Source organism: Magnolia sinica, chromosome 2 (genome assembly GCF_029962835.1).
Source record: "Magnolia sinica isolate HGM2019 chromosome 2, MsV1, whole genome shotgun sequence".
Classification (NCBI taxonomy): domain Eukaryota; kingdom Viridiplantae; phylum Streptophyta; class Magnoliopsida; order Magnoliales; family Magnoliaceae; genus Magnolia; species Magnolia sinica.
In genome coordinates, this window is record NC_080574.1 from 39,228,000 (window position 1) to 39,372,178 (window position 144,179).

General features: G+C 40.0%; 3 protein-coding genes and 2 long non-coding RNA genes across 7 annotated transcripts; 2 read left to right on the top strand and 3 right to left on the bottom strand.

Moving 5' to 3' along the window:
- Positions 1–26,987: 26,987 nt before the first annotated feature.
- On the top strand, positions 26,988–42,662 carry LOC131236990 (protein PIN-LIKES 7-like). Its single transcript, XM_058234591.1, has 11 exons — positions 26,988–27,146; positions 35,641–35,911; positions 37,589–37,668; positions 37,979–38,103; positions 38,216–38,337; positions 39,324–39,611; positions 40,903–41,025; positions 41,135–41,235; positions 41,831–41,883; positions 41,977–42,162; positions 42,330–42,662. Exons 2-11 carry the CDS (start codon positions 35,777–35,779, stop codon positions 42,452–42,454), a joined length of 1,338 nt encoding a protein of 445 aa, XP_058090574.1. The 5' UTR covers positions 26,988–27,146; positions 35,641–35,776; the 3' UTR covers positions 42,455–42,662.
- A 13,310-nt stretch (positions 42,663–55,972) lies between these two features.
- Positions 55,973–63,459, top strand: LOC131236991 (glyceraldehyde-3-phosphate dehydrogenase B, chloroplastic). Its single transcript, XM_058234592.1, has 9 exons — positions 55,973–56,127; positions 56,631–56,744; positions 59,048–59,209; positions 59,678–59,845; positions 61,575–61,735; positions 61,856–61,917; positions 62,313–62,362; positions 62,462–62,868; positions 63,148–63,459. Exons 1-9 carry the CDS (start codon positions 56,026–56,028, stop codon positions 63,281–63,283), a joined length of 1,362 nt encoding a protein of 453 aa, XP_058090575.1. The 5' UTR covers positions 55,973–56,025; the 3' UTR covers positions 63,284–63,459.
- On the bottom strand, positions 60,705–61,127 carry LOC131236992 (uncharacterized). The gene is made up of 2 exons (XR_009166967.1): positions 60,932–61,127; positions 60,705–60,900 (listed from the first exon to the last, which is right to left on the bottom strand). It is a non-coding gene; the product is annotated as an uncharacterized LOC131236992 (long non-coding RNA).
- Positions 63,460–66,595: 3,136 nt separating the features above from the next.
- LOC131236993 (serine/threonine-protein kinase/endoribonuclease IRE1a-like) lies at positions 66,596–85,126 on the bottom strand. 3 transcript variants are annotated; one of them, XM_058234593.1, is made up of 7 exons: positions 84,830–85,125; positions 74,828–75,089; positions 72,827–74,361; positions 69,090–69,262; positions 68,727–68,973; positions 68,268–68,568; positions 66,596–67,002 (listed from the first exon to the last, which is right to left on the bottom strand). In XM_058234593.1, exons 1-7 carry the CDS (start codon positions 85,048–85,050, stop codon positions 66,856–66,858), a joined length of 2,886 nt encoding a protein of 961 aa, XP_058090576.1. In that variant the 5' UTR covers positions 85,051–85,125; the 3' UTR covers positions 66,596–66,855. The 3 variants fall into 3 exon arrangements, with proteins under 3 accessions (XP_058090576.1, XP_058090579.1, XP_058090578.1); XM_058234595.1 differs by having other exon boundaries at positions 66,881–67,002; positions 68,159–68,568; positions 84,830–85,126; XM_058234596.1 differs by lacking the exon at positions 84,830–85,125 and having other exon boundaries at positions 74,878–75,087.
- Positions 85,127–104,693: 19,567 nt separating this feature from the next.
- On the bottom strand, positions 104,694–117,222 carry LOC131236994 (uncharacterized). The gene is made up of 2 exons (XR_009166968.1): positions 116,821–117,222; positions 104,694–104,889 (listed from the first exon to the last, which is right to left on the bottom strand). It is a non-coding gene; the product is annotated as an uncharacterized LOC131236994 (long non-coding RNA).
- Positions 117,223–144,179: the final 26,957 nt, after the last annotated feature.

Sequence of the window (144,179 nt, forward strand, 5' to 3'; positions counted from 1 at the left end):
GTATAAAATAGGACACAGAGAAAAAACTTAATTACTACTTATAAGCATGTTTCAACCCATCATTAGGATCAGGTAGTGAAAAAGATTTAGCCATTTTTTCTCAACTTGAAAACTAACAAAATATCTGCATTGATGAAAGTTATATTACAACTCTTTTTTTACGAGTTCTTCATAACCAACGAGAGAGCTACCCACATACTTATCATCCTGATAAGATCAGGTCACTGTAGTTCATTATCATGTAACTTAGATTCCAAATGATTTTATTTTCTTCTTGTTTTGGCGTAGAGCAATTTGATAGACCTATGCAACGCATTAACAAAATACCTATACCATTCATTTGAAATCTATCAACTGAACTTTACACTATAGTAGGAAGAAAACAAAATGAATTAGAATACAAATTACATGAATGAATTAGCTGCCTACATACTTATCAGTGTGATAAGATCAGGTCATTATAGTTCATCTCCATTTTCACATCCCTCTTTTGACTAAATCCAATACTCATTTGATGCAATACAATAAATTCCATCATTGTCTTCTATTACATATTTTCGTATACTAATGTTAAAGGGCTTGCATTCGTCATTGTCTTCTTCATTCACCAAACTGATATCTCTAACACATACCTTAAAACTAATTATCTCTATCTTTAAAATTTATTAATGATATCTCTACCTAACTAACTAAATTAGCCACCCATCCAAATCCAGATATATTGAAATGCTTTCATGTTCCCATTTAAATGTCAATGCTGAAATTTCATCAGCATCTCCTCATGTCTCTTAAGATACCTTGATATTGCATTTAACTCCCACGTCAAGTATTTACATAAAGTGAAGATATTTGATATTAGAAATAAATGTAAGAAACGTAATGCAATGCCCTGTCCAAGAAGGGAATAGTGTCCTGAGACACTCACGTGCGAACTGACTCAGGATCGAACGATTCCATCGCACACGTGGGCCTAAGACGGGTTAATTAATTCTAATTTGCCCTTCTGTATGATTTAAATTAAATTATGATCGGGCCAAGCACAGGCCATAGAGCCATCTGGTCGAGCTATACTTGGCGCTATCCGTACGGGCTGTGTTTCGCCCGAGAAAGGTCTAAAAATCTCAAAACTTTGTCAAACCTTTGGGCCCGTTGGGCTTGTAGTCCCACACGGACGCCAGGACCCGAAGATACCCAGAAATGGTTAAATAATGCTACCCTGTTGGCACTTACAAACCACGAGTCACCTGGCTTAAAAAAAATAAAAACCTAAAATTAAATCAATTGGCCTTGCTGCTTGTGTTAGCAAATTCAAGTGTTCCAGCCATCGGATCTCTTCTAAATTTACATCAAAAGTTAGAAATAACTCTTGGCCCTTACCCATAAATTTTGGTCGTTTATCATGGAATGGTGACTGTTGATCACGAATCGAGCCGTTGTGGCAAAACCCCGCATCTATTTATGATCAAACTTTGCCTAACCCTTCATCGAGCCATGGGGCACCTATCCCATATATCAGATGGGCCAGGGATCCATCACAATAGTCCCCATAACCTGAAATGGGCCCCACTTGGCTATTTGGGGAATTACCCAAAATCCAGGGTCAACTGAAATAATCTTGAGCACATAAAAGATCAATCCTCTCTCAAACCCCATTTTCAACAACTGAGAGAAAGAGAGAGAGAGAGAGAGAGAGAGAGAGAGAGAGAGAGAGAGAGTAGGGGGCCATTGTGCTTACATGTGGTCCCGGTGCTCAAATTTGAGAAATCTCAACGTCCTCTCCCCTCCTCCACTGATAACCTTGATTGTTCTCCACCGTTGGAAGAGAAATTCCAACCCATCTAAGGTGAATTAGTAGCATACATCCTATTTCTTTAATTTTTCGCAACATGCATGTAATTGTTGACCGTGCGATGCAAAGCAGGGTCCCAACCCTCGAGCTTGCAGACCCGGCGTCGCTAGGGCCATCTCAGCAACTTCTGATTTAAAATAGGTATGGACCATTACTTTAGGTGAATGTGATTGGTGAATTGTTAATACATGTGGCTGAATCTATGTTTGGATCGCATAACTAGGATAAGGGACTAAAAATTACTAAAATTACAAAAAGGGATGAGACCCTAATATCCCAATCACATGACTTAATGATTTGCATGTCATGTAGAATGCAAATATTTGATTTTTCCCAAATAGTTGTTGATTTACTGTTGATTCCCTGATTTGGAGTTAATTTGTTTGGAAAGAAGACATGAATTGCTGTTTGATGTTTGATTCCCTGATTTCCTGAATTTATGATTGAATATGCTTGAATGTAGGCATGTAATGATGAGGATTGGCTGATTGGGTCGAGTCACTTGTCTAGATTATCAATGCATGTCTGAATTATATGATGTATGTTGACCTGTGGAAGATTTATTTTAGTGCATTACAATATGGTTGTCCACATGATTGTATAGGTTAGAATATGTTATGTAGAACCTATAAATTTGAGTGGAACTTTATGTGTAGCTATCCATGTACTGATTATATTGAAATTGTGTCGGCCATATATGAATTATATCCAAGGAATCCATGTTTTGTTGTGAATTGTTGCATATTTCCCTATGGATCGGCCTATTACCTGAAATTTCTTGGGCAGTCCTTGTTGGACCTGTCCATAAGTGAATCTAGATTGAATAGTTGAACCGTAGATTGTGCCGCAGTTGGACTAAATGAGACAATGTTCTTAGGCCGATTAGTTACGGTTCAGCCCGTCGGGGCACACTGACTACTAGTCTCCTATCATTAATTGTAATTTAAGGCCCACAAAATCGTATAAGCCGGTAATGGTGGTATGGGACACTATGCCCATGCTGTCGACCTACGCTGGAGTGACGAGCCTCCCCGTAGTGTCCATTGAGCACTTAGACTCGTGAGCCGAGAACGGTAGTATGGGACACTACACCCGTGCTGTCGGCCTGTGTTGAGGTGACGACCTCCTTAAAGTGACCGCGAGTAGGACATTTAAGTCCCAATTGATTTCGTCCATGTTTATACTTCTTTTCGGGATTAACAACCCTAATACAGGGCTAAGGGTCGCAAGAGTTATATGACCACGGTCCCTGAGCCGCGAGATCGAGTTAGGGCAATAACTCCTTTAAGGGTATTCCGGTTTCCCCAACCTGCTGGATGAATGAACTTAACTAATTAACGAGGCTAACATATTTCACGACATTGTATTATATTTGTTGGCGATTATGCAGTCGAAGTCGCTTTTAAGGGAGTGTTGTTTCATTATGAACGTGAGATGTCGTCGCTTGAGGGAGTATTGGTAGTGAGGAGCATGCATCATATTATAACCATGCAATTGTATTAACAATAATATTTAGGATTCTATATTATTTGTTGTTCATTAAATGTATCCTATGCATGATAAATTGTGTGCCGATTGTTAATGGTACCACTGAGTTAATCACTCATTCCCACTCTGAAACGGGGTTCTAAAACATCAATCAGAACCTGATATAGATATAGGTACTCTAGAACAACACGCATTGGACGATGTCGGTGCCAACGACGACGAGGAGCGAGTGTACTACCAAGAGTTTGGTGGGGCATATTAGTGAGGTGGATGTCGGCATGACTGGGCCAGAGCCCAGATCATTTTGGGGAGTGATGAGTGTATGGGATTGGATCCCTAGATGACTGTTATTTAAATTTATTAGGTTTTTATGATGAATATGAATTTACTATGAAATTTTAAACTAGTTAGTAGCATTTAAAACTTAATTATCTTATTATCTATTAAACATGCTTAGCTTAATTCATCATTGCTTATTAATACTTGTTAACTATATGCATTAATGACTCATCATTACATATGTGGCACTTGAGAATTCGGGAGCAGAGTTGCTACTCAGTCCTTGAATTTCGGGGCGCTACACATAAGCAGAAAGAAATGGAGAGATACAACGTAGAACAAGCATGTGCATTTAAACTAGAAAAATCGAAAGCATTCCAATATATCCAATCATGAACTGTCCAAATGTGAGACTATTTGAGAATTTCTATGCGAATAAAAACACATTATATCTATGTTTAATAAAAATCCTCAAATGGGAAATTGATAGAGCTACGCTAAAGCAAATTCATACACGAAGACAAATACAATTCATCATCAAACCAACTCTTAATAAGATACGCATAACTTAAATGTACATGTTGCTTAAATCCTCACAAGTGTAAATGAAATAAACTAATGATATCTACTATATAATAGTGACATATAATTAATATTAGGGCATCATACTATAGGCTACAAAAATACTATGTCCCCTTATCAAATGAATTTTTCAGGATAACATATATATATATATATATATATATATATATATATATATATATATATATATATATATATATATATATATATAATTTGATTACTCTATACATTACTATTTTAAATATAAAATGCAAGTAAAATATAATAGTTAAAACCGAAATCTAATACCCTAAACATTGATCCCTAATCCTAAATTCCAAGCTTTACCCTAAACACTCCCTAAATCTCAAACCCTAAATCATAAATTTAAAATCCTAAACTCTAAACCTACCCTAAAATCAAAACCCTGAACCTTAAAACCTAAATATTAATCATTAATCCTAAACTCTAAGCCTTACCATAAATGCTCCCTAAAGTTGGATTCACATGGTGAGTTGGACTTGATTCAACTAAAAGTCCAAAACCCAACATGAGCCAACCCTTAGGCCTTTTTTTCTTTCTTCAACCACTTAAAACATGTGAAAATCTTAATGTAATCAAGGTTAAGATAAATGCTGACAAAACTCAAAAAAATTATAAATTCCATTAATTACATGAAATATTTAGGTGACGTCGTGATTTGCAAAAGTGACCCATACTGAATAAACTAAAGGAAATACAATAATTGCATTATTTTTTCATTTTAATCGATATTAAGTAATGGAAATTTTGAACATAGAACTTCTATGCACGGTTAAAGGAAGAAAACTACAATTTGGTTATTTACACTTTATCAAGCTACTAATCACAATTGAATTTGACTGTGTATTTAAACACACATACAAAGTAATGAATAGAATTTAATGTCATGGTACAATGTGATGGATGACACCATACACTTAGAAATCACTTAGAAATTGCGTACATGGTCCAAATTATGCATTGAAGTTTAGATGGATAATGAACAAAACGTTGTGCCTATTTGATTTTCTGACAATATGGTCGGTGGAAATTTATTAGGTGGTTTAAAAGTAAGAAATTTCCAACAATCCTAGTTCAACTAACAATTATACCTAAATAGAGGTTTGGATTGTTTAACTAATCTAATTTTAGGACTGACTTTCCTACACCGAGGTCCAAAATAATATTGGTTTAATTTTAGTCCATAAATGGCACGTGTACAATTCCTAAGGGACTATTTAGTGCATGGTATTAATGAGATTATGTGGTATGGATTTGCATTTAGTCTGGTGCAAATTCCATCAGGTATTTAATAACAACAAGAAAGATTGAATTAATCCCGGTGTTACATATTCTAATGCCAATGGTAGATGCTGTAGGATTTCTGGTGAATTTTCAAATCCACTATAGTTGTGGGCCCCACATGGATGCACGTATTTTGTCTATGTTGTCTAACCATATGTGCCATTTTCACATGACATTCAAGCTGTATATGTGTACAGGTGAACGACATCAGTTGTGAAATACGGTCCGCTGATTTCAATTCCATGGTCTGCCAAATGCACACTTCACTTAATACAATGCATTTCTTAGGGGAGGAATTTAATCCCAAACATGGGATTAGACTGTGAAAATACCATGGTATTTCTAGACATGTAATCTGTCACGCCCCAAACTCGGAAACCGGGCTAACAAAATTTTTGATAGCTAAATCCGGTGCCGATAGCCACCATAGTACCCCATTCTCAGCTCCCAGCGTGCATACACCAGATTCTGATCCTGGGATCCTACAAGGAGGATTTTCCAATGTACATTTATCTCATAAGAAGCATAACCACAAGTATACCCAAATCACAAGAACAACATCATCATCACATATCTACTAATATAATCATTCGAGTATAATGTTGAAAAGGAAATACAAGATAAATGCCAAAAGCTCCAGAAGCTTTGCCGCACACTCCTGCCTCAGCTCGACTGCATCATATTGTCACCTGCACACATCTATCATGCATAAGCTTATAAAAAGCTTAGAGGATGGTGTAAGTGTGTGAGCAGTATATGCGTGCTCAGAATGTAATATCAAAGTAAACAAAAATACTGGTGAGTTCATAAATCACACAATATCAGAGTAAATGGAAATACTAGCAAGTCCATAAAATATCATCCAACATATGCGATAAAAAGACATAGCAAGACGATGTCATAAACTGAGAAAGTAATGTGGGTTAGTTATGCAATGCGGAGACATAATGAGTCAAATATCAGATACCGATGATGCAATACCATATGCAATTCTAAAGAGCTACGGATACCATTAGCCTCATCTAAGTCATATGAATGCAGAAACATATCAACTCAAAATGTCATATGCCGAGGATGTAATGTAATATGTAATATGTGGTACGAATGAAATGACCAAGCTATAGTGTAAAGTCGGGATGATAGTACGTGGTATCACAAGCTATGGGGCCTATCACAAAGGACTTCTATCCAAACCAGTCTCACGCCTAAATTTGGATAGTCAGACTCAATGTGGTAAGCTCCTAATCTCAAGTTAATCGTCCGCCCCAACCGAAATCCTGGCCATTTTGAAAGTACATATAACAATTAGTTGTGCACCACCAGCCCGAGTGGATAGTGAATGAATGAATAAATGAGTATAATTGTAACGTCCTAGATTTTTGCTATTTTGAATTTCGAAAAAATCTTGAAAATTTTCATTATAATTAACTTATGTTATCGCTTATTGGTCCTTAACGCTCGAAGTGAGCGTATACACGGATAGTATCAATAAAGAACTGCACAAATGTGATCAATCAACCGTAAGAAGCCATCGAATCCTGCCAATCACTTAAACACCGAGTTTAGCCATGTGATTTGTTCACGTAGAGTCCAAATCTAGCTGACATATCACTAACTAACTGAGACAAATGTAACTAAATAAAGATCTACCCAAAGCCAAGACAAGTAGAGGTTAGATCTTAATTAACAAACTAAATCAATTAGTTACCCCTTTAGCCTAAAAACCAACGGCTTAGACTGACTTTAACCAAATCGACATTTTCGCTAATTGCGAATAGGTCACACTAGAAACTTAGCTAATCTAATCCCAAATTATTACGCACGAGAAATCTCACTACCTAATTCATTTCAGAAATGCCCCGATTTTTCGAACAAGCTCTAGACCGCTCGTTAGTGGGCCATTAGTTCCGAAACTATACAATGATGTCTGTCTCACTGGGCTTGATGTCCATCGCGGGAGTCAGACCTAGGTAATGTCCAGAACCACTCAACTTGAACCAAGGGACGAGTGCGTGAGAAATGCAAATACCCTAAAGGAAGAAGTTGAAACTTAAGTGAATTGGGTCATCCACTCTTACACAAATTTGAGGATTTCGAACCGTCGATTTATGACCAAACTTCACATGTAGAATAAGGATATTTTCCTACTCATATCCATATAGTCGCGGTCCCGATCGACCATCGGTTACCATTGAACAAACTTTTAATCATATCCGTCGATCAGTACATCCAAATGGCGGACTGATCATGTCCATACGTATATCATCATTAGGGCTAACTATCCTACGGTATATATCGACATGTATGCCCCATAGTAGGCCCTAGATACTAGAAAAATCCTTCCATAGGGCCAATATAGTAAAACCCAACCCTTGAGGCCATTTGCACCAAATCTGGCATTATAAAAGGGCCTCATTTGGGCACCCCCTCTCCCCATACGAATTTGCCCTAGAACATGAGAAAAAAAAGGGAGAAAGGGAGAAGTAAAGGAGGAGAAAGGAGAAGAGAGAGACCTTGGGGTGTGGGTGTTGGTGCACCTCCGCCCTCTCATCCCCTCTTTAGCCGCCTTGCTGTAGCCGGAGTCGTCGTTGGAGCTTTCCCGACAATGGTTGGAGGTAAGTGTTGAATCTCAAATATAATTTAGGGCTTTAATAATTGTTTATCACAAATCTCATAAGCTTGTATGTTTGTTTAGGTCTTTCAACAATTTTCTCTAAAAACCTAACCCTAGGAGCTCAAAATCAAAGATTCCTTCTTAAAGGTGCGGACTATTACTCTTAGGTAACATAGCACCAATTTTAATATGAATCTAATGATTATGAATGTGTGGGTGATGTATTTGAATAATCTAAAGAAAACCTAGGAAAGACCACACCTTTGATCCTCTCAATCAACATGGAATGGTTATGGAATGTTTGTTGCCTCTCACATGATTGGGTATGAATTTGATGATTGCATGTTCATGTCTTGTTTGATTCTTGTACAATATTTCCTTATAGCATATATGATGCATTAACCCTTGTGCATTTTTGTACTATGAGATATATAAAATTCTCGACTTCCTCACTAACCCACATAACACACATGCACATTTATTTCGTAATATTGCTAGTACTTTACATTTATAACAAATTTTGAATTTATATGTTTAATGCTTGATTACACAACATCACTTGTAGAAGATGATATTTCCTAACTTGTTGAAGTGCTATTGAATACCATTAAATCCCTAGGTTGGTCAAGAAACTAGGGTGAGAGAAGGTGGTCCCCTTGGTAGGACTATCTTGAGGCTGAACCAACGGATTTGGGCGAATGTGAATGGGTGATAGTAATTGAACTACATTGGTCGCTTGTATCCGATATCATCCGTCACGTACTCGCCTAAATTCGTATGGTCTGGACCACTTACTGACCAACTATGTTTGTTAACCCTATCTGCTCATGCCTGTATGGAACCTAGAATACTCTTCAACCATTAAAGCCCATTGATAACCATTTCAAATTGATCCACTGACTCGAGAGCCTGGCAAGGTGAAATGGGACACTATGTCTGAGTTGTCGACCTACGCTGGGGTGACGAGCCTCCCCATAGTGACCACGAGCAATCCCTCTTCTCAGCACTCCCCATGTGCTTGAAATCGGGGATGGGGAACCCGATGGGATCAAGGATCGTGAGGTCCTGGCCTCTCATGTTGAGGGGCCTTGGCCTCGCAACCAGTTGAGGGCAATGATACGTGGGGTGTACCAGTTTTTTCAGTCTACTCGATGAACGGAATTAACTAAATACTCGGCTAACATTATCCATGCATCGCATTAGTTAGGATTTGACGACTTGGCAGTTGAGGTCGCTATGAGGGTAGTTGGTCATACGCGATCGTTAGACAAAGAAGCTTGAGGGAGTGTTGTTGTGATGGCATACATCATATCATAATACATAAATATACATTAACAAGATTAGTTAGGGGTATATGAATGTATGCCTTTCATTAAATTCATTGTATAATTACTGCTTGTTGTAACTTAAGGCTAATAGTAACCACTGAGTTAGCTACTCACTCCCACTTTGGGACAGCGTTTTAAAACACCAACTAACCCCTTTACTAGATACAGGTAAGGCGAAGCTCGACGAGCTAAGCGAGGTGAGCATGGATAGGGAGGAGGAGCTTCCCTGCCTCCAAACTTTCGGCGGATCCTTTTAGTTTGATTCGGGCTACCGCGGGATATGGACCAGGGCTCTAGTCGCTTTAGGTCATGTATGGGTGGGACTAGTTCCCTACTTAAATGACTTGAGATTTGTGGTTTAAATACTTTTATATTTAGTAGCACTTGATACTACTTTATGATTTACTTACGCTGCATGCCTTGTTAAACTCTCCATTGTTATGAGATCATCCAAATGTAATTAAAATATGAAGCCCATTAGGGCACCCATGACACTTGGGAATTCGGGAGCCGAGTTCTTACATGGCCCCTGAAAACCCGGGGTGTTACAGATGGTATCAAAGCAATGGTTTGGATTAAATTGGGTCGTGGATTATGAACTCTTCATAATGCATTCGCTGACGTAGGAGGGAGCGATCAAACTTAGAGACATCTATAGGATCCCAGAATCATGTCATTTGGCAAGTCCGAAGGCTAAAACGTTAAGGTTTACGAATAGAAAGACTTAGACTGCACTGTGGACTATGAACTCACTAACGCGTCCGCTAACTTAAGAGAAAATGCAATAAAGATATAGAAATGCTAGGAACCACCCTAGGCCCTGAACCGACCATCTTATACGGAAGGCAAGACTTTCAAGGAGTTAGGATTGGGGAGTGAGAGAGGGTAGTGATGCTAAGAAATGGGTCTGAAAGTCTTACAATACCTCAACCCGTTGAGAGGAACGAGCCGAAATTGAATGATTAGACGGTCGAAACCATTGTCCTAGACCAAATGAGTGAACACCAGGCCAAACTTGATAGTTCTGATACGTTCAAGGATAAAGATCCCTGGATGAATGAAAATTTACCATAAATAGTGAAAATATAAGTAAATTGGGATTTTGACCCCTAACATGATAGAATCTTGTGAAATAAATAAGTTATTCGGATAGAGTAGCTTCTTTTACCCCAAATTCATATATGGCATGTCGAATAACTCATTCCATTTTATCAGATATGGCCATCGCAAGTTGCCCTCGCCGAGAAACAGTGAGCCGATGGGACCCCGCTCGCACGACCCCACCCGACCACCCGATCACCAAGAAAACTTGACAAGACCCCGCCCGCATGGCCCCGTCCGACCGCCTGACCCCGCCTAACTGTCCAGCTAGCTGGAGGGACCCTGCCCGGGAGCCAGTTTCGGCATTGCCCCCACCGGAACTTCCTACAATTTTGGGTTAATTTTAAAAATTCATATATCCTTCGTTACAACTCCGATTTAAGTGATTAAAAATTCAGATTGAATCTTGATGAGTCTAGTTTTATATAAAAATAATAAATAAAATAAAATAAAAATTATAATATAGTTAAACTTAAGATGTTTTACCAACTATCCAAAAATTATTAATTTCGGATAGCTGTTGTTCCTAGAATTTTAATAATTTATTTAAAATTCCAAATGATATGTAATTTTGTGGTATGACTTTAAACTTAGTTTTGAAGCATTATAAAAATTTTAAAAATAATTCAGTTACCAAAAGTATAAGAAATAGATACATTTTACAATCATATAAAAAAATCGTTAGTTTCAGACAAATCTCACTTATAGAGTTTTAATAATTTTTCTATAACTTAAAATGAGATGAAATTTTGTAATATGTGAGTAAACTTACTGATAACTTACTATAAAAATTTAAAAACTAATATAGTTACTATAAGTATGAAAGACGTTACAAGAAATAGAGGTATTTTATAAACAAACAGAAAATCATTGGTATTGGATGGCTGGTACTTCTGGAATTTTCATAATTTTTATGAAGCTTGAAATAAAATAAAATTTTGTAGAATAAATTTTAAATTAGTAATGAATCACTATAAAAATTATAAAAAATAATTTAGTAGCTAAAAGTGGCAAGGATTTACTTTCAAATAGCACTTGAATTGAACTAGATGAAGCAAAAATCCATCATCCATGGGATTGGTAATCCCATCTCACACTTTCCAACACAAGGCTCATTTTCCAAAGCCTAGAAAGTTAATTTTAATCCCATCTCAAACTCCTTCCAAACATGTCATTTCCAATTTCAAAGTAGGATTATTAATGCAATCCCATTTGATATCACTTAATACCACTATCCAAACACATTGGAAGAATCCTGGGGGTTCTGAATCTAGGGGGTTATAATTCCACTGACCAAACAAGCCCTTAGGGGGTGTTTATCACATGGTATTTAATAGGATTAGGTGGGATGAAATTGCATTTGGTCTGTGTAATTACATCCAACATTTGAAGAGGATGGAAAGGGTGAGATTAGGTGGGATGGAATTGCATTTAGTTCCCTGAAATTGCATTTGATCCCATGCATGAATTCCATGGATTTTGAAATCTACTGCACATGTAGGTCCCACATTGAGGCATGCATTAAACCATTCCATCCATCCATATGCACCATTTACATGTGACATTCTGATTATATACGTGTACAAATGAACGACATCTGTTGTGAATTTGGTCTGTTAATTACAAATTCCATGGTCCACCAAACATGATTTAGCTTAATCCGGTGTTTTCCGTGGCAAATTTTTTTTTTATCCCAAACATGGGATTGGATGGCTGCAATACCATGGTATTTCCAGACATGCAATCATTGTGAAATAATGATGTTATTCTCATCTAATACAATTCAACACCATTCAATTCCACTAACCAAACAGGCCCTTAGGCTTCCAAATCCCACCCCATTTCCTCCCTATTCCACTCACTTCTCTCAAATCCAAGGGCTCCGTGGGGCCAATGTCATGCATGGATTGTATCCATGCTGTTCATTCAGTTTTTCCGAATTATTTTAGGGTATAAGCTAGACAAATAGACGACTGAGGTGAACCACGCAGTGAGGACTGAACTCCCACCATTAAAAACATTTTGAGGTATATGTGGAAAATGACATGTCAAAGAATGCACTCTACATGTTCCATAATATGGGGAGGTGTGGATGAGGCCTATTTTGAGATCTTATAACAGTCTCTTCAGTAATTTGGTTAGGAGCCGTGAAGCGCGTGTAGCGATTCATATGTATGATCAGATAATTCGAGTTGGGATCATGCTTGATCTTTTCACTTTTACAATGATAGTGAATGTTTGCTTTAAGAATGGGATGATGCATAGGGCAGTTGAGTTTGTTGCCAGCGTAGAAGACAAGGGTTTTGAGCCAAAATGTGGTTACTTATAACTCATTGATTGATGAATATTATAAATAATTACTGTTAAAATATTTTTAAAAAATTATTTAGAAAAAATATTTTGCCCTTTGCTTGCCACTTTTTCTATGTGATTGGCTGAGCATGCAACTCGAGTTTGGTATTATTCCTTCAAGAAGCCTTCCAGAAACTTTGGTATTGAAAATTCCCTCCGAGCCACACCATGTATACAGATGGGACCATATTTCCACTATGGAGTTCTGTTCTACGATTTTTATTTGGTTGGCTTTTCATTTCGATTACCATTAATAGCAAGATAGCTTTGTCACAATGCGAAAGTGACCACACCCCATTGGTTTGAGCCAAACAGTCGATGGGCTAGGTTGCTTGCTCTAATTCACTGGGCATTAATCGACTCCTCTTGTCCTTTATCTATATAAGGAAGCCACACATTCTTTTCACAAGATACAATAAGATCTCATTTATGAGATCAGTAAGCATAGTTCTGCTGCATTTTTTCCTTTTTTGCAAGCTTCTTGTTTTCTGCCCTTTTCCACTTAAGTCCACTCGTTAGTCAATTCTCAAACCCTACTCCTGATAACCATAGGATCGAAACCGCAACATATAAATACAATCTTAAGCCATTGAAAACCTTTCTGGAATAATCGTTTGCCCATGCGTATAGATAAAGATTTATTAATAACTAATTTGGACATGAATTAAAACGAGAACTCCCTTTGACAAATACCCGAATGACAACATCAAAAATAGGAGATTTTAGCATTTCAATGATATGAGGTATTCCTTAAACATTTAGGTCAATCAGACTACGGAATTACGAGACCATACACTTGCGAAGCATTCGCAGCTTGACCCAATTCTCAATCCTGGGTGACTACCAAAGGACTTACGGCTTTGACCGAGTAGAAGACTAGGATCCATCAGGATTAGGAAGGGATACAACGAGTTGTCTGCCCTAGTTAGGCGGACAATCGACGTATCGGATCAAAGCCCACCACAACTGTCTTTCTGTATTAGCCCAATCAAAAATACTAGAATATACCACTTTTAGGAAAACTTTATCAACAACCACTTAGTACGATAATAATGATTTTGACATTTATTTTCAAACCTCAAAGGTGGAAACTTTTAAGGGGGGTAGCATGTAATAAGCAAGGCCAGTATAGTTAGTATGCACCTTACCACGCATATAAACCTGAAATCAATAAAACTTAGGCAAATGAAATGATAATATCTTTATTTATTACCCTTAAGTAATTTCGAGGACAAAATTATTTTTGAGGGAGGTAGATTGTAACGTCCTAGATTTTCGCTATTTTAGATTTTGAAAAAACCTTGAAAATTTTCATTATAATTAACTTATGTTGTTACTTATTGGTCTTTAACACTCAAAGTGAGCGTATACACGGGTAGTATCAGTAAAGAACTACACAAATGTGATCAATCAACCGTAGGAAGCCAACGAATCTTGCCGATCACTTAAACACCGAGTTTAGCCGTGTGATTTGTTCACGTAGAGTCCAAATCTAGCCGACATATCACTGACTAATCGAGGCAAACGTAACTAAATAAAGATCTACTCAAAGCCGAGAAAAGTAGAGGTTAGATTTTAATTAACAAACTAAATCAATCAGTTACCCCTTTAGCCTAAAAACCAACGGCTTACACTGACTTTAACCAAATCGGCATTTTCGATAATTGCGAATAAGTCACACTACAAACTTAGCTAATCCAAACCCTAATTATTATGCACGAGAAATCTCACTACCCAATTCATTTCAGAAATGCCCCATTTTCCGAACAAGCTCTAGACCACTCGTTAGTGGCCCACTAGTTCCGAAACTATACAATAATGTCTATTTCGCTAGGCTTGACATCCATCGTGGGAGTCGGACCTGAGTAATGTCAAAAACCGCTCAACTTGAGTCGAGGGACAAGTGCATGAGAAATGCAAATACCCTAAAGGAAGAAGTTGAAACTTAAGTGAATTGGGTCGTCCACTCTTACGCAAAGTTGAGGATTTCAGACCGTCGGTTTACGACCAAACTTCACATATAGAATAAGGATATTTCCCTACTCATATCCATATAGTCGTGGTCCCGATCGACCATCGATGACCGTTAAACAGACTTCTAGTCATATCCGTCGATCGGTGCATCCAAATGGCGGGCCGATCATGTCCATACGTAGATCATCATTAGGGCTAACTATCAGACGGTATATATCGACATGTACGCCCCATAGTGAGCCCTAAGACTAGAAAAATCCTTCCATAGGGCTAGTATAGTAAAAACCCAACCCTTGAGGTCATTTGCACCAAATCCGACATTATAAAATAGCCTTATTTGGGCACCCCCTCTCCCCATACGAATTTTCTCTAGAATAAGAGAAAAAAAGGGAGAAAGGGAGAAGAAAGGGAGGAGAAAGGAGAAGAGAGAGACCTTGGGGTGTGAGTGTTGGTGCACCTCCCCCCTCTCATCCCCTCTTTAGCCGCCTCGTCGTAACCGGAGTCGTCGTTGGAGCTTTCTCGACAATGGTTGGAAGTAAGTGTTGAATCTTAAATATAATTTAGGGTTTCAATAGTTGTTTATCCCAAATCTCATAAGCTTGTATGTTTGTTTATGTCTTTCAATAATTTTCTCTAAAAACCTAACCTTAGGAGCTCAAAATCGAAGATTCCTTCTTAAAGGTGCGGACTATTACTCTTAAGGGAGCCTAACACCAATTTTAATATGAATCTAATGATTATGAATGTATGGGTGATGTATTTGGATAATTTAGAGAAAACCTAGGAAAGACCACACCTTTTATCCTCTCAATCAACATGGAATGGTTATGGAATGTTTGTTGTCTCTCACATAATTGGGTATGAATTTGATGATTGCATGTTCATGTCTTGTTTGATTCTTGTACAATATTTCCTTATAGCATGTATGATGCATTAACCCTTGTACATTTTTGTACTATGAGATATATAAAATTCTCAGCTTCCTCACTAACCCACACAACACACATGCATATTTATTTCGTAATATTGTTAGTACTTTACATTTATAGCAAATTCTGAATTTATATGTTTAATGCGTGATTACACGACATCACTTGTATAAGATGATATTTTTAAGCTTGTTGAAGTGCTATTGAATACCATCAAATCCCTAGGTTGGTCAAGAAACTAGGGTGAGAGAAGGTGGTCCCGTTGGTAAGACTATCTTAAGGTTGAACCAACGGATTTGGGCGGATGCGAACGGGTGACAGTAATTAGACTACATTGGTCGCTTGTAACCGATATCGTCCATCACATACTCGCCTAAATTCGCACGGTCTGGTCCACTTACTGACCAACCATGTTTGTTAACCCTGTCTACTCATGCTTATATGGAACCTAGAACACCTTTCAACCATTGAAGCCCATTGATAATCATTTAAAACCGATTCACTGATTCGAGATCCGAGCATGGTGGAATGGGACACTATTTCCGAGCTGTCGGCCTACACTGGAGTGACGAGCCTCCCCATAGTGACCACGAGCGATCCCTCTTCTCAGCACTCCCCATGTGCTAATCAGGGATGAGGAACCCGATGGGATCAAGAATCGTGGAGTCCTAGCCTCACATGTTGAGGGGTCTTGGCCTCGCAACCAGTTGAGGGCAATGATACGTAGGGTGTACCAATTTTCCTAATCTGCTGGATGACCAGAATTAACTAAATACTCGGCTAACATTATCCATGCATCGTATTAGTTAGGATTTAGCGACTCGGCAGTTGAGGTCGCAATGAGGGTAGTTGGTCATACGCGATCGGTAAACAAAATCGCTCGAAGGAGTGTTGTTGTGAGGGCATACATCATATCATAATACATGCATATGCATTAACAAGATTAGTTATAGATATATGAATATATATTTTTCATTAAATTCATTGTATAATTGCTGCTTGTTGTAACTTAAGGCTAATAGTAACTACTGAGTTAGCTACTCATTCCTACTCTGGGACAGTATTTTAAAACACCAACCAGCCCCTTTACTGGATGCAGGTGAGGCGGAGCTCGATTAGCCGAGCGAGGTGAGCATGCATAGGGAGGAGGAGATTCCCTGCTTCCAGAATTTCAGCGGATCCTTTTAGTTTGAGTTCGGGCTACCGCGGGGTATGGGCCAGGGTTCTAATCACTTTGGGTTATGTATGGGTGGGACTAATTCCCTACTTAGATGACTTGAGATTTGTGGTTTAAATACTTTTATATTTAGTGGCACTCGATACTTCTTTATGATTTACTTACGCTGCATGCCTTTCTAAACTCTCCATTATTATAAGATCATCCAAATGTAATTAAAATATGAAGCCCATTAGGGCACCCATGGAACCTGGGAATTTGGGAGCCGAGTTCTTACACGGCCCCTGAAAATCTGAGGTGTTACAATAATGTTGAGTATACAACTCCTGCTCAATTAGTCCACAAATCAGTATTGTACATCTATGGGATCATCACCAGGGTCTAGTACACTCTACATGCAATCGCCGCCTACTGACGTGCGACCATGCAAGTGGAAGAGACCTCACCATCCGCCTGGCTAGTAGTCAGCCAATATCTACCCTGCATGTCGATGGCGGACCCAATCACGAGCTGGTCAAACTCAGCCTAGCTATGCCCCCTACTTTCGGGCGGGTAAGGTCACACAACCTCCCAACCGACCACTACACAGTGGGAGACACAGCCTACTGGTATTCGGCACTCGGGTACTCAAATATCCACTCGGTCTCGACACTGGGGCATCTCCTGGCCACGGAGGTTTAGGGACTTTCACCCATGAACATTCAAAGTGCCCAGATGCTTGAATCAAATATTTCTGATGTCTCATCTAGCCATCCATGACATGCCTATGGAGGTCACAGCCCTAATGTCGCTAGGGCGTATAGTAATTACAATCACACAATACAATATATATGAGTCATGTAGTCCAATCACGCATCAATCCTGCGCATACCATGCACTCATGTGAGACAATCTCCGCTTATCAGGGAGTCTCATAACAACCTGCCCAATGACATATGCAATGGTCAAACACATTTCATAATAAATATACAAATGATGCGTATAAGCATGTATCATGATGCTATGTTGTCATGTACTCTTAACCAGTACCGATAATCAACATCGATAATCGGCCTCGATAATCGGCATCGACAATCGGCCTCGATATTCGGCCTCGACAATCAGCCTTGATAATCGACCTATATAATCAGCCTCGACAATCGGAATCGGAATCAGCCTCAACAATCTGACTCGACCTTGACAATCGGAATCAGCCTCAACAACTTAACTAGGCCTCGACAATCGGAATCAGCCTCGACAATTTGACTCGGCCTCGACAATCTGCCCCAAAAATCGGAATCGGCCTCGACAACTGGAATCGGCCTTGACAATCCGACTCGGCCTCGACAATCAGAATCGGCCTCGACAATCGGAATCAAAATTGGCCTCGACAATCTGACTCGGCCTCGACAATCGGAATCGGCCTCGACAATCTGACTCGACCTCGACAATCGGAATTAGCCTCGACAATCGAAATCAGCCTCGACAACCAAAATCGGCCTCGACAACCAAAATCGGCCTCGACAATCCGACTCAACCTCAACAATCGGAATCGTCCTTGACAATCGAAATCGGAATTAGCCTCGATAATCTGACTCGGCCTCGACAATCGGAATCGACCTTGATAATCAGAATCGGAATCGGTCTCGACAATCGGAATCGGCCTCCATAATCCGACTCGGCCTCGATAATCGGAATCGCCCTAACAAAAGGGCTTAGGGAAAGGTCACAATGAGGACATTTAGCCATCACTGCTCATCAATGTGAACATTTAACTAACATTGCTCCCAACAAATGGCCCACATAGAACCAAAAATCATAGTGGGCCCATGACCTCACACAAGGGCCTACTATACATCGCAATGGACCTCACTCAAGGGGCATAATATACACCACAATGGGCCTCACCAAACGGGCCACAAATATATCCCAATGGGCCTTACCAAATGGGTTACAAGTACATTTACAACGGGCCATATCACATGGGCCTATATACACATCAAGTGGGCCGCATCACATGGGCGTAATACAATCAAGTGGGCCTCATACCTGGGCCTCTTGTACATCTAAGCGGGCTGCATCCCATGGGCCATACATACATCACATGGGTCTCAGTACATCACAATGGGCCGCAACCTATGGGCCTCAAGTACAACAAGTGGGCCACACCAATGGGCCTCATCATATGGGCCATAAATACATCACATCGGGCCCAAACATTGCCCTTGAAAATCAACACAGTGTAAACATTGTCCCGTGCAAACATTGTACATCAAAGCAAGCCACATCCCATGGGCCATACATACATCACATGGGCCTCAAGTACATCGCATGGGCCTCAGTACATCACAATGGGCCACAACTGTCCATGGTGAAATGCGTACAACATGGTGGGGCTCATAGCAGACCCCAAACATTGTCCAACACCATCCAAACATTGGACGGTGTGGAACAAAATACATACATAAAGGCAGGGCCCCACAGCAACATCCAAACGATTCCAGCACTGTCTGGACGGTGTGGATTAAACACATACTTCACAGTCCACAGCACCGTTAAATGGACAGTGTAGATACAGAATACATACATCCAAGGTGGGCCCCAAATATGCAGCAAGTGGGCCCTGTGTACACAACAGGTGGGCCCTGCAAATGAACAACGTGGATATACGTGCATCAAGAGGGTTTCCACCGTCCAGTGGTCCGGACGGTGTGGACATAGCACATACCTCATGCCTAGGGCCCACACAGATGGGTGGTCAGAATAAAACCCATACACCATGGACGATGTATAAAAAAAAATCAAATATAATTCAGGGCGGGCCTGTGATTTGGCGAAACAAATGGACGTTCTGGATATAACACACGCCTCATGATCAAACCCAACTGAGCTTGCTGGCGTCATCTGCAGCAGCTGAAGCTGCTGGCCGCTGGCAGCTGGCCCACGAGAAATAGGATCTGCTTGTTCTTGGATGGTGTGGATCACCACACGTGCTAAACAGGTGGGTCCCTGCATGATGGACGGCACAGATAAAACACTTGCATCATGGTGTAATCCCACTATCCAGCAATATGGATGGTGGATTTAAAACAATGGTGCACCGTCCAAATGTCTGGACGGTGTAGACACAATACAAACCAGGGTGGGGTTCGCACGGCCCACCTGATGGACGGCTGGGACACAAAACAAACATCACAGTGGGATCCTCATAGATGGATGGATGGGTTGGACGTATCACATACATCAGGGGTGGGGTCCACGTGCATGGCCCACCAGGTGTTTGAATCTGCTCCATATTTTATTATTATATAAATATTATTATGATTATTATTATTATTATTATTATATATTGAAAAGGCCCACCGTCCAGACACATGTCTGGACGGACGGTGTGGATACAAGACATGCATCACGGTGGGTGATGGACGGTGGGATATAATACACACCGCATGATGGGGCCCACCTCATTTAATGACGTCAATACAGCAGCTATATTGCTGTTGTAGGTATAGTAGCCAATCCAATCCTACATCAAGTGGGCCTCACCGTCCAGCAAGGTGGACGGTGTAATAAGACCCATAAATCATGGTGGTACTTACGTCAGGACGGCATGGATACATCATGCATTTGGGTGGGGTCCATGGCAGCATGGCCCACCAGCTTTGGATCAAACTAATATTTGTATTTTTCCCTCATCAGATCTGTCCCAAAAATGGGCAGCAACATGGTGGGCCTCAAGGTCTGATGGTGAGGATAATACATTAAGGTGGGCCATGCAATCGAGGGAAAAGAGAGGGAGAGAGAGAGAGATAGAGATTGTGAGAAGGGAGAGGGGCACCACCACTATAGGCCCTCCCTATACAATGCATACATTAAGTGGGTCCCAAATCATATGGACCCTACATCAAAATCAAATACTTTGAACACCCACCGTTAGATCTTGGACTCCTTCTTCCACCGATGTGTTCTAGAGCTCCGATGGATGAATTTCAACAGTTGTAATGGACTTTCGATGGTGGGATTCGGTGGTAGGGAGTGGGCCACACCTACCTTCTCCCATGGAAGCTTGGACGTTCCCTCATATGAGAGTTGTTTGGGATAGAGTGAGAAAAATGAGAGAGAGGAGTGGTGCTGGATGGGGTGATGGTATGAGGGAACATGGTGCTTGTTGACTTTTGGGTGAAAGAGGAATGGGTGTCATGCTTTGGTGGTGAAAAATGGATGGCTAGGTCAGGTTGTGTACTTGACTTTGATTGATGGATTGATGTGATGTTTAGGGTAGAGATTCTCTTGGGAATTGCAATACGTGGTGTTTTCCTCGAACTAAACACGGGCCTACATCTCCTGGCCTGGGTATCCCCTTGGCGCACGAGACGCGGCGTCGGAACCCCAACGACGAAGCGGTCACAAGGATACAAGTTTCGAGTCGAGCCGACTCTGATATACGGGACATGACTCAGGATCGCGCGCAAACACTGATAACAAATTGCAAGTGGCCGGAATTTGACCGCGGAAACTTACGAAATGGTACAGGATAGGATACGGGTCTTACATAATCATTGTGCGACAATGGTGTTAATTCCATCTAATACAATTTCCATACCATTTAATACTTTTGTCCAAACATGCCCTAAGTTCTTAAGGTTCAAACCTACAATGGGGTCCACAACTCGCATAAAATAGAGTATTGGTTTAATTTTAGGACTACGACTTTCCCACAATGGGGTCCACAATTTGCATAGAATAAAGTATTATGCATACAATCAATCTAGATTGTCTAAGCTATGGACCTCATAGTGGGTGGGGCATGCACCGATTAGATTATCCTAACCATCTAATTTTTTGTTATCAAATGGTTGGTTAAAAATAAAGTAGTTAGTCTAACCTTAGAGGAAAAATAAGATGGTTGAGATTGTCTGCTCATACAATTTAGGTACAATGGTCCATTGACATTGGGCCCTAAGATTTGGAGGCCCCACATGAAAATGAAGCTGATCTAAGGTTCAAATGGACTCCACTATGCAGGCCAGTGGTTATTGAAAAACTACCATTTAAAATAAGATAGGGTTAGGGCTTACTGAGGGAGAGAGAGTGCCGAGAGAGAGAGAGAGAGAAGAGAGAGAGAGAGAGAGAGAGAGAGAGAGAGAGAGAGAGAGAGAGAGAGATCGCCAAGAGCGAACAACGCCGACAGATAGCTAAGAAATTGCAGAGAGAGAGAGAGAGGGTGTTGGCACTGGAGGGAGAGGGGGGTGAGGGCGAGATTAGGGCTTTCCTGCCTGATTTTTTCCCCTTCATTTTTAGCACTTTTTCCCGTAGTGGTTTAACAGTAAAAATAAAAAAGAAGAAGATATAAACTAAAAGTTTTCTTATATTAACAATTTTTACAATAATGACAGACACAAATGGCTTGAGGGGCGACAATCTGTTTGTTGCCTAATCGAGTCTGAGCTTCGTAGCAGGATGGTCGTGATGTGCAAGATGGTCATCTGTTCGTCGCTTGATTTAAAAATATGCCATAGCAAGATGATTGATGGAGGGCAGATCTTTGATAATATCTTCATTGCTCGGTCGGAATTGGGCTCTGTGGTGAGATGGATGATGAGGTGACAACATAGTCGCGGTCTAGATAGCAACCAAGCACGTGGTGAGATGACTATGAATCGACTATTCATTCGTCATCTGGTGTTGACTAGACTTTTTGGTAAGATGGTTGACAGAATCACCTAGTACGCAGCAGGAAAGCCCTGCAATCTTCATTTAAAACTGAGCGATCTTCCTTGTGATCCAAAGGGACGCTGTGGATGAGGAGTGAAAAGATAAACTAAGTATTAAAACTAAGGGCCCATGCTATGAATAATGACGGGAATAAAAATAAACTAAAATAAAATAAAATGATAAATTTCTATTATGGATGAGTAAATAGAGATAGACTTGGTTGTAATGGCGTCAGGCCTAGAGCTCTTCATAGAGTGTTGTTTATATAGGCTTATAGGAGATAGTGGCCTTGTGTAGTCTTCAACATCATAAGGGCCTATTTGGGCGGTGAGATTAAAAGGGATTAGGTGGGATGGGATTCAAAAAACATAATTATTATCCATGGCAGGGATTGTCCCCTGTTGCCATGGGATAAGATTAATGCCATGCTTTGTTGGTAATATGGTGGTACATTGAATAGATATACCCACCATCATTTGAAATCACTAAGAATAACACATGTGTTATATCTAAACCATTCATTTGTTTTGTAACCTCATTTTATGGCATGGGCCTAAAAATGAGGCAGATTCAAAACTTAATGTGGCCCCAAAGAAGTTTTCAACGGCAAGTATTCAATTCTTGTTGCTTTCTATGGTGGGGTCCACTTGAGCTTTAGATTTACCTGATTTTTTGGCCCATGCTCTAAAACAATCTCGAAAAATGGGTGGACGGTGTGGATATAGCCCACACATCATGGTGAAACCTACACAACTTGCTAACATGGAGTGAAATTGGCAAGGGACCCAATGCAATTCCATCTAATCTAATTCCAAGCTTTTCCATTCTTCCCAAACATGGAGTGGAATTGGCACAGGACCGGATGAATCCCATCCCACCTAATGGATGAATCCCATCCCACCTAATCCCTTCTAATCCCACTGCCCAAACATGCCCTAAAGGATTTTGACCATGGATTGTGAAAATTTATTTCTTTCTTCCTCATCAGAATAGTCTATCGCATACGACCACTATCAAGGGAGAGACTCGCATTTAATGCTAAATAGAGATGATCCTAAATGAGTTTTTTTTATTTTTTTATTTTTTATTTTTTATGCATTTAATGTATAGAGAGATACTTGCTTTAATAAGACTTTTACTTTTATAAAGAGTACTTTTGATAAGACTCTAGCATTTATTGTTCTCTTTCATGTGCATCTCTCTAACTCCTCTTCTTAAAGCTATCTACACCACATTTGGCAAAACTACCACATGTCATTTTCTGAATCGTTTGATCTAAATGTGCTACACCAAATGTAAACAATATTGTCAATACGTGATTAGGATTTTATCCATCATTTAACGCATGTGCCGACATATGACGGCATCTCATCAACTTACATAGTTGTGCCAAAAATGAGTATAAATATAAGTCGGGCCTTGGAAGGGGGTGGGATGATCGGTATTGAAGGTAGTCCCCACACCATGGATGATTCACGTTAAAGATAAGGCAAGGGGGGCCAACATTATTATGATCTTCTCAATTGGCCAACCACCCCACCTATCATTGCATTAGGAGCTTGCGAGTTTGCAGTATAAAATTGACCACGTAATGAACGATTTATAACAAGTTAATTTTTAGAATAAGAGAGAGAAAATAGAGGGAATTCAGCTTTACAAATGGATATTACTGCAGCCCACTTCGCTCTAGAATTTTGTATTTGACTACATCTATCCCCGGTCCACATGAATAAATAAAAATTGAAATAGATTTTATTGAAAAATATTTAAAATATAAAATTGAAAGAGATTTTAATTAAAGATATTAAAAAATATTTTTAAAAATTAATAAAAAATTATTAGAAAAAATAGGAACAAAATAGAAAAAGAAGAGAAAGATTAATGGAATAGGCTTAAAAACTAGTCATAATGATATTGGAAACCAAATCATTTAAAAAAAAAAAAAAACTTTTTTATTGATAATATATTATTTATAAAATATAGAAATCAAAATATACATATTTTTTTAATAAATAGAAATCAAGAAAGGCATTAAAGGCATGAGCAATTTAATAAAAAAAGGGATGCTATCCTAAGGGGTCGTTTGGCACCTTGGATTGGAGGGGATTGGAGAGGATTAGAGGGGGTTTCAAATCCCCATGGTTGTTTGGCAGCATAAAGCAACTGGGGATTGCCAATCCAGGGGGTTTCCAATCCCCTCTTTGAGGGGGTTTGTAATCCAAGGTGAGAGCTTGGATTACACCTAAAATCATTTGAATAGTTGCATGTATAAATGTATGCCATTGTACACTATCATTCTACTGGGCACATGGCCCACTAACGATGATCAGCACCGTCCAAACATTGTTCATGTAGATCAGCACCGTCCAAATATTGTCCAGCACCATCCAAACATTGTCCATATCAATCAACGATTAAAAATCGTTAGTTAGTCACTCAGACATGATCTTGTGCTTGCGGTCCATCTAAGACTTGGAATTTCATCACTTTTAGACAAAACATATATTTTAGCGGGCTTATCACAACCATAGTGTCAAAAATTATATATCTCACTAATTAGGGATATTAAAGTTGATTTAGTAATTAAATTCAAACCCCCGTGAATATACCATGTATAGGTATTTTTGAATTAAAGTTGATTCACACTCAAGGGTACCAAACACACCGAGAGAATTGCCAATCCAGGGGGTTTTCAATCCTGAGGGTTGCAAATCCATGGGGTTCCAAATCCACGCTCCCAAACAGGGCCTAAGGAGGCCTCGGAGCGTTTTCTGACGCATCGTTTGGCTACTTCCACAGAGATCGGAAGCCCCTCCATGTTTATTTCGGTGGAAGGGTCTCATCAAGGTTATATTGGACATATCACTCCTGCTGAGTTGTCAGACCGTAACACTTAAAACTGAATGTTACTGTTTTGAGCTGGCCTTTTCCATGTACGGCGAGAAGGGTTAAATACTCTTTTTAGAATACCAGAAATACCCTTCTATCCAACCTAAAACTATAAAATTACCTCCCCATCTGTCAGCTTCTATTACCAGCAGCAGACGCGTTTCAAACTTATCCGTATTACTCTATTTATCAAGCTTAATCGGAAAGCTTATGGTCTGTGGGACCACCATAAAACCTCGTCATCGCAGGTACTCCGGCACTCGTTTCCGTGATCATAGCCGTTGAAATCATAGGCTCCAATATTATTGATGGTGGGTTAGCTGAAATCTCACATGATGAACGATCCGATGTGTCTGTTAATGCCTGCAAATGAATGGTTAGAACTTAAAGATCACCTGCCGGTGTTGCCCCACTGACCTACATGTATAGGATGTCGATGATCTGAAATCTAAACTGACCATGTTCTGGTTACAGCCTAGAGAAGCTACAGTAAGAAATTTACTGCGGAATGGATGATTCTGTCCATCAATAAATTAAAAAAAATTAACGGCTCACGTTCAAGACCATAAATCAAAGGTCAGGATATTGCTTCAGTGTGAGTATTGAAGACAACCCATCCTGAATAGCACCCAGAATATGGACGGTTCTGATCTCCGGAAAAACCTCCCACCAAATGGATGGATTGGTATCACCGATAGTGGGGCCAGCGGACTACAATTCAGAGTGGCCGCGGCGTACTGGCAAGGACTACTCTCCGATAAAATAGCAAAACGCTTGTGTTTCTTTCGTACGGAAAGGGTACGTAACCTCCTTCGATGACGTAGACTGAAAGACTTAATTTGAACGAGATCCGCACCGTCCATCAGGTTCGACGTCCATTTATTTGATGAAAATTTAAAAATCTGGCAGATCCAATACTCAGATGGGCTACACCATGGGAAACGTTGAGATGGTATGTCCCACCGTTACAATCGTCCAAATTGCATGTGGGGTATATGGTGACTTTTAAATAAAATCTAACTCATTCGTATGATATTTCACACAATATTTAATGAATCGCCTTAAAATAAGTACATAAAAATACTAATGTAGACCACATTACGTGAATTTAAAGTTTTAGGAATGATTTTACACCGTTCCTTATGTTATGGACAATATGAAAATTTTCTGTAATTAAATTTCAATATATATGGTGAAAATATGAGTACTCAGATGATGTACGGGTTGGATCTGATTAATGTTTGTTCCAAATAGCGATCGGTTAGCGCGAGTCGGGCCCACCGCTTGCCGACGCGAGAAATCAGAATCGCGCAAAAAAAAAAACTATCAAAGAGGCGAAAACGGACTTTTACTCTTCTCAATCATTCAAAATGAAGCTCTCTTCAGGAAACCCCTTCTGTCCTATTAGGTGAAGGTGGTATCCTCCCCCTTTAAAATCCCTTCTCCCCCCATTCTCGCCCTCATCTCATCAATCGAGATACATGGATTCAGTGCGTCCCGATCTATGCAACGCCCCCACCTCCCTCTCTTCCTTGTTGGAGAGCATCTCTAGTTCTCTGCTTTTCAAGGCTACGCACGATTGCAGGTACCTTAGATTTTGTTTTTCTGGGTCTGTTTGGTGATCCTTGATTCTATCCATTCTTCTTCTTCTTTTGCATGGAAATGTATTGGATTTTGATGCTGAATTCTACGTAGAATGTTTGGTTTATTGGATGAGATGATATTGAGATTTTAAAAGGATTTCTAGTTCTGTTGTTGCATGTGAATGTCCTGTTATTAGCATATTGTATTTGACTTAGAATGTTTGGATTTGAATTTGTGTTTTGCTTTTTTTTCTTCTTCTTTTTTTTTTTTTCTCCTAAACTATTTTCCTTTTAATTTTACAGTGTGTTGGGTAGATTGATATTTTAATTTCTTGGTTTCGTTGGAAAATTTGTAAAATTACGGATCAGAACCAGTTTTGGGTAATCGATTCGAGTTCTTGCTGCCAAGAGATTGGATTTTTAGATTTTATTTTTATTTTTATTTTGTTTCTTTCTTTTCTTTTTATCATCATCATCTTGTTTGTGCGTTTGGCTGGTTATTACCTTTTTCCAATGTTTTTTCAAGATTTGGATTTGAGGGAGTGTTCTGATTTTCCTTTTCAATCAACTGGATATTGTATTCTGGAATCAAATCGTGTGTGTGTGTGTTTTATTTTTTTTCGGATTTTCTCTAATTCGTTTCCGTATTTGAATTTATAATTTTTTTTTTTTATTATGTGTTTGCTGTTGAAGCCGTTTTTGGAGGTGTTGTTGGTTTTTTTTAGTTTTTTTTTTTTTTTTAAATAAAAGTATCCATACACTGATACAAATTTCCTTGTTAATCAGAACTTTTAAAAGAGAAGTTTTGATACTCTGGGAGCGTGTGATAGATGATAAGCAGGTGGTTAGAAATTACGAGAAATCGTGTAGCCGTGTACGAGTAATAAACCGTCTAAATTATGGGGACCCATTTAAATATATCATGAACCAGAAATTAATATTGTTTAGTTATCTAGATGTTAGATTACTGGACATTTAGTGGACAGTAGAAAATGAAAAATATATCTATCTCATTTTAAAATTTAGGTGTCCACTAATTAGAGGTTTGCATCTTTCAAAAAATCTGATGTTTAGACTGAAAATTAATGAAAGTGGGGTCCATAAGGAATTGTTTATAATGAATTTAAATTCAAAGTTGTAAATATTTTATATTTAAAATTCTTTTTAAGTATTCATAATCTAATTTATTCAGCCTTGAACAATACAATATTTACAGGTGGCTCTTAATTGAGCTAATATTTGCCACGTATTCCTTTTTCCAAGTACCGGAATATGAAGGGTCATGCGTAGCCAGAGTATCAAATAACTCCAAAATTAGATTATTATTATTTTTTTAATTTATACGACTTTATTTCATTAAATACGATCATGGCTCTTTTTTGTGATTCGATCTATCAGTGATATTAGCACGATCTGAACTGTTTTTCTGGTGGGCCACACGGTGTGTGAACGGTTCTTGCTGTCCGGTGAGATGACCTGGACACGGATCGTGGTCATAACTGATTTCTCCCGCGGAATTTGGACGGTGGTTGTGATCTCCGTGCTTACTGACAGGTGGACGTGTTTCTAAAAGTCCGAGAAGGCAGAAACCGTTTTATTTTTATTATTATTTTGGTCGTATGTGTATTACGAGGGTAGGGTCGTTTCTGTCTTCCACTCCGTGAATGTGCGGGGTTTTACTACAATTTCGCTTGAATGATTGATACTTGTCACGTTACATGTCGGGCCCACCTCAGAAATCTCAGTCCCTCCGCATCTGATCATCAATGATGTAGTATTATTAGGGCGGTTTTGCACCACCGCGCTGGATCAACAACCCCATCCGTCGTCCCAAAATATCGGTAGCCTAACCTTCGCCAATTCATGATGGACTGTTGAATAAAATGTCCCATTCTTGTTCGCCATGATGGACCGTTGAAACCGCGTCCCGTTATTTGACCTGCATTGTGGGCCGTTGCCACTTGTTAGATGGTTAGAACCGATTATTTATTTTATTTATTTTTTTCGGTTCAATCCCTTACGATCCAATAACGTTCTTTTCTTTCAGGTCTAAAATAGATTTAGACGGACGCGGATTTCATGCGCTGTAAACCTAGGTGGGACCCACCGTGATTTTTGTGACATCCACCCCGTTCATCCGTTTTGTAAGCTCATTTTAGGACTTTAGCCAAAAATTTAGCAGGATCCAAGACTCAATGGGCTGCACTAAAGGAAATGGTGGGTAAGGAAATGAAACCTTCCATACCGTTCATAACATACAAATATGATACATATTCAAAACTTATGTGGCCCCACGAATATTTTAACTGTGGACGTTCAATCCTCGCGTTTTTGCCCCACTTGGTCATTGGATACGGCTTTATGTCAAGCTCACATAAGGGATAAACGGCTGTCATTTCTTACAAAAATCACGGTAGCCCTATCTAGGTTCCCACGCAAGGACTTGCTTTGAAAGGCTTCGGAAGGAATGTCCGCGTCCGATTTAGACGTTCAGTGATATAGACACGCGCTTTGTGAGGCCGCTGCTCTTTATCCCTTTTCCAGCCAATTGGGCGTCTTTTCATGGCGCACATCGGGTGGTTAGAACTTTCATCACCCACTTTGGTGGTGAGGAGATGTCACGAGATACTATCATGGTAGGATTGGCCAGTGTACCACACACCACCCACCTGAGTGATGTGTTGGCGTCACCAAGTTATATGAGTCCCATTAGGCATGTGTTATATCCAAACCATCTGTCCATTTGGTGATCTCATCGTAAGCCTTGAGCTGAAAAATAAGATAAATCCAATGATCAAGTAGACCCCACTACAAAAAGTAGCAGGGAGTTGAACTTCTACAATTGAAACCCTTGCGGGTTACAGAAGTTTTATATCAATATAATATTTGATTTTCCTCTTCATCCAATGTGACGTCATGAACGGATTGGATGGAAAATAAATGTTATCCTAGGCCCTAGGAATGTTTTAACGGTGAGAATTATTGACCCACCTGCGCACCTACGCACCTTTGCACACGTGTCAGGGGTGTCTAATCTGAACGGTCCATGTGATATGGAATCTCATGAAACGCCTTATCACAAATTTTCACCCTGATCTAAAATTTTAGTGGGCCATAGCAAAGAGAAATGCAAATCACGGGAGGAAACTGTTTTCATTTTTCATGGCCCATCAAAGTTTTAGATTAAAGTAAAACTTGGTCCCAGGAGGTTTCACGAGGTGCTACTTCACATGAACAGTTCAGATTTTGGATCCACACCACGTATGATGGGTTCTCCAAAAAGTTCGTATGTAGGCCCTAGGAATGTTTTAACGGTGAGAATTATTGACCCACTGATATATATATGATCGTCCATCCATTTTTCCTACTAATTTGAGGGATTGATTCCAAAATCGAAGTAAATCCAAAGCTAAGGGGGCCATTACACAATAAATAATGTGGAATAATGATTTCCACCGTTAAAACTTTCCTACTGCTCGCAATAATATTTACTTGCCATCCAACCTCTTTATAGAATCACAACGACATGGATGAAGAGAAACCACAAACATTATCTTGATCCAAAACTTCCATAGCCAAAAAAGAATTTTTCAATGGTAGCGGTTCAATCATTATGTTTCATGTGGTATGGTCCACCGGAGCTTTGGGTATACTTTCTTTTTTAGCTCAACCTCTAAAATTATCCGTTAACACGTATGAACAGAGTGGATAAAATAAATAAATAACGGTGGACACGCAATCCGCTTCTACTTTCAACATTTGTAGAACTTCGTGTGTAAGCGCCCGCCTTCGCACGACACGTATCCACACCATGGTGTGGGGTACACCAGCCAATCCGCTTCTCTGTTGGCCCCACCATGATGTCTGTTTTCATCCATTCCGTTCATACATTTTTAAAGATCATTTTAGGCTTGATTCCAAAAATGAGATTGATATAAATCTCTGGTGGACCACACCACAGCAAAATAATAGTGATTGGATATCCACCATTAAAATTGTCCTAATGTCCACTGTACTGTTGATTTGACATCCAATATGTTGATTGGGTCATACAGACCCAGATGAAGGGAGAAAAAAAAAAAAAAGGATCAGCTTGATCCAAAACTTTGATGACTCCCAGAAAGTTTTTAATGGTTGACGTTCATTCAGTACTGTTTCCTGTAATGTGGTCCACTTGAGATGGGATATACTTCATTTTTGGTTTCAGATTATAAAATGATCTATAAAAGTAGATGGACGGCATGGATTAAACACATACATAATAGTAGGGTCCACAGAGCACCGACCATCAGCCATTGGCTGGTGGTAGGTGGAGTAGCCAATCCGTTTCTTTATTCACGACTAGTAGCTTCCTTTACGTGTCCACATCATCCAGCAAGCTCGACTGCTTTTTCCTTTTGTTTTTTAATTCCTTTCACTGCTGAGGGTCTTTGTCATTTTGAAAACTGGCTAGTCTTTCTTACTTCAATCTGGACCGTCCTACTTATCGTAACATCTATCTTTAGAACGCGGATTAGCTGCAACCTCGGATCCAGTCATGTGGGTGCGACCCTGACCGTAGAGCCTCCTCGATGTCTGCGTTGTATATCCATGCAGTCCATCCGTTTTGACAGCTTATTTTAGGGCATTGAAAAATAAAAATAAAAATAAAAATTGAAGCAGAAACGATTCTTTTGTGGGCCACATAGTAAGGATTGAATTCCCACCATTAAAAGCTTCTCGGTGGCCACAAAAGTTTTGGATCAAGCTGTTATTTGTATTTTCACTTCATCTATGTCTGTGGTCTGTGTAACCTTATCAACAGGTTGGAGATGTCAAATAAACAATACGGTGCCCTAGGAAGTTTTTTTTAGTCAACATTCAGTGACCCTGTGGTGCGGTCCACCCGAGATTTGTATCTGTTTTATCGTTAGTACATGCCCTAAAATAAGCTAGCAAAACGGATGGACAGACTGCGTGGATATACAACGCATACATCCAGGTTGGCCCACGGTCATTGTCGCACCCACCTGGCTGGATCGGGGGATCACAGCTAATCTGTGTCCTTATTTTTAGGTGTTGTATATCTGGACTGCTCATCTGTGATGGGATATGTTCTGGGCTGTTCATGGGCTGCCCTTATGAATTGTGATTGGTTCAACGTACCCCGAAATCTTATTCCCTGAATCGTCTACAGCTACAACAGCTGTCTTACTAATATAGTAAAACACCTGTCGTACTAAAGGCTGTGTTGGTGCCACTATTGTATAATGTAAAATCCCCTCCGTCCGTCCGATGATAACTCTCATATTCACCGTTCGTACAAAAGATGACCCCACAAGGATACACCAATAGGAACAATCTCTAAGGTAACTTTGGTGTGGCCCATCTGAGTTTTGGTAAATCTGATTTTGGTATGTTATCTTAATGCTGGTGTGTAGGTTTGATGAAAGATGGAAACCATGGTGGCCCCACACACAACCTATAATTTTCTTCATGTTCCTATCATTACCTCTCATTTGGTCTACTGAGCTGTATATTTGGTCTAAAATAAGCCGTTGAAATGGATGGACGGTGTGGATATACAACCCATACATCAAGGTGGGCTCCACAGGGATTGATAATTTTTCAGCGACAATTGTGATCCCAAATCGGTACTCGTCACATGAGTAAAATGCTTAGATATATTTTATGACTTTGTAAGTCACCTAATCATTATATATTTCCTCTTGTTTAGATGCAGTCAATCAAAAGTCTTTTTTTTTTTTTTTTTTTTCCCTTCATTTTTTTTAATATTTACTTATGAAAAATAAGTTGATCTTTCATGATTCAAAATAAATTTAATGTTTAGATGGTAGAAATAGATCTGGGCATCGAGTCGAGTCAAACCTGGATTGAGTTGAATTGCAACCTTTTCATCAACTACACTGCATTTTAGATTTTTTTTTATATGTACGAGTTGGGTTTTGAATCGAGTTGAGTCAATACTGAGTTAGATTTCGGATCTAAGTTGAGTCGAGTTACTAGGTGACTTGAACTCAATTTGATTTGAGTCGAGATTGGATGAAGTCTACTCGGTTCATATTGACTTACCCATTCGGTTCAGGTTGAGTCAAGTCTAAACGAGTTGGATGTGTCAAGTCGGGTTTTAAAAAGTTTGATTAGTAGAGTCGTGCCACGCCTAGGATGGATCACTCTATTTCATTCATATATTATTTATATGTATGTGTGCATGACCGATCAATCTATTTTTATTTATATATATTTTACGTACATAGAGAGGACCTGCCCTAGAACTCAATTGCAATTGAAATTTTTGTTTTCATGTGCAACCTAATACTTAATTGGTTTGGTAAATGATCCTACATATTTATATATACAATGAGGATTTCAATCACTAATTAATATAAATTAATTTTATGTCAATACCCACCAAACGCGACGTCACTCACTTCCATGAGCCGCACCATGATGCTTGTGTTATATCTCCACTGTCCACCTATTTTGCGAGATCATTCTAAGGCATGGTCCAAAAAATAAGACATATAAACCTCAAGTGGACCACACCCCAGAAAGCATTAGGACAGTTACATCCAATGTTGAAACCTTCCTAAGGTCCACCATGATGTTTATTTGCCATCCAAACTGTTCATAAGGTCACACAGACCTGGATGAAGAGAAAACACAAATATCATCTTGATCCAAAACATCTGTGGCCACAGGAAGTTTTCAAAGGCAGGCGTTCAACCGCCACTCCTTTCTATGGCATGGTCCACTTGAACTTTGAATCTGCTGTATTTTTTTTGGCCATGCCCTAAAATGATCTCACAAAATGGATGGACGGTGTGGATATAACACATACATCATGGTAGGGTCCACAGAACTTAACTTGGTGACCTCAACACATCACTGAGGTCGGTGGTGTTCCGGGTAGCGGGTCCTCACCATGTCTCCCGGATAATGCCATCGAAACATCGGTATATGACACCTGTACATCGATCTACAACACACGTGTGTGGTATTTAAATCTAGACAGTTGATTCCCTTGTTGAGCGTTTCTCATATCCACACGTGTGAGGTGAAGTCACACGTGCACAAATGTTTGGCCATTGGAAGTCCGATTCCTGCCTATGTTTCTTGAGGAACAATGCAAAGGTGGCTTCCTATCTAACTATGCACACGTGTGACATGTTCAGGCCATTCATCACACTGCTTGACATGTGGTAGAACCTGAACATGGTAGATTCATCAGCCCATGTTACCACATAACTCCTGCCAACATGTTAGAGTCTATGCATAGGACATCTGATCATCCGTTAGTATAAGTCAAGCTGGGCCTCTCATCTGGTGGGCCGCCCTTATACAGAAAAAAATGCGTGGTTTAAAGCCACCTCATTGTGCATGTATGTCCAGCTGCCTAGCTTTTCCACATCTGCACGTCTCCACGCGTGCTTGCCAGGTTGGCACGTCTGCTGCAAGGATTTTATGACCTCTATTTTGTCATACCTGAAAAAAATGGTGATAGTCAGAGGTGTGGCCCACCTAAGTATTTAATTAGGCAGATTTTTTTTTGAAAGGTGATCCGTACATCAACTGGAGAGGTTGAATGTTACGTATGGTTAACAGGTTGGAACTTGTCCTCTCGTTGGGAAAGCCTTTTGGCCTTAAGTTCTGCGCAAGGATGCTGATTGTGGCACACCACCATGTTTTTGAGAAATCAACTCCGTTCATTCGTTTTGTGAAATCATTTTAGAACATGTGACCAAAAATGAGGTGGATCCAAAACTCAAGTGGGTCACACGAGAGGGAAAATTGGAAATTTGGGGAAAGAAATTTCTACCGTTGAAACCTTCCTGGGCTCCACCTTGATGTTTATATGCCATCCCAACCGTTTATAAGGTCATTCCCACTTGGGATGAAGTTAAAACACAAAATATTTATCCTGATACAAAACTTGTATGACCACAAGAATGTTTCAACGGTGCTCACTAAATCCCCACTGTTTTCTCTCGTGTGGCCCACTTGAGTTTTGAATCCACCGAAATTTTTTTGATATATCTAAAATGACCTCTAAAAAAGGATGGACGGAGTTGATTTCTTAAAAATCAGCTCAATACAGGACGGACATAGGTAGGGTAATACTGTAAAATCATGCCTAAAAGTGATAAATCCACGCAGAAGTCTAGTGTCCTGATTTTTTGGGAATTCATCATCCTGATGTGACACGTCAGATAAGTGGAATGGGATGGCGTATATACACCAAAGTGGACCCTACACGACTATTTGGTGGTGGGACTTCCCATCTCAACCGTTCCCCGTGAGGTTTGAATCGACATGATTTTAGTCACAATTCAAACAACACAAAGGTGGCCCACATGATGGAGGGAGTGGATCTACTCTATATAACACCGAGTAGTCAAGCTAGCGTTTTCTATTTTCCCCATCTTTATTGTCCTATTTCTAGCTATTATGTATTAATAACCCGTGTTGCTTTTCTTTCTCTTTTTATGATTGCAGGGTCTTTCTACTCTTTTATTAGACTCGATATATAAGGGAGAAAAGGGTGAGATAGAGATAAAGAGAGAGAGAGAGAGATTTGGAGAAGAGAAGCATACAAAAAGAGAGAAGAGGGGAGCAGAAGCAATAAAAGAAGATGGGGTTTTGGACATTATTCTCGGTGGCAACAATGCCTGTTTTGCAAGTGCTCATCATCAGTGGTCTTGGTGCTTTTCTGGCTTCTGGTTATTGCAATCTACTGGTCGCTGATGCGAGGAAGCACATGAACAAGGTGCCCTCATCCTCTCTTCTACATAACTCTCCAACCCTACCTCTCTGTATTGTGTTCGGCTAACTGGGTCAGGATGGCTGGGTATGTTAGCGCGAACCATCTTGCTATGGGCTGGAATCAGGCAGATTCTATGGACCCGCTAGTGGGGCGTGGACCTATGTGACCTTTATCCGCCTAAAGTCCCATCGGGCCGGCCCATGTTCAATTTAAAGACTGCGTCTTGCCACTTTGTGGGGCCCACCATGATGTGTGGGTTTTATACACAGCGTCCATCCGTTTTGAGAGATCATTTTAGGGTATGAGCCCAAAAATGTGACGGATCCAAGGCTCTAGTGGAGCACGCAATGGGGATTGAATGAAGGCTATTGAAGATTGCTTGGGAGTTGCAGAAGTTTTGATTAAGCTGATATTTGTGTTTGCCCTTCATCCAGGTCTATGTGACCTTATGAACATCTTGGATGACAAATAAACATCATGGTGGGCCCTAGGAAGGTTTCAAGGGTGGGCATCATTAGCACTGCTGCTTCCTAGGGTGTGGTCCATTTGAGCCTTGGATATACCTCATTTTTGGGCAATCTAGAAAAAATGGATGGACGGAATGGATAAAACCCATGCAGCACGGTGGGCCCCATGAAGCCCCTGCTTGGACCATAGAGCCCTGGCCTGGAGTGAGTATATCCAGGTGGCAAGACACAATCCGCTTCCTTTAAAGACAACCATTGGATTCGGAGTCCTGTTTCAATGATCCAAACTGTTTATCTATAGGTTCTGGTCAGAGGCTATCCGAGTAAAAGAAAAAACCTTTATAAGTTGGACCTATTTCCAGACCTTTGATCACTTAATTGGTATTCTTTACTGGGCCGCCTTGTCACAGCCATGACCTGTAGGGCCAAGCCCAAAGCCTTTTAAGCTTGATTAGTGCTAGGGCAAGGCTTACACCTTTTTAGACTGACTAAGGTCAGGGCTTGGCTAGAACAACCCTAGTGGAATCAGAAGTTAACAGGGTGGTCTGGACGATGGACCTGATCCATGTCTGATTGGGCCCTAGTACTAGCCCATGGTTTGGGTCTGAACAACAGGCTCAACCCATTATCGGGTGTGTTCCTGTAATGAGCTATTATGCAATCCTTGATTGAAAGATGCTGCCTTTCTGATTGACCAAGAAATGGTAGACATATGGAGCCCACTTTTTGTTAACCTATGCTGTTGATATGTGGGCACCATCATGGATGGTGGTGCCATGGTATCTCCCAACGAAAGTGGACAAGTAGACCAAATGGTCCACATTTATAGAAGTCAATCAAACGGCTCAGATCATGAAATTTGCTGGACTGGCTGAGATCTGGCATGGGCACTTACCACTTTAAGCCGAGTTGATTTTGATACCAGAGGTCCATGAAATGGGCCCCTTTCCTGAGTATTGGGGATCATTTTCTTAATTGGGGCAGGCATCAGGATACCAATCATTGATCAAATGACAGTGATGAGTGAGCCTACTGCTTTTATGAAGATGCGTCCACTTGATTGGATCCCGCATGTCCCAAACGGGCTCTGACATTTTTCACCACTGCCATTTTATTATGTTCACATGACAACTAGTAAGCGTAATAGCTCAATGCTTATCCATTCTCTGTATGTTAGCTCTATGTCACTCACAGCTGAGAATCTTCTTGACAGATTGTGTTCATCGTGTTCACTCCAGCGCTCATGTTCGCGAGTCTGGCGAAGTCCGTTACTCTGGAAGACATCATCTCTTGGTAAGCTGCTCGCATTTCCTACGATCGGAGTGTAATTGGCCAAGTGTGCGTTTGGATGTTTACTAAATTTTCATCAAGTGCAAATGGCCATTGGCCCAAATGCATTAGAAATTTTCAAATTTGAATGATCTCCATTTTTCCCACTCAAATGCTATTCTGGGGGGGTTCTTGTATCATTCCCTTAGTATAAAACTCGATGACAAATCTCATTTAGGCCTCTTACAATTTACGTTCTGATTCAAATGTAAAAAAGCAACGACTAAATTAATTCGATCAAGAATATGACAATCTTGGCTGTTTGTATCTTCAGGTGGTTTATGCCCATTAACATCGGCCTAACCTTCTTATTTGGAGGAATCCTGGGATGGATAGTTGTGAAGATATTGAAACCCGCACCCTATCTTGAAGGGCTGGTCATTGCTACTTGCTCAGCAGGTGATTCCCTCATAGTTTCTAGTTTGATCTCTCTATATGCATTTCTTACATAGTTTAAGGGCTTCTTGAAAAAAAAAAAAAAAAAGGCTTTTAATATGGTTTTGTGGAACAGGAAACTTGGGAAATCTGATGTTGATTGTGGTCCCCGCAATTTGTAAAGAGAACGGTAGTCCATTCGGGGACAGTAGTATTTGCAGTGTCAATGCATACTCTTATGCTTCTTTCTCAATGGCAGTAAGTGATTGTATTTTATTTTGTTTTTGTACTTGCATCGCAGTGTTCAGACTTCAGAAACTTGGTCACTACTTCATCACTCAGTCTGTACCATCAGTAGCAAAATTCTGTTCGTATTTTTGAAAAAAAACAAAAAAAAAACTCATATACCTGCTTTAATTTTCAAACTCCGTATATTTCCAAAGACAAGGAAAACAAAACTCATTTCCTTTGGGCAAACTGAATTAAAGGCAACTTTTATATGAATGTATAATTGCTCGTGTGTGTGTGTGTGTGTCAAAAATGGGTTTTATTCAAAAAAAAAAAAAAGAAAGAGAGAGAACTTTTGGTGGAAATTTTAAAAATAGAGAATGGTGGTTGCCATCCATTGATTGAATTGAGTGCAAGGTGAAACTTTATAATGACGGATTGATTTGTATAGAGGTTATTTGAAAAGGTAAGAATTAGGAAGAGTTTTTAGGGCTATTGGCCAAATAGGATAACCCAAATGCAGCCTTAGGCTTCAGAATGCATGATCGAATTGAATTTCAAACATTCTATTTTGATAAAGACAATGATTAAAAAGTATATTCAAGTTTCCTAGTACCCATAATGAGGAAGTAGCCCTCAAATTGCAATTAAGTTTCTTTCAAGTCCATCTCAAAAATACAGTAATTGCAGTTTGGATCATGTACTCCCCTTGACATGAATGCTAAAGGAAGAAAATCCCAATTTGTTATATCTACTGTATTAGACTAATCATCGAAACTCAATACAATGGTGAATCCAAACGCACTATCTTTTTTGCTGCTGCTTGAAAGGGGTTTTCTATTCAATTGGGTTTTGCTTTGGCTCACCTAATGACTGAGCCACTGAGTTCTGAATTTTTTAACTGTGAGACTCTAGTTACATGCCTATTTGTGGTTTACAAAATGAGACCAAGTGATGTAGAAAACAGTCAACTTAAGTGTGTAGTTTGCAATTTGAAATGATTCTTGTTTGTGCAGCTTGGAGGCTTCTACATCTGGACATACACTTACCATCTTATACGAAGTGCGGGCGAAGTGTATGATGAAATCAGATCGATTGAGGACTCTCGGAAGATACCAAACAAGGAATCTGATGCTAGTGGGGAAACCCGCCTTCTTGTGGGAGAAGATGAAGAGCCTCCTTCGCCAATGCCTCGGATTTTGTCATCAATGAAGTTGATGGGTGAAGATGAAGAGCCTCGTTCGCCATTGCCTCGGATTTTGTCATCAATGAAGTCCATTGATGAATCTACAGAAAACCAACCTGTAAGTCTCTCTCTTCTTTGAGTTCCTTCTTCATATATACTTGCACCACGGGTTGTCTTTTCAATACATATCAATGCAGAGTGCTTTATTGTTTTTGTTGCATTCCTATGATCTGCACCATGATTTCTTCATTGTGCAGTATGAATATCAATGTTTCTAGCTGTGGTTTTGAAGATTATTAAAATACCATTAGGCATTATGGGATTCTCCTATCATATCTTGAAACTTCCCAAGGGTGATTCTTTTTCGAGGAACCTTTCTAAAGTTGTGGTGGGGATGTTTTAAGTTCCAACCACATTCCCAAAGATTAACTTACTTAGGAAAGAACAGTGGCGATTTGCTGGTTTCTCAGGTTGGAGGTCACTATGTCCTGTCCTAAAAATTGGCCAGTATACTCATCATGGAGGCCACAAAAATTCATTGCACATAGAGCTTTGGTCATTTCTTTTCCCTCTAACCATCCACTTCTGCCGTACATGTTTGGCCCACTTGATGTGTGGATTGATCTGATTTTTGGTCCCCACTTGATGAATGGAAGGAGTAGGTACCCATATGTGATATCGGCATGTGTGTGCCAAATTTCCTATTTCATTTTTCCTTGAGTTAATTTCATAGCATTTCTTGTCATAGGATTCTGTAACTTTGGGAATCATGTTGTGCAGTAGGCTGAACATATGAAACCAGAGGGGCTGCTGATTGGCCCCATACAGCAAGGCCCACCAGGAAGCAGCCATAGCATCTGATCTGATGCTGGTAGGCCCCAATGTATGGGAGAATCAGGGGGCAATGACTCAATAGCACAGTCATCTACGTCTGGTGTGAAACTCCCATATTGAAATTTCGCCATATTCGGATCTTATTATTTCTAATCAACGTTGGACAAAGATGTGAAGTGGGTTACATTCTCATTGCTTTCCCACCATTTCAGGCAGCGAGAAACTTTATCTTAGTGAAATTTCAGTGTGAGAATTTCCCACTTGATCATCTCCTGTTTTACTCACACTCACCACAATTAAGTTCAAATAGGCTTTTATATGATATGCCGGATTCTGTTGTTTTGATAAATAAAAAGGCAGACTTTGAGAATTTCTTTGATGAAACATAGAACTCTTTTGTTCGAACTTAAATGAATCCATGCTTGAAATTTCAGTTTCATATCAGAATTTTGTGAGCACGTGGGAAATAAATGGCCAGGCAAAAATATCCAAATATTTCAGCTTGCTTCAATCAGAATAACTGGATTTATTTTTTTTTTTAATGTTTTAAATGAATGCATTGGGTGCCATGGCAGATTCTACAAATATTATCGAGCCATAGGCTCATGAGCAACAAGAAGGTGCAATTCTGGGGAAGAGTGCAAGTATTTCTTCACCAGATCATTGAAGAGTTACTAGCACCTCCAACTGTTTCTGCGGTATGTTTCTTAATCTTCAGCATATTTACTTTGGAAATCTACAGAAGCTATTATTTTGTTGATTGCTAGTTTCAAGTGTCAAACAAACTGATTGCTCTCTTCTACTTAGATCCTCGGTTTCATTTTCGGTGCGACGCCATGGCTGAAATCTCTCCTCATCGGTACAAATGCCCCACTCCGCGTGATCCAAGACTCGATCAAATTATTAGGGTGCGTAAATTTGGTTTAACCCAACGTCAATTTCTTTCTTGTGGCGGGAACTATGTCAAGAAATAAACCCATCAGTGTCGAAAGTGGGAAGATTCTATTAATGAAGGTAGGGTCCTGGAAGTACGTTGGAATTGTGGACGGGTGAAAACATTCTTCTGCAAATTATTAATTCACTCGTTTAGAGTGGAAAACTGATACCCGCCCAATTCAATTTTGTTTTCTAAGCCACCTAGATGCTCGGTGAGTTGAATACAAAATTGCCTAATGAACATATCCAACCAAATGCCAATTTGGGATACTTCCAAACTCATTGGACCATAGTCTCATATCATAAAACGACAATCCTTTGGCTCCGATACCATGTTGGAAAATGTTCAACTATGAAAAAACAACCACCAACAAAGTTCATGAGAAAATTAAGCAAAAATAAATAAATAAATAAATATAAATACTGCAAGTGGAAATTAAGCTTCTAAAATAAAGGTCATGAACTATCTTTAGTGATATTTTTTGTTCGAAGTTTGGCAATTGTATAAGCTTGCATTTGATTTTCTTTCAGTTCCTATTTTATAACTGAATTATGCATTCTATGCAGGGATGGCACAATTCCATGCATCACTCTTATACTAGGAGGAAATCTCACCAAGGGTAAATATCATTAAAACATCATATACAATAGTAACTTGTGGAAAATTACTTTATTATTAATTTTTGCACTATTAACTCTCTTAAAATTAACAGGTTTACGTTCGGGGAAATTAAGGCCTTTGATAATTATTTTGGTTATTATTGTGCGCTATGCGATCCTTCCCATAATTGGAGTTGGCATTGTTAGAGGAGCCAGCAAACTTGGTTTCCTATCAAAAGACCCATTGTATCAATACGTTCTGATGGTCCAATATACGCTCCCACCCGCTATGAATATTGGTACACATCTTCATAAACTAGTTCATTTTATTTTTTATTATCATTATTTTTTATCTTTATTCACAGTCAATTCAAGGCCCAGGCCTTGAGTTTTGGGGCCAGTTAAGATATGGCCATTCGGATGGGATCAGACATGAGATGATGACGGTGACAATGTTTTGTTGTAGGTACGATGTCCCAACTCTTTGATGTGGGCCAAGAGGAATGCTCCGTCCTCTATCTGTGGACGTACTTGATTGCTGCACTCGCAGTCACTTCGTGGTCCACATTCTTCTTGTGGCTCCTATCTTGAGCTGCTTGCCGATCGTGGAGGAGAGATTCCATTCGAACTGAGCACATTCATATAGATTGGTATATTTATTGGGTTTTCTTTTTATTGATTGTAAATGGAAGTATGAGAGTTTCCTGGCTGGCTGTGTTCGCATCCATAGAGATGAAAACATATGTTATTTTGTTATTTGTTGTCCCGCTCATCTTATTCATATGGTTTCATTTTTCAATTCATATTTATAAAAATTTCAGTCTCTCTCTCTCTCTCTCTCTCTCTCTCTCTCTCTCTCTCTCTCTCTCTCACCTAGGACTAAAATCAATTTATAATTCAATGATCCAAAATGTTGATATGATGATGAGAACATCTGAGTTTTTGGCCTTCATTGATAGGTTTATCATTTCTTTTTCTTTTTTTCTTCCCCGTCGATCGAGAAGAATTTTGGTGCACTGATCATCTTCAGTGGTTACTGAACAACGGGCCCCAACTGTATTATACAATCATGTCCAGAAATAAGTCCATGCTTTGACAGCTGATTATCCTGGCTCAATGTAAAGGTGTGGCCCACCTAATGAGTGGAGTGGCCTGATTTTCCCTGCAGGTTATCTTATGGTGTACCCATCTCAATGGTTGAAAAATCACTCTTAATCAATCCTATCCCCCCCAATCACCCATCTTCGACTTGGATTTTTCTCCATCCACATTTCGGTCAGAGATTCTGGCGGTCTGGATTGTAACTAGCATTCCCTAACATCTTTTGGGGATCCAAGTCGTACATATGGTGAATGTTTAATCATCCAAAAATCTCCACAGGGTAATCATAACCGTCATTCTTGGGCTATTCAAGATGGACCACTGGTTAAAGAATTACATTTTCTTGGTGGGAGATACTTAGGCTGGCCCATCTCAAGATGGGGTCCACCAAATCAATCTGGCAAGGTGGACCTCATTTCTTTAGCTGGGTCCAACTAAGAAAAATGGCCTTTCTTGGAATCGAGAACAACAATCACTGCACATGGACACAAAGTGAGCATGATAAGATGATCAAAGCCATCCGATCGAGGGCAAGGAAAATGGATGGTAGACAATAGTTGATTCACCTTAGGTGGGCCAACAAGGACCCTACGAATTCTTCTCACCTTATTCTAGAGGAAATTCCCCTGTGGACCCAAGTCTGACCATCTATGATCACCAATAACCGTTGGATAGTAGGGTTCCACCGTGGAATGCACGTGAACCAAATTTCTCCCACACGAGAAGAATTTGGGAAATAGATTGTGGGTTATAAAAAATCAACGTTCCAAATTCTCCCACAGGAGAAGAATTTGGGAAATAGATTGTGGGTTACAAAAACTCAACGTTCCATATTTAATGGAAACTATGCCCATTATCAATATTGCTAGGCAATTCTAAGTCCGGGCCAGTTTGGGAGCATGTATTTGGAATTAACTGAAATTCAAAAATAGGAATACATTGAAATTTTGTAGTATATTTATAAAAATTTTAATTTAAATACTAAATCAACTTTAATAATTTAAATTACTATACCAATAATTATAATAAGCCCATTGAAATATATACTTTGACAAAAAAAAAAAAAAAACAAAAAACAAAACAAAACAAAACAAAAAACAAAAAATCAAGGCCACACATATATGATTAAAAATGAAACGCACCAATATTTTTTAACCAACAATTTACATGACCAATGTTGGACTGTTTGGATTATTCCATTCATGTAACTTTAGTGATGTAATTGATAATTTGATTGTTTTGGGTATTATCTGCATCTTGCAGGACTCTCTTATCTTTGGAAAGGAGCATTAAAAAGACAAAATAAAATTAAAAATTAAAAACATTAAAAAAATAAATAATAAATAAAAAAATTGAAAACTATATATATTCAAAACACACTCACAAGACTGTATTTCGAATATCTCTAGATCTATGGAACCAAACAACTTTTGAAATCCAAAATCACTGAAATACACTCAAATCCATCTCCTAAGCCTAACATCCATGATAGCAATGGTTCATCTGGTGGGCCCTACTGTTTTACATTTATACAATCTGCTCAATGTGAGGTTTCATGTTATTCTCCATCAAAATTGGGTGCCGGAGTTTTGAGGGTGGATTGGCCCGCATCTAGTCGTGCAGTCCTTGGTGCCTCGTTCTAATTACAACTGATGTGAGGTGATCAAGCCGTTGATCTGGTGGATCCTACCTTGGATGAAACATTTCCTGCAATGTCCTCTTGATCTTCTATTTACAAGCTGGCAATCTAATGGCTAGGATTGCTGACTCCGTTTTTTCTTTTTCTTTTTTCTTTTTTTAAGAATAGTCCACCCATTGCACGACCAATCATATCAATGGTCTAGATCAGCATGTCGTTGAACCTACTTGTACAAACTAATGAACCGAGTATGCTTCGTATAAGAGACCTAGCCCACATCTTTGCACACTATAAAGAGGTTTTCAGTCCTAATTGTTACGGTTGTGCTTATGTACAGAGGCTATGGCGTCTCCTAGTTGGAGACTCCCCTCATCCCCCCTGTATATATACATACGAATGTCGTTTGTTTATAAAGCCTAATTTATCTAGGTTTTCACATATGCTCTCTCTAGTGGCAATGTTTAAATACATGGGATAATAGTTATAGAGAGAGAGATTCTATTATATTTATTTTATGGTATATATATTCATTGGCATAGGATTTTTTATACGGGTGCGGGAGAAGTAAGCCTTATATTTCTATTTATCTTGTTTTTAGCAGAGAAGAAAACTCTTAGTTGTGTTTCGTATAATTGGCATATTATCAAATCACATAAATTCTTATGCTCTTGTCTCTTATTTTAGTAATTCGACCAGAGAACATGAGCCAACAATGGATATTAGATTTGGGAGCTTCATTACATGACTCTGCATAGAGATTATTTCTACATATATCAGTCATATGATGGCGGCACAGTTTGCATAGGTGATGATAGCACGTGTAAAGTTGTGGGATTGAAGATATTAGAATTACTATGTTTGATGGTATTACAGATACAGTTTTGGATGTATGGCATGTACAAAATCTACGGAAGAGTCTTCTTTCATTGGGAAAGTTCAATGAAGACGACTATAAATTTTCTAGTGAAAATAACTAATTGAAAATTGCAAAATGGGCAATGGTGTCGGTGAAAGGAGAGTTAATGGGCGGCTTATATTATTTGATTGGAGATATTGTTGCCAATGTCTTGACAGACTTTACTACAATCTAGCACAGATAGTTGGGTAACATGAGCAAGTAAGGACTAAAGGTACTCTTTGATTGAAATTCACTTCCTTGGTTAAAGTCTATTAATTTAGATGTCTATGAGGATTACTTATTTGGAAAGCTTCATATTACTTGTTTTCCTCCATCTACTACCAAAAGAAATGATATTTTAAATCTAAATCATTCTGATATTTTGGAAGAATTAGTCGAATTCTTGGGAGGTTTGAAGTAGTTTGTTTCCTTTATTGATAATTTTTCTAGGAGGGTGTGTGATGCAGGGGAGGACGTGAGGTCGAGCACTATCTTCCTCAAGAGGATAACTATTCCGAATTTACGGAACTTCTTTGGACTCCTCACAGAGACTTCTCGAATCCACGAGAAAAGAAAGCAGAAAATAGAAATAAATTCTAATAAATTAGAAATTGATTGATGAATAATTAAAAACGAGTTCACAACCCTTTAAATAAGGGTACCAAGCAATGGGAAAGAAATCAGAATCAAACTACAACTCAAACTCCTAGAATCCACGACTTACTATAAATAGTAAACTTACTATTTATAGACGGTCGTGATGTCTACTAGTGCGCAAGGTTTGCGACCAAAAATAGTAACTGTCCTATTTGGCTTCACCAAACCGTTCTCCTAATTATTCTAAGCTCTTTTCACGTTGGGCGCTACTCCTAAAGCCTGACGGATGAAGAGTTATAATCAAACTAAAACTTACTATTTATAGTAAAAACGAAATTAAAACAGGGAAATGACCATCGATCAAGGGGTTTTTCGCAATTTCGGGCTGCGCAACCTGGCGTAGCGGGGTTGGTTGGCTAAAGTAGCTCGTTCTACCCCAAAATCATATATTTTACATTAGATAACTCATTCCGGATTGCGAGATACGCCCGATCTAAGGTCCGATGGTCCGGATCACTTCTGTCGTCGACCGGACCTTTTCTGATCCATCTTGGCCATAAAACTGTCCATGACCCGCTCTAGATCAGTCCCCTCCACTTCAAAAGAACTCGTCCTCGAGTTCTCATCCTGCGCTGGTTCATGATACTCAGTCAGGTCCGCGACGTTGAAAGTCCGTGAGATTGCCATGTCATCTGGAAGATTAATAACATAAGCGTTGTCATTGATCTTTCAGATGATTGGTACCAGTCCAATTTTTTTATTCTTCAACTTGTTGTACGTTCCGGTCGGAAATCGTTCTTTGGGCAGATGGACCATTACTTGATCGCCCACCTCGAACACTTTTTGTCGCCGATACTTGTCCGCTTGCTCCTTGTACTTTTCGTTCGAGGCATGTAACTTGGTTTGTACCTCCGCATGAATGCCCATGATCTTGTCAGCCATATGTTCTGCTGCAATGCTCATGCCTGGGAGCTTGGGCAGAGGGACCAAGTCTAATATGTGGCGAGGTACTTGTCTATAAATAACCTGGAATGGGGATTTTCCTGTCGAGCGGTTCACCATGTTGTTTAATGCAAACTCCACTTGAGACAAAGTCAAATCCCACTGCTTCGGTTTTTCTCTTGAAATACATCGAAGGAGGTTTCCCAATATGCGATTCACAACCTCAGTTTGACCGTCAGTCTGTAGGTAGTAAGCGCTGCTGAACTGAAGTCGTGTATCAAATCGAGTCCACAAAGTCCGCCAAAAGTGACTTATAAACTTCGTGTCACGGTCAGAAGTAATAGTCTTAGGAACCCCGTGTAGCCGTACAATTTCTCTGAAGAATAGATTCGCCACATGTGTTGCATTGAGAGTCTTCTTGCATGGAATAAAGTGCGCTATCTTGGAGAAACGATCTACTACCACGAACACCGAATCCATGCCGCGTTGAGTTCGTGGGAGACCAAGCACGAAGTCCATAGATAAATCCTCCCAAGGGCCGTCAGGCACGGGTAACGGAGTGTAAAGGCCCGTATTATGAGATTGTCCCTTAGAGGTCTGACAAATATAACAACGTTGGACTACCTTTCCCACGTCACATACCAATTGCTGCCAGTAATACCGTTCTTCCACAAGAGCACGCGTCTTGTCTCGCCCAAGGTGTCCACTGAGGCCACCTCCATGTAGTTCTTGGATTATTTGTTCCCTTAGCGAACTGTTTGGGATACACAGTCGATTTTCCTTGAAAAGGAACCCATCTTGCATATGTAAGTCACCGGGGTGACCGTCTTGGCATCTAACCCATGCGTCTTTGAAGTCGTCGTCATCGGCATAAATGTATTTGAGGCGCTCGAACCCGACAACCTCATTGCTCATAGTGACTAACAATGTTGCACGGCGACTCAGTGCATCAGATACTTTGTTCTGTTGCCCTGACTTATATTTTAGTACGAACGTGAATTCCTGCAAAAACGAGATCCACCTAGCATGCACACAGTTAATGTTGGCTTGACTATTAATGAATTTGAGAGCTTGATGGTCCGTGTAAAGTATGAATTCCTTTTGAATCAAATAATGTCGCCAGTGCCGTTGTGCCTGGACCACCACGTATAACTCGATCTCATATGTAAACCACTTCTTTTGTGCATCACTAAGTTTCTCGCTATAGAAGGCTACCGGCCTACCTTCTTGAGACAAAACTCCCCTAATTTTGACATATAAGGCATCATATTCGACTTCAGACAGTTTGTCAAAGTTGGGAAGTACAAGAACCGGGGTCGTGGATAATCTGCGCTTGATTTCGGTAAAGTTCCCGTCGGCTTCGTCAGTCTACAGAAACTGCCCTTTTCTTCATGCAATCTGTGATTGGTGACACAATGGTACTGAAATTTTTCATGAACCGACGATAGAATGTCGTCAGTCCATAAAAACTTCGCACTTCATAAATATTTGTAGGAACCAGCTATTCTCTGATTGCCTTCACCTTTTCCTCATCCACCCGAATGCCTGTGGATGTGACGACAAAACCCAGGAATAATAGGCTATCAGTCAGAAGCTACACTTTTTAAAATTGAGGTACAGTTTATTTTTAGTAAGCACTTGAAGGACCTTCTTGAGGTGTTCCATATGGGTGGTTTCGTCTTAACTGTATATCAAAATATTATCGAAATAAACCACAATGAACCGCCCAATGAAATGTTTCAGAACTTGTTTCATCAACCTTATAAATGTACTAGGCGCATTCGAAAGACCGAAGGGCATAACCATCCATTCGTATAATCCTTCCTTGGTCTTAAAGGTCGTTTTCCATTCATCACCCGACCGTATTCGAATCTGATGGTAGCCGCTCCTTAGGTCCAATTTAGAGAATATTTTTGCACTCTCTAGCATATCTAGCATATCGTCTAACCGTGGTATAGGAAACCTATATTTTATGGTGATTTTGTTGATGGCTCGGTTGTCGACACACATGCGCCAACTCCCATCTTTCTTTGGAGTTAATAGAGCTGGTACAGCACATGAACTCATGCTCTCTCGAATAAGACCCTTACAGATCAACTCCTCTACTTGTCCCTGTAGAATCTCGCACTCATTCGGACTCATTCGATAATGGGGACGATTAGGTAAACTGGACCCATGGACAAAGTCGATATGGTGCTGGATATCCCGCATGGGGGGTAACCCATTGGGAAGGTCATCGGGCCAGATTTCTTTGAATTCATGTAGCAGGGGCCTTAGTCTTTCAGGGATGTTGGTAGGCTCGAGTTCTTCCCCTTTTACAATTAATGCATAAGTCTGTCCCGTTTCCTTTTATTCTTACACGAAGTCCCGTATGGTTAAGAGAAAATGGCCCTCCACTTTGAAAGTTTCAAGTGGTCTCTCTGGATCCATAAGGGCCAATATGGTCTTTCGGCTGTCCTTGATGAAGATATATATATTATCTCGCCCTTTATGAGTGGCATCATGGTCAGATTGCCAGGGCCGACCGAGTAGTATGTGACATGCTTCCATGTCAACCATATACATACTACTTCATCCTTATAATGTTTGTCAATTGAAAAGGATATGGTGCACCGTTCGGTTACCTGTGTTTCGCTGACCTTCTTGATCCAACCGATTGTATATGGAGAGGGATGACGCTCCATTTTCAATTGTAATTTTTCTGCCATGACCTTGGAGATGATGTTCTCGTTGCTCCCACTGTCAATGATCACGTCACAAACCTTTTGATTCACCGTACACCTAGTGCGGAAGATGTTATGCCACTATGGATGCACTTCTTTTCTTGGCGTATATAATAGTCACCTCACAACGAGCAACTCACCGTGATCTTGCTGAATTCAACCTGAATCATCTGCCTCGTCCTCGGTGGTATGCTCCTGTTCTTCAATATCTGGATCTTCATAAGCGTTATCAGTACTACCATCATTGATGGCGAGGTTTGCCATTTTTCACTGGGGACAAGTATTTGATAGATGGCCCGGTTGGCCACAACGGTAGCAGTTATCGGGCCTTGGCCGAGCATAGGGGTTCGGGATTCTACTTGGATTAGTAGCAATCGATATGCCCCTTTGGGGTCTAGCTTGCCCGCTTCCCTGATCTTGGTTCTCAAATGTAGGAGGTTGAGTGCATGCTCCTATGGGCTCATTTCCCTTAGGCTGTGCAGTTCTCTGGGGCAGACCTGCCACAGGGATCCTTGCAGTAGGATAGGTCCGTGTGTTAGGACGTTTAAGTTACGCTTCTGCCCGAGTTGCCAACTTGATCGCATCATTCATCGTCCAGACGGACTGCATTTGGACCCGATCCTAGATAGCCATACGCAATCCACCGTTGAATCGAGCGACTTGCTACGATTCAGTCTCGACTAAATCGTTACGCGACGCCAGGCGGTAAAATTCTTCTGTGTATTCTCTCACCGACTGACTACCTTATCGACAATTTTGGTATTGTTGGAATAATACTTAATCGTAATCGCTAGGGAGGAATCGAGCACGTAGTACCTGCTTCATCCGCTGCCAGATGCAGATTGGTGCTTTCGTCTGCCTGGTTCGCACGAGTTGAAGTTGTTCCCACTAAGCTGAAGCTCCTCCTTTCAACTTATAGACCACAAGCTTGACTTTCTTTGCTTCAGGGATATCCATATAGTCGAAAAATCGCTCAACTTTAGAAAGCCAATCGAGGAAATCCTCAATGTATAGATGACCATTGAAGCTAGGAATATCAACCCTCATCTTGAATTCTCGATCCATTCGATCTACTCGATCGCAGCCATGTCTGGGGTGTTGGAAGATTATGTCGTTGATTTCCTCCTCACTGGAGCCCCCTTCCTCAGGAATGATCCTTGGATGCACTGCCGGTACTATCCTGCGATCAGGGCGATTAATTGGGGGTGGAGGATTGCCACCAGGAACACGGAGTTACCTTAGGTTTTCCGCCAAGAGATCCGCTATGAGGTCGATGGAAGCCTGCAGCCCTTACATGGCTTGTTGATTCTCTCGTTGCGCTACTTCAAAAGCTGTCGCAGTTAAAGGTAAATTTCCTGGAGCACCACCTATGGGATTGTTACCCGACCCGTCGTTAGAAGCCATCAATCCGAGGAGAAACCTTACTTTGATACAAAACTGATGCAGGGGTGGACGTGAGGTCAAGCACCGCTTCCTCAAGAGGATAACTATTCTGAATCCATGAAACTTCTTTGGACTCCTCATAAAGACTTCTCGAATCCATGAGGAAAGAAAGCAGAGAATAGAAATAAATTCTAATAAATTCGAAATTGATTGATAAATAATTAAAAACGAGTTCACAACCCTTTAAATAAGGGTACCAAGCAATGGGAAAGAAATCAAAATCAAACTACAACTCAAACTCCTAGAATTTGTGACTTACTATAAATAGTAAACTTACTATTTATAGACGGTCGTGATGTCTACTAGTGCGCAAGGTTTTCGGCTAAAAATAGTAACTGTCCTATTTGGCTTCACCAAACCGTTCTCCTAATTATTCTAAGCTCTTTTCACGTTGGGCGCAACTCCTAAAGCCTGACGGATGAAGAGTTATAATCAAATTAAAACTTATTATTTATAGTAAAAACGGAATTAAAATAGGAAAACGACCATCGATCAAGAGGTTTTTCACAATTTCGGGCTGCGTAACCCGGCATAGCAGGGTTGATTGGCTGAAGTAGCTCATTCTACCCCAAAATCATATATTTTACGTCAGATAACTCATTTCGGATTGCGAGATATGCCCGATCTAAGGTCCGATGGTCCAGATCACTTCTGTCGTCGACCGGGCCTTTTCTGATCCATCTTGGCCATGAAACTGTCCACGACCCGCTTTACATCGGTGTGGGTTTACATGTTAAAAAGGAATAGTAATGTTTTTACTTGTTTTATTAAGTTTAAAATATTAGTTGAAAATCTGAATGAAAAGAAAATCAAGTGTCTAAGAATTGATAATGGAGGAAAATATAATTTAATATAATTCAATGATTTTTGTAGTAAACATGAAATTGAGAAGCATTACACAATTCTTAGTACTTGATAGCGTAACGGAGTTGCAAAACATATGAATCATATGCCTAATGGATCGTGCTAGGAGCATGCTGAATTTAGCTAGGCTCGAGCAATGCTTTTACGTAGAAGCTATTAATACAACCTGTTACTTGGTAAATCATTCTCTTACAAATGCACTAGATTGCAGGGTCCCTAAAAACGTATGGTATGAAAAACTAGTTAATTATTCATTCATTTATAGTTTTGGTTGTGATGCTTATGTATGGATTCCTGAATAACACAAGACTAAGCTGGATGCGATGTTTAGAAAGTATCTTTTTCTTAAATATGTAGATGGAACAAAAGAGAATGGATTGTAGGTCCACAAGTTAGTAATTAGCTGAAGTATTATTTTTAATGAATATTTATTGTACGAAGACATAATTGTCATGCTCAAGTCACAAGAGATAATTGAATTGAAATATTTAAATGATGTTCAAAATCAACCTGTTGATTCATAAGGTCAGCAAATTGATGATATCGTTAAAGATGAAACTGATGAAAAACATGCATATGAGATACCGGGTGCTAAAATTTAAAGTGATTAAAGTTGATTAAAGAGAGCTACAAAATCTTTTGTTTGGCTTAAAGATTATATTACAACATACATTTGTATAATAGAAGAGTGTGAGCCTTCTTCATACCGAGAGGCATGTGAATTTGTAGAGACTAACTAATGAAGAGTGTCTATGAATGATGAGATGGAAGTTCTGTATAAGACCAAGACTTGAAAATTAGTTGAATTACCCAAATAGAAGAAGACTATTGAATGTAAGCGGGTTTACAATCTGAAAAAGAATAATAATGGAAATGTTGAAATAGACAAAGCTTTATTAATGGTAAAAGTGTATGCTCAAAAATTAAGTATTGACTTTAATGAAATTTCTATTTGGGTGTCTGTTTGAGTATGGCAGCAGTGCTTGACTTAGAGTTGAAGCAGTTGGATGTAAAAACTACTTTTTTGTACGAGAATCTTGACGAAGAAATTTATATAACTCAACTCCAATTCTTTATTAAAAAAATAAATAAAAAGAATCTTATTTGTCGGTTGAACAGATCATTATACGGTTTAAAGCAAATACCAAGGTGTAGTACAAGCGGTTTGATTCTTTCATTGTGAGTTTGAAATTTAAAAGATGTGAGACAAACCATTATGCTTATGTTCATATCTATGGTAATGGTAGCTTTATTATTTTGTTATTGTATGTAGATGACATGATAGTTGTAGGTACTACTAAAGATACTATTGCAACATTAAAAACTCGTTTATATAGAGAATTTGATATGAAAGATTTTGGTAATATTAATCAGATTCTTGGGATGGTCATATTTAGAGATAGGAAGAACATGAAAGTTTAGATAACCCAAAAGGATTATGTTAAAAGAGTTTTGTGCCGCTTCGACATTCAGAATTCTAACACAGTCAGTATTTTATTCATTGTTAGTTGCAAGCTATCTTCTAATTAGTGTCCTAGTACAAAAGCGAAGAAGGTAAGTATGTCTCAAGTAGTGGGAGCAGTCAGTAAATACGTAGTGAACCCGAGTATATATCATTAAACTACTATGAAGTAGATCATTTGTTACTTAAAGGTTACTTCTAAAATAACTATTTGTTATAGTGGTCAAAAATTTAGAATTAGATTTGTTGATGCAGATCATGCTGGAGATCGTGATAAAAGAAGATAGATCAGATGTTATGTTTTCTTCTTGCCCCATGATGTAGTTAGTTGAATGTCGAAACTGCAGTCAATGGTGGCCTTATCTGCTATAGAAACAGGGTACATGTCAATTACACAAGCATACAAGGAAGTTATTTGGTTGAAGAAGTTGCTAGAAGAATTGAAATTTAAGCGAAAAGTGGTGGTGATTCATTATGACAATCAGAGCGCGTTACACTCAGTTAAAAATTCAATATTTCATACTTAGACTAAACATATCGATGTTCAATGTCACTTGCAAAAGATCCACACCGACGACAACATGACAGACATACTAACAAAGCTTATTACAAGTGAGAAGTTTGTTTATTGCATCATTTCTCTTAGGCTTGTTATTATTTAGCAGTTGGTAATGTTTGGGTAGCTATCATTAAGAGTATTTTTCACATTATTAGAGGAACTAGTCTTCTAGTAAGAATGTTACGGTTGTGCCTCTGTACAGGGGCTATGACGTCTCTTAGTAGGAGATGTCCCCTTATCTCCTCCGTATGCATATGCATACGAATATCATTTATTTATGAAACCTAGTTTACCTGGGTTTTCATGTATGCACTCTCCAATGGTGTTGTCTATATATATGGGACTATAGTTAGAGAAATGTATTTTATTATATTTTTCTTTTAGAGTATTTCTTGATATGGGATTCCCTATATAAGTGGGAAAGATATAACTCTTGTATTTCTGTTTCTCTTATTTCTAGTGAATAAAAAAGCTCTGTATTATTGTTCCATGAAATAAGGATATCGTCGAAATATGTAAATCATTATGACTTTTTTTGTATCTTGTTTTGTTTGATCTTTCTATCTTTTATTTGGCTTTTTTTTAAATGTTTTAGCCTCGCTCTTACATTAATCACATACACGTGTTTTTCTGCAACACTAATAAGTGGGTCCCATTGGTACGGTGATACAGACCTTTCGTCTCTTGGAGCTTATCTTGGATGGAACATTCTCCCCGAACTCGAAGATCCCAAAAATCAATACTAGGACTTTTCCTAAGAGTTGAAACGTGGACCCTTGTCGTTTTTCTCCTATGAACCGTCTATCTTTTGGCCATAAATCTGGAGGTTAAGATTGTCCCATCGATGATATTTTAAGATAACGGTCCATCCACCTCTGGACACAACAGCCCAATGGTCCCGAGCCACCCACTTGTCAGAGCTGAGTCCACTTATCATATATAACTCCTCATCCTCGAATGCTACCTTTAGAAGGGCTTTTTTGTAATTTACTTACCTAAAAAAGAAACAACAACCTATCAGACTCCTTTGATAATTCACCTCCATATGGCGGTTACTCTGTAACCGTACACGTACACATAACATAATTGTACAGAAATCCAGACCGTCCAGTTCATTTAACCAATTGTTTACAGCATAACACAACAATTAGAAGTAAAAATTTGCTCTTTGAATTTGGACCACACACTAATTTGCATTTAACGGTCCATTTAATGGATTTCAATTGAATGGTTAGTATTTCCTGATCAATATGATTTTAGAGACATATTCCATCCACAATTTGGCTGGTCTGAAAGCCTTTTACCAGTGCCACGTGTCAGGAGATGAGTCACCATCGTTTTCAAAACGATGATAGACTATCATACTAATCTAGCCCAACCAAGAAAGCTAAGAAACATGTGGTCCAAAGCTGAGGGTCCAAATATAATCTTATCTCGTACTCACATTTTGGTCACCACACATGCATCCCTTGCTTCACATCCAACCATTACTTTACTCTTTTAAAAATACCAACATCAGATATGGCACACGTGTGTGGAAGCCTCACCCATCCACACGCATGCACGTGTACCTGATCAGAGCCTTCCATATTAGTTGGGCTATCCACTTTAGTCCTGAAGCCTAAAATCAGGCCATTTCACTCCTCACATGGACTGGATCATACAAAATAAATGGACGGCTAAAAAAGGATGATTTTAACCATTGGTTTGTTTCGTGAAACGGCATGATTGTTTTTTAGGTAGAAGAATTTAAGACCAAGATGGACCGGGATGGAAAGTGCAGATCTCATGCATGTGTGGCCACATTGGCATGTGTGACAGCGAGTGGAGGCCGGTGTTCCACACGCGTGTGGACTACATATATGAGCATAAGTACATTAAGATAAATGTATAAATGTGGTTGTAAGGTTGAACCATAAGCTCTAGTTGCAGAGATGGCCACACATGCAGCTCTTGCTTCCTCGAGGATTCCTACTAACACTAGGATTCCTTCCAAGGCTTCCCACCACAGCCATGCCACTCCGTGCTTTTCAAAGGTCTCCTTTCTCCTCTTTTTCTTTCTTACAGTATATTATCTATGTAAACATCTCTTGGGTGCTTTGCATCACGTAGAGAGATCACATGTACATGACAAGATTTCATGAATGTGAGGCCCATGCTTTGTTGATTAGATCATCAATCTTGGATTGAGATGACCCAAAAATCACTAAGATTGAAATATCCTAATCTTTTGGTCTTTTTTTTTTTTTTTTTTTAATCCAATTGTTTATTTCTAGGTTATTGATTGAAAGTTTTAGAATTTTACAATTTGGGAGATTTCTTAGGCGTCCCATGTTGGATATAAGGCTCATCAAAACAATGGCATACATCATCTGTCCATGTGCCACACGTGTGCACCCTTAGCAACGTGCTTAGCATGTATTAGCCGGAGATAAATTTTGAATTTTTTGTGTAATATACTACTTCATAAATAATCATTGTTTTCTTGACAAAGGTGCTTATATGATTTTTATGTGAAGATGAAATTGTTGATATGCAGAGATTGGACGTGGCTGAATTCTCGGGTCTTCGATCTAACACATGTGTGACCTATGCCAAACATGCAAGAGAAGCGTCCTTCTATGATGTTTTGGCTTCCCAGCTCACTCCCAAGGTTAGCTTGTATTAGAGATAAGCATTGATTATAGTTAACTCACCTTATTTGTATTATTTGTTTTTTCTCTTTTACTCTTATCAATTTCATATGTTAAAATTTTGATTTTGCTATTATATTCTATAAATACTATTATACAATGTAAATGAAATTAAATCAAATATACCAAATTCAATTTTTATAGCTTGATACTAACTTTTATGAGAATTGTGAGATTTTCGCTCTATGTTTTCTTTATTCTTGAATGAGAGAGAGAGAGAGAGAGAGAGAGAGAGAGAGAGAAATTGTTTGCTAATATCATAGGCATTTGGAACTTACCAAAATTAATACTGATGTTAATTTGTGGTCAAGATAGGATTCATGCCGATGAATCGTGGCCGTCGAAACACCAATGATTGAAATTTCTTAGTATTGATCCATTCATAAGCTGGTCTGTGCTGGATTTGGATGCAATGGGCTTTGGAGTTAGGCAGATTTGACGCATTGTAACTAATTGGGCTTTACTGGGCTTCCCAGCCCTTGTTGGCCCGTTTGTTTAGCAGTAACCGGCAAGGTACTTAGTCAGTAGGATGTCATGGGCATGGACCTAGATGCTTAAGCTAGAAAGTATTTGGGCCTTCGTATTAATCTCAGACCTCGGCCAAACATTTAAAGCCCGTTTATTAATCGGGCTAGTCTTGGATCCAAACCTGACCTGGCCTGTCCCGTTAGAGGTTTCATGGTCATTTTGTCAATATCTTGCCTGGTTTAGCATGCATAACTAACCGGCTAGGTCTTCAACAAAAGAGGGTGGCCAGTTTCGGGCTTGGACCTGGGCCTGCAGATTCATCACAGGACGGGCTTGGACTTTTAGGGCCAGCTGAATGGGCCTGGGCCATAGACAGCCCTAGATCTAGTGTTACACCTGAAAACAGTAGGAAGGTTATGAAAGTTGGGGTGAAGGCCAGATGTTTATCTTGGCCCGTGGAATTTTTTAAATGGGCCGGCTTAGTTAGGCTTGAAGTACGGCAAAATCCTGAAGTATTTGGGCCAGATTAACGGGCCTTTGGGCTAACCCGCTTGACTGGCCCATAGACGACCCTGGGGTGGAAGCAGTGGTATATGAGGAATTATATGATCTTCGGTCGGTTTGGTGATGTAGGCATGGATTTGATGTGCCCCAAAATTCTGGAAGCGGATTGGGTACTGAGTAAATTCAGGCTCACCGTGATATATGTATTTTATCCACTCCGTCTATCCATTTTAACAGATAATTTTAATGCTTGAGCCCAAAAATGAAGCATTTCCAAAGTTCCAGTGGACCACACCACATGAAACAGTGTGAATTGAATGTCTACCGTTGAGAAAATCTTGGGGACCCCAGGAGTTTTGGATCAAGCTGATATTTGTGTTTTCCCTTCATCCATGTTTGTGTGATCTTATTAACAGGTTGGATGACAAATAAACATCACAGTGGGCCCTTTGAAGGTTTCAACGGTGAAAATCATTATTCCAACTGTTTCCTTCGGTGTGGTCTACTTGATCTTTGGATATACTTCAATTTTGATTTCAACCGCTAAAATGAGCTGGAAAAACGGATGGACGGCATGGATAAACAACATACATTCACGGTGGGCCTAACAGTGTGGGACAGTCCTGGCACTTGATTTTTCTGGACTGCATGTTGTCAAAAGATCTCAATGGTCCACATTCAATTCGGATAAAATATATATATATATATATATATATATATATATATTCGTCTGCTCTATGAGGAGCATAATCCATCCATGGTGGGGTAGACCGGCCCTACAGTCTGTATTACCGGATGGTGGGTCCCAGTTGTAGGATTCAAGATCCATCGTTCAGTGTATAGTATATAATGTACAATCCATCAACCACTCCTACCTCCACCTTGAGATCTGAGCCGATGGATTATCATCTGAGGCCAAAAGACAAAGATTGATGGACTGGATGCACTAATCACGTATCCCAACTGATAAAAGCAGAGAATGTTCACCAAACACCTCCCCACATCAAATTGCAGTGGGTAGGAATCCCATACAATCACATTTCACATCCCACTTTTGAAAAGTTGGCGGGAATTTGATTTAACTGTGCTTAAGACTCCCACCCACAACTGATGGACGGTCAGGGATGATCACATGATTTTCATGTGTGATTTGATGCACCCTTTCTTTTTCACTTTTGGAAATAAAATAGTATCATTTTGTAAATTCTTGCTTCATTTTCATTTCTTTAATAAATTATCTGGTTTCATGCACTATAATATGGAAAAATAAGAGCTTACATATTTTAATCAGACCGTTGGATCGACCCCGATTAAAGGAGAGACAGTCGCAAAGCTGAAGGTGGCCATTAATGGCTTTGGACGTATCGGTCGGAACTTCCTCCGTTGCTGGCATGGTCGGAAGGACTCACCACTCGACGTCATCGTTGTGAATGACAGCGGTGGTGTGAAGAACGTAAGATTATTCGAAATTTCTTGTATTTTCACTCATCTCATTAATATAATTTTCTCTACTTATTACAAATGAATGGTCCAATATGTTTGATGATGAAACATTGATAGATGGGGCATGGTCCAGTCTATTGTGTGTACTTTGATCATGCAATGTATGCACTGGCCACCTTCATGAATGACAATGAGAGGAATTATGAGGCCTATGTTTTCATGGTTTAGGTTATTTATCTAATGGGCCCCATTGTGGATTTGATCTGCTAGATTGGAAGATCCTAACCATTTGATTAATGGCATAGCAAATAGACAGTGGAGAATAAAATTAAGAAACCATCTTAATTTAATGGAAAATAGGCCAGAGATCAGTGGCAAATCAAAACAGATCTGAACCACAAAAACATGAGCCCGACGACAAATAGGAACACGATATTGCAAGTCAAGTTCACTGAATGATGTATATTTTCCATGCCAGGCATCTCACCTTCTCAAATATGATTCGATGCTCGGAACGTTTAAAGCAGATGTGAAAGTCGTGAACAATGAAACAATTAGTGTTGATGGTAAGCCGATCAAGGTTGTGTCCAATCGCGATCCCTTAAAGCTACCGTGGGCCGAACTAGGCATTGATATTGTCATTGAGGTATTTTCTTTTATTTTATTTTCGATCCATCACATATGTGTCCCACTCTCTCTCTCATTTATGTGAAAATTGTTGGACTTGAGCCTGTGTAGCCCACTTGTAGGCAACCACTAGTGTGTGATACTACTTTTGGTTGATTGGGCATTTTCGTTGAGCCTTCAAAAATAAGTGTACTTGACAATATTAACTATGATTGGAGCAAGCGATTTTGACTTCCCTACAATCTTTGTATGCTAAACCCTCAAGAGTAATGTTTTTTAAATGTGTTTATATGTGTTAGAGATTGTGTGCATGTGTATGAGGTTGAGGTAGCTTTAGTGCTCTCTTAGGACATCATTTCATACTTTGCTTAGTCTAAAATTTTATATATAAATATAGAATTTTTTTTTTTAATTCCAACATCAATAATAGAATATTTGCAAATACTCACATAAAAATATAATTTACAAATAACCATATTGTTAATTCATGTTTATTGCAAATACCCACGTTCTACTGGTTTTTCATATCTTCCATTAGTAAACCTAAGGAAATGATGAAAATGTCCATATGAAATAAATCACAAAATTCTCCTGTAAGGGAAGAACATATAACCTTTTAGTCTCCTCCGTACGAAACGTGCCACAAAATAACTTATAGTTTTTTTTTTTTTTTTAATCGTAAAGAATAAAAAGGTTTATGGCAAGGATAATTTCAACATTATTAATATCCCCCCAAAAAATGTCAATATTTGTTATAAAAAACTAACCAATTATTTATAATAACTACGAATTCATGATGTACTTAATTGCAAACATAATATTTTTATGTGAATTTTTACAAATACCTTATTATTTAGATAGTTATTTACAAAAATAAAAATAAAAATAAATCTGTAAAATAAGGGTCATAGAGCACATTACTAGATGATCTCCTTTCTTCTTTTCCCAAAATATGCTAAGGCCATGTTGAGATGAACAAATAAATTAAATTGCAAATATTTAATTTAATTAAGAAGAAATGATTAAATTTCGAGGAAATAGCCCTCAAATTGCAGCCCTGATTCTTAAGTTCAGCTTCTAAGTTACATAATCAAAGTTCACATACCATCAAAATGCCATCATAAGTACCATCGTGGCCGACAAGTTCAATATCCTAGCTGTCCACCAAGTGGGTCCAACTTTGAAAATGTTCTCACCTCAAACTTAAGTTGGTCCATTCATCAAGTAGGCCAAGATGTCAGAAACAGGTGGACAGCTTAGAAAACATCAGGCCAAGTTTACTTGAAATGTATATTTGTTTCATCAACTGTGACCACCTGATCAGTAGAGCCACCTGATTATTGGACCAAGCCATCCACATGAGCTGCATCATACACCCGTTTGGGCCTTTTTTGGGTGCCACTTAAAAATGAGTTCATCTCATTTTAGCTAATCATAATTATCTAATAGAGATCATGATTGTTGGTTATCAAGGTTGTTTTTAATCCTTTGATAATTGTGATTGAATAAAATGAGATTAATTCAATTTTAAGTGGCACCCAAACAGGCACTAAGAATATTACAATTTGGTTATCTCTGCTTTCCAATACTAATAATTGCAATTCAACCTGATAACGCATCCAAACGCATCGAGAACCCAAACAAGTCCAATGTAAAATCACTAAACTTCACCATTAAGATAATATGATTTGTGACTAATATGAAACCATTATATAATTAAATTTATAATTAAAGTTTGTGAATTATAGGGCACAGGAGTTTTCGTGGATGGCCCGGGTGCAGGAAAACACATACAAGCCGGCGCTACGAAGGTCATCATAACAGCCCCAGCCAAAGGGGCTGACATTCCAACCTACGTTGTCGGAGTGAATGAAGGCGACTACTCCCATGAGGTGTCAAACATCGTAAGGTGGCTATTTTTTTCCATTTTTATTGTCTAACAAATCAAGTTTACTTGCGTTTCTTTCATTATTTTGTTACACCTCTACATTATAATACACAACTTGAAATTTGATGTTATATATCACAGCAACGCATCTTGTACCACGAACTGCCTAGCTCCTTTCGTGAAGGTCCTGGACGAAGAGTTCGGTATGAGTTTTTTGTTTTAATTTGAGATTTTTGCGTTTATGTAAGGGTGCATTTGGTTGCAACGAGTTTCTTGAAATATCTTGAACTTTTGCAAGAAATTAGACTGATTCGTTATATTTGGTGCAACCAAACACACCCAATTCCCTAAAATGAGGACAATATTTTTATTACAAAACATATTTTCTATCTGATTATTGCATTTATATGTTAAAAGAAATTTATTTTGTATGATGGGTACACACCAAACATTCTCTTTCTATGCTAATTTCCCACAGTAAGATCATAATCAGATAGTGGTGATTTGTGGGGCCAACCATTTTATTATGATTTAATGCTAGCCAATATGGTTAGTGGGCCATCAAAATAGCATAATTAATTTTTTGATGAACTTACAGGAATTGTCAAGGGAACCATGACAACCACTCATTCCTACACTGGCGATCAGGTAAAAGAAATAATGAAAAACCCAATGTAGCTAGATGAACTAAGCCGTTTCAATCCATTGTTCGCATGATTTCATTGCTTTCATGTTGTATTGATATAGAGGCTACTTGATGCGTCCCACCGTGACCTGAGACGAGCAAGAGCTGCAGCATTGAACATTGTTCCTACAAGCACTGGCGCAGCCAAGGCCGTGTCTTTAGTGCTGCCCCAGCTCAAGGGCAAGCTAAACGGGATTGCTCTCCGAGTGCCTACTCCCAACGTCTCAGTCGTCGATCTTGTTGTGAATGTTGCAAAGAAGGGACTTAGTGCCGAGGACGTCAATGGAGCCTTCAGAAAGGCTGCTGATGGCCCACTAAATGGAATCTTGGCGGTCTGCGATGTGCCACTTGTTTCAGTGGACTTCCGTTGCAGCGATGTCTCCTCCACCATTGATTCATCACTGACTATGGTGATGGGGGATGATATGGTCAAAGTGGTAGCATGGTATGACAATGAATGGGGATACAGGTGAGAATAACTTAGTTCCATAGCAAAATCTTGCCTAGTATTAAGGGCTCATTTGGATGCTCTATTGAATTGGATTGCAATATTCAAATTGAACAATTTGAAAAAAAAAAAAGAAGACCAAATTGCAATTAGACTTATAGACCTATATTGCTTTCAAGCCTAACTTGAAAATAATATAATTGTATTTAGTAACTACGATTCTATTCAATCCAATAATGTGTCCAAACGCACATTCATGTGTATGTTCTTAATTAACAAAATTGCGACCGTCTTTTGTAGCCAACGTGTGGTCGATTTGGCACATTTGGTGGCAAGCAAGTGGCCTGGAGTTGCCGTGCCCGGAAGCGGAGACCCTTTGGAAGAGTTCTGCAAGCAGGAACCTGCGACGGAGGAGTGCAAAGTCTATGAAGCTTAAAGCATTACATTCTTTCTGATCAAAGAAAAGATTATTAATTGTATGATTTGTGATTAACATAATGGCTATTAAGGCCTAAGGTTTTCTACACTTCCTTTTTTAAGTGAAGGTTTGCAGGGAAAATGAATAATTTCTTAATCTTAGAATAATGCATTTGGAGGAATGCTCTTTCTTTCTTTCTTTTTTATTACTAGAATAAGATAAGATCTAATATGATGTTTCTATGTGATCCTCCAACTTAGGATGTGCACAACATGCTTGGGTTTTCCCTTTGTAAAGTGTGCCCATGGGTTAGTGATGTAGAGCGGGTCGCGGACACTTTCATGTCCAAGATTGACTGGAGAAGGCCTGATCGGAAGTGAAAGTGATCAAGATTGTCAGAACACTAAAATAAGCATATCTCGCAAACCGAAATGAGTTATTCGACGTATCATATATGATTTTGGATAGGAGAAGCTACTTTAGCCACCAAACCTTGCTATGTCGGGTTGCCCAGACCGAATTTGCCAGATTCCATCATATTCACAGTAGAAAATCTTTTTTAATTTCATTTTTCCTATTTATAATAAGTTTTAGTTCAATCATACATAACTCTTGATCCTTAGAGATTTAGGACTCGTGCCCAACATGAAAAGGGTTTAGAAATTTTAGGGGAATAACATGGTTAGGATAAATTGGACATTTACTATTTTTGGCCGAAAACCATGACGTCTAGTAGGAAATATGACCATCTAAAAATAGTTAGTTTACTATTTATAGTAAGTCACGAATTTTAGAGAGTTTGAGTTGAAGTTTGATTCAGAAACTTCTTCCTAAGTTTGGTATCACTATTTAAAGGGTTCTAAATTCTTTTTTATTATCAATCAATTAATTTTTGAATTTTTTAGAAATTATTTATATTTTCTTATTTTCTCTCATCGACTCGAAGAATCTCTGCGATGAGTCCAGAAAAAGCTCCGTAGATTCGAAGTAATTATCCCTTGAGAAAGACGGTGATCGACACCCGATCAAGGGTTTGAGTATCCATAGGTGGTGAAATCCCACTAAGGCATGAGTGTGTAGGAGTGTGTGCGCGTGTGTGAAAAAAAAAAAAGACGGTGATCGACCTCATCACGTCCATCCCTGCGTCAATTAGTGATCAAGAACTAAGACCATTGGTTTGTTGGGTCCCACTATATATGGATGGACCATGCCTAGGCCAGTGTGAACCCTTTTATCTCTTTTGAAAGTCTATGTTGCGGGTCACATATTGGTTTATCCTAGCCCAATGAACACATAGCAAACGTTGCATTGAGGAAAAGGCTATTTATTGGTTGGTTAAGATAATTCAATCAAAGAAGATTTTGGTTAGGAGCGAAATCAATGGCGTAGCCCCATCGGATGATTGTGATTGTGATTGTGATAGTGATATGATTGGAGTTTCCCATTTCCTACCTGAGATCCAACGTCTGGATTCGATCTGATTTAATCAAGACTACCAATCTATGATGACCCACTCAACCGAAAGTTCTTACATGCTATCCAATCTAAAGGCACGAAAATGGGGTGGCTCCGAAAAAGGACATCTGATTTATGAGGAGATGTGGATTTAGCTGGCTCATTTTTGTAGTCGTGTTTTCGATCTCTCTTTTCCTATTTAGATATATTAAAAAAGAGGTCTCAACTCTCAAGTCCAACAGGTTGGACTATAAATTACTGTCCATTCAGTGGATAGATTTGAATCTTTCATGTATCCGCAAAATCCAACCTGTCCAAGAGGTTGTTGATTACTGCACCAGACAATTGTTATGGTGGGGCCAACCTACTGGAACTGTGGGCCCCACCGTGATGTATGGGTTTTATCCACCCTGTCCATTCATTTTTTTAATTTTTTTTTTTTTCTGATCATTTTTGGGTACGAGTCTAAAAATTATGCAGGTCCAGTGTTCAAGTGGATCGCACCATAGGAAGCAGCTGCGATAAAGAAATTCACCGTTGAAACCCTCCTAGGAGCCACCGTGATGTTGCAACCTGTTCATAAGGTCTACTAAAAGAAGTTTTCACTTGCTGCTCAATGCTATCAATGGGTTGCAATCACCAATTTCTAGTTTTTAAATAGCCTTAATTTTTTCTTTAATTTATTTATTTTAATAAAACATGATTTATTGAAATAAACGTGTTAATTCAGTTTGCCCAAAAGTAGTCAAGACTTTTTGGCCTGTCTGTAAAAATATATGATGTTAATTCAACATATCAAGTTTTAGAAATATGAAATGGACCGCATTTTCTAAACCCAACCTGAACCACTTCCAATTTAGCTTGGCCCAGACCCACCTGAGAAGTGGGTTAGACCCGTGGGTCAATGCCACCCCTAGACAGAACTTGAAAATTCAAATGAAACCAACAAAACTCGACACTGACTCACCATGTCAGGTCGATTCCCTTTTATGACAGAACATGGAACTTCCCTAATACGCAATGAGCTTGTAAATGCAGGGCCCATGGGTTGGTTTTTTCTAGCCATTGTGATTGGATAGAAATCTCTTCAATTGCTCTACTCTAACCTTTCCATTGTTGACATGCAAAGACATGTCCACCAATGAGACATCGCATGGTCGGTCCGTTGTTGGTGGGGACCTTCATATCAATGGCTCCAATAAACCAACCGTAGGCCCCCATGTTTCTGCTGCATCCAGACCATGTCAATGATGGGATCTAGAATGAATGTGGATGCCTTATGATCAGTGACAACAAATACATCCCTTGTGAGGCCCACTAGATAGACGGTTCCGATTGACATTTCACGCGTGGGTCGTGACAGGACTCTGTGGCGCCCACCGTGACGTATGTAAGATATGTTGGTCCCCCATCATGGATGGGGAGCTCTTTCCAGCCCAAATGATGACCATCTAATATGGTGGCCTACAAATAAATGGTTAAGATAACAAAGAAAATGCTGAATATTCCAACATCCAATGGAAGGCCACACCCTATCCATGGTGGTACCCATCACTGTACATGGGTGGGCCCTACATTGTTTGGTATCCTCTAGATAATCCTACAATCCTCCAACCCATCCACCACAGAAACCAAGCGTTTAAAGTTACAGTCACAACAGAGCATGAGAATAATGGCGACAGAGAAATAAAGAAAACACATCAATGATTCACAAGAAACCAAGAAAAAGAAGAAAACATACCCATGAATGTCGCCACTCTCGTATAAACCGAACATCTAAATGGTACCATACAACCTTTTGGCCAAAGCATTGGATAGCACCACAGATGTAAATCCACAAACATGCAACAACAAGAACGTAACAATTGCTACACGTGAATGTTACCAGCTCCAGCTGTGATTATTTTCATTTTAAATTCATACCCAAGTGCAATTAGATTATTGCATTCATTTAAATAGGCAAGTTACATGAAAAGCTGTTGGCTGAGCATGATACAAATGCATGTACATGACTGTTACAAGGATACCACTAGACTAAGAGTATAAATACATTTGTATTCAAGATTCCCCCGTGTTTCAATCTTCCATTCAAAGCCAATGGCGAGCTTCAGAGCTTTGAATATATTTAGGAAGTCTTAAAGAGAATCGCCTTTGAAATACCTCTCAAAGCATTTCTCTTCCCTCCAGTATCTATGTACAACTTTATATACTTCAATTAAGAGCTTCGGAAATCGACTTGCAAAGTAGCCATAATATCCGTCGGGAACTGGTCCAAGAAGTTTCTGAGATATCAATCAGACAACCGAAACTGATTTCAGTATATGAAATGAAATGGAAAAAATAATGATGAAGTACAAAAATGTCGTTAAAGAGCATGATGATGTTTTCAATACAGATAATGTTTAACCCATGAAAACCATCTCAATAACAAAGACAATAACCACAATATGATTAAACACCAGAAAAAAAAAAAAAAAAAAAACTTGCAAACTGATGTTCATTGTATGGCCGAGGGGACAAATACTACTGTATTAGAGCAACTCAAGAATAGCTACATTGTGAAGAGTCTCAAGACAAGACATGAGTGCTGATGATACTGGTTGGAGATAAAGACCATGACTAAAGGCAGTCCACACTGGTATGGTATTATTACACAACCAGCTTGGTCCACAAACTACCATTGAAGGAAAAACTAGGATCCGACCACAGATTTGATACCCACACATTACACAATAGGTCCCCATCATTTCATGGGTTGGTACACCATTTCCACCATTCAAAAGTAGTGGATAGAAACTAATTCAGCAATCCCATGGACCACACCATCAAGGTATTCCATAACGGTAATGGTGTCCATAATGGCCGCCATTGTTACCTTTTTGATACGGGCTAAAACGGCCATTACAGCCCCCGTAACGGCTGTTACGGTCTCTTTTTTTATTTAAAAAAAATAAATAAATTCCGGAAAAACATGTATCGGCCCCTTAATGGACCGTTATGGGGCTGTTACAGCCTTTACAGGTGGGCATAATGGGATAATGGACCATTGCAGCCTCTATGGGGGGTATAATGGGCTGAATTGGTGTGCTGTAACAGCCTTTACGAGTCATTTTTTCCGTAAAGGCCGTTACGGCCTTTATGACCCCATAACGTGTAATGGTTGCCACCGTTACCTTTACATAACGGCCTTTACGGCCCCATAACAGCCGTTACGGCACACCATGCACCCCATCCTTCTCCCCTGATTTGTTGTGTGATAAACCTTGTAAGGAAAGGAGTATTTGTTTTTTACTGCATAAATGACATGAATGACTGGCTACGAAAGAAAGCACAAAAACAAAGATACGACTCGCTGCTTTAACAATCTATACTCTCCAACCACCTACAGTAGCAAAGCCTTGGAAGCAACTACCACCACAAGTTCAATGACATAAGTACCTGTAAAGTCTTTCTGGTCCAAGTTGAAATTAAGAAGCGGACAATTTCAACTTGGAGCTTGATAAAGAAGAGATTGCAAACATGTTCTTGTTGATGTGAGAATACAAACCTGTACATCATTTGGAAGCTCTCCATAATGATTAAGCTTGTTTCTAATGACACGTAGCAGATCACGAGTGCTATCATACTTGTAACGTCTATAGCGACCAATGTTTGTAATAAATGCAGCTTCCATCTTATCATCCCACTTCCCACCTAAAGCAATCGGTGCAACATTCTCTATTGTTTTCAGAATATCAGATTCACTCTCATCCTCTAACTCTATCTTGTCACTGGCATCCCGCAGAAAAGAAAGGTGTTTCTCATAATTCCAAAAGAAAGGGTGATGCAATACCTCCTTTGCCTTTGGCCTGGCAACAGTTTTAAAGAGCATTATCAACAGCACAACCATTTTTTCTTTTTCGTTTTCTTTTTCTTTCTTCACCACTAACCAACAATACAATCTTAGAAATGAAAACAATCAAACACACTAGTAATTCAAGAAAGCAGATAAAGAAGGTTTTCTTGCCTCTGTTGCGGGTCAGGGTGTAACAAATGGGAGAAAAGATGTACAGCTTCTGGAATATGCTCCACCAAGAAAAGGTCGACATGATTATTGGCAATGTTTACATCACGTTCAAGAGATTCACCAAATGGGTGCTTACCACCGGTAATGCATGAGAAAAGGAGACAGCCTAAACTAAATAAATCCACTGCACGCGTTTGACGCCCCTGCAGAAGTTGCTCAGGTGCTCGCCACCCTGAACTGCCACAGCCTGCAAATAAGCATTAACCAAATGTAGTGATTTGTGATCGTGTGAACATTCCAATATTTTTATACCATTAGAAGACATCAATAACAGAACTACTGAGATTTAACATGTATCTCTACCTCCAGTATAATGGCCAAAAGAAGACATGTCCCCATGAAGGCGCTTGCTTATACCCATATCAGAAAGTTTTGCACGTAAAGATTCTTCACCACTTATTAACACATTCTGAGGCTTTAAATCCCGATGTATGATTCCCATTTTATGTAAGTGTGCAAGCCCAGAAACAACATCCCTGCATCAAATGAGAGTTGAGAGTAGAAAGTAAGACAAGTATAAATCAATCCAGCACACATGGAAAAACCAAATGTTAAGTGAAGAAATTAACATCAATGATAAGGTTTTTAGAGAGAGAGAGAGAGAGATCAGCCATAATGATCTATGTTGGTGACTCCTCTCCCCACTTCGGAGAGCTGTTAAGCAGTCTTCCAACAGTAGAATAATAGGAAGCCAAGAGAAGGAGAGTCATCAGCTGGGAAGGACTTCAGATATGGATGGGTGAGCACCAGCCCTCCCTCCCTCCTCAATTATCTATTGAATTCTGGCTAGGGAGGTAGCTCAGATCCTCTCCAAGTGGAGATACGTTGAAAGTAATGCTTATTGCTGACACAAGAACAATGGACTTCTAGCTAGCAACTAATGCCAAAATTTTGAACATTAACCAATTGGTGGTTCAGAGGCAGCCCTCCCTCCTTCAATTTTCTATTGAATTCTGGATAGGGAGGTAGCTCAGATCCTCTCCAACTGGAGATACGTTGAAAGTAATGCTTATTGCTGACACAAGAACAATGGACTTCTAGCTAGCAACAAAACCCAAAATTTTGAACATTAACTAATTGGTGGTTCAGAGGCTTCCCTACCCATATATAACCATTGTTTGAATTATCTCCGATATTATTGTTATCTCCAGCTTGGCGATGCCGATGACACTGATAGTGATACCGATAACACCAGTACTATTAGAAATTCCAGGCATCAACAATGTATCGCCTATATTTTCAATTGTGTAAATTATAGGCGTTGCTTATATTGCCAATGTATCGATATTGCCAATATTTTCAACTGCGTAAATTACAAGTAACGCTTGCATCACAAGTGTATCAACGATATTTCAATAATATCACCAACGTAAAGATATTATAAGTAACGCTTGCATCACAGAAAGTTTGTTTATTTCAATAATAATTTCATTTTTTATGAGCACATTGTTGAATGCAATTTTCAATTTGCCATTGCTAATATTGATAATATCTCAATATTATCGTTATCACAACATGCACAATATAAAGACCACAATCTTTCGTTTCCTTTCCAGTTGTTGATGATATTTTGGCAAAATATCATGAGTTGCCGATATTTTGCAATATTGATGGAAGGTTGGACGGATGATTGGATGGTTAGATGGGATGGATAGGATGGTTAGACTGTTTCTTACGACCACACATGCTTTTAAGTCCCCATTAAATGGAAACTTACAGTGTATACATTCTTTTTGCAAACTTTTTATTCCTAACTATTCAAATGTATATTTTAGCATCTCCTGAAGTTTCACTGAAAATTTTACCATTTTTCCCATGTTTTCCCGCATTTTCAATTATCAGCGATATCGATGTCGTTTCCGTATCCCCGGCTAGTGAAACTTGTAGCGATATTGATACTTCAAACACTGTATATAACTAATACCTAAGCATGAGCGCGACGAACCAACTGTTCATCAAATGTTCATTTTCATTACAGATGTAGTAATTCTTCTGATTCGATATCGTTTCCATATCCCTGGCTAGTGAAACTTGTAGCGACATTGATACTTCAAACACTGTATATAACTAATCCCTAAGCATGAGCGCAACGAAACAACTGTTCATCAAATGTTCATTTTCATTACAGATGTAGTAATTCTTCTGATTCATTTTTTTCTTTTTTCTTTTTTCTCTGAAAGGTATTCTTCTTCATGTTCCAACAGAAATTGTGGATTCCAAACCAACTGCAAATTCATGGATTCATTAGAGGCTGTCAAAGGGGCAATGAAGCAATGAAGGTTTTTATATTGATACAAAAATGAGGGGTCCTTTTGAACATTTACTTTTTCCCACACTATGAAAGCTTATGGAGCGAGAGAATTAATAGAATATTGGAGAGTGATGCCCATTGTGTAATTATCAGCATTATTCACAAACTATCTAAAAGCATGGTGCTTCCCATGCTCATGTGGAAGGCTGGACCTTGGGTTGGACGATATCTATTAGAAACTAATTGAACTGCAGCTCCATCGAAGCAACCATGGGTACCCGAATCTAGCGTAGTTTGAGCATATTTTCATTAACAAGCATGAGACAATGATAACAAGCTTACATGAACTTGGTGATGAAATTGGAATCTCCAATGAAGGATAGATTCGGGACTGGACATTAATAGCCACAAATTCTCTTTGATGTTATTCAAAGGTTAAAGCACAGACCTTTTTTCCATGAAAATAGAATAGTCATCTGACAAGATATTCAGTATTATATAAGGTTTTGATACCATCATTGTTTCAGCTCTAAAGGAAAATAATAGTTCATGCTCGAAGATTTAGATAACATGGGATGTCCTAGGTTTATACAGAAAAAGTTATTACTATGAGGGTAATATAGCTTTATTATTTATTAATGGTAGTAACTTGTTTAACGGCAATTTTCTTATTAATATTAGTAAACCTACAATATCGATTAGAGAAAACAATTCACACAGCGATGCAGCAGATATGCAGCAAGTAACATTAGCAAACAAATGCAAGTGTATGGACATAGGACGACAACATTCAAAAAGTGAGGATTTCACACGGGTCCTTGCATGCCCCGAGAAAAATGTACATGTAGTCACATGCATGATGCATTTAAGCATCCATAAACACACCCAAATTGTCATTAGTCAAACAAGGCTAAAAATCTTATCATTGTCATCATTTATTTATTTATTTGATAAGCAATGATAAATTATATTCAAGGAAAAAACAGTAATACAAGGCGATGCAACCATTACTCGACAAATTTTATTGAATTAGAGAAAGTAATTCATGTGGCAATGAATCACGAACTCAGCGGATGCATTAGCAAACAAATGCAAGTGTGTGGATCGATATGAATGACGCCATACAAAACTAAGGACTTCACATGGCTCCATGCATGCCCAAAAATAAATGTAAATACAGTCACATGCATGATACATTTAACCATCGACAAACACAGTGATTAGTAAAGGCCGAAAATATTATCATTGTCATTATTTTATTTTATTTATTTGATAAGCAAAGACAAATTTTATTCAAGGCAAACACAGAAATACAAGGCTAAAAGATATCCATTAAGATAATCGATAGGATTTAGGCAAACTCAGATCTATCAACACCATCCTTTGCAAGCACGTCTACTATTGAATTAGCCTATTGAGAAATATGGTTAAAGAAGTAATTCAAATGCACACAGCATAAAACAAGAAGGGAACAATCTGATCATGGACACCTAGCACAACTTCGATATTCAGAATCATATCATCATACAGTATACTGCAACTTCATTATCGTTAACCATATCACATTCTGATCAAGACCAGATGGAGATAGGAAGTGGCTCCACTTGATCCCAATGCCTCCTGGGAAAAAGCAAATATGCCTACTTCCATCGCCCCTTTAGGCCTTTTGCTAGATTGTGACAAGATTAATAGCAAAATATAGCAATTGTTATCTGGGCTCCAAAAACTGAATCGAGTTATAAAAATAAATTAAATAAATAAGAAGGAATCCCTTCAAGCTTCAACTAACCTCATCAGTTTTAACAGAAGGGATGAAGGATATCCATTTGCTTTCCACAGTTCAATATCCTTGTTGATTCCCTGGATCAGGTCCAACCGAACACTGTATTCCCTAATAGAGTTTGAAGCCAGAGTTTTACAAAATAACGGGCCTGATGAATTTTCTGAGCATACTTGAATCAAATCATCAAGGCTGCAACTACAACGCTCCAGCGAAAGATAAACAAAATCCAAATCCCGCTCCACTCCATACAGCCGAACAATATTTGGATGCTCACTAGATGCCATAAGATTTTCAATCTCTTTAAAAGCAATATCATTATGGGCAAGCACTAGGCGTTTGACAGCAACTTTTATGGGACGTTCATAAACGCCATAAACTCCCTCAAAGACAACTGTACCATTGCTTCCTTTAGCAATTTCAATATTGGACACAAAAAGTTTACCAACCCAACGACCTTTACCATCTTCATAAGCTTTTGTAAGGTTCATCGATGATTCCCAATCATTCGTCTCCACATTTCTAAGCGTACTATTCTTCACATCTTCACTTGATGTATGTTCATCTGGCCTGTTAACGATGACACCATTCTTAATGGTTCCCACTCTGCGAGCCTTTTTTCTTTTGGAAACTCCATCTTGCTTCCTACTCAAATCAGTCAATTGCATATTGGATTTATCTTTTTTATTCCCCATCAAATGACGCCATGCTACCAAACAAGATTGCACTAGAATGAGAAAAGCATTCGTCACTTTATAACCAAAATTATGGCCCACCAAGGCAGCCACAAGACAAATGAAACAAATATGTACATAACTCCAACCAATAACTTCAGGAATGCTTGTGACATTCAAGTGATGAGCATCATCTATTTCCATAAGAGTATTATTATCAGTATCACGTGAGTTTTTAAAATCGTCGAACAGTCTTTGATTTTCACCATGAGGATCTAAGATTGAAGGATTTGAAGTCTCAGGAGGGGGTAAAGGGAGCACTTCGCCTTCACGATGAGATTCTAGTAGATTATTAAGCCGAAAATAGACCATATCACGATCACAAATACGGTAAACAATGGCCGGTATGTCACAAGGTAGTGGCATCTCAAAATCACCTTGATATTCCAAAGCAAGCTGATCCTCTGAATTGAAAGGTAGCCCATCAAAAGATTTACCTAAACCCTGACATGAATAAACAGCACTAATTTCTGCAACTGTCGTGTTCCACAAAATCTTGCTCGAGTTAGGATGAAAACACTGCAGGGTGTAATCTTCCCTCTTGATGAAAAGTAGCTCAAATGTCTTTGAGTCTGCAAAACTGGATTTTATCCAATCTTCCACGCCTTGCTTGAACAAAACTAGCTTCGCTTCATCACTTTGCACCCCTACCACTGGTTGAATGTCAGTCAGTTGAAATGTGCGAATTACTCTTCCACTTTTGGCATCAACAATGAATACGGTTGTTGTCTTTGACCCAAGGATAACACTTCCATCCGCTGATATATGTGGTGTACGATCAACATATTCCCTAGCTGTCAACTGGAGTCTCTGAAGCATAAAGAGAAAAACAACAATGAAGCCCAAAATACAGTTTAAAAAAATAAAACTTCTATTATGATACAAACATGAGGATTTCTCAAGTCCTCATGCATAAGAATGTAAATCGTGTGATGATGCACCCAGTCGGTAGGTGAGGAACTCAGTTGATCTAATGGCCTCACTATGACTGGCAGTGGCCCATCCCATATTGGAAGATCCTAACCCTACAGTCAATGGCCTACAAAAAATAAAAATAAAAAAGGTTAAGAAAAAAATATATCACAATTACCTAGGAAAAGGCCAAAGATTGGATTGACTAGGATTTAATCTGGTTGATTTTTGGGATGTCCATCTCCAGGGTCCATCAAATCAACAATATGGGTCATTGAACAATGGGCCCAAAATGTCGACGGGCACAACAAGACACCATTCATGACATATGCATCAGCATTTGATAATTCTTATATAAACATACCATTTTACCAAAGAGCTTTGTGTGCTCGTACAGGTACCCATCATCCCCACCTTCAATAAAATAGTTTTCCAGATAAGGTCTTGATTCATTTTGTTCACCAATTCCATTACCAAATTCATCATCACTGCCATGGTCAGAAAAAGCCTGATATGAAGAAGAAAGTGCAGGGCCTAAATCGAGTGACCAGTGGACTTTCCCAGAATTAAGATCCACTAAATAAATTGTACCATCCGAGGAAGCAATAAGGGAAGGATGATGCTTACTGTTTCAAACAATACAAAGGAGTAAGAATTTATACTATAAAAAAGAAAGGACAAAATACCAAGATGGTGAGGACGAAGATACCGAGACATAAAGAATATTTATATACATATAAAACTATGTAAGAAAAATCTCCATGTCATATTCATTAGTCACAAAAAAAAGATAACATGCCAACTAAATGGATGCGTGAAGCCAAAATTGGCACGCATAACACATTCTCCATGTCATATAGTGCCAATGTTTTAAATATCGATGATATGGGCCGATATATCTTGTATCCCACCTGTGTGATACGAAACGCACAGGTAGTGTCGAAATATCCCACATGTTCAATATAGAGAGCATTTTCAAAATTTTAACCCTTTTTTGTTGAAATTGTGTTAAATCAGTGTCAAATGGTTACAAATTCAGTGATTATTCATGTTTTGCACGAAAAATCATAGAGTTGGAGCTTTGATTTCGATATCCATTAGTTCTTCATGTTTTCCATGATTATTTTTTTTTGGAAAATTTCCTTCAATCACTTGTCAATTGAAACCAATTTCGAAGTATTTAGGAGTATTTGAAGAAATGATCATCACATACAGTCTATTTTTGAAAATTGAGTGTACGTGGTACAATTTGAGGAAAATTGAGGAAAATTCGAAAATTTCCTAATTTCTCCCAAATTGCTTGCAATCTTGCATTCCAAACATGAAATCAAGCATGTATGAGGGCTGATTTACTGATTTGTTAAGTCCTTGTCAATTTTGGAAAAAAAAAAAAAAAATCTCTTTTTAATTAAAAATTATTAACATATTAATTTTTTTTAAAATTTCCCTCAACCAATTGTTAATTGAGACTAATTTCAAAGTATCAAGGAGTGTTTGATGAAATGATCATCACATACACTTTAAATGTTATGCATTCAATTTGAATATGGTTGCATTAGTTCATTTAGACAGGCATAGGTTAGGACCCTATACAAAGGAAACCTATTATGTGCACTTCTTTTTTCAGATGTTATGATTTAAAAGTGTATTAAGGTATTTTTTAACAATCCCTGAAGTTTCATTGAAAAATTCAACCATTCCCCAATGTTTCCACATCCCAAAAAGTGCAATAAAGTACCCAATACAAATGATATATTCCGTGCGATAACCGATATGTATCTTTATCCCAAGGATGCAATGCATAATGCGATACCGATATTTCGAACACTGTATAGTGTTATCGTAAAGGTTTTGCAGCTGCATTAGGTGAGCCCAAGGCTTACCCCATAAGGGCTAGTATCCCTCTAGTGGCTAGTCATGCTTGAAGCATATGCCCAGAGGGGGTCCACGCCCTCTCAACCGCACCTTATATCTCCTCAAAGGCTCTGCCTTATACAAGCTCATGGATCCTTTATACAATGGGACTATATCAATCCCCCTCAAATGGTGAGTTCATTCTAGTTATTTATTTTATTCATATGATGCATGTATCTACCATTATTTATGCTTTGCCTTAGAATGAAGAGAATTTTCCCATGAAATGTAATTAAGGGCTTGTGCCAAACCACAACTTGAAATACAATGTCTATCCGAAAGAGCACCATTAGTGTTGTTATTTCCCCTTACTTGCTCCCATGTTATCCAATACATAGTCAAATGTTGATTGAACTACATGCATAGGCAATGCCATGCACTAACCTCATTATTATATTGCATAAATGCAGCCCTACCACAGAGTCATGACTACAAGCTCATTGCATACACGAGCACAACTCTACGCTCCCTACCTGCCTAGACACAGCTCTAGGCTTCCTGTCTCACGCAAGGCATAGCATTATATTGTTTGTCTCGTACCTAGCACAAAACAATACATATACTTCTAATTTCTCTCATTTTAGTGAAAGCTCTTTACTGTTACTCCATGAAGTAGACTTATTGTCAAACCAAGTAAATCTTTGTGCTCTTATCTTTTTGTGGTTTGATTGGGGGGGGGGCAATGGTCTTCACCATAGGTTTGCTCCCTATAGGTGAGGGTTCGATTCCCCTCCTTGGCTTTACCTGATACATGTTGTTGTGGGTGATTGCGTGTATCCACAGGGATTAGTCTCACTTCAAAAAAGAGGTGGGGACACCCTGTGTCTTGAAAAAATATATATATATCAATGATATCAGCAGAAATATCCCATGATATATCTTGTATCCCACCTATGCGATACGAAACACATAGGTAGTGCCAATATATCCCACATGTTCAATCCAATGAGCATTTTCAAAAAATTTATCCCTTTTTTTGTTGAAATTATGTTAAATCAGTGCCAAATGGTTACCAATCTATTGGTTCTTCATGTTTTGTACAAAAATAAAAAATAAAAATTCATGGAGTTTGAGCTTGGATTTCGATATCCATTGGTTCTTCATGTTCTCCATGTTTTTGTTTAGAAATTTTCCTTCAACCAGCTATCAACTGAGACTAATTTTGAAGTATTTAAGACTATTTGATGAATTGATCATCTCATACACTCTAATTTCGAAATTTGAGTGTAGGTGGTTCAATTTGGGAAAAATTGAGGAAAATCCAAAATTTCCCCAATTTCTCCCAGACCATTTGCAATATTGCATTCCAAACATGAAATCAAGCATGTATGAGGGCTGATCTACTGATTTGTTAAGTCTTTGTCAATTTTCAAAAAATAAAATAATTTTTAATTAAAAAATTTTTAAATATTTTTAAAAATTCAAAATTTCTCTTCAACCAGCTGCCAATTGAGACTAATTTCTAAGTATTTAAGAATTTTTAATAAAATGATCTTCACATACACTCTAAATGCTATGCATTCAATTTGAATATAGTTGCATCAGTTCAGTTAGACAGTGCATAGCTTAGGACCCTATACAAAGGAAACCTATTATGTGCACTTTTTTTATATGTTATAATTTAAAAATGTGTATTAATGACTTTTTTAATAATCCTTGAAGTTTCATTGAAAAATTCAACCATTTTTCCAATGTTATCCTATGTTTTTCAAAAAGTGTATTAAATTACCCAATACAAACGATATATCCCGTGCGATAACCAATATGTATATGTATCCCAAGGATGCGATACGTAACGCAATACCGATATTTCAAACACTGTACAATGTTATCATAAAGGTTTTGCAGCTTGCATTAGGTGGGCCCAAGGCTTACCCCATAAGGGCTTATATCCCCCTAGTGGTTGGTCATGCTTGATGCCTACACCCCTAGGGGCCCGTGCCCTGTCAAACGCACCTTATATCTCCTCAAAGGCTCCACCGGTGTTTGAAATATTAATTTCGCATTACATATTGCATCCTTGGGATACAGATACGTATCGATTATCGCACGGGATATATCATTTGTATTGGGTAATTTACCACACTTTTTGAAAAACACAGGCAAACATTGGGAAAATGGTTGACTTTTTCAATGAAACTTCAAGGATTATTAAAAAAGTCATTAATGCACATTTTTAAATCATAACATCTCAAAAAAAAAAAAAAATTAAATAAATAAAATAAAATAAAAATTGCACATAATAGGTTTTCTTGTATAGGGTCCTAAGTTATGAGTTGTTTGACTGGAGTAATGCAACTATATTCAAATTGAATGCACAACAATTAGGGTGTATGTGATGATCATTTCATCAAATACTCCTAAATACTTCAAAATTAGTCTCAATTGACAGCTGGTTAAAGAGAAATTTCAAAGAAAAAATTAATATTTTGATTTTTTATTAATCTTTAATTAAAAATAATTTTATTTTCCAAAATTTGACGGGTACTTAACAAATCAGTAGATAACCCTCGTACATGCTTTATTTCATGTTTGGAGTGCAACATCGCAAGCAATTTGGGAGAAATTGGAAAAATTATGAATTTTTCACAAATCAAACCTACGCTTGAATTTCGAAATTAGAGTATATGTGATGATCATTTCATCAAATACTTTGAAATTAGTCTCAATTGACAGCTAGTTGAAGGAAAATTTTCGAAAAAAAACATGAAGAACCAATGGATATCGATGTCAAAGTTCCAATTCCATGATTTTTCAAGCAAAACATGAAGAACCAATGAATTTATAACCATTTGACACTGATTTAACATAATTTTAACAAAAATTGGAAATGCTCACCTAATCAAACATGTGGGATATATTAGCACTACCTGTGCATTTCGTATCGCACAAGTAGGATACAAGATATTTCGTGGGATATATCTTCGATATTTAAAACATTAGGCTCCACTTTGTACAAGCTCATGGATCCTTTATACAATGGGACTATATTAATCCCCCTCAAATGGTAAGTTCATTCTAGTTATTTATTTCATTCATATGATATATGCATTTGCCATTATTTATGTTTTGCCTTAGAATCAAGGGTATTTGCCCATGAAATGTAATTAAGGGCATGTGCCAGACCATAGTCTAAAATATATATTTTAACCCATATTAATAAAAGCCTCTTAAAAGGGGCGTGCTTTCTTTCTTTATGCATACCTCGACTATGCTCTACAACTGCCTATGGAAATCATCCCCAATCCAATCCCCCAAAAATCCATGTCGACAACTGCATACACACATACATACATATGTCCAACCATCCATCCATCTATCCATGCATGCATAAGTACACACACTTATACGTTCGTAACACACACACATGTGTGCACATATGCACACGCGTACACAACACATGTACACTCACACACACGTGCCCCACATGCTCACAAACACGACTACACACGCACAAACACATGCCTCACACACACACACACACACACACACACACACACACACACACACAAGTACACTCAAACACACATGCCTCACATACTCATACATGCGTAATACACACACTCACACGTGTCCTAGACGTATGACACCCACACACACCCCACCACTCACCTCTCTCTCCCTTAATCATAACTACCCTCACCCTTCTCTCTCACAGCTCCCACATGTAAACTCCCACCCTTCTCCCAGATGCCACCACTCACCCCTCCCTCTCACAAATCATAACCCCTAAATGTTTCCCCAATCCGCTCCCTTAATCCCTCTCTCTCTAACTATAAAACCACACACGCTCCCCACTCCATTCCTCATATGTTCAAGGGGGGAGAGAGAGAGAGAGAGAGAGAGAGAGAGAGAGAGAGAGAGAGACTTTGCACCCACAACCCAACCCCACTACATTCCTCATATGTCCAAGAGAGAAGTGGAGAGCGACTTTGCACTCACACCCTATCTAATGAAACCTCATCAAAGCAAGGCCTGTTTGGACAACGGTATTAAATGGTATGGAATTGCATTAGATGGAATTAACACCATTATTGCACATTGATTACATGTCTAGAAATACCATAGTCTTTTCACCGTCCAATCCCACATTTGGGATCAAACTCTTCCATTGGGTAATATGCTATTAAGTGAAGCCTGCGTTTGGTGGACCATGGAATTGTAATCAACGGACCGTATTTCACAACTGATGCTGGTCACCTATACACATATGCAACTTGAATGTCACGTGCAAAGGGCACATATGAATGGACGGCATGGATAAAACACATGCATCAATATGGGGCCCACAAATGTGGATTTCAAAATCCACCAGAAATCTTGCAATATCCACCATTGGCTCTGGAATATATGATATCAGGATTAATCCAATCCTTCTTGCCATTTCCAAGAATCGGATGGAATATGCACAGGACCAAATGCAATTTCATACCACCTAATCCCATCTAACGCCACATGCCAAACAGCCCCTTAAGGATTTGGATCACTTATTGATAGTTATAGATTTTAGTTTCTTGATATTTGGATTTTATTTGTAATAAGTTTGGATTACGATGATTGTATGTAGATTTTGGTTTGGAAACATTTTAATTATAAAATGGAATTTGTTAGTATTTCCCTTTATTTAAATTTTAGCTGAATGTTATGTGATGGATAGTACATTATATGGAGGGTTGTGAACTTAGAAATATTGAGCTGTGCCCTCAGGTGCGATATCGGGTCAAGCACACCTAGGTGCCAGATTCGGAGCGTGACAGACCGACAGTTGCTTCTGGAATAAGAGCCGTGCCCTCAGGTGAGTGCTCTCTCTCTCTCTCTCTCTCTCTCTCTCTCTCTCTCTCTCTCTCTCTCTCTCTCTCTCTCTCTCTCTCTCTCTCTCTCTCTCTCTATGTGGCCTTGAAATGATCCATCCAAGCCATACATCATTTGTTGAGGATACATCTAGGCCATGCGTTTGTTAGATTCCATGATAAATAGAACCTAATATGATCTACAGGGTATTAAGACCTATATATCATGCAGTTGTCATTTTGTTTTTATTGGTCATACGGTTGTTGTTTTTAACGTCCATGCACAAGCATATGGGAAGAGACTATTGGACTCTTTAATGGCGTGATGTCCGTTATACCCATTTGATTAAGGTAAGTAGCTAACATGCTTTATTTAACGGTCAATTGATATTTTTGGTATAGTGTATAAAACCATAGAACAAGATAAACTCATACAGCTGAATACAAAGATATACTGATACAGCTGATACATAAGGAATCCAAAAAGAATTGGGTTCTTTATGCAAACCATAAAGATAGAGAGGGTTTTCACTAAATCGTATGGCCCAAAACACTCTCAAAGCTGTTTATAGAGCTCCATATGCATGATGTACAACACAGGGTTAGAGTATTTTTGGACTCTTTATTTGTTGTTTTCTCTTTCTTGAGGAAAACCTATTTGTTAGCAACTAGAAAGGGTTGTTTAGGTCACTTGAGCAGACATTCAATTAGGTTCTTGATGATTGCATTAATTGTGTAAACGATAGGATTCGCTTATTGGATTTTGCAATAAATCAGCAATTAATGTAATTAGGGCTATATAAAGCCATACATGTGGACCAAAAGACAGTGGATTCTAATGAATGAATGTTGATTTATTTATTTTTAATTCTTGCGATGGGTTTCAATTTCTAGAGGTGTGATGCATTACAAACCCCTTCAATGCAATGCTTTAGGGTTCATGTTAAGCAATTCCACATAGTTATCATCTTCAAAAAAAAACCACATAGGTATCCTTTAACCCTTGCTTTTCCTTCATTATTTGTTAAATTTTAGAGTATGTAAAGCTCAATTATGGCATTGTGAAGAAGATTAGAAGCTCTGACCGGTACATATTTATAGAATCAATTTAGTTAAGTTCAATTTCTTCAAGTTGCCGCATCAGATAAGGTGAGCTGGTGTGTTTATGGTTCTCTTAGTTTTAGGGTGGAAAGAGAAGGTGAAATGGTTTGTCCCTTAGGCTCTCCCAGTTGCAACGTATAAAAAGAGGTAAGAGGGGATTTATGGTTGCTTAAGAGCATGGATTGTCAAGTCTTGCATCTCCTTATATTTTTGTGCATTGATTCATTGGTGTCCCTATACATGTCATCATGTTACGATAATCAATCTTGTGTCTCCTTCTCTATCTATTTCCATGGAAGCTCAAACTTATAGTTATGCTTGTTTCAAGTTATCTTCACATATTTCATACGCATACATAATTGAAGTGTTTCTTCAAGTCGAGTCAACTGGTTTGCTAGATTGTAGATTGTGAGCACCCTGATCACCCGACATAGCTATGCAAAGGGAAGACCAAATCCATTGGGATCATTACTTACGTCAATCGTATTTGGTTCCAATCGTATCGTTTACTAAATAGATAAAGATCAAAGCTCTCTCACGCATTCAAGCCAAGCCAAGAGAAAGCCATTGGAGAAGACATTTTGTTGTGAAAATCTTTTGCATTTAATTTTTTTAATCCACATGTTTGTTCATTTTCTTTTATTTGTTTTTTTTTTTTTTTTAAACCTTTTTAGAGAAGCATTATTAGTTATCACTTTTTCTTGATTCTTTGGTGTGGTTTTTCAATTTTCTAGTAACCATCTCTAGTTGAGCAGCCATGGTGCTTGGTTTAAGTATTTTGGAAGTGATCCATTATATATGGGTTGCACTCTAGTGGCACCACCTCTAGGCCAGATATGGAGCCCAGTGACGTATAGAAACCATTCAACCCATCCATCAGATGAGTCACTTCAAAATAACCTCCAATGTCGAATACGAAGCTCGATTGAAAAATGAAGTGAGCCATGGCTAAGGGAATAAGCAGGTAGAGAAATCCCACCTTCTTCCTTTGATATTAGAATTTCTAGCACTACTTTTGACATTAGAACAATACAAGAAAGCACATTTCTACTACCAAACTAGTTATCTTCACGTGATTGATACACATAAATAATCGAAGTGTTTCTCCGAGTTGAATTAAATGGTTTGCCGGATTGTAAATCATGAGCACCCCAATCGCTTGACATAGCTATGCAAATAGAAGATCAAATCAATTAAGATTAGAATCATTGTTTATGTCAATCATATTTGGTTCCAATCATATCCTTTGCTAAATAGATAAAGATTGAACCTCTCCCCTGCATTTAAGCCAAGCCAAGAGAAAGCTTGTGGAGAAGACCTTTTGTTGTGAAAATTTTCTGCATTTAATTTTTTTAATCCACATAATTGTCATTTTCTTTTATTTCTTTTTCTTTTACTTTTTTTAAATGATATTTAGAGAATTATCATCAGTTATCACCTTTTCTTGATTCTTTCATGTGTCTTTTCAATTTTCTGGTAACCATCTCTAATTGAGCGGCTTTGGTGCTTGGTTTAAGTATTTTGGAAGTGACCTTATTATAGTAAGCGCACACTCCAGTGGTGTTGCTACCACCGTAATCTTATGGTGGTACCACCAAGATGTGGGGCTTAGTGACATATGGAAACCATCCAACGCATCCATTACATGAGTCACCTCAAAAAAACCTCCAAGGTTGAATACGAAGCTCGATCCAGAACTGAAGTGGACCGTGGCAAAGGAAATAAGCAGGGAGAGAACCCCACCGATTGAATTTCATAGGGGCACACCTGACTCCTAAAATAGCCTGATTTGTGGCCCAAGTATTTGAATGGACTAGATTCCATATATAGAACATGGTAGGCGCCTCGCTATAGTCATTGGTGGGCATTTCAGCTCAATATTTTCCATGTGGGATGGCCCACCTAAGTTTTTAATCATACTGATTTTTTTAGGCTGGGGACTTTTTGAGGTGACACATCAGACCAACGTGTTGGATTCCATGAACACATCAGTGGGCCTCAGATCATGTCTGTACCATCGTAAGTACTAACCGAGCGCAGACCTTATTGCTGAATGGGCTACCCATATGGATGGGCCTGATGTTGATCTTGGGTTTCTTAACGCCTCCTAGGTGCTGCTATCTCAGCAGTCCCTTTTACCTGTTTTTCTTTTCCTTTTCCTTTAATGCAAAGTTATCTTTCAAAAAAAAAAAAAAAAACATCTTCTTCTTTTTTTCTTCACCCTCTCCCATTTTCTACATTTTATATGAGAATTTAGAGCATTTTTTTAACAATAGAAAAATATCAAAAAGCACATTTCTACTACCAAACTAATAAAAAGCGCATAACAAAGCAAGAACAAAAATAGTGATTGATTATCCAATTTATCTTCACAGATTACTTACATTCTTATTTCAACTAAAACACACAAAAATCAATATCACCTTCAAAAGATCAAATCGCATAAAATAAAATAAAAAACACAATAATTTCAAAGTAGAGATATTTATAAACTCCTCCAAAATGTTCCAAAAATCGAATTCCATATATACTCTTATAGAGAGATGAACTGAAATACTGACATGGGACGAGACAAGAGAGATCCACTTGCAGGAGCTCCGACGGGAACGGGGAGATTCTTCGAGCCAGCAGGGGGTCCGACGGGAATGGGGAGATTCTTCGAACCATCAGCATCAGAAACGATTGATACATCGCCGATCCTTGAAATCGAATTGGACAGAAGTCCATTAAAAAACAATAAGAGGATAGAGAAGAGAAGGAAGAAAAGAGAAGATAATTTCATGAAGAAAGGATTTTTCCGGAGTTTGTCGGACGGGTGGAGAAATGGAGGATAGATATGGGAAGAAAGACGGGAGTCCCTCTTTCAAAAGAAAATTGACGGAAACAGTACCTGTGGCGTACGTTAGCAAGACCGCAGCCGCCGCAATATCCAAGCCATCCATCAGGTGGACCCCACCGCGTAGATTTTACTATCCATAGGGAAGCGGATTGGCTGGTGTACCACACACCAGCTATGTGGTTGATCTAGGTACGTGTCGTGCGAAGACGAGCATTGACGCTCCTCGAGCTCCGAGTTGTACGAACGGTTCAAATGAGATCAAAGTTACATGGCCCACAGTGATGTATTTATTATATCTACACCGTTCATCTATTTTTAGACATCATTTTAAGCCATATACAAAAAATAATCATATCCAAAAATCATTTGGACCATACCACAAATAGCAGTGGAGATAATGATTTTCACTGTTAAACAATTCACAGGGCTTACCATAACATTTATTTTCCATCCAATCTGTTCATAAGGTTAAAAAGACCTCAATGAAGAGGAATAGCAAATTTCATATTGTTCTAAATCTTCTGTAACCCCAAAAAGGGTTTCAATGGTAGACGTTCAATCCCCCATTGCCTTTTGCAATGTGGTCTATTTGATAGTTAGATCTTTCTTATTTCCCTTCCCAAGCATTAAGACGTGCTCGTCAAATGAATGTACAGTTTGGATATAACACCTTCCTCTTGATCAGGCCCACAGAACTTGCTGATGTAAATATAGCAGCTATATTGCTGGTGTGACTAGCACCAACCAATCCCCTTCCTATCCAAAGATAAAGGTCATCTGTCTGTTCATAGGCGTGCAATAACATTTATTAGAAATAGAAGCTGAAGGATTAAAATCTTCATTTAATTTTTTCATAACCGTACATTTGTTATATTAATTGTGGCCCACCTAATTAGTGAATAAAACCGATTATTGGAATATGTAATCTGCAGAGTGGTACCTTTCTGATGAATGGATTGGATATTACACCTATCCTCTATGTTGGCATATATGGTTGCGTGTGCATTTAGCAAAGTTCTTTAATTGGAGCTGTGTTTTGTTAAGCCCCGGCAAATGAACAAGTCAGCCAATGCACAGCCTGGTCAACCTGGCAAACCTGTGCAGTATCCTAGCCATCATGCATGACAAACGTGCAATATCCAAGCCATTCATAGGAAGGATACTAGTATCTAGATTCCTGATCTTGAGAATCAGTTCTGTCCACTTATCAGGTGGGCCATAATTAACTGAATACATTTGTTTGTGAAAAAACAACTGAAGTTTTCTTTCACATCGAATTATTTCTAATATCATGATATGCTTATTGAATGGACCACCTTTATCTTTGGACCGTGACGTTTTACACAATTAGGTCCACCTGATGAATGGCTTAGATAGTTCACATGTTTGCTGTTTTGGCACGTGTGTTGTGCATAGCTAACTTGTACCTCTGTGTGGGCTTACCAAATTCCATCTGAGCATGCGATTTTTTTTTTGTTCTCCATCTCTTTAAAATGACTTATTTTCAACACTCATCACTCAAATTTAATATTTTGGGTGATTTTATATGATACAGATCATTTGATATGGACGGTCACATTTAGTCGATAAAGTAACTCTTTAGTAACAAACCTGCGGATGAAATGGTCTGCGTCGAAATGTTGAAGCACCAGTTTTTATACACAATTTTCACCATCCATTTTGTAGGTGGATAGTTAAAAAGGCCTGGCTGGTATGGAATATGTGCTGAACGGAATGAAGGGTTCAGATCAATCAATTGTACTATTCTAGTGTGATGATGCAAGTAGGAGTACTATGCCATATAAGAGCACTTGGTCCTGAAAAATGCACCAGTCCTTAAGGCCTACTCTTGAAAACATCTTGAGAGCCATAGAAGTTTCAGATCAAGCTGATGTATGTGTTTTGTCTTCACCCACCCCACTCCTATTTGCAAAATTTTAAGATTTAAAATTATAAAATAAAAAAATAAAATAAAAAAGACTCTTCACCTCCACCTTTAAGAAATTTTAAAATTACGAAGGCTACCACTTCAACAACTCTAATCTAATATATTAAAAAATCCATCTTCCCTAAGCACCAGGAACTAATGAGATGTTATTATGTCATTCATCTACTCACAAATAATGAAAGTGTCACTCATCCCAGCTATAAAAGGGGTCTCCTCCCTTGTTCCCAACAAAAACAAACTTTGCATTTGGTGAGAAGGCTCTCCTCTCTTTCTCCTAGGTCCTTGGTTGTACTCTCTTATACTGTTAGCTATCTCTAGCCTTAACCCAGCTACTCTCTACACCCATAACCACTCCTCTCCTTTTAAGGACTAAGAGTTGGGCTGCAATTGAAGAACTTTAATTATCTTCAATAGCTTGAGAAAGCACTGAGGTGATCTCTTAGCATGAGGAATTACTGAAGTTCTTTCTTTTCTGGCTCATATATCTGTTGAGGTCCTCTGTCATGATTATTGAATATCTTAATGGAGTAAAGTGTGAGATCTAAGAGTTACAATCATCTCCCACGACTTGAGGAAGCTTTCGGTTATTTAACTGGCGTTAAGTGTTGGAGTTCTTCATTCTCTACTCATATCTTTATGCCCTCATTTGATTGAGGACTCATTTATAAAGTTTCTATTTACTTTATTGTATTGTTATATCCTTTTTTTCTCATACAAACACCACGGTGCCTTTTTTGTATATTCATTCACCTCAAGCAATAATCTATAACTAAAATTTTCATAGATGAAAAATCTTGTAAAGAAGACGCATTATACATTAGTGGAGAAGGATGCTTCATACTTTCTTTCTCTATAACTGAGGCCATTTCTCATAATCTGAGGCCATTTCTCAGAATCTATGATATACACATGAAGTTATTCAAATCTAAAGTACAAGTACATCTGTGTCCTTGTGATTCTACGTCCAATATACCATAAATTCTAAAATTTCTAGCTAGCGACAACTCCTTAAAATTTTCTTTTTTCTTTTACGAAAACTCTTTCAATAAGCTTGATGGTTTGATCCACAGATCATGTTAAGAAGAGTTTAATCTCGAAAATTTTTACGGTAGCTACCATTCTATCGCAGGTACTTGCTGACCTAGAAAATTTAACAATGTTACCCTTTAATCATTTTTTATTAAACCTCCCATTCCAGCGTATTTGGGATTATCGATTGCACTGCCCTTTAAATTGAGTTTACGATAGTTAAAAAAGTGTAGATTGTTAAAGCAATCGAGTCTTATTTTTGTGTTTATGCTTGCCTTCATTGTCAAGCATAAACAATGTCAATCATGCCTAAAACATTTAAGTACTACACATTGTTGGGGGCCTTGCACAAAACCTTAAGATCTAGCCTCCCAAAACAAATTAGAATTATGGGATAATTTGGGATGCTATATCCTAATGTTTTGTGCAAGGCCCCCAACAAAGTGATATCAGAGCTAAGTTCATTGAACGGGTAGGATCGGTTTTGAATTATGGAAGGTGGCTCATCAAGGATGATCAGCCTCAATGTTTCTAACTAGAACATATGGAAGGCTAAGATGGAGGACTTGCTTTATTGCAAAGACTTATATTCTCCAATTTTAGGTATATCAGCAAAATTCAAAGATATGTCTGATGATGATTAGAAGAAGTTGGACCAGAAGGCGGTGGGGTTTATTAAACAATGGCTGGATGATTTTGTGTTCCACCATGTGTCTACAGAGATCTCAGCCGCTAGCGTATGGCTGAAATTGGAAGGGTTGTATGAGAGGAAGACAAACGGTAATAAAATCTTCCTAATAAGACGACTTGTGAATCTCAAGTTCAAAGATGGTGATTATGTGGCTGAGCACATGAATGAGATCAGTAATATAGTGAATCAGCTCTCCGCTATGAAGATGTTCCTGGATGATAAATTGCAGGCTTTACTATTGCTTAGTTCATTGCCTGACAGTTAGGAGACATTGGTGGTGTCTTCAAGTAACTCTGCGCCAGACGGAAAGGTATCCATAGAACAGTTAATCAGTTGTCTCTTGAATGAGGAGACAAGGAGGAAGTCTCAGGGGTTTACTCAGCAAGGGGCCCTTGTGACACAGAACGGGTGAGAGGAAAGAATAGGAATGGCAGAAAGGCCCGAGATAAATCAAGAGGCAAGTCGAGTACCAAGAAGGATGTTAAATGCTGGAATTGTAGCAAGAAGGGTCACTATAAGCATGAATGTCGTAAGAATAAGAACGACAAGAAAGGAAAAGAAAAGGAGAAGGAAGATAAATCAGATTCTACTGTGGTCGCTTCAGATGACGACATTATAGTTATTCTTTCTGGAGATCATGATGTATATCTCACGGCTACGAATCAGGACACCGATTGGGTGATAGACTCGGGAGCCTCGTTTCATGCGACTTCACGCAGAGATTTCTTCACAAGCTACAAATCCGGTGACTTTGGGACCGTGAAGATGAAAAATTCTGGTATATCGAAGATCGTAAGGGTCAGTGATATTTGTGTGAAAACCGATGTGGGCTGCACATTTTTTCTCAAGGATGTGAGGCATATCCCAAACCTTCGCCTCAACTTGATGTCGACAGGAAGGTTGAATGATGATGGCTATGAAAGCTGATTTGTTGGTGGGCCTCATCAAGGGTTTATTTATCGCAGCCAGAGGAAAGAAGTGTTAGACCCTTTATAAGGCAAGTGTCAGTGTATGTAAGGGTGGGTTGAACACAGAGGAAGATTCAGCTATTGACATGTGGCACAGGCATCTAGGCCACATGAGTGAGAAAGGGTTTCAGGTACTAACGAAGAAGCGGCTCCTTCTAGACATGACAGGTATACCTCTCAAAACCTATCTTGATTGTTTATTAAGGAAACAACATAGAGTTTCATTTATTAAATCTGCTTCTCATATTAATAAAATGCATGCATTAGATTTGGTTTATTCTGATATTTGTGGTCCTATGAAGAAAAAAACCTTGGGTGGGGCATTGTATTTTGTTACTTTTATAGATGATGCATCTAGGAGGGTTTGAGTTTATGCTTTGAAATCCAAGGACGAGGTCTTTGGTGTGTTTAAATTGTTTCATGCTATGGTCGAGAAAGAAACAGGTAGATCATTGAAGTGCATCCGCACTAACAATGGTGGTGAATACATCAGTGACTTCCACAAGTATTGTAAGTCCCTGGGTATACGGCATAAACAGACAGTTCCTAAGACCCCTCCATCATAATGGTGTAGCTGAGTGAATGAATCGCACCATTGTTGAGAGAATCAGATGCATGTTATTCCATGCGAAGTTGCCCAAGACGTTCTGGGGAGAAGCAATGCACACGGCACTGTATTTGATAAAGAGGTCTCCATTAGTCCCGTTGAATGGAGAAGTACCTGAGAAGGTGTGGACTGGACAAGATACATCATATAATCATCTCAGGGTGTTTAGATGCAAGACATCCGATCACGTACCAAAGGACGAGAAGTCCAAGCTCGATACGAAGATCAGACAATGTGCGTTCTTGGGGTATGGTGATGAAAAGTTCTGTTATAAATTGTGGGATTCGACCGAGAATAAACTCGTTAGGAGCAGAGATGTGATCTTCTTTGAAGATCAGTGTATATAAGACATTGGTAAGCCAGAGAAGAACCAACCTAGTTCAAGTGAGCTAGAGGACATGAATCCGATTATTCATCCTGTGGTGTCTGATGACGGGGGAGTACAGTAAGGTGTAGAGGACAAGGAAGTTCATATAGAAGATGGACCAGGGGAACAACCCCCACTTGATCCACCTGTTGAGCCACAGGTGAGGAGTCATTTAGGGACAGACAGTCATCCAAGAGGTACTCATCGCATGAGTACATTATGCTGACTGATGGGGGAGATCCAGAAGATTATTTTGAGGCTCTAGCCGACGAGCATAAGGGAGAGTGGTTGAAAGCTATGCAAGAGGAGATGAAATCCTTGCATAAGAACCACACCTATGATATGGTGAAATTGTCTAAGGGCAAGAAAGCTTTGAGCAATAAGTGGGTGTTTAGAAAAAAGATTGAACAGAAGAATTCACAGACGAGACCAGACTTGTGGTGAAAGGGTTCGGTCAGAGAAAAGGTATAGACTTCGAGGAAATATTCTCACCAGTGGTGAAGATGACATCCATACTGGTGTTGCTTGGGTTGGCCGCTAGCATGGATCTGGAGATAGAACAGTTAGATGTTAAAACTGCCTTCCTCCATGGTGACCTAGAAGAAGAGATTTACATGCACCAACCAGAGGGGTTCGAAGTAAAGGGCAAAGAGCATATGGTGTGTAGGCTGAGAAAGAGCTTATATGAGCTGAAACAAGCTCCACGGCAATTGTACAAGAAGTTCAACTCATTTATGTTGAAGCATGGGTATGACAAAATGGAGTTGGATCACTGTGTGTTCACGCGCAAGTTCTCAGATGGTGATTTCTTAGTTCTGTTGTTATACGTTAATGACATGCTCATCATAGGAAAAGACATCAAGAAGATCGACAGGCTGAAACAGGAGTTGGGCAAGTCATTTGCGATGAAAGACTTATGCTCAGTTAAACAGATCCTAAGAATAGAGATAACCCGTGACAAAAGCAGAAGGAAGCTTTGGCTATCACAAGAGCAGTATATTGAGAAAGTCTTAGAGCGGTTCAATATGAATACAGCGAAGCCGGTTAGTACTCCACTAGATGGTCACTTCAGATTAAGTAACAGGCAGTGTCCCAAGAAGAAGGCAGAGGTGGAAGAGATGCAGAAGATACCCTACGCGTTAGCTGTAGGAAGTTTGATGTATATTATGGTGTGTACATGCCTAGACATAGCATATGCGGTTGGTGTTGTCAGCCGGTATCTTGCCAATCTTGGCAAAGAGCATTGAGCAGTGGTGAAATGGATACTGCAGTATCTAAGAGGCTCATCCAGGTTGAGCCTATGCTATGGTGATAGAAAACTTGTGTTAGAGGGCTGCACAGATACAGATATGGCAGGTGACATAAACTCCAGGGAGTCTACATCGGGGTTCATGTTCACTTTTGCGAGGGGAGCAGTTTCTTAGCAGAACAAGCTATAAAAGGTTATAACATTGTCGACGACAGAGGCCGAGTACATTGCAGTCACAGAGGCATATAAAGAGATACTTTGGATGAAGATGTTCTTACAGGAACTTAACCTGAAATAAGAGCAATACGTGGTCTATTACAATAGTCAAAGTGTTATACACTTGAGTAAAAATCCAAGTCAGCACTCCAAGTCGAAGCACATAGAGATTCGGTATAACTAGATCAGGGATACTTTGGAACAAAATGTGTTACAACTTGAGAAGGTCCACACGGACGATAATGGGTCAGACATGATGACCAAGGCTTTGCTCAAGGGCAAGTTTGAGGTTTGTAGAAACCAGGCTGGCTTGAAGAAGGTGAATTCCTCTTGAGTTGGAAAGGGGGAGATTTGATAAGGTTTTCCTCCTCAGTTCAAAGGAGAGATAGTGCAAGTGCTCGACTAGTCGAATGTCACTCGACTCAAAGTCCAGCGAGCTTAGTGAACAATGCTTGACCAGTCGAGGGCCGGCTCGACCAATCGAGTGAACAGTGCTCGACCAGTCGAGGGCCAGCTCGACCGGTCGAGTGAACAGTGCTCGACCAGTCGAGGACTCTCCTCAACTAGTCAAGCTTACGCAGATTTGAGTCCGGATCTTGTGCGGACTGCGAAAATTGGAGGCGGTTTCACCAGAGGTGCAAAAGGGGGTTTCCAAATCTATAAATATGGGTGCATAGGGCCTTTCTAGGTAATGTAAGAGGGTTTCCTAAAGCTTTACAAGGGTTTGTTAAAGGGTTTAGGGCTATCAAAGGTGTGTGAGAGAGAAAAAGAGAGAAAGAGAGAGGAAGCTTGTAGAAGGGAGGTTATGCTTGTAGAGGTGATCTACTATATCTCAGCGCTTCCACGTCCTCGTAATCGGTGAGATCTCTCCATTTTCTTTTATTCTCTCATTGTTTATCCACTCCTGCATGAGTGAAGAAGGTTGTAACGTTCTACTTCATAGTGGATTGTTGATCTAGACGAGGTCCCGTGGTTTTTACCTCTTTGAGAGTTTTCCATATAAAAATCTCTTGTGTCGTGTGGTTTATGCTTTTATTTATTTCATTGATTTATTATCCCACAATTCTGGTTTGATTTGGGAGGCTAGATCCTAAGGTTTTGTGCAAGGCCCCCAACACACATTGCGTGGTTTGCTTGAGTTTTGGATTGTCAAATAAATGAATTCATTAGTGGAGTATAAACACTATACTAGGCCCCATGCACAAACCTATGGTTAACATGTCCTATCAACTATTGATTATGGTGTGCCCCACTTGAAGTATGGAAATTGTTGATTTTTGTCTGGAAGACCTAACAACAAGTGTCACACATGATGGATGGACGGAGTGGATTCACATATAAGACATGGTGGACACCATGGATCTCAGGTTTTATACTCACTATAGCAGAGGATTTTCAGTACCTCTAGCATGCACAAAACTAGTGAGAAAAACTTAGGCTGTGTTTGTTAACGCTGAATTTTTGCACTTAACGCGGAATTGAAAATTTTTTCCGTATTTAGTGGTGTTTGTTAATGCGTTGTTAACGCGGAAGATGGAAAACACTAAGTGGTTTTTCACTGAATTCTTTCCCTGACAGGAGTCTAGCTTAATGGTGAACACAGAATGCGCTCCGTGATTTTTCATTGAACAAAAATTTTTTTCAAGTTACTACGGAAATTTTTTCTTTTAAATTGTTTACGCAGTAAAAAATCAACCTTTAAATTGTGAAACTTCTTTATGCCCCACCATGATTTATGTGTTTGATCCACACCATCCATTAACTTTTTCATATAATTTAAGGTGTGAACCAATAAAAGAAGCAGGTCCAATGATTAATGGGACCACAAGGTGGGGATTGAACGTCCACTGTTAAAAACTTCTTGAAAGCTGGAGAAGTTTTAGATCAAGCTGATATTTGTGTTTTCACTTCATCCACGTCTACATGACCTAATGAATATGTTGGATGGTAAAAAAACATCACAGTGGCCCTTAGAAAGGTTTCAACGATGGATGTCATTATAACTACAGCATCCTTTGGTGTGGCTCACTAAAGCTATGGACCTGCTTCATCTTTCATATCATATATTAAAATAATATAAGAAAAATAATGAACGACTTAGATAAAACACTTACATCATGGTAGGCCCTACAGATCTCCGCCCGGACCGTCCGGGCAGGGGTAGGACGCGATCCGCGTTCGAAGCGAATGGGCTCTGGGAGCCTGGGACAGATTGGGAAGCGGATTGGCTGGTGTATTGACGTCAACAAGTTCTGTGGGTCCCATCATGATGTATTTGTTATATCCAAACCGTCCATCCATTTTTCGAGCTCGTTGTAAGGCTTGAGCCGAAAAATAAGACAAATTTAAAGAAAACCTAGACCACACTGCAAAAAGCAGTGGGGGATTGAACGTCTACCATTGAAACCCTTTTGGGGTCACAGAAGTTTCAGATCAGTACGAAATTTGTTTTTTCTCTTCATCCAGATATTTTTAACCTTATGAATAGATTAGATGGAAAATAAACGTTACAGTAGGACCTGTGAATTTTTTAACAGTGAAAATCATTATCCCGCCGCTATTTTTGGTGTTCCATTTGAGTTTTAGATATGATTCATTCTTTGGATAATGCTCTAAAATTATCTCGAAATTTTGATGAATAGTGTGGATATAATAAATACATTATTGTAGGGCCCATGTAACTTTGATCTCTTCGAACCGTTCGTACAACTCGGATCTCGAGGAGCATCGACACTCATCTTGGATGGGAACGGATTGGATACTCCCCCTGCCACCCGCCAATGGCTGGTGGTCGGTGCTCTGTGGGCCCTACCATGATGTATGTGTTTCATCCATGCCATCCATCTATTTTTTCAGATCATTTCATGGTATGGGACAAAAAATTAGATATATCAAAATCTCAAGTGGACCACATTACAGGAAACAGTGTTGAATGAGCGTCGACCATTAAAAACCTTACGGGGCCATAAAAGCTTTGGACCAAGCTGATCTTTGTTTTTTCCCTTCACCTTTATGACCTAATAAAAATATTGGATGCCAAATAAACAGTACAGTGCGCCTTAGGAGTATTTTAATGGTGGATATCCAATCATTATTGTTTTCCTATGGTGTGGTCCACCTGAGATTTATATCCCTCTAATTTTTGGGGTGAATCATTAGAATGATCTGTAAAAATGGATGAACGGAATGGATAAAACACATACATCATAGAGGGGCTAACAGAGCACTGACCACGGTGGCTGGGGGAGTAGCCAATCCGTTTCCGTCCAGTCCAGGACAGGGATCCCCTGCGAAAGCCTTCCGCGGGGAGTTCCTCCGCTTGCAACGTAGGTGGGGCCACCGGGATGTTTGTGAGAAATCCTCACCGTCCATCCATTTTGTGAGTTCATTTTAGGACATGAGGCCAAAGATGAACCGTATCCAATGCTCAAGTGGGCCGAAAACGTGATAATTAAACGTCCACAGTTGAAATATTTGTGGGGCTATTGAAGTTTTGAATCATGCTAATATTTATGTTTTCAGTTCATTCCAGTAGGAATGACGTTATGAACGGTATGGATGGCATGTAAACATCATTGTCGAATCAGGGAGGTTTCAATGGTAGGAATTTCCCTAAATACATTTTCCTTTAGTACGGCCCACTTGAGTCTTGGATCCTATTCACTTTTGGTCTAATCCCCTAAAATTAGCTCACAAAACGGATGGACAGAGTGGATTCCTAACAAACATTACGGTGGGTCCCACCTAAGTTCCCCGTGAAAGGCTTTAGTAGGAAATCCCCGTCCGCTCCTCTTCACACGAAGTTCCTACATTGGAAGCCTACATGGGGCTCATCAAGCTCCGAGTTGTACGAACGGTTTTGAGAAGATTAAAGTTGACGGGAAATCATCTGGTGTAGTACCAATTCATGTTTATTTTTTTTATAAAATACAACAAGCTTCTCATTCACTTCTCTATTGCATCATCAATTATTTTTTCAGCTTCTTTATAAAAGATTATAAATATTTTTCTTTGACAGATATTACAGTCTCTCTATCTTTGAAGATTGACTTGATTTTCTTAATTTTTTGTCTTTTTTATTTATTTTAATCAAGTAAATTTATTAAAATTGTAAGTAAATTTATACATGCAAATCATTAATTTTTTATCTGTTTTTATGAATAATTTTATACATGCAAATTTATTAAGTACTTTATAATTTATTTGAATTAAATAGAATAATTTTATTTTCATTTAATAAAAAATAATTTCTTTATAATGTAAAGCATTTCCAACTAGGAGATAGATAGGGGCAAATGTGTTAAATTAATATATTTCAGACATTTCAGATGTTTGTTAACTAACAAATTATTTCAAATTCAGTACTTAATTTTCAGACTTAAGCCATATTTACCAAACAAGTTTTTTGACTTAAGATTTCAGATTCAGGCTTCAGATTTCAAATACAAGCTTCATATTTCAGATTTAACAAACTGGGCCTTACACTCTCCTTTCCTCCGCAGAAACCCAACCCTCTGCAATGCAACACACATTATCTACACAATGTCCATGAAATACACCAACTCTATGAAGCCAACCATGTTTTATGTGTGACATCCACACCATCCATCAAGATATCCAGAACGATCCAAAACTCAGGTGGGCCACACCACTGGGAACAATGTAAATCATGATTATTATAACCTTTTAATTCACATGCTGTGGCCTGCCGTAGTTTTGGGTCACGTGAATTTATGGATGGAATATAAACCCTGTGGTAGGGCCATGCACAAATCAATGGTTGGGGTCCACTCTCCACTATTCCATGTAGTGTGGCCCACCTGAATTATGTAACACTCTGATTTTTGCCCCGGGGGCCTAATGTTAAGAGTCACACAAGATGTTTGGAGTGGATTGTCATATTAACAATGTGGATGTCACCCATTAAACACAGTGGGCCACAGATCTCAGATGTGTACAACAAGTGTGGTAGTCTGGTAGAGGAACTTTGGTCCCTCTTTCACACACAAAACGATTTGGAGAAAGCTTAGATACTTGAAACAAACTTGAATTCACTGGCAGAGTGTGATGGCCCATACATAGACACTTATAAATTGGATAATATCTAGCATTTAAATAATTACATATGAATTGTCCAAATTATATGTAGTAGTTATATGTGTCATGCACCAAAATTTATGCTTATCTCCTCGTCTAAATGTCAAATCAATGAACATTTAGTTAACAATACCTCTCTCTCTCTCTCTCTTACCCACTTCAAGAAATTCAGGTGGGCCACAACATGAGTTTTGGATCTGATCGAATTTCGAAATATTTCTTAATTAGTGCTCCTATAGTGACCACAACATGAGTTTTGGATCCGTCGCATTTCGATCTCCTACGTGTTAGGATTGTTCTAACATTGTAGATCATGATTATAACATTCAATTCCTTCACTAAATAAAGAAAGCATTTAGCAAGGCGATAATACAAGATTTGCAATGTTAGGACAATCTTAACACTTTAAAGGGTGAGATGCAAAGGTGATACTCATTAGTAAAATATTCAAACAATAATAAATTAAGAAGTAAAGAACTACACATGTTGACGCGGTCACAAACATAGTGACCTGACTGATGACGAATTTGATTTCTTGATGCAACGAGGTAAGTATATATTGCTTTTTTTAAGATGGTCGGTGTTCCTTGACAAAATCTACTAGTGTAACAGGATGCCCAGCGCGCTATTTCCATGATACAATCGTCCAGCATATAACCTGGACAACATACACAACTCACCTAAAACCTAATACCAATATCATTACCATATTTCTTTTGCATGACCAGGAGAAACAACAAAAGATTTTTTATAAAAAAAAGATTTTGAAAATGTGAGATTTGTGTTTTCCTTTCATTCATGTTTGTATGACCTTATGAACAGGTTTGATTGCAAATAAACATTAATAGGGGCCCTAGAAAGGTTTCAACGGTTGACATCATTATCTTCATTGTTTCGCTCAAGTGGGCCACACTGGAAAACAGTGGGAACTGAATGAATGCCTAGTGTTGAAAATTCTTGAAGGCCACAAAAGTTTTGGATTAAGCTAATATTTGTGTTTTCCCTTCATTCATGCTGGTGTGACCTTATGAATATGTTTGATGACAAATAAACATTGTTGTGAGCCATGGGAAGGTTTCAACGGTTGATGTCATTATTCCCACTGTTTTCTATAATGTAATTATAATTCAATTTTGGGTCCATGTCTTAAAATGAGCTAGGAAAATGGATGGACGATGTGGATAAGACACATGCGTTATGTTGGGCCCCAAAGAATTTATTTAGTATGCTACTCAGTACCCCCATCGACGTCCCATTGAACCATGATCTTTGTTTCATTTGCATGCAGGTGGCCTCGCTCTTAGGGAAATTAAACAATACGTGGCCACCACATACTTCAACGATATACGCACGTCTTCATTTTGACAAGTGGTCCAGTGGTATTCTAGGTTCCAGACCATTCTGGAGAATATTTGATATATATAATGCTTGTTAAAAAACTTGGATTTTAGTGCCTTTTGGAGTAGTCGCATGTCAGAAAGGAAAGAAGAAAAACTTGTATTTATAAGTAGGGTGTTGAGTACCTTACTATTTGCTTGGTGATTCTGTGGAGTACCAAGACTTACTTGTTCGTATTGGAAGACGCGCGCATAGACTCGAGCATGGCCTCAGTGCAAGGGCGTGAGCATACAGGGCAGTGTGGCTATAGAGCTACTAGTAGCGTACGTTGCACTTTGCTCGTGTTGCTAGGCAGTGTGGCTATAGAGCCACTAGTGACGCACTTGGCTCATGTTGTTCCCTCATGAACCGATGCGAGTTGCAGTGCAACAGTGGTTATGGGTCAGGTGACTGGAGTGTTGTAGGTAAGAGGTCTAAAAAAGACCTATCCCTTTTATATAAAGGCTGGAACTAGTTGTTTAAGAAGTAGTGTAACTGCTCATATAGTATTAAACTAAACCATATAGAAACTGCTGAATATAGCTAGCCCAACAATCATAAAAAGCTAGCCACTAAGTCTAAATGGCTAGCATGTAGCTGGTTTTCTCACATGTAAAATGATTAGAAACTGCCAAATGATAGCTAATTTCTCACCAACAACCATAAATGGTTATGTCATGTGGAGTTATGACTTTGGACCAAAGTGTCTAACAATCCTAACCTATATAAACAGTGCCTTGGGTGGTTCATTGGACCATCACCAACCACTTGAATCACTCTCATACGACCCAACAAGAAAAGCTCAAGTGATCTTTGATCAAGATAGTACGGTTCAATACAAACCTTAGCCAGTAAATCCTCAGGAAATCAACCAGTGTAATGGTCTAAGCCAGCTACTTCCTTTCTAATCTTCTCGCTGGTATGAGAATTTTTTCTTTAAGTATTTATCTATTAGCAAATTGTATACACAGAGTTCTATTAGTAGTTTCATCATACTTGTTGAACGTAAAACCTTATACAGGCTCGTCGTATCCTGAAGCTATTTGTCTGCAATCTGTCAACAGTATCAATTACTTTGAGAAGGGGCAATGGCGTACGTGCTTCAGCCTGTCCTTAATATTTTTGGTTTCTTTTATTATTTTACAGTAATTATAAATATGTAATTTGAAAATAAAAAGTTTCTAACACATTTTGCTGCTGTATCCCATCATCAATTCAAACATGCCCCATAAATCTTCTTAGGATGAAAATCTTAACCCTTTAATATATATATATATATATATATATATATATATATATATATATATATATAAGTGATCTGATAAAGAGAATAAAGAAGAGAAAGAGCCGTTCAACTGAAAAAGACCCCTGTACTTGTTTCATGAATCTCCACACGTAGGATCCATTAGAGTAATGCTCAATCCAAAATGGGAATCAATAAAAAAGCAACGGTCCAGATTGCTTAACCATAGGCTTCACACGTCAGAATTGGAAATACGTGCAACGTACAAAGATGCTATGTGAGTATCATAAAATTCATATAATCCACCAAGTCTTGTTTGGTTGTGTGTATTGAGTGGGAAGAGAAGAATGCTATGCCTTTCCCCGCTCCAAGGAAGAGAGAAATGGTATCCTTTCTCCGCCGTTTGGGTAAGATGAAGCACTCGTGCGTGGTGTGCACGGGCCAAACACTTGCTGATCGGATTTTTTTTTTATTTAAAAAAATCAATACACGATTAGCTAATACGTGCAGTTTAAGTCAATTCAGGAGTTGGCAATACATGCTTTTATTTTGGACGGTCCAATTTAAAATGCATGTATGGGTCCCTTTTAAATTAAACAATACAAGGTAGTAGATGGGCCGTATATGGAACAGAAGCGGATTACCTGGGTGATGTGTTGACGTGGCAAAGTTCTGTGGGCCACACCATGATGTATGCATTATATCCACACCTTCCATCCAGTTTGCATGATCATTTTAGGATATGAGCCCAAAACTGAGGCAGATCCAAACCTCAAGTGGACCACACTACAGAAGGCAGTGGGGATTGAACGGCTACCATTGAAAATTTTTGGGGGCCCAGAAGTTTTGGATCATGCTGATATTTGTGTTTTCCATTCGTCCAGGTCTGTGTGACCCTATCCACATGTTGGATAGCAAATAAACATCATGGTGGGGCCTGGGAAAGTTTCAACGGTGGGCGTCATTGTCCCCACAGCTTTCTGTGGTGTGGTCCAATTGAAGTTTGGATCTGCCTTGTTTTTGCAATCATGCGCTACAATGATCATGCAAAAATGGACGGACAGTGTGGATATAACACATACATCATGGCGGGGCCCACAGGACTTTGCAGAGAGTAGGCAATCCGCTTTCGAATGGAACAGCCAGAGCAACGGTCAACAATGAAAGAAGTCGGGTTATTATGGAACGCTCATATGGACGTCACAACTCTACCTTCTGTACACAAAATCGTAACAATTGGTCACTTAGTTCAATGATTTTCTGAGTAAAGGTGGGAGCTTGGATGGTTAAAGGGCGTTTGGCTCGTAAGTTACTTAAGGCATAATTTGTTCATCTTATTTTTTACTTAATCAATAAATAAGTATGTTTGGTAAATAACATACTTATCCTCTAAAATGTAGATAAACATATTTGATTTCCAACATCATAAGTAATTATTCCGAAAGTCTGGTAAGTCCCCTCACATCCACCATCCATCATGTGCGGCTAAATCTTCGATGTTGATGGTTCATTGTGTGAGCCCCGCCTTTGATGTGGGCCTTCCATCATGCATGGCTGACCTTAGTTGTGGGTCATTCATTATTAGGGGTAGACCTTTAATGTGCACAGTTCATTAGGTTGGGCTCACCTTTGATGTTAGTTATCTATCATGTGGGGCCCACCATCAATGTTATTGTCCATCATGTGGGGCCCATCTTCAATATCCATTGCCCATCATGTGCAGCCCACCTTTGATATGGACTGTTCATCATATGGGCCCACCTCCAATGTGGGACCCATCTTAGATATGGGCCACTCATCATTAGGACGACTTATGATGTGGACTGTCCATCATGTGGTGCCCACCATTATTAATTGCCCATCATGTGGAGCCATGGGTTACCCATCATGTGGGGCTCACCTTAGATGTAGACCATTCATCATTAAGCGTGGACCTTTGATGTGGAACGTCCATCATGTGAGGCCACCTCAATATGAGCCATCATCATGTGGGGCCCACTAAATCATCTACCCATTCATTCATTGGATGATTTTCCAATCTCACGGACTTAGAAGGGGCTCATGGCCATATAGAGCATATTCCATTAAATAATTTCTCCAGTTGTTTTGTCACCAATGAAAATGAGAAAAATAAATTACTTTTAAAATATAAAAAGTAATAAAAAAAAGTTAATTTTCTAAAAAGCAAGACATCTAAGTTTAATAACCGAACTAAATTATTTAAGAAATGTAACTTATTCACTTCATAAGTTAAAAAGGCTACTTATTTGGTAATATCCAAACGGGGCCTTAATATCAGCCGATCGAAGTAATTTTTGTGGGGGAGGTGCAACCCCACTTGTACCATGATTAAATCTTTTTTCCTGATATAATAATATGGAGCTTCCATTTACTAACCGTTGATTGATGGTTAGGACCCCGTAAGCCATTGATTGATGGTTAGGATCATCAGTTCATAGCTGACATTTTCTTAGGATTGGATCGGCAACCAAAGGTGGGCCCATGCGATAGAAGGCATATTCCATTTTCGTGCCCATTAATTGAATGGTTAAAGTGATCTTTGAGTGGCATTTTGGCCCCATCACAGATACTCCCATCAATGGGTGGACCTTTTTCGAGTATAATAAATGTGGCCGTATGTTTCTATCCACAGCCATTAGTAGGTTGATTAGGTACGTCCAATCAAAGTGACTTCTCACATGTTTGGGTAATCAAATGTGGGCCCAAGTCATGGAAATTCAAGTCAATCATGGGACCTTTTCTAATATCATTAATATGGACTATCCATTTTCAAACCCATCGATCGGTTGCTTAGGATCATTCCATAAAACAAGTAAAGGTAGGTCCCACGTCATGGACATTCAATACTAATGATCAAGCCTTCTCTAATATTAATCAACATGGACCAACAATTTTCCTAGCTATCAATTATATGATTAGAATCTAATCAAAGTGATTTGTAAGGGAGACGGGGGATCAAAGATGGGACTCATGATGGACGGTCCATATCAATAATAATAACATGATCCTATAGCATCGACTCTATTTATTTATTATTATTATTATTATTATTTTTTGTTTCTGTTTGATGAGAAGTTACAATGGTACCTCTACTGTGATTATTGAGAGTCACGGTCAATTAAACGTGTATCTTCTCTTGGCTTAGTGGTAGTGTCTAATCTATGAGGTCAAGGGCTCAAGAAGCTATGCGTGCGTGGGTCCGTCTCCTTGGTTTAATAGACAAACTTTGTTTCAACACTGAGATCATAGGATCAACTGCCCATGTGGTGTGGGTGTTGGTGTTTTAAAATAAATAAATAAATAAATAAAATCAACAGGTTAATCATGAAATATCATGATATTTGGTGCAACCAAACACACCAATAGGAAAGAATCACTGAAAATGAGATAAATATTCAATGCCTAGGATCTTTTTAACAGGGTCTTTTTTTTTTCTTTTTTTTTGTGCATGATCCATCTAGAACAGAACTCATCATACCAAGGGTTTGGATAATTGAAGCAAGGGTCCCACTTGAAAATTAAAAATATATATGTAAGCCCTACCATATCATATAGACAATCTGTCTCAGCATTTTGTAGGGTATTTCAAGGTTTCTGGCAAGTTGCAACTCAATGTGCCAGGCTCGACTTCTAAAATCCAAATCTTGAATAGACTTAATCCAAACATTTAAAAGGTCCAACCCAAATCAAATCCAGGCCGAACCTGCTCTTATTTTCGGAGTAATTATATCTTACATCTTTGGGCCCATTTGGTAGATGCCTGAAAATGAATTGATCTCATTTCAGTTAATTATAATTATGTATTAGAGATCATACTTCTGTTTTGCAAGGAGTAAGAATCTTGATAGCCAGCGATCGTGATATCTATAAAGGTAGCTTTTGGTGTGTGGGAAAGTTTCAACATTCTGCCCAACCACAGAAACTAAGCTGTTACAGTCCAACAGGGTGGGAAAAAGTGGGAATGGGACCTATGGTTCGGCCATCCAAACAGTTGAATAAAGTCAATGTGGATAACCCATCATATGCTGCCAAAAATCAGATGTCATTGGAAAAGAAAACACACCAATGATTCACAAGTAGCCAAGGAAAAGACTGAAACATTATACAAGGGTTTGTAATGCAAGGGCATTTTCACACCGGGCTCGAGTGGGGTGGCTTGTGAGATGCAGTGGCACACTCGGCGTGGGCGGCCCGTGTGAGGCGGGTAGCTCGTGTGAAGTGGGCCCCACCCATGTGAAGCGGATGGCTCGTGTGAAGTGGGGCCCACAAGGGGAGTTCGGCTAAAGTCCTAACCCATGAGTTGTGGGGCCCGTGCTATGAGATAAAGAGATTGATTCGCCATGCATTATCAATTCAAGCTTTTATAGCAAGTGGTTAATTGTCCTGCATCAGTCTGAACTTAAAAGAGTAATTTTTGGCTGGCCATAAATGGTGAGGCTGATGCAAGTGCACCTCCACACTAGGGTGGGGTGGCTCACAAAGTGGGGTTTGTAAGATACAGAATGACCACAGGATGGGTCCCACTATGGGACCTGTGAGATGTGGGTAGCTCACAGGGAGATTTTGGTCGGTTTGCTTGGGAGGGCTTAGATAAAGGGATATTCCGTTGCTTCCCCAACAACTCTGGAGCTTTTGATACATCATAGGCTTATCGTATTGATGTTTAGGCCACCAACACATGAGCCTATACAAACATTTTGTAATATTTGGGACATCCCATCTCCAGGGCCCATCATATCAACTCCGTAGATCATTGAACCATGGGGCCCAACATCAAGAAACTATTCATGTTATATGCAACAGAACTCAATAATTCCAATACAAACATACATTTTTACCAACGAGCCTATTGCCCATTGCGCACATACAAATTCCAATCATCCCCACATTCAATAAAATAGTCATCGTCCTGGTAGATTTCGGTCACATCTTGTTCATCACTTCCATTTGCATATTTATCATCGACAACCTGAAGTGAAGAATAAGGTGGAAGGCCTGATGAGAATGACCATGATCTCTTCCAAAATCACCATCCACTAAATAAACTATACCATCCAAGGTAGCAGGAAGAGCAAGTACTATACTTGATATTTCTAACACCACAAAGAAAAGAGTAAGAGATGTATACCATAAGAAAGAAAGAACAGAATACCAAGATGGTGAGGACATAAATAATCATCATGTCAAATTCCCAAGTCAGAAAAAGATAAGGGACCTAATACATGGACGCATAAAGCCCAAACTAGCACGCATAACACATCCTATCCTATTACTTCTGATCCTAACACTTCTGAACCGATCCTAACATAATGAAAACGTGACAAAGAAACCAGCAAGTTACAAGTTTACACAGTAAAATGATTAATTGCAATGATGTTGTAGAAAAACAAACACCTTGAAGACAGAAGACAAGAAACCATAAACTTCCAAAATCCGCAACATGAACTCAACATTTTAAAATAATATTTCTCCATGGATACAGACATCCAACAGATTTATTGTTCATCAATTAAAATATATAATCAAAGTCATCTTGTTGTAAGGTGGATATTGAGAGCTCCAAGATTCTTTCACCGAGTTGGTGAAAGCTAGAGGTATTCACAAATCAATTTGAATTTGATCGTCAAAAGCCTAATGGAGGCCTTACAGGATCCTCAACTTGAGGCCTTGCACAAGATAGTTGGGTTTTCAATTTTGATAAGTGGAGCCCATGTTAAATGATCTAGATCATTGGTCTATTGGGCCCTAGCATGGGTGCACAATGCCCAGGAAATCTCCTCAATATGACGACCATGTCATTCAATTTGCAGCCTATGAATTGATAGTTTGGAAGAAATACAGCAAGAAACAACATTCCAATAAAGAAGGCCTAACAATTGGTACCTAGGATCTCCCACTACAGGAAATTTTCTTGGAGTGATGCATCCAAGGAGTAACATTGTTGTTTCAGCAAAAAAACGCAAAACTGCCCAACCCCATGGGGGCCAAGAAATCGACGATCACCTACCCTTTACTGTTCCTGACTAACCTGCTGATACCCTATTGGGTGGGTTTTTCCAATTGAGCAACCATTGAAGTTTAGCGTAAAGCAATAACCACGACTCCACCATCTTTCAATAACCTTAATCGGGTTCCAACTATGGTTGAGAATCTCCACCCACTTTGATTGCAACAGAGCCTCGTGAATACCAGCCACTAATTGTCTTGCTTACCCAAAAACAGCACAAGACGATACCAGCTACTTCTTGATAGGGCAATATACACCCACCATCAAGCATGCACAAAGATCCTCTACTGTCTTTGACAGTGTTGGATATGGGGCGATGGGCCTGCTTGTGAGAAATCACTTGTGGGTGGGTCCCACATGAGATTCCCACCGAATCCTTCTTTCCACTCTCTCCAGGGTTTGAAATTGAATTTTAAATTCAAAATTGAATACAATAGAAGATACGATTGGGAAGAGGAAGTGATAAGATGAGATAGGATAACCCCTACATCATCCAAACTCTCCCAATCTCATATAAAAAAAGAAGGCATCCCTCCTTCAATGCATCTCAAAAAAACTCATAAACGAGAGTTCCCAGAAAGAGAAGAGGGACGAGTTTATACCCAATTTGTCCATATATCCCGCCTCTAAATGATCAAAATCATTGATCGAAATCCGAGGGCCATCTTAATCGTAGAATCGGGGGGATGATCAGATCCTCTCGGTGCCCAAAGTGGTTGGCAGGCCTCTAGACATAGACCGTCCATCTTTGTCTTTGTGTGAAGGTTCCAAGATCATGTAGACCGTCTGATCCTTCAAGCCCACCCATCCAGGCCGTTCATCAGTAGCATGAGAGCGACTACAATGGATCTCTGACTTGTGTGACTACGATCGAGGTAAGTGCATAACCTTTTCCCAAAATTTATTATTTGATGCCATTATCCCTATGATCGGATGAGGTAAGTGTATGATCGGCTTGGATCTTGATATTGTGATCATGTCGTTTAATCTAATTATATGAGGTGGGCCACATATTTTATGTGGGGATGCCCAAAAATGTGCAGCCTAACGAATTTCTAATGCTTTACCATTAGTTGGTACATATTTGTGTGCATTTAGGCACAAGGGGATGCATGTAAGAGAAGATCCCTCTTGATAACACCTCTATCACTATTAATCATGGGTCCGTTGGTAATCAAAACCATCATCAATGGTGATCATCAACATCAACTATCGGATCCATCACGAAAAGTAATGATCAATGGTGATGATCAGTTCTTATTACATGATTAGCATTAAAATTTCATGGATTCTTATGGTAGATAATGATAAGTATTATAAATGGGTTGATATGTTTAGATCAATGCTACATTCACCATTAGAATTCGGAAAACGTAGTGCTAGATAATCCCCTTCTTAACTAAGGTTGTCTTAACCACCAAATGATGCTCGCACCCATGATGGAGGGTTGCATAAAGACAAATTGATTGTCGCAAAAGTGTCTTTTTCATTTTTTTTTTTTATTGAAAACTTAATTGATTTGCACCAATCACTTCGATGTGTGGACTTTCAAATCTCATTTAACATGGATTAGTCACTTTTGTAACTTGAAGATTTGGATAAATGCTAATGATTAGTATCAATACCCTTATGTAATGTAGAGATGGTCACTAAAGCTCTAATTGCCAAATAATGCACATGTCGGAAATTTGATGGCAACGACTAGGAGGGGTCCCGTGTTGTGAGATGCTTTTTAGATGAAGATGACATTTCACACACTCTGAATGAGATTCAAGAGGAACCAATATTCGCCGAGAATAACAACTTGACAGAACATGGGGCTGCAATGGAGCGTTGCCATAAGTGGTGTAAGCAATAATGGAATTGGAGTTACAAGAGTATGGAATGTCAGTCAGTTGCTCCATTAAGGATCATATCCAAAAAATGGAGCAAATGATAATAGTCCTTAGGAATGTTAGGTGAATATTGATGAAAAACCAAAATATCATTGCCATGACCATTTCTTGCACGAATCGTGGGCCCTAATCAAAAGGATCATGAACTACGATGATTCAATGGTAATGTTCAGAGACTTGTAGCCACCTAGTATGTGTGAGGTTGAAAGGAATGCAATTCAACTAAGTGAGGCCAATGCCCTCATAGAAAATTCCCATAAGCGGAAGGCTACCAGGAGATGGTCGAACGATCACAAGAAGACGAAAAAGAACAACTAGGAATAGAAGCCCATACGCCTCCCCTGAAGCCCAAGAAGGGAAAAGGGAAGAAAAAGCAACAAAAAAAAAAGAAGAGAAAAAGTACAACATAGTATGCTTTGTCTGCGGAAACGTCAGTCATTATGCCCATCAGTACGCTATAAAAGGATGGTAATTCCTATGCCACTTAATACTTTCTCTGTAGGCGTTTGTTCTGAAATCCTTAACTTTGATACTTTATCTAACAAGTGGATTTTAAATCAAGGTGCAACAAAGCACATGAGACAAAATCACAAAGGACTCAAGGAATTCCGACCTATGGCCATGAGGAGCTACAAGATATACATGGGCAATAATGCCACTGAGGATGTGCTAGGAATTGACTTTTATTGCCTCCGTACACAGGTGGGGCAAACTATAATCTTTCGTGATACTCTTTATGCTTAGGGTATGAGACAAAGTTTGATTTTTTGTTTCTAGGTTACTAGCAAATGGTTTCGATATTCATTTTTGGGCACTAAGGTTCCTTTGAGAATGAATAACCTCATCTTTGCATGGGCCAATTTAATTTCAGATTTATTTATTCTTGATATAGATTATGATGATGCACTCATTGCTTTATCTACTATGTTGAATGAATCGGTTGTATCTAAATCTATAAAATGTTAAGTTACATTGGAAATGACCGTATGACAAAACTGGCTCGATCCAAACTGTTAGGTTCTTTATCTAGAGTCGATCTACCATTTTGTAAAACATTGTGTCCAAAAAACTTCTAAGAAATATTTTCCCAAAGCAGCTAGGTGTAAGGGTCTGTTAGAGATAGTCCATTCAAACATATGTATACCCCTAAATGTACGTGCTAGAAATGAATGTCAATACTTCGTCACTTTCTTGACGATTACTCGCACTATGGATATGTATATCTCCTCTTACATAAATTTGAGGCTTTTGAGTGTTTTTCAAATACAAAGCTGAAGTAAAAAATTAGATAGAGAAAAAGATTAAAATCCTTAGATATGATAGAAGCGGTAAGCATACACCTCAAACATTCAAATCATACTATGAAATTGTTGACATCATCCATCCAACAATACACAATGGCTTATACTAAACATCAAAATGGAGTTGTAAAGAGAAGGAACAAGACACTATTGAATATGATTAGATTGATGATGGCTCACACTAATCTCTTTACCACATTTTGGGGAGATGCTTAGATATGATAGAAGTGACAAGTATACATCTCAAACATTCAAATCATACTATGAAATTGTTGACATCATCCAACAGTACACAATGGCTCATACTACATATCAAAATGGAGTTTTAAAGAAAAGGAACAAAACACTATTGAACATGATTAGATTGATGATAAGTCATACTAATCTCTTTAACACATTTTGGGGAGATGCATTGCTAACGACCATTTATGTTCTTAACAGAGTCCCATCAAAATTTGTTCCCAAGACCCCATATGAGATGTGAAATGGGAGGATTTATTCTCTAACCAACCTATTCTTTTAGGGATCTTTGGGATATTTTTTATTGCCCACTCCTCATAGAGGTAATCTTGATATTAAAATCATTGAATGCATATTCATCAAGTACCCTATGCCCTCAAGGCGATATGTTCTAATTCATAAGGCAGAGTGTAGACTAAGATCGAATCTCAATACATGACCTTCGCGCAGACAAATACCCTAGCCAAAAGAAGCACTAAGTTGAGATAACTTTATAAAATTCTCGATGTATCTCAAAAAAGTAGAAGTTCTGCTTCTCACAATGGAGATGCTCCCATAGTTCATTATAACAATGGAGGTACACCTCGGCAGGCTCTTGAATTACTTCGAATTGAAAGACGATTGATTTCCCGAAGATACTTTCAAATTGAGAGTAAATCATATTCTTGCATTGCGATTGATGATGATAAACCTGATTATTATCAAGATGTGTTTTTGTCTCCAAATTCGGTTGATTGAGTAGCTACCATGAACAAAGAGATTGCCTTCATGAAGAAGAATAAAGTCCAGGACCTTATAAATTTATCTTCCAATTAGGGAGCGATGGGCGAAAAGTGGGTACTCGTGATCAAAACGTAGGTTGTATAATGGAGAAGTACAAAGAAATATTAGTTGTTAAATGTTTCGCACAAAAAGAATGAATTGATTACGATAAAACTTTTTCACTTGTTGCAAAATTTTCCTCGATTCGCATGTTCTTGTCCATTATTTCAAGTATAGACCTAGAGTTGTATCAAATGGATGTAAAGAATGCATTCTTACATAGTAATTTATATGAAGAAATAAACATGCAAAAGCCCATGGGATATATGGACAAAAAGAACACAAAAAATGTTTACGAATTGTAAAAATCTATCCATGGGCTAAAGCAATCTTCGAAGTAGTGGCACAAGAGGTTCTACCTAGCCATCACCACATCCGGGTTCATAATGAGTCAAGAAGATCATTTTGTATATGTGAAGCAATCTGGAAGATCTTTTTTTATTCAATCTCTTTATATAAACGACATCTTATATGCAACTACTGATGACGACTATATATTGAATTTTCTCAAAATTTCAGAAAAAAGATCTTAGTGAAGCCAACTTTATTCTTGGAGTAAAGATCATCAAGGACCGCCCTAAGAGATTCTTGGACTTGTCTCCAACTACCAACATACAGAAAATCTTAGAGCAGTTCATGATGAAAAATTCAAAAGCTGTTGAAACCCTATGATAAAACTACTAAGAGAGTGTTTGGTGCATGGTGTTAGATGGGATGGAATTGCATTTGGTCCATAGCAAATTCCATCCCATGTTTGGGAAGGACGGGATGGGTTGGGATTAGGTGGGATGGAATTACATTTAGTCCCAAGTGGGATTTCCATGGATTTTGAAATCCACTACACGCGTGGGCCCTACATTGATGTATGTGTTTTATCCATGCCGTTCATCCATATATGCCCTTTACATGTGATATTCTAGTTATATACATGTACAAGTGACTGACATCCATTGTGAATTTGGTTCGTTGATTACAATTACATGGTCCACCAAACATGATTTTGCTCAATCCAGTGTCTTTCCCATGGCAAGAATTTTATCCCAAACATGGGAATTGGATGGCAGAAATACCATGGTATTTCCAAACATGCAATCATTGTGCAGTAATGGTGTTAATCCCATCTAATACAATTCCATACCATTTAATCCCACGGACGAAATAAACCCTAAGCTATGTAGGAAGTCATGTCCCTAGATTGATGTTGAGAAATCAGCTATGTGCCCAACACATTATGTGAGCATAGTAGGTAGTTTAATTTATGTCATGCTTTGCACAAGATAAGACTAGATACTAATTATGCAGTTGACATAGTCAGCCGTTACCAAAGTAACCCTAGACAATCTCATTGGCGAACCATCAAACACATATTCCGCTATCTCATAGGGTCTAAGGACCTGATACTGTGTTATGAAGGCATGAATCTCAAGCTTACAAGGATATTTTGATGCCAAAGGGAGGTAATAATGTCAATGAGGGAAAGTCTACTTTAGGCTATGTATTCCTGCTTGAGGGGGAGCTATCTCATAGTCGAGCAAGAAACATACATCCATAGCCCTTTCATCAAGGCTAAGTACATTGCATATTGTGTTGAGATTCAGTGACTAAAAGGTCCGGGTGTTATATCGAGCATTCATGAGCATGTATCGTTGATGATACATATGCCATTAACTTTGCTAGTGAAGGACCCTAAACACGACCAAAAGTCTAAACACATTAAGATAAAGTATCATTATGCACGTGATCAAGTGAGAGATAAAATAAGTTACCCTTAGCTACATTCTCACCAAAGAGATTTTGGCAGACCCCATGAAGAAACCTATAGCTAGAGACCTATTCCAGGTTCATGTCAAAGCATAAGTGATTGAGCACCATTATTGACTAGGTGTGCAGATTCATAAGCTTTTGCCTTAAAAGTCTTGAGAGATCTCTACCTTTGTTGGCAGGTTGGTCACCCTACTTGCACGGGTAGACCAACCTTAGATCTATAAGAGGTACAATCGGGTGATGTTCATATGTTAATTATATCAAGTTTCTATAATTATTAATATGCACTTGAAGACTTATCCCCAGGCAGTATTAAGTTTTTTTTTTTTAGATTTTACAAACAATATTCTTTTCGAAAGTATATGTATTATGGTATTACTTTAAAAGGATTCAGATCGATCACGAAAAACTGACTTATGTCAGAATGACTCATAAGTCGAATAACTGCGTATTAGTGTTTTAAATAGCGGTAGTGTGTTGTATAGCGTTCAACCCTCCGTAGCATGTAGCGAAGTAGCATAGCGTGTAGCGTAAGTTACACAATACTTCTATTTTTTATTATTTAAAAATATATATATATGATAAATATTAAATAGTAAGAAAAAAGCAAAATATATAAATGTCACATTCTTCAAAATAAAAATCCCAAAGTTAAGAGCATTAAGTACATTATAGCCACACATGCACACCACAGTGGGCCCCACATGGGCCACAACATAGAAAACAATGCAAATCCACCCCTTCATGCACCTCAGTGGGCCCCACGTGGGCCATACTATAGAAAACAATGCAAATCCACCCCTTCACGCACCTCAGTGGGGCCCAAGTGGGCCATACCATAGAAAAAATCTATATCTACAGAGATATTGAAAAAGAAATGAAAAAAATTATAAAGAACAAAAAAACGCACAGTAACCAGTATTTTAAAAGGGAAAAAATGAGAAAAAACTCAAAATACCAAGTTATTTTCATTGTACATCGAAAAAAATTCAAAAAAAAGGAGCGCGCGTACCGATTTTTGTTCAAGATGAGATTGAACTAATGAAATATGCAAAAGTTGAAGCTCCACAGCCGATCACAACCGGAATAGGGGAAATCCGATTTCTCCGTCATTTCTTCTCCATTGTTGATGAAACTGCACCAAATGGAGCTCCTTGTAGTCTCCAACAATCGGCCAAAGAAGCCCCTTCAAAGGGCCTTTCGATCGCAAGATTGAAGAGGGGGGAGAGGAAGCAGCGTCAGTTTGGGGCTGGCTGTCGAATACGCAGTTTGAAAAGGCCTAAGGGTTTTTTTTTTTTTTTTTTAAACTTACTACCTGTGGTGTGAGTTCACCACTATTTACGGCAGTGAAAGAAAAAAAAAATTACAACGGGTAGCGCACGCTACCTGCGATACACGCTACGACCCCTGTAGCGATTTACGCTACTAGATGTGCTACGGAGCGATTTTGGAGCGCTACGCTTCGTAACGTACGCTACCTGCGCTACTCAAAACACTGATGCGTATGTTGGCCGAGTACTCTAGATCGAGAGTTAACTCTATCTGGTATGGTCATGCGGACTAGGATAAACATAACAAAGCTTGGGTTATTGAGAGCTAGTTAGGTGGTCGTTAAGAACTCAAACACCTATGAGAAGACAACAATGTTCTAGTTAGTCCCATGCCTCTTATTTTTATCATCGCGATTTTTTATTTTAGTTGTTATGAGACAAGCTAGATAGACATTCTATATTGTGTCCATCCTACAACGTGATTGAGTGGCGATGTTGGATATGGGCCCTTGGGGCCCACTTATGAGCAATTACTTGTGGGTGGTCCCACATGAAATTCCTTTCAAATCCCTTTTTTTCGCTTCTCTCCAAGGTTTGAGATTGAATTTTAAATTCATATTAGAATACAATAGAGAACACAATTGGGAAGAGAGAGAGAGAGAGAGAGAGAGAGAGAGAGAGAGAGAGAGAGAGAGATGGGATAACCTCCACCTCATCCAAACTTTGCAACCCCTCCCTAAAAAAAAGGAAGGTATCCCTCGTTCAATGCATTTAAAAAAATATCCTACAAGTGAGAGTTCTCAGATAGAGAAAAGAGGGAGGAGAGTTTATATACGGTTTGTCCATCGAACCCGCCTCTAGACAATCAAAACCATTAATCGTAATCCGGGGCCATCTTAAACGTAGAATTAGAGGTGATTAGATCCTCTCTACTCCCGTAGTGATTAGGCGGACCTCTAGACGTAGACCACCCATCTTCAGCTTTGTGTAAAGGTTCCAAGAGTGTGTAGACCGTTAGATCCTGCAAGGCCACCCATCTGGCCATTCATCAAACAGAACCCACCGGACCCTGAACCATGCAAAAGTGGTGGCATAAATTTTACATGCAAAACCACTGTGAATAAACATATGACCAACATTTTTTTTTCCCTTTACTGACTAACAAATGGCAGGTATCTAGGATCAACATCCCTTTATTATGGATGATCAATAGTAAAAATCTTTAAATTAAGGTACATTAGCCAACAAGACGCATCAACTTACATAGAAGTGCCACTATCCACGCCAAAGAGTCCCACTGTGCACGATTAAGAGCTCTAAAACGAGCATGACTACTAAAAGATCTAGCTGTAGAAGCCTTATCCGCTTCTGGAACCAAGACTTTGTGGTCCATAACCATCTAAGCAATATGGAACCCATCAAAGAATGAAAAAAAAAAAAAAACTGGGTAACCATGAAATCTCCTCGTACTTGAGGTTACAATTGAACTTCAGAATAGTGTCCCAACTCATCTTCTGGAAAATTTGGGAAACCATGCCATCTACATCTTCAACTATTTGAAGTAGAGGCAAAAAAAGGTTGATGTAAAGGAATATTCAAATACCGGCAATCCTTCAAAGAGTGTCTTGGACCCATCCCAAACCCCGTGTCGGATGTTTTTTTCAAGAAGTCCCAGTAAAATGGATATCATATTCTAGATAACTGATCCTTTGCCCCAACTCCCATACCTAACATCTCACCCATTTTCATCCAAGCTGGATATACTGCATAATTGCCTTCAAATTGGAGTGCTTCTACAGCCTAAAGCCACCACCATTTAGCTGACAATGTGGAGTTAACCTTCCAAATCGGTATTATGCCAAGGCCCCCTTGTTTACACACCTCAATGCCGTGCCACCAGATATGGAATCTATGATTGTTCCATTAGAACTTGGGGTGGCAGGGCAGGTGTGAAGTGTTATTTATTTATTTATTTAATGAGAGTTCATTGAAGTTAACTTGTTACTCAGCCTCCAAATGGAAACTATTGCTTTTGTGTGTGTGCGCGCGCGCGCGCGTGTGTGATAAAGTGTTTAAATGGTGTAAAGAGTTTACTCCCCTTTTAGTACATCCAAATGACTCATGTATCTATTTAGAGGTAAACAGTTTGCATATGTAGGATTTCACCCACAACCAAATGACCCCTCTACATGTTTGTTCTCTTTTATTTCTTTTTTACTTTAAGAGAAGTATTGTCACTTATTTCTTGATTCTTTGGTGTGTTTTGCAATTTTCTAGAGACAATCTCTAATTGTGCAGATTTGGTGTGTGGTTTTTGTATTTTGAAAGTGATGCATTAATTATAGTATTGCTGTCCCTGCCGTCGTCGTCGTCGTTAAATCCTTATCCCAATTGATTGGGATTGGCTACATAAATCTTGTTGTGCCGTTCCACTTTATTTGGAATGTCATATTATTCGTATTCATGATGGAAGATAAGCTTGACGCCAATTGCCAACCTGATGCAACCCTCCTCTATCTAGGTGGGACCGGCAATGAGAGCAAAAAACTCTCACAAATGCAATGAAATAGACTATTAAATATTACAATCAAGTGCTATTTAAAAGTCTATTACATTGGTTGATTGCAGAAGCGGATTGTGTCCTACCTACACCTGGACAAAATCAGTCCAGGCAAGGGCTCTGTGTGGCCCACCATGATGTATGGGTTTTATCCACACTATTCATCCATTTTTCCAAATCATTTTAGGGTATGAGTCCAAAAATGAGGTAGATTCAAGGCTCAAGTGGACCACATAGTGGGAATTGAACGCCCACCATTAAAAACTTCTTGGGGGCCACAGAGGTGTTGGATCAAGCTGACATTTTTCCCTTCACCCAGGTTTGTGTGACCTTATGAACAGGTTGGATGGAAAAAAAACATCATAGTAGGCCCTAGGAAGGTTTCAACGGTGGGCGTTATAATCACCAATGCTTCCTATGGTGTGGTCCACCTAAGCCTTGGATCTGCCTCATTTTTGGGGCTCAGACCCTAAAACGATCTTTAAAAAATGGATGAACGGCATGGATAAAACCCATACATCACAGTGGGCCCCACAAATCCCCTAGCAGGACCAATTTCCATCCAGGCAGGGGCAGGACACAAACACTTCCATTGATTAAAATCAACAAATTCATTATAGTATTGTCATAAATAATACTCAACTCCCCATGCTTTTTATGCACAAAAATTCATTCTTTACCTTTGATGTTAGAATTCAGAGAAGAGCTTGACATTAGAACAATGCCAAAAAAGCACATTTCTATACCAAACTAGCAGAAAGGGGTTGTATTCATACATTTAGTGGAGATGTAAATAGTCACCGATTATCCAATTTATCTTCACAAATTACCTACATTCTTATTTCAACTAAAACACAAGAAAACCAAATAAATCATAACCACATATACATTATTGCCTTCCAAAGATCCAATCGAACAAGTAGAAAGCAAGAAAGAAACACAAGAATTTCAAAGCAGAGATGTTGATAAATTCTTCTTCTGCAATGTTCTAACGATCAAATTGCATAACAGATCTTGAATAGAGGAATTGAAATACTGACTCGTAGGAAGACAGAAATATCTGAAATATCTTCCGTTGGGAAGAAGGAGATGCTTGGAACTGCCGAGAATGGGAAGTGTGATTGATCTGCTGCGGTTGCTTGAAAACGGATGGAAAGGTTCTCCATCTTCAAAAAAAGGGATGTGGTACTGCCCCCGCCTGGACCGAGCTCCGTCCACCCCTGACTTGGTGGGGTTCGATTTGAAGGCAGGCCGCTGTCAGAGATTGAGCCCGGTACGAACAACTTTGTTTATTGTGGGGCCATCTCTGAGGCCTGCCGTCCAATCAAATCCTGCCACGTCAAGAGGAGAAGGGAGCTCGGTCTAGGCAGGGGCAGTACCAAATCCGCGTGCGAATAGGAGAGGGAAGATGATTTAATGAGGAAGGGATTTTTCTAGGGTTTTGCGTGTGCTCTTTTCTCTCAGCGTTGGGGTGGGAGTTGAAGAAGAGCAGAAACTAGAAACTCTTTAGAAAGTCGGCAGACACCGTAGACTGCGGCGTAGATTAGCATTAATAGCATGCTGACGCAACCGGCCTTGGCCCCTGTCAACGGACGCGGATTCGGTAGTTACCGCTCTGGTACCAGCTCCGGGATTTTGGTCCGTGGCCCTTACAAGGTGAAATCCCGTGTCATTTGCTTGCCAAAAACAGATGAAGAAAAGAAAAGAAAAAAAACAAAACATTCTGGTGCAATGTGATTAGGTCCCATTATCACGTATTGAGTTTAACGAAGTAGTGCTGACAACGTCAATGATGATGTGGATACATTACAATGCAAGATACATGAAAACACATCTGTGATACGCAAAGGATCCTAATTTCCACTAGGTAAGGTGGTTATAGCAAGATCACAATGCAGACCAAAAATAAAAGATTTTAGTCTTGAAATCTTTTTTATACATATTGTTGTTGGTAAAAATGGTTTGGCTACCATGGGCTTAGCTCGGACTCACAAGCACATACATCTAGAACAAATGGCTCCTAAACAACAGTCTTAGATCATTCTGGAGAGAGAGTAGGCTTCACACCCCTGAACATAGTTCTCAGTATTGTGTATTTCTGAGCTTCAACTAAGCTTACCTGTACATCTCTAAGAGCCATTCGGATGTATACGATCAGAAGATGAACTAGAAGACTGATCGGCTCAGTAAGATCAAAGGGATGATCAATCAAGAACGGCAAGTATCTCGAGGAGATGGGTCCGCTCCCTACACATGGAGCCTATACAGATGCATGAAGAGTTGACCAGTGACGATCAATGTAGGAACTTACTCCAAGCCGAGCGCATAGAACTGCCGGATCAATTGATGGCTCAACTCGGCTTCTTCCTTCAAGGGTTCAAATCAGGTCGGCCTCGACCATTCGTTGCTTGATTCTAGGGTAAACTATGTCAACATTTATCACTTACATAAATCCCGCGTAACAGTTGATAAACTCGCACAAAGATTGCGCCTAAGATCACGAACCGTCTCCAGCCCACCTACATTATAAATAAAGGGCTCATCTACATGTAGAGATACACAAAATCTCTCACCCAAAACCCTTCGATACTACCAGATCCAGATTCCTAACTTGACTTTGGCATCGGAGGGTTCCCTGCTCTAGCCAAGGTCTTCTTCATCTTCTTCCCATGCAAGTATTCGAAGGTCTAAAAAGGGTGGACTAAATTTCTGCATCAACACATATAATAAATGTTAGAATAAATTAAAATTGTAATGAATAAATGTTGCAACATATGAATTTTTGTAAGTAAAAAATGCTGAAATAGAAGTGTGTAATAATGGATGAATGTTATATGGTGGATCGTTGGTATTCAATATAAATTGTCCATAGTCACTATAAATTGCTCCTAAGCAAATTAGGCTGTCCCGTGAATCAAATGGGCAAACCACAAGGCGCTAGTTGGGAGGGAACGCCCACCTTTAATTTGGATAGAGGACCTACCATTTTGTTAATATGAAATCTAGGCCTTCCAACCCTTCATATGGCATATAGATGAATGGTCAGGCCAAAATTCAAGCTGTTTTTCAATTCAGGTGGGCCCCTGAGCAAATTAAGGGTGTTCAAAAGAAATGACAACCTTCGCCGTTTCACCGTCGCCCCCTAAGCAAATCCAATTTAAAAGCTTTTTTCTGTTTTTATATACTAAGCAATTGAGACCCAATGAGATGAAGATGGCTCGGATTCAAAGGATAAAAGTCCAAACCTATCTTTGCAATAGGATTAATAGTTTCAGATTAGTATGATCCAGTTCAGTTTATCTATGTGTACAGATTAATCAGGAAAAAAGTAACTCGCAGGAGTACTCCAAATTGTACTCTGTCATTTCGTGTTGTTTTTTGCAACTAGATGGTTAGAATGCAAAAAAGGCCGATGGTTCAGATGAATCGAGCCAAATACATTTAATTGGATGCTCTAATTGGTGAATTATGTATGGCAGACAGTAGCATACTTGCTAAAGAGAAATTTAGGACTGTGGACCCCACCTTTTAGCCAGCTGGTTTTATGGAGGAATACAAACTTTGTTTTGCAACTTATACCTGCACGTGCGGATTACGAATTTCAGGACAAAAATACCCCTCCTTTTCACTGCTGTTTTTCTTCTCCCTTTCCACTATTTCCTTTTCCTTTCCCCTTCCACTACTACTTCACTGTCGTTGCTTTCACCCCTTTTCTTCGCCCGGTTAGAAAGACAAAAAACCCCTTTTTGTGGCCCCCCTATCAACATTTGACTTCTTCTAAAAATGGTCGGTCCAGCGAAGAAAGCACGCAACACAGGTATATTTTAAACTCAGTTGGGCCCACATTGAATGTATGGGTATAGGAAACGGATTGGCTACTCCTCCAGTGCTCTGTGGGCCCCACCATGATCTACATGGTTGGTGGTCGGTGCTCTGTGGGCCCCACTATGGTGTACGTGGCTAGTGGTCGATACTCTTTGGCTCCACCATGGTGTACGTGGCCGGTGGTCGGTGCTCTTTGGCCCCACGATGGTGTACGTGACTGGTGGTCGCTGCTCTGTGGGTCCCACCATGGTGTACGTGGCTAGTGGTTGGTACTTTGTGGGCCCCATCATGGTGTATGTATTTCATCCATTCCGTTCATCTATTTTGTCCACTCAATTTCCATCTAATTTAAGGGGTTGAGCCCCAAATTAGATGAAAATTTGGCTGGTGGTCCACTAGAGGAAAACAAAGGTGATTGGATATCCATCATTTAAATCCTCTTGAGGCCCACTATACTGTTTGTTTGAAATCCAATCTATTTTTTAGGTGATAAAGACCCAGATGAAGGCTAAAAACAAAGATCATCTTGACCCAATACTTTTATGGCCCCCAAAAAGTTTTTAATGGTCGATGTTCATTAAACACTATTTCTTGTAATGTGGTTCAATTGAGATCAGGATATACCTCAATTTTTGTATAATATGATAAAATAATCTATAAAAATAGATGGACGACATGGATGAAACACATACATCATGATGGGGCCCACAGAGCACCGAACACCAGCCATTGCCTGGTGGCAGGGGGAGTAGCCAATCTGTTTCCTGTAGTATATCCACACCGTCCATCCATTTTTCCATCTAATTTAAGGGGTTTAGCCCCAAATTGAAGCATATTAAAATATCAAGTGAATCATACCATGGGAAACAGTGGGCATAATGATTTTCTAGTTTGCCCCGCTGATTTTCTAGTTTGCCCCGCTGATTTCATGTTTCCCCTACTCAATTTCATGTTTGCCCCGCTCAATTTCATGCTTGCCCCGCTCACCCCACTCAATTTCATGCTTGCCCCGCTCATTTCCTAGTTTGCCCCGCTCAATTTCTAGTTTGCCCCGCTCAGTTTCATGCTTGCCTCGCTCATTTCCGTGTTTGCCCTGCTTAACTTCATGTTTGCCCCACTCCATTTTTTGCTTGCCCTGCTCATTTTCGTGTTTGCCCCGCTCAATTTCATGCTTACCCCGCTCATTTCCATGTTAGCCTCACTCAATTTCATGCCTGCCCCGCTCAATTTCTAGTTTGCCCCGCTCAATTTCATGTTTCCCCAGCTCAATTTCATGTTTGCCCCGCTGTAGTTTGCCTCCACTCAATTTCATGTTTGCCCCTGCTCAAAACCTAAACCTAAACCTAAACCTAAAACCTAAATGTATTCTCAAATCCCTAAACCTAAACCTTAACCTATAATTTAACTTAAACCTAAACCTATATTGTACACTTGTAACCTAAAATCTAAATGTATTCTTAAATCCTTAAACCTAAACCTTAACCTATTCTCAATTCCCTAAACTTTAACCTATAACCTAACTTAAAGCTATACCTATAACCTACACTTATAACCTAAAACCTAAATGTATTCTCAAATCCCTAAACCTAAACCTATACTTAATCCTACTCTCAACTCCCTAACCTAAACCTTAACTTGAAAACCCAAACGTAAATCTGGTCCCGAACCCGATTTCCTAAACCTTAACCTATTCTCAGTTCCCTAACCCTTAATCTATAACCTAACTTAAACCTAAACCTATAACCGACACTTATAACCTAAACCTAAACCTATAACCTAAATGTATTCTCAAATCCCTAAACCTAAACTTACACATAATCCTAATCTCAACTCCTTAACTTAAACCTAAACATGAAAACCTAAACCTAAACCCGGTCCTGAACTCGATTTCCGAAACCTAAACCTTAACCTATTATCAGTTCCCTAAACCTTAACCTATAACCTAACTTAAACCTAAACTTATAACCGACACTTATAACCTAAACCTAAACCTGTAACCTAAATGTATTCGCAAATCCCTAAACCTAAACCTACACCTAATCCTAATCTTAACTCCTTAACCTAAACCTAAACTTGAAAATCCAAACCTAAACCCAGTCCTGAACCCGATTTCCTAAACCTATTCTCAGTTCCCTAAACCTTAACCTATAACTTAACTTAAACCTAAACCTATAAACGACACTTATAACCTAAACCTAAACTTGTAACCTAAATGTATTCTCAAATCCCTATAACCTAAACCTAAACCTGTAACCTAAATGTAACCCAAATTGAAGCATTTCAAAATATCAAGTGAATCATACCACGGGAAACAGTGGGCATAATAATTTTCTAGTTTGCCCCACTGATTTCATGTTTCCCCCGCTCAATTTCATGCTTGTCCCGCTGATTTTATAGTTTGCCTCACTGATTTTTCAGTTTGTCCCGCTCAATTTCATGTTTGCTCCGCTCAATTTCATGCTTGCCCCGCTCATTTCCGTGCTTGCCCCGCTCAATTTTATGTTTGCCCCGCTCAATTTCATGCTTGCCCCACTCATTTCTGTGTTTGCCCCGCTCAATTTCATGTTTGCCCCGCTGCCCTTAACCTATAACCGATTTCCTAAACCTAAACCTTAACCTATTTTCAGAACCATAAAATATTCTTTTAGGACACCTCCATAGTTTAGTAGTGAAATAAAAGTCTTATTTATGTACGTTTTCCTTGGCCGGTTCCATAATCTAATTCATTTATCATGGAAATTGAAGGGATGGCATCCCACAAGATTTGATCTACTTCGGTTTAATCTTTGTCTTATTTAGGTACATTTCTTATTTTGATATGCTTTAATTTGATCTTTGTTTGATAGGCATCTCACAAGATTTGTACAATTTACTTCACTAAAAGAAGGGATGACATGGGGATCTCATGAGATGGCAGTGGACAGTTGAGCTTCTAGGCCTATCATGCTATTGGTTTTTTCTCTGGCCTGGGTCTGCAACAGATTCACATGTTGTTGGTTTTTTCTCTTTCATGGTAAGTGATAGGTCTTAAGTGGTATTGATGGTTGGCTATGAAAAAGATGGACTTTTCTAGAATCTCAATAATTGCATTGTGTGATCGCCATATACAATCAAAACCACATGCTTGTATCTGTATCTATATGTGTATATGCATATCTATATATCTCTATAAGTATGTATGTTTGTATATGTGTATAAATTTACAAATGCATCATCATCACCATTATTATCTTAGTTTTCTAGTTTGCCTCGCTCAATTTCATGTTTGCCCCGCTGATTTCATGTTTCCCCTGTTCAATTTCATGTTTGCCCTGCTCATTTTCTAGTTTGCCCCGCCCAATTTCATATTTCCCCCTGCTCAATTTCATGTTTGCCCCGCAGATTTTCCAGGTTGCCCCGCTGAATAAGAGAAGAGGGCAACAAAATACACGGTTGAAGATTGAAGGTGTGGTGAAGATAGTTAACAGATGCCTTAAATCTGTCTGATTTTATGTAACGCCCTGAAAATCGGGGTCGAGTAGAAGTCCAACTCTTGAGTTCCAACGCATCACTTATGCAACATATTTAATGATGATTAAATGTTGTCTGTATTAGTATGTAAAACATGAATAAGATTAAGCCAAATCAACAATATATAATCAAGGGACAGTTGTAATACGCGAGCGGAAGACTGAAACGAATACGTATAACTTTATAAACCAGTATAAGTCCCCAAAGTATGTAGGCATTGCCAGGTCAATAATTACATGTATTGCTTCAAATTACAAAATGTCAAAAATGTAATAGTCCACTACAAATATAACCCTGAAGCCCCGCCGATCAGAACGGTCTATACGAACCCGCCTGAAAACTACATATATGAGAAGACATCCTCATCGTCGACAAAGTCTGCCTCCGCCTCATTAGTCAGGTCTCCATCTGCATCTAAGACAGAGTCTGGTTGGTGTGTACAACACCGTCCCGTAACGTGGGAGTGAGTGATCAACTCATTGTAACAATAAAGCAAAGGTTAACATGTTATCAATTTAGTTAAGCAGTAATGATAAAGCAATACAATTAAACATTCCTAAGTACTATGATTAATGCAAGAATGGTATGTATAAATGATACATGCCCTCACTTGCACTCCCTCTGCGATCTTCATCTAACGGTTGTGCATGTTAGTCACTTCCTCAGTGCTCTACCCAACGCCAAACGGCACATACAGTGCGGTGCATGATCATGATTACCAAGTTCTTATTAGTCCTTTTCATACAGCAGGATTGGGAAGCTAAGGTACCTCCCTTATATTAATTCTCAAACGATGATCCAATCTAGGGTCGTCAATCCTAGTAAATCTCATACGATGTTACGGTTTTAGGTCACTGCAAAGGGCTTGTCACCTTATAGTGCAGGCCTAGTGTACCCTTATTGCTGCGTAAGGGCTCGTCGCCTCTACGCAGTCTTAACGTACGCTCAAGGTCACTACAAAGGGCTTGTCACCTTATACGTAAGACCCGTATCCTAGCCCGTACTGTTCCGTAAATTTTTGCGGTCCTCCCAGTCAAATTTCAATGACCCGCGACGCATAGGTAGTATTTGCGCACGCTCTTGGGTCATATCCTGTAAATCCAAGCCGACTCAAGTCGAGACCTATATCATTGCAACCGCATCATCGTCGCGGTTCCAACGACACGTCTCATGCGTCAATGCGACGCTCAGATTATGAGATCCGGCCCATGCACTATCGCGGCCATTGATTGCTTGATCGAGGGACCCACCTATCCGTGTTGTTGTACTTCCCTACAAACATAATTATTATGATGTCACCCTAGGGGTGACATCACCCTACCCTACCACCTTCCCTTTTCCCCATAAGTCAAACTCATTAATTCTCATCACCTCACCATCCCTCTCCCATCACTCCCTTACATCATTTCTCTCTCTCACCTCACTCCATTCCAAGCAACCCATGAGAGCCAACGTCCACCTCCATGAGAGAATGCCATGTGTGGCCCATTTTCTTACTTCTCATCTCCACCATCCAAAATCCATCTCAACCGTTGGAATCATTTCCTTGGAGCTTTAAATCGTGTTGGCGGAAGAAGTCTATGAGGATCTTGAGGTGGGTTCATCTTTAGGGTAAATTTCTTTACTTTTATGATGTGGGTGATCTAAGATCTTGATTTTTTTTTTGTAAGGCCCACTTGTGATTGGACCCATTTTCATGTGTGTTGTAAGTAAAGAGGGGCCCATAGTGGCGGGATCCCTCTATCTTACCGTCTCTCTCTCTCTCTCTCTCTCTCTCGTGGTGGGTGCGGCCCACTTGATCCACGCTATACAAGTCATGTGAACCCACCTTGATGATGTGCCGGACCACACCGTCCAAGCAAGGACGGTGGGTCTCACACAGCATGCAGCTGCTGTTGCATTAATGGTAGCAAGTTCTGTGGCTGACCGTGAGGTATACGTGATATTCAACCCTGTATCCACCTGACAGTAAGTGGGGCCCACCATGATATGGTGTTGTATCCAGACCGTCCAAGGGACGGTGGGTCCAGGCAGCTTCCGCTGCATCACGCCAGGCAAGTTCCGTGAATCTCATCATGAGATATAAGTTAAATCTCATCATGAGATATAGTCCTCCCAGTTATTTATTTATTCTTATTTATTCTTATTTTTATTTATTTTATTTTTTTTGACGTGGGGCCACCCCTCACGTGTGGCACATGTGGGGGTGGGGCCCACCTTGATGATGCGTTATGCACCAGGCCGTCCATCCACCGCTGGGACGTGAAGCGTACCTTGATGCATGTGTTGCTGGACGGTGGAAAATCCACCTTGATAGCACGTGTGCCCCACCACGTGGGACCCACCTAATGTAGTGCCTCATCCATGCCGTCCGTACATGGACGTGGACCCCCACTCGCTGCACTGTGTAGATCCACTCCGTCCATTCAAATTCCAGATCATTTTGGGGCCCACACGTGTGGTGTATGTATTAGATCTACACCGTTCATCTGTGTGGGGCCCCTACATGATGTATGTGTGGCATACTCACCGTCCAGCTGGACGGTGGGACCCTCTGGTCTATATATTGTATTCATACCGTCTGTATTTGGACGGTGGTAGTTGCAGCCCACCATGATATTATTATTATTATTATTTTTTTTTTATCTCACTTTATGCCATCCATCTGTCCAGGTGTGGGACCCACCCACACGTGTGGGGTGGGACCCACCTTAATGTATATATTCTGTATATGTGATGTGTGTGCCATACCATGATATATGTGTTTTAGTTCCACACCGTTCATCCAACTGACGTGGGACCTACCTCTACGTTTACTGTATGCGTTTCATCCATCCATGGAGTCCATCCACACCGTCCATCATCTGGGCCATGGACCATGGGCTACCGTGATTGGGGTCTTTTATCAACACCATCCACCTGGATGTATTGTACATCCCAGCCGTCCAACACTCATGGACGCTGGATTTATGAGATATTTAAATAATATAATATATGTACACATCGGTATGTTGCGGTGGCCACACTAGGACCCACCCACACGTGCCACACGTGTGGGGTGGGACCCGCCTCGCTGTATGTATCTGGTGTCTGCACCGTCCAGGGACAGTGATGATTGGAGCCGGCCTTGATGTATATGGCCTTCCATGATGCATGTGTTGTATTCACACTGTCTGTCCATTCTGATGGGCATGTGGACCACCCTTATGCAGGTGCTGTCCAGCACGCGGGCTGCCTTGATGCATGTATTCTATTCACTCCATCCATCTGTGCTGGACAATGTCTGGACAGTGCTGATAATGTTTGGACAGTGTTGGACAATGTTTGGATGGTGCTGATTCACTTGGATAAAGGTTGGATAGCGCTGATCATCATTAGTGGGCCAGGTGCCCCAAGGAACGATAGTGTACAGTGATGCACATGTTACACCTACCACCAATGAAATGGTTTTTTTTTTAGTGTGGTCCAAGCCCACTTGAGGCCTATTGGTGCGGCCCATCCATGAAGCCCACCAAGATGTAGTTTTGACCCATGTGCAAGGCCCACCTATTTTGTATTTGAAGCTCATAGGCTGTGGCCCATTGTGATGTATTCGAGGTCATGGGCCCACTATATGTTTAGCCCTATGTGGGCTACTCGTTGGGAGCAATGTTGGTTAGATGTCCACATTGATGGGTAATAACGGCTAGATGTCCTTATTATGACCTTCCCTTAGGCCATTTGATAAGCCGATTCAGATTGTCGAGGCCGAGTATCAAGGTTGATTGTATAGGCCGATCCAATTGCCGTGACCGATTTGTCGACTCTGAGTATCGATCGATCCCGATTGTCGTGACCGATTTGCCGGTTCTGATTACTGATCGATTTGATTGTTATGACCGATTTACCGATTTTGATTATCGATCGATCCAATTGTCGTTACTGATTTACCGACTCTGAGTATCGATCGATCCCGATTGTCGTGACCGATTTTGCCGATTTGATTATCGATCAATCCAATTGCCGTGACCGATTTGTCGACTCGATTATCGATCGATCCCGATTGTCATGACCGATTTTCGATTTCGATTATCGATCAATTCGATTGTTATGACCGATTTGCGATTTTGATTAGCGATCTTCCGAGTATCATGACCGATTTACCGATTTTGATTATCGATCGATCCAATTGTCGAGACTGATCACTGAGTATCGATCGATCCCGATAGTCGTGACCGATTTGCCAACTCTGATTATCGATCGATCCCGATTGTCGTGACCGATTTGCCGGTTCTGATTACTGATCGATTTGATTGTTATGACCGATTTACCGATTTTGATTATCGATCGATCCAATTGTCGTTACTGATTTACCGACTCTGAGTATCGATCGATCCCGATTGTCGTGACCGATTTGCCAACTCTGATTATCGATCGATCCAATTGCCGTGACCGATTTGTCGACTCTGATTATCGATCAATTCCGATTGTCATGACCAACTGCCGATTCCGAATGACGTGGCTGATTTGCCCAAGGTCGATTGTATAGGCTGACTCCGATTATTAAGGCCAATTTCGAGTGTCGATTCCGATTGTCGAGACCTATATAATGTATATGCGAACCGTAGTCGAGGCCTACTGTGATGTATTCATGGCCCATGGGCAAGGCCCATAGTGGTGTATTCATGGCCCATGGGTAAGGCCATTGTGGTATGTATTAGGCCCATGATGTATGACGCATTTGATGTATTCGTGACCCATGTGTAAGGCCCACATGTTATGTATTTGAAGCCCATGAGCAGGGCCCACCTGTTGTGTATATGTGTCCCTTGAGTAAGGCCCATGGTGTTATATATTAGGTCCTTGTATGAGGCCATGAGTCTACTATTTATTAGGCTTTATGTGGGTCATTCCTTGAGGGCAACGCTGGTTAAATGTCCACATTGTCGAGATCGATTGTCGATGCCGGTTATTGATACCGATTATGAGTATGTGACAGCATAGCATCATGATACATGCCCATACGCATCATCTGCATGTTTGTTGTGAGATGTGGTTGATCATTGTATATGTCATTGAGCATGTTGTTATGAGACTCCCTGATAGGTGGAGGTTATCTCATATGAGTGCACGGTATGCGTAGGATTGATGCATGACTGGATTGTATGACTCATGCATCTTGCATTGTGTGCCCTAGCAACATGGGGCCGTAGCCTCCACAGGCATATCGTGGATGGTCAGATGGGACACCGGAAATGTTTAGTTCTAGCATACGGGCGCCATAGATGTCCTTGGGTGAAAATCCCTAAACCTCCGAGGCCGGGAGATGCCCCAACATCTAGACTGAGTAGATACATGAGCACCTGAGTACCGAATACCAGTAGGTCGCGTCTCCTACTGTGTTATGGTCGGTTGGAAGGGGGTGTGGCCTTACCCACCCGAGGGTAGGGAACATAGCTAGGCTGAGTTTGATAAGCTCATAAATGGGTCCGCCATCGACGTGCCGGGTAGATATTGGTTGACTACTGGCCAAGCGAATAGTGAGGTCTCTTCCACTTACCCAGTTATGCGTTTGATGGGGTGACAAGCTGGTGTAAAGTGTACTAGACCCCGGTGATGATCCCAGAGATGTACAATATTGATCTGTGGAGCAGGAGTTGCATATTTATTTATTCATCCATTCACTATTCACTCGGGTTGGTGGTGCGCAACTATTTGTTACGTGTACCTTCACAATGTCTAGGATTTCGATAGGGGCGCGCGACCAACCTAAGATCAAGAGTTTACCACATTGAGTCTGACTATCTAAATTAGGTATGAGACTAGTTTGGATAGAAGTTCCTTGTGATGGACCCCATAGCCTGCGATACTACGTACTATCATCCGACTTCACACTCCAGCATGGTCATTCCATTCGCACCGCATATTGCATGACATTCGCGGCATATGACATTTTGGGTTATTGTGTCCCTGCATTTATATGGTTTAGGTACGACTGATGTTATTTGTGTTACTCATCAGAAATGTATATTGTATTGCAACCTCTACATCTGATATTTGGCCATCTATGATTCCTCACTTGCATAGTTGTTCTACATTGCATATTCTGACATTGATTGACTCATGGACTTGTCCGTATTTTCGCTTACTCTGTTATCGTATGTTTGTGATCATGTCGATATTCTGTTTACTATAACAATTCATGCTCTTGTCAATATTTCTGCTTATTTCGACATTATACAATTTATGGATTACAAGTACTTTCGATATTGTGTGATTTATGACATTGCATCCTCGGCATCTAATATTTGGCTCGCTTTAATTCCTTATTTGCACAGTTGATCTGTGTTATGTACCCTGATATTGTATGATCCATGGATTTATCAGTACTTCCGCTTAATTTGATTACTCTGATATGGAATACTTGGCACTTACCTTGTACACACACTTACACTACCCTCTAAGCTTTATAGCTTATGCACGATAGATGCGTGCGGTGATGTTAGTTACAACAATGTTGAGCTTGGAGCGTGCAACGGTCTTCCGGAGCTTGATTTTCAATTGATGTATTTTCCTTTCAGATTGTACTCAAATGATTATATTAGTGGATATATGATGATGATGTTGCCTTTGTGAATTGGGTAATCTTGTGGTTATGCTTATTACAAATTAAACGTACATTGTAAAAAAATAATCCTCCTTATGAGATCCCAGGATCAACTCGCGTATGAACGCTAGGAGCGAGAATGGGATACTATGGAGGTCGTCGGCACCGATTCGGCAATCAAGATTCCTGTGAATCCGATTTTCGAGTTTGGGGCGTGACATTATCAGTGTAGGCCGACAACTCAAATATAGTGTCCCATACCACCGTATTTGGCTCACGAGTCCGAGTTGCTCACCGGTCACTATGGGGAGGCTCATTATGTCACGCCTCGAACTCGGAAACTAGACTCACAGAATTCCCGATCACCGAATCCGGTGCCGACACCTCCGTAGTACCATTCTCAGATCCCCGCACCCATTCACCAGGTTAGATCCTGGAATACTACAAGGAGGATTTATAATCATCGACCGAGTCATAATGAGCATAACCAAAAGCATAACCCACGAACAATAACCACAAAAACACCACCACAAAATCCACTATAATCAAAAACTTTTGAGTACAATGCGTTTGAAAGGGAAAATACAATGTAATGAAAGAAACAAAACTCCAGAAGCTCGGCTGCACGCTCCAACTATGGCTGCGACTGCGTCCTGGCGTCACCTACACGCATCAATCGTGCATAAGCTTATAGAAAGCTTAGAGGGTGGTGTAAGTATGTGCGCAATATAAGCGTGCTCAAAATGCAAGGTCAGAGTAATGCGGAATCATGGTGATGAGCACATGAATGCAATCAGCCATACCAAGGCTATGCGGTGCAAGATATGAATGCTATCGGCCATAACACGGCCATGCGATGCGAGATGCAACTCAAGCATGCCAATCCTCAACATGTATCAGTACAGTTCTCATTCTGGATAATCACCGGGGTTCAATACACTCCAAATGGCACTGTCGCTCTCCTAGCCGCACAGTCCAAGTGAGCGTAAGAAACCTCACTATCCGCCTGGCCAATAGTCTGCCAATACCTATCCGGCACGTCGATAGCGGACCCATTCACGAGCTGGTCAAACTCAGCCTAGTATTGCCCCCTACCCTCGGGCGAGTAAGGCCACACTCCTTTCCAACCGACCACGACACAGTGGGAGACGCGGCCTCCTGGTATTCGGCCCTCGTGCGCTCATATATCTACTCGGTCTCGACATTGGAGTCATCCTCTGGTACCATCGGGTTTAGGGATTTTCACCCAAGGACATCTATGGTGCCCATATGCTAGAACCAAACATTTTCGGTATCCAACCCAGCCACCCACAATGTGTCTGTGGAGGCTATGGCCCTGATGTTGCTAGGGCATACAATAATCATGATCACACAGATGCAAGTGCATGAATCACACTACCAAACATGCAACAATCCCGCGCGTACCGAGCGCTCATGTGGGGCGACTCCGCCTATCAGGGAGCCCATAACGATCTGCCCGAAGGCATATGCTATGATCAGTCACTTCTCATATCAGGCATACATATGATGCGTATGATCATGAATTATGGATCTATGCTATACATGTTATGTGGTGATGGGCTCTGATCAAAATGAAGATGGGCCTAGACGGCCTATATACTACAGGTATGGGCCTATTAATGGGCCTTAGGGAGAGTCGTAATGCGGACATTTAACCAACATTAACCTTACAATGTGGACATCAAACCATCATTGCTCCCAAGGCACTGCCGCTATAAGGGTCAACACATAAATCATGGTATGGGCCTCATGTACATCCCATTGGGCCTCTAATACATCAAATGGGCCTCATGCATGGGTCTCGTATACATATATCAAGGTAGGCCTCAATGACGGGCCACAAATGCATCCACATGGGCCTAGTCACATGGGCCTTGCATACATCACAATGGGCCTCATAAAATGGGCCTTAAATTATCTCCAAAATGGTTGGACAGTTGGATGAAACACATGCATCATGATGGAGCCCACTCTAATGGAGGGTATGGTTTACAACACATACATAAGTGGGTCCCATGTGGGGCCTACCATAATGTTTATTTCCCATCCAACCCATTGATAAGGTCATTCAGACCGGGGCCCACAGAAATGTTTATTTTCCAAGCAACCTAGGGCCCAACATAATGTTTATTTTCCAACCAACTGTTCATAAGGTCATGTGGACCAGGGTAGAGCCCACTGTAATATTTATTTATCATCCAATCTATTCATAAGGTCACCTGGACCAGAGGAGGGCCCACTGGACTGGGGCCCACTGCACGTTTATTTACCATCCAACTGTTCACAAGGTCACGTGGACCAGGGTAGGGCCCACCGTGATAGTTATCTGTCACCCAATCTGTTTGTAAGGTCTCGTGGACCAGGCCCCACAGTAATGTTTATTTGCCATTTAACGTTGATGAGGCCACCCAAACCTAGGGCCCACCGTGATGTGGTCCACAGATCCAGCTTGCCCATTAGGTGAGTCCCACCTGGCTGACGGTACAGACCAAGTTTCAGTAACATCCAAAACTCGGGTAGGCCCCACCAAGTGATTTTATATGTTTTGGCATGTCTTCACATGATTTTGAATGGTGTGGCCCACATGAGTTCCATATAAATCTGATTTTTGGGATGGACGGCAGGTCCATGGGGACCCATCAAATGCACGGTGTTGATGGTCGAAACGTACCAAGGGGGGCCCACAGCTGGGGCCGTGAGCCCCAGCCCGTCCGTCCGTTAGCGGCCAGCGCGGGTGCTACCAGCGCCTGCTATCAGAGCAGCAGCAGCAGCAGCGCTGCTCGTGTTTTTTTTATTTTTACGTTTTCCTACGGATTTTAGTAGATGGGGCCCGCATCCGCAAGATCCACTCCAGCCATGGGTCCCTGTGGCTCGATACAAACCCATAGAGTCCAATGTTGGACTGTTTTTGATATATAGGAGCATCAGGGAGTAAATCGAAGGTAGGATCGCTGTTTCCTATGGTATGGCCCGCTTGATTTTCAGATTGGTCCTAAATTTTAGCTCAATGGGTAAAATGATCTGGGCAACGGGATAGACGGCTAAGATTATATGTATACATCAAGGTGGGGCCTGCATGAGTGGCCCACCATTTCCTTCTCCCTTAGTAGCTCGTTAAGTCACTGGTCCCCATGTCAGCTTTACACTTCCTGTTTGCGCCGCTCCAGGGGACGCTGGATGGCATACATAAACATGTTATTGTGGTGGGTCCCACGTAGATGTGGCCCACCAACACATATATATATATATATATAATATATACATAATACATATTATATTATATTATATATATATATATATACATAATACATATTATATTATATATATTATATAAAATATAACATATATATAAACAAAAAGGATGCATTGGGCCCATCCAAACAGTGGATGGTGTGGATCATCACCTGTAATAGAGTGGGTCATACCGTCTGATGTAGATGGACGGGGTAGATGTAGCACATACTGGTGGGATCCACACCATCACAACGAAAGAGAGAGAGAAATATACGGTGAGATAGAGAGGAGGAACCCCGCCACTATGGGCCCTCCATTGATACAACACATACATCAAAATGGGTCCCACAACAAGTGGGCCCTAAAGATCAAGATTTCAATGGTGGATCACCCACCTTTAAGCCTCCTCCTTGCTCCCTTAGACTCCAATGCTCCTTAGCTTGCCTTTTGATGGAGGTTGATGGACTTTTGATGGTGGGGATGAGAGATGAGAGGGTGGACCACACTTGGGAGGGAGAGGAAAGCTTGGACGTTTAGGGGGTTCTTAGTTGTTTGGAGAGATTTTCTTTTGGAGAAATGAGGGAGAGAGAGAAGATATGGATGGGTGAGGTGAGGTGATGGAGTGATGGGTATAATTAATGAAGCATGGGTTGGTTTGAAAAGTGAGTAAAAGAGGGATGGGTGAAGAGAGAGAGAGTTGACTTTGTGAAGAAAGAGGGATGGGTTGTTGTACTTGAGGTAAGGCTTGCATTAATGGTTGATTGATGTGACTAATTGTAGAGATTCTCTCAAAATCCGTAACGTGCGGTGTTTCTTCAGAATAAACGCAGATCGACATCTTCTGCTAGGATCGCAAGTCACGCGTTGGAACGCGGCGAAGCGTTCGCCAAGACATAGGTTTCGGATCGAGCCGACGCGAGTGTGGGACTGTTAGATCGCACGAAACGTCGATACGTCGAAGGTTGCCAAACGCACCAGAAGGACCGACGATGGCAGCACTAGGACAGTCTTAGCGTACCATGCGACCACGGTGTCCCATACCACCATACCCGGCTCATAAGTCTTAGCGGATCGAGGTACTAAGGTTTAAAAGGATTTTCACTGGTGAGTTTGGTACTTTAGATTCAAGCAGTAGCGTTTATACATGGTGAACATACATCGGGTCAATCGGGTTACTTGACGAGCTCGACTGGTATGAGCGCACATTGAGTTGATCGACATGAAGTGCGTAAACACTCCGTGTGGCCTAACCACTGCCGACATCCCAAGTACAGCTCGGATTCATCGATCACGTCCTATGTGGCGAGACAACCTCAACCTCGTCACCTTATCAGAACCTGTTACCGATTGCCTGGACTATTTCGTAGTCCCAAACACATTCAATTATAACAGATAATCATACAAGCTTATCAGAATAGTAATGGATCAACAATTCCAATCTTACAAGCATGTGAGCATTTGATGGATTTCAACTTAAACATGAATTCACACATGTGCAGTCCCTAAGTAAAACAGACAAAGAATATAAGTTGCATGGAGGAAATCATACACATCGTTAAGGTAGTTGAGAATCTCTTCTCAATGCCCATATAAAGTACAATATATTACACACTTGTTCATTCAGACATTTCTACAAACACTTAGACTACATATTCCAACATACATGACGTATGTTGGTGATAGCACGTCTTAGGGCAAATCCTTTCACCAAGGAGTTGTTACACATACAACTAGCATAACCACACGACAATTAATCATGGCAAACACACGTTCAAATTCCATACGTATACGACCCTTTCTACAAATACATGGAATACCCTAAACTCCATATAGTTCATATATATCTGAAATGTGAAACAAACATCGCATTTGGTATGTGAAATAGCACCCACATCAGTAATAAATCATTAACCGACATTGAAAGCCTTGAAGACCATAACATATATGTTTATAGTCCGCACCTTTCGCTGGTAGACTCGTAACGAACTCAGTTTTAAAGCTAAGTCTTTGTCTACGGCAGATTGACAACCTATAATATAAATTAGGTTAACTATTTCATAACTTACACTATCTGAAATCCTAAAACAGATGAGGGTTAAGTTTTCTTACCCAAGTACGTTGTCAAAAATGTCGGATTTGTGATACAGAGGGGGTGGCTAAGTGCGTGGAGTAATGGGATCGAATCCTAGGAAGAACTTCCAACTCTCTCTCTCTCTCACTTTCTCTTTTTTTCCTTTCCTTTTCCTCTTCTCTCTCTCCTGGGGTTTTAGAATTCGTATGGGGTAAGAAGGTGAGGGTTTAAGGTCCTTATATAGGCCCAGGTTTGATGGAAATGGCCCTATGGCCAAGGTATACGTAGGTTATATCCAAATATGGACTGTTCCAGCCCAACGGGGCACTTCTGGTGGCCTATTTTCCACGTGCGGTTGGACCTAAGGTCCCTAACCATGGATCTAGCTCAGGCTGAGTTTTCGTTCCGATCGAATTTACAGATTAGCCGTGGTGGACCAGTTTCAGTTTAACGGTCACGGCCACTCGATCAGGGTCACAAGTACACCGACATGTGTGGGACATTTCTCCTGATCCAAGGGTGTATTTGGGTCTGATTCTGACGGCCTGAATCTTTATATTTGGCCCGCAAGCGACGCGACTCAGATTACTTAAATTTAAAATTTTATTTCTAAATATTTTCACGTTTCTCACACTCTTCGCTCCGGGCTTAAGTTGTGTATTTTTAGACACAATTAAGACTTGATTTCCGAGGCGGTTGTTAAGTCTAGTCATGCGGTCATAACTGTTTAATTTTGCTGTCATCGGACCTTCGACGTGCGATCTAGGTCTGATACGGAGTTTCGGTGTACTCCCGAGAGCAACTGGGTTTAAGGACGGATTCTAGATTTCAGGGTAACGTAGCGTCAATGATACTGCACGGTTTGGGTCTTGCAGATCATATTTAAAGTGATTAGTGCTAATTTCATAAGCACTCTAGTTTAGCACTTGCTAATCTTAACCTAATTTCTAAAGGATTTGGTCCTGGGTGATTTCTGCCTGAGGTGGTACTTGGGTCCTTGTACGGATTTTTCCAAGATGTTACAATCTACCCTCCTTAAAGAAAAATTTTGTCCTCGAAATTAGTACCTTTTCGTACTCCTCGAGAATTTGAGGGTAGTTCTTTCGAACCTCGGCTTCTGTCTCCCAAGTAGCCTCTTCTTCCGTGTGATGCGTTCACAGCACTTTCACAAGTGGAATAACCTTGCTACGCAGTACCTGCTCCTTCCTGTCTAGGATACGCGTCCGTCGCAGTATATAAGTAGCGTCCTCGCTCAACTGCACCTGCTCCCATTTGATAATGTGGGAAGGATTGGGAATGTATTTCTTCAGCATAGAAACATGAAATACGTTATGCATACCTGCAAGTGGTGTGGGCAACGCAAGGCGGTATGCCACTGTCCCCACTGGATCAAGTATCTAGAATGGGCTAATGAATCAAGGCGTAAGCTTCCCCTTCTTACCAAACCGAAGAACTCCCTTCATAGGGGAAACCCTGAGGAACACATGGTCTCCGACCTCGAACTCTAGTGGTCGCCGCCTCATATCGGTGTAGCTCTTTTGTCTGTTCTGCACTGTCAGAAGTCGGCGCCTAATGATGTCGACTTTCTCTGAAGTCGCCTGAACTAACTCCGGGCCAATCAAGCTCTTCTCGCTAACCTTTGCCCAGCAATGCGGTGCCCTACACGGACGCCCATACAGTGCCTCGTAAGGAGCCATGCTGATACTTGCCTGGAAGCTGTTATTATAGGCGAACTCTGCATAAGGAAGACAGTCATCCCAACTGTCCTTGAAATCCAGCACACAGGCTTGCAGCATATCCTCCAGAATCTGATTCACCTGTTCCGTCTGCCCGTCAGTCTGTGGGTGGAACGCGGTACTGAACTTCAACTTCACACCCATCACTTCATGGATGCGAGTCCAGAAGATAGATGTAAATCGTGTGTCTCGGTCCGACACGATCTCCAAAGGAACCTCATGCAGACGTATGATTTCCTTGATGTACAACCTGGCCAACTCGTTTGTAGAGTTCGAAACTCTGATAGGGAGGAAATGAGCCGATTTCGTCAACCGGTCCATGATCACCCAAATGCAATTATAACTCTTCCTCGTCTTCGGTAGACCTGAAATGAAATCCATAGAGATGAAGTCCCACTTCCATTCTACTATGGGCATAGGCTGAAGCAAACCAGAAGGTCGGCGATGCTCTGCCTTGACCTGCTGGCACGTGAGACAACAGGATAATGTGCTACGTGAGCCTTCATATTGTCCCATTAGTATGACCTCTTTATGTCACGATATATCTTCATACTGCCTGGATGCATAGCCATCCTAGAATCGTAAACGGCCTCAAGAACTTCTTTCCTCAAGTCAGGGAGGTTCGGGATGCATAAGCGGCCACGGTAACGTAAGCCCCCGTCCATACCAATGCTCCACTCTAAATCCTCATTTGCACTAACCTGCCCTTTCATCTTCTCCAATAGCTCATCGTCTGCCTGAGCCGCGATGATCCTGTCATCAATGCGGGGCTGTACTCGAATATGTGCGATGCCCTCATACGGCTCCTCCACCATGAGTTTCTGTTCAAAGTCTCGCACAAACTCTACCATGTCCCACTCTGCTATCATCATTGGAGCTGCAAATGCCAACGCCTTCTTACGGCTCAGTGCGTCTGCTACAAGGTTGGCCTTACTGGGATGGTAAGAAACCTCGAACTTGAAGTCCTTTAAGGTCTCCATCCATCGTCGTTACCTCATATTCAGGTCTCGCTGAGTGAATATGTATCTGAGGCTCTTATGGTCGTAAAAGAGCTCGAACTCCTCTCCGTAGAGGTAATGCCTCCAGATCTTTAAGGCAAAGATGATGACAGCTAACTCCATGTCGTGCGTAGGGTAGTTCTCCTCGTGTTTCCTTAACTGTCAATAACCCTGTCCTTCTGCATCAAAACACCGCCCAAACCGACGCGAGACACGTCCGTGTATATCATATACTTGACACATTGCTCTGGCAATACTAGTACAGGGGCGGACTTTAACTTGTCCTTCAGCTCCTAAAAACTGCTTCCGCCTTTTCATTCCAGGCGAACTTCAGATCCTTTCGTGTCAATTGAGACAAAGATCTAGCTATCTTTGAGAAATCCCAATGAATCCGATAGTAACCCGAACCAAGAAACTCCTCACCTAAGAATCGAACCGGGCTTCCCCGAATGCTACCTTAGCAAGGTCCATAGCTATCCCTTCCTTGGACACCACATGTCCCAGAACTTGACTTCTTCTTTCCAAAAGTCACATTTCTTATTCTATGCGAACAATTGGTTCTTCTTTAGAGTATCCAAGACTACTCGCAGTGTTCCTCATGCTCTTCCCAACTCTTAGAGTATATCGATATCATCAAAAACATGATTCGATGACATCAAAGTTCAAATACCCTGTTCATTAAGTCCATGAACATAGTAGGTGCATGCGAACAACATCACGAGAAACTCATAGTGCCAAAATTGGTCCCAAGGTCTCTTTCCATCCTCATCCTGAGCGCAATCGATGATACCCTGAGATCGATCTTAAAAATATTGCCCCTTTCAACGATCGAAAAGATCATCTATCCCGGGCAAATGATACTTGTTCTTTACCATCACTTGGTTTAACCTGCGATAATATCACAGTGACCTATCCTTCTTCTTTACAAACAACACGGGCGCTCCCCAAGAAGACAGGTCATATAAAGCCTACATCCAATAGATCATCGATTTGTTTCCTGCTCCTCCATCTCACACGAAGCCATGCGATAGGTCAGATACTGGTGTCATACTAGGCACTAGGTCGATGGTAAAATCAATTTTGATCGAGGGGTAGTCCGGGTATCTTCGAACATTCAGAACTCTTGGACCACAGTGTCCCAAGTCCGACCATGAACATCCTCCGATGGAAGCATAACAATCAATGTGATAGGGCCAACTGACCTGCACTGGGAATGTAAAGGTCGTGCCCTCTGGTCCATAGGTTGTCACCACTCTAGTATCGTAGTCGATCTCTGCCTTTACCTCTGTGAGCCAATCCATACCGAGAATGACATCATAATAATGTAATGGGGTAACAATTAAGTCGAGGAGCATTATCCCACTCCCTACATCTATCGAACACCCCTTACAGATCTTGGTAGTGTCCGAGAAAGTCCCTGTGGCAGTAAGGATTCTCACCCCAACCATACGACTAGTTTCCAACCCCAGCCGCTTGACTGCTACGCATGATATGATAGAGACAGTGGACCCGGTATCCACTAATAAAAAGACTGAAGTACCTTGGAGTGTGCCGTAACATCAAAAGCTATAGGTGGCGTAGGTGCTGCCTCTGATGCTTCAGCTGTAAGTGAGTGCACTCAAGCCTGCTGAAAACAGTTGGGCTGAGGTAGCATAGGCCGTTGAGGTGGCCTAGATCTAGGTGCGGGTGATCGGAATGATGGATGAGCTGGTGCCAAGCGTAGAGGTGGTGCTGATATAACCTAGAAAGCTGGCGGTTGATTCTCTGGGGCGGTGAGAAGCCGCTATCCCTCATCCTGGTGAAGCAGTTCACCTCCGTGTGGCCAGGCCTCTTGCAGTAGGCACACCACACATCAGGTCACCTCACTGGGGCAGGTGAAGCCATCAGCCTCGGCGGTGAGTCTGCGCGTGGCCTCTTGCCGAGGAACGGTCTGCTCGGAAGATCTGGTCGCGGCCTAGGAGCCATAGGTGCTCGCATACAGGACTGCCTGTCCCTGTCTTGCTCAGCTCGCATAAACATTCTCACTAGCTCAGCATAACTGGGTACACTAGCGCATCACATCTTCGAGCGAATATCGGGTCGTAAGCCCTCAGAAAAACGCTGTATACGCATCGACTCATCTGCTAGAATCAACTGGGTGTACCTGCCCAACTCCGTAAATTTGTTCTCATACTCTGCCACTGTCATCCCTCCCTGTCGAAGGCGAATGAACTCTCTCCTTCTCGTAGCAATAGGTGATGGGAATTCTGATTATCGATTAATTTCGATTGTCGCAACTGATTTTCGATTCCGATTGACGAGACTGATTTGTCGATTTTGATTATCGATCGATTTCGATTGTCATGACCGATTGTCGATTGACGTGACCAATTTGTCGATTCTGACTATCGATCAATCCCAATTGTCGTGACCGATTGCTAGTTTTGATTGACGTGACCGATTTACCAATTTTGATTATCGATTGATTCTGATTGTTGTGACTGAATGCTGATTCCTATTGATGTGACCGATTTGTTGATTTGGATTATCGATCGATTCTGATTGTCGTGACCGATTGCCGAATCTGATTGACGTGACTGATTTATCGGTTCTGATCGATTGCGATTGTCATGACTGATTGCTGATTCCGATTGACGTGACCGATTTGCCGATTTGTCGAGGCCGATCGTATTGATCGATTCCGATTGTCGAGGCCAAGTATCGATTCTGATTTGTCGAGGCCGATTGTATAGGTCGATTTCGATTGTTGAGGCCGATTTCGATGGCCGAGGCCGATTGTCGAGACCTATATGAGGCTCATCGTGATGTGTATTAGGCCCTTGTGTGAGGCCATGGGTCCACTATATGTTAGGCTCTATGTGGGTCATTCCTTGGGGGCAATGTTGGTTAAATGTCCACATTGTCGGAGCCGATTGTTGATGCCTGTTATTGATACCGATTATGAGTATGTGACAGCATAGCATCATGATACATGCACATACGCATCATCTGCATGTTTGTTGTGAGTTATGATTGACCATTGCATATGCCATAGTGCCGGTTGTTTATGGGACTCCCTGATAGGTGGAGTTGCCCCACATGAGCGTGCGGTATGCGTAAGTTTAATGCATGACTGGATGGTATAACTCATACATATCGCATTTTGTGACATGACCACCGTACGCCTTAGCGACATCAGGACTGTAGCCTCCACAGGTATTTTGTGGATGGCCAGATGGGACACCGAAAATCTGTTCTATATGGGGTGATATGGATATCCTTGGGTGAAAGTCCCTAAACCCTCTTGGTTCTAGAGGTTGCTCCAACATCTAGATCGAGTGGATGCATGAGCGCATGAGGGCCGTATACCGTTAGGCCGCGTCTCCCACTGTCTCGTGGTTTGTTGGAAGGGAGTACGGCCTTACCTGCCCGAGAGGAGGGGGCAATACTAAGCTGAGTCTGACCAGCTCGAGGAATGGGTCCGCTATCGACGAGCTGGGCCCGATATTGGCAGGCGGATAGTGATGTCTCTTCTACTCGCCTTGTTGCGCTTGATGGGGCGACAATCTGGTTTGGAGTGTAATAGACCCCGGTGATTTCTCAGAGAGGAACAATACTGATATGTGGACTTATTGAGCAGGCGTTACATACTCATTCATTCATTCATTCACTATCCACTCGGGCTGGTGGTGCGCAACTATTTGTTACGTGTACATTCGCATGACTAGGATTTCGGTTGGGTGCGCGACTAACCTGAGATCAGGAGTTTACCACATTGAGTCTGACTATCCAAATTTAAGTATGGGACTAGTTTGGATAGAAGTCCCTTGTGATGGACCCCATGACCTGCGATATTACGTACTATCATCCCGACTTCACACTCCAGCATGGTTATTCCATTCGCACCACATATCGCATTACATCTGCCGCATACGACATTTCGGGTTACTATGTTTATGCATTTATATGACCTAGATACAATTGACGGTATTCGTGGACTCATCAGGATTTGTATATTGCATTGCATCAGCGGCATCTGATATTTGGCTTGTTGTCTCCGCATTGCATAGTTGATCTACATTGCTTCATCAGTATATGATATTATTTTTATTATATTTCTGCGTCGCATAGCCTGGATAAGACTGATGGTATTTATGGGCCTATCAGTATATTTTTATATTACTATAATTTCGTATGATTTATGATCTTGCTAGTGTTTCTGATATTGTATGATTATGCGTTTATTAGTATTTCCGCTTACTCTGATTATTCTGATATTGCTTACTTGGCACTTACCTTATACACACACTTTCACCACCCACTAAGCTTTCTATAAGCTTATGCACGATAGATGCGTGCAGGTGATTTTAGGTTGCAGCAGCATTGAGCCTGGAGCGTGCGGTGGTCGTCTGGAGCTTTGATTTATTTTATATATGTATTTCCCTTTCAGTATTGTACTCAAACGATTATATTAGTGGATATGTGATGATGATGTTGCCTTTGTGATTTGAGTAATCTTGTGGTTATGCTTATTATGAGATAAATTTATGTTGGAAAATCCTCCTTGTAGGATCCCAGGATCGAAATCTGGCGTATATATGCTGGGAGCCGAGAATGGGGTACTACGGAGGCTATTAGCACCGGATTCGGCGATCGGAAATTTTGTGAGCCCGATTTCCAAGTTTGAGGCATGACACTTCCGCCCCAAGTCTATAGCCAAACTCACGTGTAATCTTGCATATGAGTCGGCCAAATGGAAGTGAATCAGATGCTTTAGTGGAGCGTACGGTAAAAACTATCTGTTGCAGAAAATTCGTAGGCACGCACAACTTCTCTCCCTGCCCCACTTGGTATAGGAAATCCACCATCAGACGGGTGCACTCGTTGCGGTTGCTCCACCTAGGGTACACGTTGTACGTGAAGATGTGGTGGAGCAGGCGGAAGTCATCAGTCATGTTAATTGCTAAGAGACTGTTGTTCGGATTCTAGCGAGCCAGTTGTCCACAAAGGAATCATGTGCGGCGGTCCCTTTCACGTGTGCTCCTTAAATTCTTCTCGCTTGCATGCACTTCGCCAAGTGGCATTTTCATAAGCTGAGCTATCAACCCAGCATCAATTGTGGCCTCCCGATCTCTACCAACAGGGATCTTAAACTGCAAGGGCTCCAACGTAGGCTCTCAAATATGGGCGTAGAAGGCTCAGACTGTGCCCACATTTGCACGGTACTCACCCTCGAACACAGGACTCCACCCAGCCTCAACCAGGCGGTCCATCACCAGATATTGCCCGAAGAGCTTCTCATCCACATGAGCTTTAAAGAGAACCCTGTGACTCTAAAATCTCCTATGAGACATATCCATCAGGAGGGTCCTTTCGAGGGGAGCCTGGGGATCAAGCTCCCGCTTCGTCCGTATCTCCGATCAACATTAGCACTTGTAGCGGTGCCTCTAGGCCTCCTTGAACGAGTAGGGCGACTAGGCCCGACCTCATCCGTAGGCATCCTCTTCTTCCCCATGAGAGAAAGAAGCGTGGAAACTGAGAAAATGGTCGTCACAAACTCGAACAAGGCCATGGAAAAGAGAAGATAGGTGGAAAAAGGAGGGGTTGTTGAACTTGAAGGTATGTGGGACACAAATGAGGGATTTATGCTCTCAAATCAAAGGAAAAGAGAGAGGTAGGAGAGGGTTTTGGTGGAAGATGGTGGGAGGGTGTATGTGTTGAAGAAAAATGATGAAATGGGTGAATGGAGGAGAGATTTGAGAGAAAACCAAAGAGTTTTGAAGAAAAAGGGAAGCTTGGAGGGGTAGATTATGAAGGGGAGGTATGTTTGGAGGGTTTTAAATTGACCCAACATGCGTCAGTGGGCCACACAGCGCCCTAGGGGCGTCGGTCCGAACCGGCCAGCCCGGCCAGGCTTGCTAGCTAGCGAGGCCTTGCGGAACCGGCGAGGTCCTCGCCGATCTCTGGACTATCCAACGATGCCTCGCCAGTGAGGCGAGGTCCTCCTACCCTCTGGACCCTAAAAATGCGTGGGACCCACCCTTGGTCGCCCTGAAAATATTTCGTTTGGCCCCCGACTCCGTTTTGAGTCGTTTCGGGTCATTTCGTGTAATTTCTGGTGTAACTACGTATTTTCTCGATTGTTGAAGGCTGGGATTGGGTAAATTATGGTCGAAACCCGTCAATTGACGGTCTAGAAGTGGTCTGAGGTCACCTCAAGCGATCACGGACGTGTACGAACCCGATCTCGGTGATCGTTTTCGGTAACTTTCGCCAATCGGCGAAACTGGAAATCCTAAGCTTGTCTCTACATTTTTCTCACACCCACCTAGGTCTAAATGTGTCAGCGTATGTCATGTGACCATAACACAGGTCCGGTTTAATCCAAATCATGCTCTGATACCAACTTGTAACGCCCTGAAAATCAGGGGTCGAGTAG

What these genes read in the sequence shown, in the direction of transcription:
- LOC131236991 (XM_058234592.1), top strand. Translation starts at nt 56,026, where the DNA reads ATGGCCACACATGCAGCTCTTGCTTCCTCGAGGATTCCTACTAACACT. An exon ending in GAGGTGTCAAACATCGTAAG is followed by an intron (nt 61,736 to 61,855) that starts GTGGCTATTTTT and finishes TATATATCACAG; the next exon opens with CAACGCATCTTGTACCACGA. An exon ending in GACAATGAATGGGGATACAG is followed by an intron (nt 62,869 to 63,147) that starts GTGAGAATAACT and finishes CGTCTTTTGTAG; the next exon opens with CCAACGTGTGGTCGATTTGG.
- LOC131236990 (XM_058234591.1), top strand. Translation starts at nt 35,777, where the DNA reads ATGGGGTTTTGGACATTATTCTCGGTGGCAACAATGCCTGTTTTGCAA. An exon ending in AATCTACAGAAAACCAACCT is followed by an intron (nt 39,612 to 40,902) that starts GTAAGTCTCTCT and finishes GTGCCATGGCAG; the next exon opens with ATTCTACAAATATTATCGAG. An exon ending in CACCTCCAACTGTTTCTGCG is followed by an intron (nt 41,026 to 41,134) that starts GTATGTTTCTTA and finishes TCTTCTACTTAG; the next exon opens with ATCCTCGGTTTCATTTTCGG.
- LOC131236993 (XM_058234593.1), bottom strand. Translation starts at nt 85,050, where the DNA reads ATGAAATTATCTTCTCTTTTCTTCCTTCTCTTCTCTATCCTCTTATTG. An exon ending in CTTCTGTTAAAACTGATGAG is followed by an intron (nt 69,263 to 72,826) that starts GTTAGTTGAAGC and finishes CATTTGATGCAG; the next exon opens with GGATGTTGTTTCTGGGCTTG. An exon ending in TTTTGGCCATTATACTGGAG is followed by an intron (nt 68,974 to 69,089) that starts GTAGAGATACAT and finishes GCTTATTTGCAG; the next exon opens with GCTGTGGCAGTTCAGGGTGG.